General features: G+C 40.9%; 2 protein-coding genes across 2 annotated transcripts; one reads left to right on the top strand and one right to left on the bottom strand.

Moving 5' to 3' along the window:
- Positions 1 to 586: 586 nt before the first annotated feature.
- Positions 587 to 47,544, top strand: NRAP (nebulin related anchoring protein). Its single transcript, XM_030950955.1, has 42 exons — positions 587 to 824; positions 1,096 to 1,190; positions 1,903 to 1,990; positions 4,162 to 4,266; positions 4,799 to 4,903; positions 5,562 to 5,669; positions 6,548 to 6,652; positions 7,203 to 7,310; positions 8,274 to 8,378; positions 11,184 to 11,288; positions 13,026 to 13,142; positions 14,509 to 14,613; positions 15,553 to 15,660; positions 16,362 to 16,466; positions 18,204 to 18,302; positions 18,805 to 18,909; positions 20,239 to 20,346; positions 21,198 to 21,299; positions 21,811 to 22,008; positions 22,230 to 22,334; positions 24,594 to 24,692; positions 25,678 to 25,782; positions 26,230 to 26,337; positions 26,951 to 27,262; positions 28,300 to 28,404; positions 30,481 to 30,579; positions 32,394 to 32,498; positions 32,886 to 32,993; positions 33,425 to 33,538; positions 34,837 to 35,034; positions 36,472 to 36,576; positions 37,603 to 37,701; positions 38,526 to 38,630; positions 38,997 to 39,104; positions 40,708 to 41,019; positions 41,845 to 41,949; positions 42,616 to 42,714; positions 42,833 to 42,937; positions 44,454 to 44,561; positions 45,222 to 45,533; positions 45,777 to 45,929; positions 47,126 to 47,544. Exons 1-42 carry the CDS (start codon positions 753 to 755, stop codon positions 47,225 to 47,227), a joined length of 5,214 nt encoding a protein of 1,737 aa, XP_030806815.1. The 5' UTR covers positions 587 to 752; the 3' UTR covers positions 47,228 to 47,544.
- A 1,275-nt stretch (positions 47,545 to 48,819) lies between these two features.
- Positions 48,820 to 61,861, bottom strand: HABP2 (hyaluronan binding protein 2). Its single transcript, XM_030951760.1, has 13 exons — positions 61,855 to 61,861; positions 61,065 to 61,121; positions 56,869 to 56,994; positions 55,673 to 55,780; positions 55,136 to 55,252; positions 54,691 to 54,810; positions 53,907 to 54,078; positions 53,395 to 53,483; positions 53,034 to 53,265; positions 51,997 to 52,142; positions 51,525 to 51,659; positions 49,875 to 50,020; positions 48,820 to 48,996 (listed from the first exon to the last, which is right to left on the bottom strand). Exons 1-13 carry the CDS (start codon positions 61,859 to 61,861, stop codon positions 48,820 to 48,822), a joined length of 1,632 nt encoding a protein of 543 aa, XP_030807620.1.
- Between the last annotated feature and the right edge of the window lie 60,035 nt (positions 61,862 to 121,896).

The raw sequence follows: 121,896 nt of genomic DNA, 5'->3' as shown, positions 1-121,896 counted from the left end.
TTTAGAACTCTTTGAGATAAGAGGCTCTGCCTGCTTCACAGTGCATCCTCCTACACCTGGAGATGGAGTGACAGGTAAATGAAACAGGAAGATATGAAAAAAGAGTGTGCTGACATAATATACAAGGTGAAACTGAGCTGGCACCAAGGGAAAAAAATTAATTACTTGTCTGGGACAATGGCAGTGAACTTCTTCTACATCCACCCAAGGGCCAGGGAGCTTCAAACCCGTCTCAGGCCTGCATCTCTGGTGGTACCTCCTTCTGCTGTGAGGCTGCTCCTAAACACAAAATGCTCCCCCGTGAGGTCACTTGTTTATCAGGGTGAGGAGGAACTTATGGTAAATGCTGCTTCTGTGTGTACTTTTCTCTTCATCCTGGGCCTATGACTGCAAAACTGAAATACAAAATGATCAGGCTCTAGCATTCACATGGATGTGATTCGTTTCTGTGAGTTCATTCTTCTATTTAGAGAAAGATATTGCTGCCCTCCCTTCTGCACTGACACAGTTGCCAAAATAACCACTCTTACTAACTGGCAGCTTTAAAAGCCAGCCTGCAGCTGACTTTGAAACAGAAGGTCAGCAAAGGGAGCAACAGACTTCAATTCAGAGCTTTAATGGGAGCCATTGACCACAGCAAAAGGCCTTGACTGGAGTGTCTAGAGTGTGCTTTGCACAGGCCAAAAAGTCACTTTCATACTCTTTGAACCTTTTGTATAAACCTATATATTTTTCACTCTGTGGATTTCAAGATGAATGTGCAGCCGTGTGCTAGATGTGGCTATGGGGTTTACCCTGCTGAGAAGATTAACTGTATAGATCAGGTCAGTTCTCTTTCTTTATCATTTTGGACTATAATAAATGTACAGATTGGCACTTCTAACACTGTGCAAATCTCTCGCTTCCAAAAGTTCTATGCTCGTAACTGGGTTCAGACCTGAAATGAATTAATAACATGTATATATTTGAAGAAAAAAAATAGTCAGATTCATTAAATGAAGGGTAAGGATCAATAGTGAGATTTTAAACTTAGCAGAATAATAATAATGAAATACAAATCTTGTCTGTTTGGTTTCTCTTTTGTGGCGTATCCAGACGTGGCATAAAGCCTGTTTTCACTGTGAAGTATGCAAGATGATGTTAACTGTAAACAACTTTGTTAGCCATGAGAAAAAGCCTTACTGTCAAGCGTAAGTGTATTTCCCTTTTTTTCCTTCCATTTTATTTTTTAAGCAAAGGTTTAATTTGGCTAGCCATTTTAATATAATGGAAGATCACCATTTGGACTCAGTCTGTCCCATGTGTGATGTGAAATTAGGTATTGTTGGTGCCTTCATGCATATCTTTGGATTTACGTGAATCACAAATGGTGGGAAACTCTTTTTACCATGCATAAAGCTTCCTCATTTGGCCAGTGTGTTAAAAGATACCAAATCAAGTTCCATTTCAGTATTGTGGGAAGAAAATAAAACCAACCACAAAAATCAGTGCTTTCGAAATCAGTGGTTAAGAGTTAACAAGGTTGAGCTAATCATAAGGAAAATGTATAAAATGCAGATTTTGGAGTTGGTTTGTTCTAGGAAGTTTTTATTTTATAATGATCAATTCCTGTCAAATTTGTCAGCAGAAAAAGGAGAGATGACAGTTGTTTTTTATTCTATTATTCTCTTTTGTTATTAGAAACACAGCATTGATATGATGATCATTAAAATTAATTTTGCTCTAGGCACCTACTCCTTACAGTAATAACTTGAATGCAATCTAAGATCTCTGTGTGAGTGGGGGAAGAGATATGTATAGAGGGGTGGAGGCTGGTATTGTGTTTTCCAGTGCTCAGAGAGAACCTTTCTGGTGGGCTGTCTGATACAATCCTAATATCCTTTTACACTTTCCCTTTTCTAGGCACAATCCAAAAAACAATGCATTCACAAGTGTATTTGAAACACCAATAAATATGAATGCAAAAAAACTGTCAGAAGTGGTAAGTGAGGTAAGAAGCTTGAGGGTCAAATGTGTTTGTTCTACATTTTGATAACACATTGATAACATCTCTTGTTTTGTAAGTATAATACGTGCTTTTTACTCACCTTCCTGTGTATGATTCAAACCTCAGCTGGGTTTCAGTCATAATTTTTTTTCAATGCGATTACTCATGTGAAAGAAATCTTAGATCTGGATTTCCTTCTCCTCTCAGAAGGAAAAACTGATTGGAGCTGCTCACCTGTATATCTGATAATCTATACAGAAGCACAGTTCACCTAAACTGCCCAGAGCTGTGCAAACTTAGTGACTAAGCCGGGTTTCACAACCCCTGGAAGCAAGAACAACCAACTTGCTTTGTGATCTCATCAGAAACTGCTACGAAACATCAGATAAATTATAACTAGGTGGGATGCACGCATAAGTTCCCATAAATACTTTGTCGAGTATTTCTGCCGGACCTGAGGTGGGAAAGCAGCAGGTCCGGGCAGCCTGGCAGGGTTTTGCTGGAGGTGTTTTTTGGGGATGGAGGCACATCCCGCTGCGGGCTCTGCCCTGCCTGGTCCAGCCGCCAGGGCGGCTCTGGCCCCCGGGCATTCCCAGCGCCGCCCCCGCACTGATTCCCTCCAGAAACATCATCCTCAAACCTGCACTGCGAGGGGTCTGCTGAAGTAAAAAATACAGGGACGCCCAGTAATCGATGGCTACCTCACTCCTCTGCCTAATGCTGTTTTCTTGAATGTCACGTCTTTATATATCCTAAACCAACATTACTTGTGAATGTATTTCACAGGCAAAGCAATGTGTTTTGATGTGATTAGCCATCACTAAAATTAACAAAGTTGTATTTCTTGGATTATGGCATGCTCAATTCATTCTGATGTCCTGTATTAGCTGTAAAACCTTGATGCACATGAATAGCCTTCGCCAGACACTATCATTTTGTACAGCATTCTTATGCCTCAGTTTTTGCAGTATCATGGGCTGTAACTATTTCGGCAATGACTATCACACTTACTTTAAACTGTGTGTGACAGATCTGCTCAGGAATGAGTTTGGGATTACTGCAGGTTCTATTTCTGGTTTAGGCAGTGATATGAGACTGATACTTCCAGTGCATGTGAGTACACAAGCCAGAGAAATTATAGCTCAAATATCACTTTCCCTTGTTTTATACACCTTAAACACCTTCTGTCCTTTTCAATCACATAATGAGGTTCTGTTCCAGAGGGAAAACTGCTAAGGGTAGTAAAGGAGCTGATTCTGCAGTACCTGCTTAAAGGGAATACTTCTGTAAAAAATTGACAGCAGGAAAACGTTTTGCTAGTAAATGTATAAAATAATGATAACTTGGGAAAAGGTTTCTCTTGCTGCCATGGAAGTTTGTTCTTTTTATATTGAAGTTTATTTCTGATGATGCAGAAAATAGAATGTTTGTTCAATCCCAACACGATGTTCTCACATAAGTCTTATGTTGAGACATCAACTGGGATGCAGACATAACAATTAGGTCTCTCCATACAGAATTTCTGTGTTAGCAGGCAAATCATTCAGCTCTCTGCACTTCTGTGCTTAATTTATAAATGGGAATAATGGTACATGTGCTCAGTAACATTTCTGTCCAGTCAGTTTAAATTCTCTACTCTGGGTAGAGAGTGAGTTGTATAACTGATCTGTGATTTCAGTTGGATTTCTTCTACATGCTAACATGATAAAAGTAGCAGTAAGAACATAATGACCCAGGACTAAATATAGTAGTCATTTACATATGCACAGTTAGGATATGACACTTTGTGGACGCTGTGCAGGGAAATAGGAGAGTATTTTAATATTGCTTGCTTGGTAATATTTTTTTCATCTAATGCATTGACACATCCTGCTTTAAATTTCTTAGGGATTTCAATTCTCATGGGTTATTTCTCCCAAAAGTATTATCTAAATATCAAATTATTCTTTCAGAATGTCATGCCAGGTCTCAGGTGTAATATGCTGCTCCTTTACAGATGTGCAGCTCCTATACTGGCAGAAATCTTAGTGAGAAGCTGGGGTGGACTAGAAAGCAGAGTTTTGGCCTTGGGGCTAAATTCAATCATCACCTTGCCTCTCCTCTTATTCTTTTCCAAAGGGGGTGAGTGTTAGTATGCACTAACAAACTACTAAAATGAGTCATTATCTTTTCAGATAAAATATCGAGAAGAGAGTGAACAAATCAAATCAGTCTTTCAGTGGGATGTAAGGTCCAGAGAAATTGAAAGTGTCTATAAAGCCCAACAATTGGCTACCCAGGTAAGAAATGTCCCTCGAGTCTCCCAGCCAGCAGCCTGCAGGACACCAAGGATTGGTCCTGATTGTCAGGGGTTTAACCATGACATTTCAATGCTAAAAACAATAGCCTTTGCTTCTCATTTGGCTAAACTTTTCAAGACGAAATAGCTCAACTCTAGCTTAGGGTAGAATAATCAGAAGGTGAGGAAGGAAGAGTGTGTCTGTAGTCAGCTGTTGGGGCTGCTGCAGGAACAGCCACAGTCTGTGTGTCTTCTCTCTACTGGCACTGGAGCTTCACAGCAGGAGATCTGATTCCCAGGGGGTGTTATTTGAGCTTCACTCCAGGATCCTAGATCCTGTCATCTTGATGTCAGTTCTTGCTGTACAAGTTCTGCCTTGGCACTCTGAAGGGATGTGGAATGTAGGCCTTGTGCTGCACAATTTCACTTCCACTGCACTGTGTGCTTCCTTTTTTTTTTTTTCCTGTCAGATCAGCTGTTTGAGTACTAAAACCAGGGTGAAGATAGGTAGTTATTTAATTCCTGTTTTGTAGAATGCTTACTATGCTGTCTGTGAGGAAGGAAAATCGTGGTACCCAGGAACAATCCCAGATCCTGAGATGGTCAAGATAACACAGGCACAGAAGGCTCTGACTGATGTAAGTGGACTGGTGTCTGGCTTTATTTTCATGGTCTATCCTATTCTGAAGACTTAAAAATGCATCAAGTCAGTCTTTGGTAAGAAGTCACCTCTAGGCTTTGCAGGAAGGGTATCTGGAGAGTCTGTCTCTGTTAAGATGTTGCCAAAGGAGAGGCTGACATGTTTATTTCTGTCAATAACAATACTTAGCCATCTAAGGGGTTAAAGTCACATAAGAGTTCTATTGCCATCACCCATTTATATATTTTATAACTCAGAAACACTTCAGCTGCTGACCAAACTGAGGTGATCTGATCTAGGAGGCAGTGCTCTTTCTCTCACTAGAGCAGGACTCACAATGAAAAATGTATTTTCTACAGACCAGACTTTTCACTGACTGAATTTCTATGACTGATGAAAATCACTTCTAAATTATCACTGTGTTCATACAATGGGTTAGTGACCTAATCAGCATAGGAAATTAACAGTGTATAATTGATACAAATTAAAAATGCTTTCTGTTGTATGTAGGAAATAGCTGTAACTAACAAAGTGGAAGTTCTTGAATTTATTTTCTTTTGAATAAAGTGATACATACCTCTAGGAAACAGGCATGAAAAGAAGAATTGTATTAAACTACAGTGGATTCTTCTCTAATAAACAAATTCATCTTCCAGTTTCAATATACAGAAGATTTTGAGCCACGAAGAGGCAAAGGCAGCTTCCCTGCTATGATCACTCCAGGTTACCAGGTTGCTAAGAGAGCCAGCCAGCTAAGCAGTGATGTAAGTCACAAAGGTTTTTAATTATATTTTACACTTCTGAATTTGGAGAATCCTGGGTTCAGGCCATTCGCTTGAGATGTTAGATTCTGTGGTGAATATTTGTTATACTGCTACAAAGTGAGAAAATGTTAACATGATGCAGAAAACAAGGTTAATAAAGTACTTGTCCTGGGAAGACAATCATATAGAATAAGTGACAATGTAGATATTTCCTGGAAAATGTAGCAACTTTTGCAAAATTTATCACAATCTGTAAAAGATTGTGACTTGCACTGAAATGTTCATAAAATTCATTACCTTTTCTTTCCCATTAGGGCTGTATTCATCAGATTATTTATATGTGACATTTTAAACTTTATTATTTGAAATCAAATAGCTGTAAGATTAAAATTAATTCATATACAAGCTACTTTAAATTTATGCACAGAAAATTGCTTGTTTATTTAAGACAAATTCACATGAAAAAGATATGTAAAAATAAATCCCCTAAAAATTATTTTAAAGTATTGTATTGTTTTGTGCAGAGATAATATCTACATTGTCATTGCAGTATGATCTTGGGACATTAATGATTATTCTCATGGTGTTTTAATCAAATGTATGGCTCACATAAATCAAGTGAAAGTTTGAATATCTGGGTCCATTTATGTCTGGTTTGGGTTCATATATGTCTGGGTCGATTTATGTCTGGTTTTTGGCATGTATATGATATATACATTCACTTTAAGGAAATTGGACCTTAAGTATATGGATAGCTTCACTGTGGAGGGTGAAGAGTGTCATGACTGCTGTTGCTCATTTTCTCTTGAAGCCTTCTGACATGAGATATACTTTTGCTGCTTATTTGGTGTAATATGGATATATATGTTCCTCTTCAGGTGGAATATAAGCGTGGACATGAAGAGAGAGTTTCAAAGTTCACCTCTGTTGTAGACACTCCAGATATACTTCATGCAAAGGCTGGAGCACATCTTGCAAGTGATGTAAGTAAAACAAAATAGATTGATCTGGTTTTGGCTCTGCAAGTGGTTCCTAGGGTATTTGTAAGCGACTTGTAAATATGAATACAAAGAAAAATTTAAAATTAATATTTTAAAGGCAGACTCGTTTTACCATTAAGCATTTAATACTTTCAGTTGCAAAGACTACATTCAATTTGAGGCCATTTTAGGCTGTCAGAACAGAAGCTAGGGCACCTGTCTGGTCCATACCCAGCAACTGGCTGCCATGCAAAGTAAAGAAAGAAGCTGACTGACTCTAGCATAAATAGAGCAGGATCTTGCAGACACCTTAAGTATTTTCTTTAAACAACTCTCTTCATCCTACACCCTGAACAAGACAAAGAGGCCGTACAGAAGATGTGTGATTGTGTAGTTAAAGACCAAATTGCAAAGATTCAGACTTCATGGTTCATCTTCCTTTTGGCAGATGACAGCCATGGAGCACCTGACTCTGCAACTTTAAGGATTGATTAAGTGTGCAATCAAGACATATTTGTTCTAATTGCTTCTGAACTGTCTTGATTTTTTACAGTTGAAATACACAGAAGACTTTGAAGAACGGAAGGGAAAAGGCAGCTTTCCTGCTATGATCACTCCAGCTTATCAAATAGCCAAGAGAGCAAATGAATTAGCCAGTGATGTAAGTGTCCAAAGAAAAGTCTATTTTGGGAAAGGAAATATTAAACTGTCACACAAATTTTGAATTGAAACATTTGCTGGCAGAAATTCCATGAGCATGGCATACTGATCTTCCCTAGCTTTCTTTTCCTTTCTAAACATAACAAACCACAACACTCCTGAATTCTTTAATAAGAACCATAAAAGGACACCTGTGTTTCTTCAAAATGTCCAGCTAATTGTGCTTTGTTATTGTAAACTGAAAGAAAAGCTCTTTTTGTTGGAGAAGGTATCATATGGAAGAACATATAACTCAAAGGAAGTGAATTTAAAACATTGTTAAGAGTCATTGAGGAAGAGATCCATAATTTTGAACGTAAAAGCAACTGACTAAAACAATAACATGTTTTTATTTGCCTTTGATCTGTGGAAAACCCTTCACTTTTGTCAGCAAACACACATGGTGATTAAAGGGCAACATCAGGTTACAGGCATTGTTTTGACTTTAGCAAATGTAGTGCAAATCTTGGTCTAAACTTGAAGGTTGATTGCCTAAAATTCCCTTTATCACTGGGGATAAAGCATCTTTCAGAAACAAACCCATTTATTGCTGGGGTTCAGGTGACCCTGTGGTAAAAAAGTGCTCTGTGGTGACCATGAATTTGCATTACAATCAGTTCTGCTTTTTTAAACTGCTGGAGCATCAGGGATTAGCCACTGTCAAGCAGGTGGTGCTGAACACATTGACCCAGTGGTCTGAGTTGAAATGGCAAGTCCTGTGCTCCTAGTGCATTATTAAGTACACCACTAGTTCTGTTTTTATATCTTCAAGTGGCATGTTTGACTTGTGCAGGTTGGTGGCAATGGGAATTTTGACAATCCTTTATTGACAACATGTGCATGCCATTGGTTGTAATTTATTGTGCAGCATCTGTGAACCAGACTAAACTCACCCGGATTATTTGTTTCCTTTTTCTCCTGTTAGGTGAAGTATCATCAAAGATATGAAAAAGAGATCAAGGGCAAAGCCAGCCATACAGCTGGAACAGATGTTGCTTTTGCAAGAGAAAATGCAGATCAGTATGGACAGGTATGCAACATCCAAGGGATAGCCATGCTGGTATTGATCATTACTGCAGCTGATTGCTCAAGGCTTCAGAAACTGGTGGCACCTATTTTCACTTTGTTTTCCTGTGTGAGAAAACAAAGTTTCTAGAGAAAGAATGGTGTACAAACAGCACTGCGCTCCTGAAGTGTAATGTATCTGTCACTGGCACCTGAAGATGTGACTGCAAGGCGGCTGCACTGTCACTGCATGACCCTTATGGTAGGGCCATTGCTAAAGTCTGACCTTGGCAAATTTTATCTGTGTGCATGTACACACTCTGCATTTCTATTGTGGTGTTGTTATGTATCACACTGAAATGTGCTTACTTGAGGAAATATTCCCATTCCATGAATAAGGAAATTCAGTCAGGAGAAAAGCTAAAGGTTTGTGAAATGGTAGAAAGCTGGCAGAGACTTAGGTGCCTTTTCCCTGTGGGTATTTTCACAAACCTTAGGAGCTTTGCAGCTCTAAATATGTGTGAACAGCACTGAGTCTCTCAGACACACAATCTCTCAGATTTCACCTCCTCTACAAAAGGGGAATTATAAACCTGATAAGCTATACCTCTGTATTTGTGGAACCAGATAGGCTTTAGTTCTGTTTTGGTCAGTGGCATTCATTTTGCTTATGTTTCATTTTTAAGGGAATACAATTGGTTTTGTCATTGCCCAAAATGCACCTAAATTCCAATTAGACTGGGGGAATAGCACAGCTATATAGAACTGAATGCAGTTAAATGGAATTTGAAAGGAATTGAATAGTGGTGTTGTATAAAGAAAACTAAATGGGTAATCTCAGGGTTTTTTGTCCTGCTCCTCAGTAGGTCCATATACTTCGGAGAAATGAAGGAATAGGGGCTGTATTTTCCTAAAACCTTTGGTATTTTACATTTCTTCACTTCTTCAGTTGAAATGTACATTTAGTATTCTGTGGAAAGCAAACCATCCCTGAAGAATATGAGTTTAGAATTGTAGCAGTGGAGCCTTCAATTACTTCTGTCTTTTGAGCAGCTACAAGTTTTAATAGGAATAAACAAATAAAATGAATTTGAAAAAGCACTAATTACATTTCCAAGCATTAGAATGCTTCTGTTTTAGAATTAATTTAAGTTTTCTTTCTTTGAAAATGTCTTTGAAACTTCAGTCATGGACTTCAAATTCGATTTGAGTTTTAATCTTTATAGATTGGATACTGATATTATTAGTCAAATAACATAGAGTCACTGAAATTAATGGATCTTTCTGAGTAAATTGTGACTTAACATGGGTAAAGAGATTAGATTTCTAACTGTTGAGATCATTAACAATGAATTAAGTGTGCATCAGACAGATATATATAGATATATATATGTACATGCATATTTTTATAGATAACATGAGACAATTTAAGGAATCTTACAGTAAAATTCCTGTGCTGAGCATCTGTTTTGTTCATGTTTAAAAACCTTAGAGTGGCTACAATAGTTTTCTGAAACTTTGAATATACGCACAATATTAGAAATTATATTAAAATGTATTTAAGAAAGTTAGACTCAAAAGATAGGTTGGTTTGGAGAATTCAGACTCATTAATGGTATTTTTAGACGCTAACTCAGCTGATTGTTCAACTGTATTTTTTCTTTTCTGTGCCTGTTTATAGAATAATTTAATGCCATTGTAAGTACTGTTCACCAATGTGCATCATAATGTCCACGAACTTGTGGTGTGACCTATTTTAAAACATAACTTTGATGTTGCCCAAAATGACCAACAATGAATGGTTTTGCACTGAGAACACACAAAAGAGATATCCCAGATATTTTTAGCCATTCCTATCTGTGCTCTCCATGGCATTCTTGACATGCATTCTATTCATGGCCCATTCTATTTTCACTCAAACTGCCTCTTCACTACAAAAAAATTACAAAATATTGCAGAGAAGACACATTACACTTTATCTCACTTGTTCTTATTCTTGTTTGTACTCCATATTCTCCCCAGATCTTGCCATAGAAGGCTTTGAGATTATTGTTGTCCTTTACATTAAAAAAAATCTCCAGTATTTTGCTGTTAAACTATCTAAGTTGTTTTCAAATTGTCAGATATTTACACATAAACTTATCTATAGATGGATTTAAGGGTGTTACTTCCACAACAATTGGGTTTTTTAAATCAGACAAATGGAATTTTTGATTTTGTTCACTAAGGAGTTTGGCATTTTGATATCTAGGTATCTCTGCTTCATTTATTAATCTCTCTTCAAAATACATCACTGCACTAGTGAACTATTATTTTTGGTCAATTATGGTGTGAAAAATGACCATGGAAAGATCAAGCAGCTCCTGTAACACCACAAAGGAAGGCTGATCCTATGTCAAACTTGTTAACTTTAAGCCACTAAAGTTTAAAGTGTAAAGTTTAAAGTTTAAGTTAGCTGGGCTAACCAAGGCATTAGCTATTTTTATAAAATTCCAGGAAAACATATGTATTGACAAACAGAGAGGCAAGCAGATATCATCTCTGTGGGAAATGAGGTGAGAGCAGAATGGTGTATGTCATTGTACACTTGAATGCTATCTTTAACACAGCTAATAGCTACCTAAATTTCTCTTGGAATGCAGCACAGGTACATTCAGAGGCATAGGTAATTTAACAGGTCAATTTATTCTTATATTTTGGTCATTTTTCATTAAAAAAGCGTCATTGAAGCCATGAACCTTCCTGCTAACAAGGACTGTGGGGCTTTGCAAAATAACCCATGGCCCCACCTGCTCATGTGTGATGAGTAAACAGTCTGAATTTTCTTCAGGGATATATGGATGAGTTTGAGGAACGCAGAGGGAAAGGAAGCTTTCCTGCTATGATCACTCCAGCTTATCAAAATGCCAAGAAAGCAAATGAATTGGCAAGTGATGTAAGTATGAAACCTGAATCAATACAATTCATAAACAATTAAAAACAGCAGTTTGTCAGAGCAGTGCCTGGGAGGAGAATGCTAAAACTGCACTTGAGAAGTAAACAAAAGTGACATTTTGCTGTAGTGCTGGGAACTGGATGGCTCAGGGGATTAATAACATCCATTAATAGAAGGGGGCACAGCTCCAACTTGCATGAGGGAGGAGATGGATGTAGCAACTAATGGGGATCCCTACTGTTAGGTTAACCCTCCTGGCAAATCTGCACCTGTATTATTAATGAAACCTTCAACTGCCTTAATCATCCTGTGGACTACTGTGGTATTCCCAGTAGTGAATAAATGGAGGATGAATGAACTGTACTGGTTTTGATATTTTGATGTATCATGCCTCCAGCACAAAGCAAGTCATATGGAGGTAAAGAAGCAGAGAGTATGACACTGTCACTTCACAAAAGTGAGCTTATTTCTGGGATGTAATTTCTGGTGGTAAACGAAAGAGTTGGCAAAGAGGTGGTGGTGTGTGATTCCTGCATCCAGCCCGTCCATTAGAGGGCCTCAGCCCTATTTGGGGAGACCATTTCTGGCAGTGACAAAAAAATGGGTCAGTCTGTAGGTCAGTACCCTGTGGCTGCTCTGAAGGGCTCCTGTGAGTGACAACTTTTGTAGTGTGGGCACCTGTCCCCACTGGGGCTGCCTGGGCTGATGAGCTCTGTCTGTCTTCTGGGCAGAGAACAGATGGTGGAGCCTTTCAGCTTGTGTTAGTGTGGACTAGACACAAGCAATAAACCGGAGTGAGAGGATCAGTCATGTTCTGTTACCTGAGCTTATCACTGAGAGAATATAAAACACCTCAAATCCTCCGTGACCAATCCCAGTTTGGTGACAAACTCAGTGATCCCCTGTTTAAACATGGAATATTTAACCTTTCCAGATAAAGATCGCAGTTTGATAGGTTTTGAAAATGCTAATGGTCAGTAGTTTCCTCAGTAATTTATAATACGTAGAGAGAAGAGGAGGATTGCTTCATGGAAGTAACATTTGCACACTACAGTACTTACCAACTTTCCTTATAGTTTTAAAGCCTGAGGAAATGTGTGCAGACTTGGAAAATAAAAAAAAACCAAACTACTTTGCATTTCAGTTCATGTAAAATAATTTATAAAAGGCCAAGTACTACCTCTCTTCACCCATCCAAGTCCAATTTATGTCAAAAACCTGATGTCTAAATTTAATTTAGAAATCCCTTATTTCAATCTTGATTTCGTGGAGAAATATAATTCCCTTAAACACATTAAAAGTACAAAAACATAGAGCTTTTTTTAAAAGCTGGTTTCTACAGAAGGAAAAGTTTGCAGACTGCTTGATGACTATCTGTAATCCTCTGACTAAAATTAAGTACTGAGGATTAACTTCATTAATAGAAGAGCACACAAGCTCCAGCCAAGAATCTGCTAGTAATCTCTTCAAGCTATGAACAACAACCACTGCTGTTCAGTCTATGTCAGAAATTTATAAAACATGCTATCTAGTAAATGTCTTGAGAGGGACTGTGAAGGGTTATGGGGTTATATTTGGGTTATTCAAGGCAGTAAATACAGTGTTTCAGCTTGGCAAGTTCCGTTTACTTATCAAAGCAAGCACAGGGAAGATATTATCCTGACTCATGAAGCCAGTCTAAATAGTAAGGATGAAAAGATGCACATCTATTTTATAATTCTCCCTACTTCTTTTCAGATAAAATACAAGAAAGATCTTTCCAAGATGAAAGGTGCAGCTCACTTTCACTCCCTAACAGCTGAAGACAACTTGGTCCTTAAACAAGCCCAAAGTGTTAACAAGCTTGTCAGTGAGGTAAGGGCTTGAATCGATCCCTTAACAAGTTTGGGAGCAGCTCATACAAACATTTGTGTTTGATGAGTAAGGAGTGCAAGTTAAAAAAAAAAGCTGTTGTTCTTACTGCATTGTACATAACAAAAATCATCTATGTGTAGCACAGAAACTGGAGAGAAAAGCTCAAGAACAGATCTTTACACACTGTGTTCTGACCCTTCCAATCATCTGTGTGAAAGTGTGGGAAATGAACCCCAGGAGAGTGATTCTAGTTCTGACCATGTGAAGAATTGAAATCTGACAAAAAACCCATCCCAAACCTGAATTGTGCTTTTAATATGATATTAAGATATAAAGCTTTAGAATGAATTTGGTGTGTACCTTAGAGTGTCTCAGAGGGTATTCTAATAATCAAAAAATAAGAACAGAGACAAAATTTAAACCATTCTAGTTATGCAGATTTCTGTTTGCTTCCATCCTGTGAAAGACTGTGAGTCACTGATAATTGATTCTTTTTCTGCTTGATAAGGGAAGATTGCAAGAGAATTCTCAGTAGATTCTGAATTATTAATTTATTTATAGTGTCATATCAGCTATAAAACTATTAATAAATGTGAGTTTCTAGAACTTCCCCATGGCAGTTTAAAAACTTATACTCTTGAGATGTCAAAGTATAAAACCTTCAATAATGAAAAACCCCTGGAAGTAGGGCTGGAAGGGGCCTCCTGGGCCAATGATTCCTGGCTCCTGCTGCTTCAACACAGCACTGTATAATCCTCCTATTCCAATTTCTAGCCTACATTTATTCCTGTCCACTTTATTACCACTGTGTTTTGTGCTAGCGTTGCCCTTTAGTTTAAAAAGTTCTTCTCCCTGCATGGTTACTTTTCTGAGAGGTTTACAAATATATCATTTTCTTCTCTCTGCCTTTGATTTCCTCAGCTAAGCAAGCTGAGTTCCTCTCATCTCTCTGTCTTTCACTGCAGCTGTTACAGGCTGAGTTCCTTAAACAGGAATGACTGTAAGAGTACAAAAGCCCTTGCTGAGGTCTTGCTGGAATTTGGTACATGGCACATTTGTACATGTTCATTTGCTGCATGCTCACCTTAGAATTTCTTTGTATATCATTGTTTTTGTTAATAGTTTCCCTCCTGTCACTGTCTTCTATAGTTTGCAGAGGATGAAATTGCATTTCTTTTGCCTACAAAATGAGAACTGAGTATATGAATATTCTCTTCATATTAATTTTCATCATATGCCTTCTGATGAACACCATGTGTCAAAATCTCTGAACAGTGGGTCTGCCTAATAAAAAGTGTGTGAAGGAACTTGATAGAGCAGATTAAGGTTTTACCATATCTTCCCGTTGTGCATTTTTGTCACTAAGGTGGAGTACAAGAAGGACCTTGGAAACAACAAAGGCTACAGCGTGAACTACTGTGACACTCCACAATTCAAGAATATGAGCAAGATCTCAAAATTCACCAGTGATGTAAGTTTTCAGTGCCTGGTGTGTGGCTTGCTTGCCTGGGTAGCTGCTGGAATCACAGGTCATCTGTGAGTGTGTGTTTCACAGAAATGTGTGCTGGAAATGTGATTATAACTCATTTTAGACTGTTTTTGTACAACACTTATCCTAGTGTGTCCTGATGTATAGCTGGGGCTCATTTCATTTAGGATTATGAAAATAACTGCTATGGTATTTGGAAGAAAGGTCACTTACCAGGTACTGCTGATCTAGAGAAGTAGCAGAGTTGTTACTCTGGTCTGCCATAATTATTACTTATTTCATTGTGCATGTCCATTTCCTGACTGGACAGGTAGGCAGAAGATACTTCACCAGAGTTTATGCCAGAGAAAAACATAATTACTGCGTGAAAATAATCAGTGTTAATAGTTATACCTCTGGTTTCTCATGAAATACAATTTTGTTTCATACTGCCTCTTACCATTCTCTAAAATCCAGAGGAGGAAATATTTTGCCATACAGTTGAGGTGGCTGAATGATCAATTTTTCTTGTCAAATCTCCCACTCTGGGATTGGTGAAAGATGCACCAAAACAACCCAATTCTGTTCTTTCTTAATTGACAAATATTGTCTCCCTGGGACTTTTTTCTAGTATTTATTTCTGATGAAACACAGATGTATCTTCTTTATGTGGCATTTAGGTGATATGAAGAGCAGGTAAATGATATCTGCTAGTAAAAGAAACTCACTGAAGGTTTTAGGTTTTTTTTTTTTTTTTTAATACTAAGTCTGCTGTGGACTAATGAGTTCCTGTATTGGATCAGCACTAGCAGACCAGAGCTGTAAAAATTTTCTCCCTGCTGTAAAATATGGAAACTCCTAAAAGCTGAAACTCTTCACTAGAAAAGCTGAATATATTTTCTCAGGGTATTTTTATCTTTTTATTCTTTTTTTTTGGTACAGCTTAAGTACAAAGAAACCTACCAGAATGAGATGAAAGGTCACTATGTGGGTATTGGCATGGACAAGAGGATGCTCCATGCCATGAAGGTTGGCAGCTTGGCAAGCAATGTGAGTCGCTTTTAATCACACTTGTGTGCTTGTGGCCTCCTTGTCTTTCAGTTTTTTCCAGAATTAAGTTGATAGAAAACTTTAGATCATACTGTACTGGGGATCTGATGGATAGATGTGTTGAGAAGACGGGAAATTCTGGAAACCCTTTTGTACTGTTTTATGGCTCACTGTGTGGAAGAAGTTAAAATAAGAAATTTCAGTGATCTGGCAACATACTGAGATCCTTCAGTTTTCTTTGACATCAGTAGGATGCTGAAGGTTGTTTGCCACCACCCCCAGGGTCAGACCTTTGCTGGAAAAAACAGTCTTTAATGAAGATTTCTGGATTCCAATTTAATTTACTGGGTTAGTCAAGAAGCTATTTCAGTACATACCATTCCTTCAAGTACATTATTTACAAATCTGTAAGAAGCTTGAGAACTAAGCAGAAAGATAAAAGAGATGTGTCATAGGTGGAAGTTAAGTTAATGCTCCCACTGTTGGCATTGGATTAATTGAGAAGCTGAAAAAGAATCAATTAGTGGCTAAACTATGCAAATAATTTCATTTTCTTTGTCACTCATGACATTGAACTTACTTTGTTTCTTGCATTTAATATTAATATTATTGTTTCTCCTTTCCTCTTGACTGATAATTATTCAAACAAATGACAGCTGAAAAAAAAAAGAATGATTTTTTTTGTTCTCCTTGTGTTTCAGATAGCCTATAAGTCTGATTACAAACATGATGGTGTTGACTACAATTACCCAGCTACTCTCACTCCTTCATACCAGACAACAAGAAAGTTGGTCCCTTTGAAAGATGTAAATAATTTTATGTTTTTGTTTTGGTTTTTTTTTTTCCCCTGTGACTTGCATAGCTCATCATCTCTCTGTAGGAGAGATTGTGATAGATTGCATGTGTCAAATGATGATTTAATGACAGGAGCAAACAGCCATTGCTAACAAAGTTAAAGCAAAAAAGTGCAGTGTCAAGAGGTCTCAGAGCAGTAGAAAGTGCTGCCCTGTCCTGTTGCTGGTGTCAGTTCAGCACAGATTGTGGAGTGATGTGAAATCTGTGGCTTCTGCCCTATCCCAGCTCTGTGCTGCAAAGGTCTCACCACCCTGGGGCAGCTTCAGCAGCAGCATCAAGCACTGAAAGCACAGGGAGACTAAAACAGAATTGTGAATCCTTTGTGAATTCCCTGGGACTGGGGTTCCCCTTTGGAGGGGAATGGTCACAGAACCTTCCTCCTCCTGAGAGAGGAGCCCCTGTGCCCCTGAGGAAGTGTTTGGTACACTTCAACTCTTAAGTTGAACTCTTGCCTCTGCAGCAGTAAATTCAGCTTTGCCTTTGTAAAAACTGAAAACAGTAAAATTCAGTTTTTGTTTGCTTACTGTGTGAGAGAGCTCTGTTCTTAAAGAGTTCAAGGTAAACATAGATTGGTGTCCAAAATGTAAAAAATGTCTCAGCAATTCCAGTGGCTCTACAATTGATAGTCAGCATCAGGGTTTGAAGCACATAATTCCACAGAGACTCAGTTCCACCAGTTGTGGTCTAGGATTTTGCATTATTCCCAGGACTTGTGCACTCCCAAATAACCAACATGCTTACTCTGAACTCTTTTAGGAAAACACCTCTCTCATACACTAAGCAATCACAAATAGCAATATATACTCAGTTTCAGTTAAAAAGAAATGATCCCTTTCCATGGAATTAAAATTCTCTCTGTTTCTGAGGAAGCAAATGCACTGCTTCAAATACATTAATCACTTTGGACCTGTGAGATAGTTCAGGCCTTTTTTCCTAGCTTTTATCATTCTGGCAGAATGAGGAAGTTTATGTGAGGATACAGGAGATAAGAAGGTTTGCATTGAAATAGTTTCAGTAACTCAAAGTCTCCAGAAATATGCTCCACTTTACTGGAAAGAAGTGTTCTTAAGAAACTAGTTTTAAACAATGTGATTTGCAATGTTTGCAAAGTGGTGATTAACTACAGTGAATATTAATGAGGGCCTACAAAGAATAATAATTGTGTTTTGCAGCAACAGGTTTGAAAGGAAGTAACATATGATTTTTTTATCATGCATAATTTGGGGCTTTAACATATTTATTTTATAACTTATTGTTGTTGCTACCACATTAGTGTGTTAGTAATTTAATGGACTTCAGTCCTCTTGTTAGCTGACATTAAAATGACTTTTTTTGGTGTATAAATATGTATTTTTCTTTTCTCAATATCCACACAAAACTCTGACCACACAGGGAATTTCTGTGGTTAATTTATTGCATTAAAACTCAGAAAAGACCAAATATAAGAGAGTTCATTTGCTCTATCCAGTGGTACACTGGACAGACCACTTCATAAGCAGTTACAATAATTCTTGTCTGCTAAAGACAAAAATAGACTAAATGATGGTTAAGAAAATGAGTTTTATTATGGTTTAAGTAATATTTTATCCAGAGTTTTAGTTAGCAAAACTTCATCTAGTCAATCTCTCATTTTCTGGTCTGACTATTTCTTCCTTTACTAATTTTTTTTAAATTTAATTTTAAATTAGGTAAACTACAGGCAAAGCATAGACAAGCTGAAGTACAGCTCTGTGGCCAGCACTCCACAAATTGCTCAAGCCAAAATAAATGCACAGCAGCTCAGTGATGTAAGTTCTCCCATCATTAGCTCCTGTTGTTTATTAGAATGATGAGATAATTAAATTTCATAGCATTTGTAGCCTTATGTGTTTTATTCTTGACAGTTCTTCAACAGATGCATAGCCAAACCAAGAATATATTGAATAAAATCACTTGAAAAAATGTGGCAAGCATAGCAGTGGATTTGTCTCCACTTTTAAGATTTGTATTAGTGTGCTTTTTTAAGAAATTATTTTCTGTGTATTTATTAAGGCAAGGTTTAAAATTATATCTTTTGTACTTAAAGATAATCAGTGACTCTTTTATTTACAGAATAAATTTTCACTTCCTACTGCTTAAGTAAAGGTTAGCCTTACAGCCTTCATACTTGCATCACTAATTCCTATGAATGTATTTATAATTTATGGCACCAATAACCTGAAATTTAATGGCAATTATTCAGTCTATTTTTTATATTTTTGTTATGTTAAAAATAACTGAGTTTCTTGTTGACCGTTTCAACATACACAGGTGAACTACCGAGCCCAGTATGAGAAGACAAAATCAAATTACACTCTACCTCAGGATGTACCACTGTTAGTGAAAGCCAAAGCCAATGCTGAGTTATACAGTGAGGTAAGTCAAGCCTTGAGGAAATACTGGCATTCATGATGCTGTTAATAGACTGAAATTGCTGTAAAAATGATGACACACTTTCTGGAAGTATTTAGCATTTATTATTTGGCTTTGTACTAAACAACATGAAATATGGTGCCCAGAATAGATGGAGATCCAATTTCAAGGACAGTGAAACCTCTAAACTTTTTTTTCCCAAGATATTTTCTGATGATCTGAATTTCTTTAAACCAGTAAATCAGTATTCACTCCTCAAAATTAACTGCTTCTGAGGTGAAATTTGTAAGAAGAACCAACATTTGCACAGTTCTAGTAATTCAAAGTCCACTGAAGTCAATGGAAAGAAACAGTGACTTCAGCAAACTTGGATCAAGCCCACTGCTGGGCTTGATGAAAAGCAGGATAAATATAAACATGCAAAAAGCCAAATCCAGAGACTGGGGCTTCCTGAAAACCTTCTACCTTCATTAGGTGCATGCAGAGTATGGATGAAAGCATACTTGATCTTGCTTTAATGGAATTTCACGTGGAATCTTGAAAAAGAGCTTAAAAAACTATTACTTAAAAAAACTATTATTCCACCAACTTTCAGAAGTTAAGGCTGTGATTCTCACACATTTCACTGGTATTTGTGAGATAGTGGCTCATGAGTATGCTTTTGAAGACAATCTGACCATGAAGGATGCTGCTTCACCCTGTGGGTGGTCTCAGGGCACACCAGCTGGATTCCTTTTGAATGCTCTCTCATGTAAAGAACTGCACCTTCAAATTTAGTGCCTGGGACTTGACTGGTTATAGTTTGGGGGTGGGAAAGAAAAATCCTAAAATGAGTGTTTCTCAGCATTAGCTGTTCTGCGTACGGATCAGCTCCTATATTGGGACTTTCCATCAATATTTTCCACCATATTTCATGTTGTTTAGTACAAAGCCAAGTGAAAAATGCTAAATGCTTCCAGAAAGTGTGTCATCATCTTTACAGTAATGTCAGTCTATTATCAGCATCATGAATGCCAGTATCTATACTATTTTCATAGGTAGACATAATCAGAGGCAATTTTGAAAAACCCTCCCTCCTCCATATCTGTCTGAAATTGAGAATTATTGCTGGATGTTCTGGGACATTAAGTGCACGTGAACTCCAAGAATAAAATTTTGACTCAATCCTAGACAATTAATATGCTCAAAATGACAATGAACTGTGACTTAAGAAGGTCCCAGTTTGTGGACTGAGCATATTTATGCTTCTGTTTTTCTCTGAGTCATTTCCATGTTTGTTTGAAAATCCTGTGTGTTTGTGTTAGTGACATGTTGCTGTTTTTCCTTTCTCAGGTTAAGTACAAAGAAGGCTGGGAGAAGAGTAAGGGCCAGGGCTTTGAAATGAAACTGGATTCTCTGCCTTTGCTTGCTGCCAAAGCTTCAAGGGATCTTGCCAGTGATGTATGTTACATTTAGTTACCTGGGAATTATTCTTTAAGTTTTTCTTATTCTTTATTCTTTATCTATAAGTAGCTATAGCACAGGGAAATAAAGCATAGCTCACTTCATCTGGATTTTTAAATCCTGCATTTGGCTGTCCATCTTTCTCAATGGCTAATGAGCAGTTGGAAACTTTCTCAGATTCTGCTGGGAAATTTCACTCTCCAAAAAAATTTTTTTTTTTTAAATCATGTGTACAGAGTGAAGCAAAATTTACATAATAAACCCATAGTGAAATTCAGTGTTTTGAATTGTTTATGATCTCAAAAATAGTATTATCATCTACTACAAAGGGAATGCATATTTCTTTAGTCTGCTTCCTTAACATAAACACATGTATATAAAAAAAAAAGCCAAACAAAAGCTTTCTAAACAGCTTATATCAAGATTTTTCACCCATAGAGAGGCAGAAAAGGGAGATAGGTTTCCTGCAGCTGAAAAATGTTCAGCAGTGGTGGAGATTCTAAAACCCCACCTCATTAAAAAAATCAAGTCTTGAATTCCTTGCTTGGATTGATTTCTTATTTTTGCCTCTAAGAGCCAAATAATTTAGCTAATCAGAAGAATTAAAGTTTATAAGCATGTTCACCTCAGAGGGCTGAGCCTCAAGGAATGAGGTTAAAGACATCATAAATGACACTGATGTTACATCTTTGGAATTTCTGAGAAAATCTGGGAAATTTGAAGTGACAATGAGAGAATCAGACTAAGCTCTTCTAAATTTTGACCATTCAAATCACCAGTGAAAAAGTATTGCTTATTTCATGGGTAATTGGAAATATTCTTAGATTTATGCTGGGTTTTTTTGACAGATTAAATATAAAGAAGAATATGAAAAAACAAAAGGAAAAGCAACGGAAACTAAGGATTCAAGACTTTTGCACTCTCTGAAGGTGGCCAAGATGAGTAGTGAGGTAAATGATTTCTTTTACTCAAAAGGTGTTTTTCATAATAATAAAACTTTCACCAACACTGTGCAATCTACCATTGTTACTGCTCTCACTGTAAGAAATTCTTGGAAGCATTTAACAAAATTGGTTTCCTTCACCATCTGTTAATCTGCAATGATTGCACAGCAGGGGATTTTGGGCAATGGTACCTTATTTTGGGGCAGGAAAATAACATCCAGTTAAAACCTCAATATGAATGAAATATCATCATATTAAAACCTCAATATAAACACTTCTACATAGAACTTTCAAGACTGTAAGGCTATGTTTAAAAGTAAGATTTACTACAATAGAGAAAATGTCTCTAGAATTTAGAAAATTTACCCTGGCATCTGTTTTGTCCCTCCTAGGACCTGATCTCTACATGTGTTTGGGGTTTTTTTGCCTAATCTGCATAAGGACCAAACAAGAGAGGTGGCTTGAGATAGCGTTGTAATATCTGATAGAGACAATCTATTTTCACTCCTGTGTCTAGATTGCCTACAAAAAAGGTTTTGAGGAGAGCAAGGCCCATTTCCATCTGCCCATGGACATGATAAACCTGAGGCATGCCAAGAAGGCTCAGGCACTAGCCAGTGACTTGGATTACAGAACGAGACTCCATGAGTACACTGTGCTTCCAGAAGATATGAAGACCAAGTGGGCAAAGAAGGCCTATGATCTCCAGAGTGATGTAAGATGATGTACACCCAGCTTAACTGTTAAAAACAGCACAAGAGTTTATAACTTTTCCCATTTGATGTTAATTCTTGTTTCGTATGAGCACTGTCTGATTGTACTGTGGCTTTTAAAAATGTCTTTGCAATGGCTTTGAAACTGGAACGGGTGCACATGTTCACTTGCAAACATTATTCTCATGTTGTCTGTGCCAATAAATGTAATTTTCCTCTGCAGCTCCAATATAGGGCAGATCTGACATGGATGAAAGGAGCTGGATGTATCACAGAAGGAAGTCTTAATATCCAGCAAGCCAAAAAGGCAGGAGATTTAGTCAGTGAGGTAAGCAAAGTTCTCAGGCTTCTGTGTGTTGTTTGTTCAAAGGTTCATGCACACTTATTCTGTTACATTATGTGGAATAAGTACGGATTCCTAACAAGGAATATCTCAGAAATGGAAAAACTGATGGACATAATTTAGTTTAAAAGATCCTGGGTTAGAGATTAAAATGACATTTTCCCTTTATATAATTATCAAACTAATCTGTGAGGTAGAAATTCCTGTATTTGTGGTTCCACTTCTTTTCATTCTCCTGTCCATGTTGCAGATCAGCATTGAATTTCCATTGAGTTTCATGTGCTGCATGAAGTACAAAGAGGCTTTAAGGACCAGTATTGAAAAATTAGATATTTGTTAGCCATAGTTGAAAATTTCCTTGGTCCTTGGCAAGTAGGAAATGCTGGGACTTTACTGGCAGCTTCAGCTTTTCGTGCTTTTCATTGCTTTTGCTTTATTAACTCATGGCTTTGCACTGCCATTAACCTTATGGAAGTAAACTTCCTCAGCTTCTTAGCTATGGTTGAGCAGTCTCACTAGTGCTAGAAAAACTAGAGAACATAAAGAAGAATACATTAGGGGAAGTTTGACAAGAAGGATAAAATCCCACTCAGTTCTGGAAGGAGGAGCAGAAGCCAGTTAGTTACTGGCGATCACACTCTCTGACACCCTGGGTCTCTGACATGCTCTCACTACTCCTACAAGGGGAAAAAATACATCTTAGAAACAAAAGAAGAGCAGCAACTTCAGATCTGGTGTCTTGCTACTGACATCTGCTTCTGGGGTGTGCTGAAGTAGTAATTACTTCCACAAATATTTAATCCATAATGATCTGCCTTTTCCTTCCAGTGCTGTGCAAGGCCACGAGACGGCTGCCAGTCACCTGAACTGGAGACTGGTGGATATTATTTTAGAGATCTCTACTGCCATACAAAGCCTGGTGTTTTGTCATTTCTTTGCAGGATGTCACTACATTGTGTTCCATGCAAGGTGACAAAACACACTGTTTTTAATCTGCCGCCCTCCCTTCCAGGTTTCTAAAATAAAGCGATGAGCACCTCTTTGAAGTGCTGCATGCTTTTTTAACTTCTATTTTGTGTTCCCCTGGCAGAGACACAGTGCAAACTGATCTGTTCACCCATCAGTTCAAACAGAAGAATTTCTCTCCTGAAATGCCAGATAATGAAAAAAATGCATTTACACCCTTTCTAGGTGGAATGCCCCACTTCATGACTGAACTGGTAGAATAAGAATTCAATTAGAGGATACAACTTCTTTGCTTGGTCTCCCCTGTCACACTGTGGTCTTGAAACAGAGTCCTGCATTTCCTTGTACTATCTGAAGGAAAGAAAGGATGCTTAGATTGCTCTCAAATGAGTGGTGCAAAAGGTTGAGGCAAAGACATCGATTTAAAACAGGCCTGTTCTAAAGCCTTATGAAGTCAATTAAAGTTTTCTATTCACTTCAGTGTTTCAGATGTAAAACAAAATGCAAAATGGAATGAAACTATGGACAGTCTTACAGTCCAAACTAAAAATATTAGTCTCTATGCACATTTGTCCATTCAATTGATTTTATATAAATACTGGCACCAGAGGATGAATAAAGAATATTATTTTTTCCCATATCTGAGACTTGAGCCTTGTGGAGAACTCTCATAGCTGTTCATCCCAGAAAGGCTTGACTGCAATGTCTGTGCCTAACTCTGCTTTGAAAAGAGGAAGATTTTGAGAGGATGGGGAAAATTTTGAATTCAAGTTACTTTCAGGACTCTGAAATAGCTCGCTCTAATTTAATTATCATCTTAATAATTTAAAAATATCTCAGCAACATATGTTCAGTGGTTTGAACCACCCATGCGTGTGCTTGAGAAGTTTCTTGTAAGGGAATGAGATAGTAACACTGACTGTGTGGCTAATCAGCTCTCTTGGATGCTGACTTAAGTCATGCCCAGGTTGAACACCACTCACTGGTTGGTGTGCAACCTAGGTCCTGTAAGATATGTAGTCAGCACATCTGGCACCAAAGGTATCCATGCCTGCAGTGTCAGCAGCAGTGCATTTGGCACACACTTGTGCACTGCCCTCCTCACCTCAAGATACCAGCAGTGGGTAGTACTTGGAAGCTTACCTTGTGTAAAGCTGTCTTGGGAATTTACAGGACACTTCTGGCTCTATCACTCATGTATTTTTTAAAAGTGATACATTTCTAGGGGAGGGCAAGTACTGTAGAAAATTTTGTGTAACTTGCTTTAATTTGCTGCAGAAAAAGTACAGGCAGAAGGCTGATGCTCTGAAGTTCACCAGTGTGGCTGACAGTTCTCAGATCAAGCACGCCAAGAAAAGCCAGGAACTTCAAAGTGATGTGAGTCCTTGACTGGATTTGTCTCTTTGTAAGCAGCTTAGGCATAATGTGGTCATTCCTGACACATGTACACCAGTGTGATGGTAAGAGAGCCCCCAGTCATGAAGCCTTTCAATATATAAAGTTTCTTCAGATTAATTCTAAGGGGTTTTATTTGTTTATTTGATTAATTCTCTCCTTGAATTCTTTGAACTAGAACAACAGCAACAAAAATCAAGCACCGTTGGGAATCTCTTGTGTGCTTATCTCTTGTGTGCTGAAAACAAAATAGTAACCATAGATTTCGAGCTTTATAGTAGGGACTTCTTTTTCTGTGGGATGTAAGAAATGTAATACTTTGTGAATGGGGCATATTTTCATAGTGTTCACCAGCTCCTCCAAGAACTTCATGGGCTAAAACAGAGCAGTTCATTTCTCTGCTGTCGTAGCCCTGGGATATAAAATGGGGATGATTTCTACTCAAAACATAAAAGATCCTTGATGTTTTCATTCAAAGTTGTAATGTTAGTCCTCACTGGAGTATTGTGTCAGCAATTACATTTAGGTTACAAACATTCTCTGCAGATTCAATTGCTAGTGTTCTTCATTTCATGCCTAGAATTCTCTGTTTCTGTGTCCTATTAACAAAAAGTAGCTGCAGTTTAACACTGGATGAAATATGTTTTGCATGCATTTTGTATAGAATATGAATTGCTGTCAGCTTTATAGCTAGATAAGTAGCTAACTTTGGAAAATAAAGTATCCTGATATATGTGCTGTTTCACAGCTTCCTTGAAATCTAACTGTGAGTAGTTTAGTCAACCTGACTCTGTAGGTCAGTTTTTAACTCTATATTTAACAGAAAAGTTCAAGATGCTAAAGAATAACTTTCCCAAATCAGTTAACCCTTACAAATCCTTGGATATTTGGGGTGTTTTAACCACTATTCCTTCAACATTAAATGTGGAGTACTGCTTGTTGACTCTGCTTTGCTTGCTGTGGACAGGTTGCCTACAGGTCAGGGAAAGAGCAGTTTCTTCATCAGTACACCATCAGCAAAGATGACCCTGTCTTCATGCTGGCCAAAGCAAACGCTGCCAATATCAGTGAGGTACTGTGTGATTCCCTCACTCTTGTGAATAGCTACAGCTGCTGTGAAATCATTGTTCTGTATGTAAAAGTTAGGTTCTTTCTCAGAGAAGGTCCTCATGTTTTAGATATAAAATCTTGAAATTTAATTCCATGCTCCTAATAAATAGTGGTCACATCTGCTGTTCTGAAGACTTGCCACTTCTAGAGTTTGAAGCTGTGCATTTTTCACATGTTTCCAGGCGAGTGGCATACTGACAGTTTCACTGGAACCAGTGAGATTTTGGGATTGCAGTATCCACAGTTACAGGATTTTTAAGGGAAGACACCAGGTTCTGATCTGTACCCATACTGTTTCTGGGCATGGAGTGCAGGAGGGACTCATTACTTGAGAGCTTTCACTGTGACTATAGAAGAAATAGAAAGGATTGATAATAATAAAGAAACTGTGCTGTTGTCATCTCTTTAGAAACTCTACAGGAGTAGCTGGGAGAAGCAGAAGGAAAAAGGATTTGTGCTCCGTTTGGATGCTTTGTCATTCTTGACAGCTAAGGCAAAGAGGGATCTGGCAAGTGATGTGAGTATGGTCTCCATCAGCCTCCTTTTTCTCAGGACAGCTGACAGTCCAGGTTGCTGCTAGTGTTGGGGATGTGTCACATATGTCTCAGTGCCCTGAGCCACCCTCACTCGATTCATGCTAAGGAGTGCTGGAGGAGTTGTCTGGGTGATTGGCATTCTGTAATTAGTCAGAAGGGTTGCTCTGAGCAATTCAGAGCTTTTCCCCACATGCTGACTGTGTTTTCCTATTCTCATTTTGACCCGAGGGTGAATTTTTAGAACTCAAAATGAAGTGGAAATCTCCTGTGAAACATCATAACTTAATACATCTCTGCCTGGCCAGAAAATTCCTGAAAGAACCTTCTGACCTCCATGCCCGAAGAATGTTGTTTTTCCTAGAGAGAACCAAAAAGAAAATATTTCTTACAGGTTTTTGTGAATATTTTATTATCAAGAAAGGGCTTATTCTTTAGAGACACTAATTTCTAAGACATTCCAGTTATCTTTTGCAAATGATCTTTTTTCTTGCTTGTATTGACCCAGCATGCCACACCACTGACAGACCGTTGCTTTACTCTCAGTCAGTTTGGCAGCTTAAATCATTAACTCTTGGTCTGTTTTCTTCTTCACAGGTTAAATATAAGGAGGGTTATGAGAAGATGAAGGGTAAGCTCATTGGAGTAAAAGCTGTGGAGGAAGATTCACAGATGGCTCATTCCCTGCAGATGTCAAAGTTGCAGAGTGATCTGGAGTACAAGAAGGCCTTTGAGGGCACCAAGAGCCAGTTCCAGATCCCCATGGATATGGTTAACCTTGTTCATGCCAAAAAGGCTCAGAATCTGGCCACAGATATAGGATACAAGACCTCTCTCCATCAGTACACAGCCCTGCCTACTGACAGGAAAGTGGCATGGGCCAAGTGGGCCTACGGATTGCAAAGTGATGTAAGTCCAGAGCTTCACCTGTTTCAGCCCTCTCTCACCCTGCCCACTCTCAGCCCCACTTAGGGCTGACTTTCTTCAGATGTTTATGTTTGTAATGCCATGACATCTTTATGCACCTAATTTTTCAGCTATTAAACAGTAAATATTGACAGTAAATATTAACCACTTATTTCCTCAAGAGGTATATTTAAGTTATGCAGTGTTTCTGAGGAGGGTTATAACTCTGTTTATGAGCATGGCTTCTTCAAAGCCTATTTCAAATGCCAATAAAACACTAGGATTCCTATATGATGTACATTTATTTTTGTTTCCTAATGTGCAGGGAGGTTAAATAATGTATGGTGATAAAATCGGTGATAAAATTCCATATGGAGACCACATGTAACCATCAGATGAACTGTCTGATACTGTAAACAGTTAAGTTAAACTTTCCATTCTGAGGCTGTAAGTCAGAACTTTTCAAGGAGACTGAGACAGAAATGTGTACGGGCCTTGGAGGTATGGCTGCTGAAACCTTTGTGACATCCTTGAGAAACCTGACTTACAGCCAAGCATTTGAAATGCAGTACTGTTGGTAGGAGAGATTTTGTGAGGAAAGTGAGAATTACTCCTGTGCTCTTCCTTAATAACACATGGAAAAACAAACCAACCAAAGTGCTTTCTCTCCAGTAAAACAAAAGGGTATGCTTTGGGAAATGCTAAGTGTAATTTTCTTTTTATTGCAAGTCACGGATGATCTTTTAAAGAGTGCTCCATATGCAATAAAACTGAAGTTAGAGTAAAAATTGCAAACAACAGTAAGGTGTAGACCACTTTTAAAAATTACCTTGCAAGGCATATTGCACAAGTGCTGGTGAGTCCTTATACTTCTTTTTTATTCTGTATATTTTTTTGCTTTCCTTGCAACTGTGCAATAGCGAATAAAACAAAAGCAGGCGCTAATTTGACTTCATTGTTGTTCTGGAGATGTCTAAATCCTTTAATGGCATTTTAAGTGTATGAACACCAACAATAGGACATTTTCTTTTCTTTGTCAGAACCGATACAGAGCAGATCTGAACTGGATGAAAGGAGCTGGATGGATAGCCACTGGGTCATTAAATGTGGAACAGGCTAAGAAGGCAGGAGAACTCATTAGTGAGGTGAGATTTCATGACAGCATGTAACAGAATTTGCTGCATAATGTGTGCAAAATGTCTGTATAAAATTAAAATAATTTCCACTCAAAGGGGAAAGAAAAAGGCATACCACATGAAAGCCCTCAAAACCAGGGATAGGACTGGTAATTAGAGGGAAATCAGATACCAAACACATGCCAGTAGGAGTCCATATAGCCTTTGCAAAAACAAAGTAGGTGACAAATGATATTATGAATAATAATGGCAATCAAACAGTGCTCAATTGCTACCCACTAGCCTACCTTTTTAATGAACCAAAACAGCAGAGATGATGAAAAGATGGAGCCATTGGACCCAGAACCTCTCTTTGTAACAGATACACGTTTCCTTCTTGCTCATTTTTCATATATATTCATTGAAATTCATATAGATATCTCTGTCTGTAGTTATCTATCAGCCCAAGTAGTTTTCAACCTTATTTCTCCCTATAGCCAATATCACTTACAGGAGAAGTCAGACTCTAGAATATTTTGTGCCTGTCCCCTGAGGCCTTCAAATGAAGTTCTGGTGGAAATGGTTAAAAGGTTCATAGTATTCTGTTTCTGTTATTTCAGAGATAGTCCTGATGGCCAAATCTATTACTGTAAGAGATTGAATCCTGTGATTTTTCAGTAACTATGATGCAGGAATCATGTGTCCATTCAGTCTGTGGTGTCTCAGAAAAATAGTCATCCCTTCACAACCGGCTGATTGCTAACACTATTTTATTTCCCCCCATGTAATCATCCATTGTGAAGAAGGATGATTTTTTAGACACAATACACGAGATCCTCAGCTAGTGTCAAGCAAGGTAGCTCTATAAATGTTGCTACAGTAATGCCAGCTGGATGAGTAACTGAATTCCATTTGGGTATTCCATTTGGGTGTTTCAGTGTGAAAACTGCTGAGCAGAAATTTGACCCCCTAGGCTGCTCAGCTCAACCTTTTTGTGAGTACTAAGTAATGTTAGGTTGCTATGAGCCTTGTCCTTTCTAACATATAGTGACCAGTCCTTCTAATCCTGATAAAAAAAACCAATTTCCAGGATATAATCTCCAGCAATTTTTTGCAGAGATGTTCTGGTCAACTCTGCTTTGTCTCCAAATTTGATTAAGACAAGGCATAAAACACTTTTGTTCCCTGTTAAACTCAGTAAGATTGCTCAGTTTTAAGATATTACTTTTGGAAACCAAAACATTACTTACAAGTTTATAATACTTTAAAGTATTTGTGTGTTTTACATTGGCATTTTTAGTCTTTGAAGGGTCAAGATGTTACTTCAAATAAAGTAAAAATACTTCTGTGGGTCACAGCTCACTTTAAAAAAATTACAAACCATGAGTTTATCTCATGCATTTGGAAAATTTAGTATGTGCTATTTGGGGAAGTGATAAAGGTATGGATTGATGGATTTAAGACAACTCCTGCAGGAAGGGAAGCTTTTAGTGACCTGGCCAAATGGAAAACCTGCCATTTTTCCACTGAACTGCCTACACCTTAATTATGTATATATAACAAGACTAAGAAACTCTCAGAAGCTACTATGAGTTCTTAACAGTGAACAAAATTATATCATTATCTAGAAGATATACCACAACAATTAGATACTGTGTCAACCACTGCACAGATTTGCTGCAGGTTTAAGGAGGTAACCTAAACCCCTAACCAATAAGTTAAATAGTTGCTATTATTAACATATTACAATTGTCTATCATTTCTTGCTTAAAGGAACTGGAAATTAAAAATACAATTGGTCATAGTCTATTTGAAGTAATGTAGAAAAGATTTTAAAATCCTGAGTTCTGGAGTATTTAGGCAAGCAGAACCTGATTTTGAAATATTTTTCTTATATTTAAGGATTAATATTAATTGGCAAAAGGTTATTGTTGAATTGAAACAAATATTAATCTGAAAGTACCTAGGACATAAAGATGAGGAAAGAGGAATAATAATTATGTTCACAAATTCACTCTAATCTCCAGCAACCTATGATTTTTCTCTTTCAAATAGCATGAAAGAGCAGCACAAAATTCACAGCTTTGATCTTTTTCTGCTCAACAGAAGAAGTACCGTCAGCATCCATATGCTTTGAAGTTTACCAGTATTAAAGACACTCCTGAGATGATCCAGGCTAGAATTAGTTATAACCAGGCTGTGGATGTAAGTTATAATGTATATACATTATGATTATAAGAGTGGTATCCTCTTTGAACGACCTGATTGAAGCACTGGCTTTCTCTCTCTTTCTTTCTCTGAGATTATCCTTTGGAACCATGAAACTTCTGTATTCTGGTGTGGTGCATCCCACAAAGAGCACGTTTCTAACTTGGATTGGGAAGACATCCCCCAGAAGTGAATGGGACTTTCATACAGAAAGCACTTTCTGTCCCATTTATCTTTAGAAATGAAATTTAGGAGTAAGATTGATCTTTGACCTTTAAAGAATTTTGGCCTTCTGATATTCATTAAGGAAGAACATGTTTGGGGTTCTTTCCCTTTTTCAGACAGATCTTTCAAATTTCAGTTTCTGCATATTCTTTGGAAACAAAACGCAAGGCAGCATGACAAGGAAGGAAAAATAAATTATTTCAAGCTGTCATCCTGCTGAGAGAGAAATCCAGGAGGGGAAACCTTAAAGGGAAGAATTGAGGCTGTTTGGTGTTTAAACATGTTTATTTTTAATAGAAGAGCGATTTAAAAATATTGTAGACTTAACTGGGATAATACAGAAGTGAATAATAAGCAAAAGTCACTCAAAAAAGACAAGTTTCAAACATGAGAGGGTGTTTTATTTTGAAAATAGATATTTTTAATGTGAAGGAGAAGATGAAAGACTTTGTGTAAAACACATGCTATTGTAATACTTTTGGTGTCTGTGCCTTTGGTTTAATTAATAAGATCCAAAAGGCTTACATCTCAGGCAGGATAAATATAAGTAATTTTGTTTCACTGAGCCACAGTCAAAATCAATCTGGTGCTCTACTTCTTCACACATGGAGTTCTCATTAATTTTCCTCTTATGGAGCTGCAATACAAGAGGGCCCAGCTGCTAAAAAAGTGTCAGACAGGTGAAATGGAGGAGTCCATTCTAATGCAGAGAGTCTTGAACCCTTCTGCAGAAATAATAGCCAGGGAAAGGCAAGTCAGGTGCTGCAGACATGGGTCAGATCTGAGGCCAAGGAAAGAAAAGTGTCTGTCTGTACCCCTCTGAAAGTTATGATGTCAATGAAAGAAAAAAACTGGGCTAGCAAAGAAAAGTAATATGAGAAGGAGAAATCTGCATAGCCATTGTAGGGGAAGTTCCAGTTCCAGTTAATTGCATAGAACTCCTCTTACTTGTCTGCAGACCTCTGAAAGTTATCTGGTCCAGGGCCAGCTCTGTGCTCTTCCTCCAAGGGTTGATGAGAGTGGCGCACAGACACCTCTTCTGTGGTGGGATAAATCACCCTCTGAGGTGTTGCAATGTCTTCCCATTGACTATTGAGCACCCCTTTGCAACTAACTCTGGAGATAAATTCGGAGTAATTGCAGAGATAATTACCATCCCATTTATCTGCTAAAATTGAACACCTTGGAGAGGTGTTTGGGGGTCTTCAACTCCCTGTATTTCTGTGGAATTTCAAAGTGTTAGGGGGCTGCACACCCTTAATCACTGCTGTTTATTTTTCTTCTCCCCACCCACATGTTAGAAGTTTTATCAAATTAATATTCAAATATCTGAATTTTCATATACATTGATTTACACACTCAAAACTTCAAGGAGCTCCTCTCTAGCATACTCTAGCTGATAAGCGTATCAGATCCCAAAGGTTTTTGAATCCATTTTGACTGATACAATTACCTGTGTTTATTAATGCCTCTGCTGCTTTTCTGTAGTGTTTGCTTTCCATAAACTTAATTGTTAATGTTTTTGTTTGAACTAATGATTGAACATGTAGAGAGTACTTGCTACTGAAATTCATCTCTGTTTGCAGAGGCTGTACAAGGAGCATGGAGAGAGTATAAAGCATCAGTATACACCAACAACAGATCTTCCTGAAATCCTGCAGGCCAAATTAAATGCTATGAATATCAGTGAGGTATAAACCTTACCTTTAATATATTAAAGAAAAGTGGAAATGTTGATAGTGCTTCACTGTTTGTCCTAAAAAGGAAATTATACTAGATTTCTTTCATTTCCCCCACATATGATCATTCTATGGTCTAAATATTTCTGAAGTAATGTGGGAAATCAAACTTATCCAACTTCACCTACATTAGAAAGATTAAGAATGATCAAATAAATAGTCTTTTCCAATGGACATTTGCAAATAATTCCTGTTGTGCATTGATAGTTTCATTTGTGTTTGCCCTCTGCATTAGAATAGAATGAAACTCATCTGGTAATATTTCTAGGGTCTCAATAATGCTGCAATGTCAACCCTCTGAACAGCAACTACTCTTTATTTTTGTTCCACATTTCCTAGACTCGTTACAAGGAGTCCTGGAGAAGGATGAGAGACGGTGGCTATCAGCTGAAACTGGATGCCATCCCCTTCCAGGCAGCAAAGACTTCGGGTGAAATCATAAGTGATGTACGTGAACCTGCTGCTGATGCTGTCCAGTAGGACATATCAGTCACTCCAGACTGCATCTGCTCTGCTGAGTGACTTTTCATGGGAACGGCATGTCCTGCCAGCTCTGCGCCTGGGAGACATCTGGCCTTGGACTAGTTAGTGATGCTTTTGGAGGCGCAGCCACAGTGAGATGTTGTTGGTAAATAAGCAAAGGCAGGTTTGTGAAAGCAAAGCTGAGCAGTTTACCTGCTGCAGTGACCACACAGTCACAGTGATTGCAGCTGGGTGAGGTCTTCCTAGAACCCACTAAATCTTTATTCAGATTTATTATCATATTGAATGTTGTCAGAATTTACTATCTTATGAAAGCCCTTTTATTCAGGTATTAACAGCTGGACTAATACTTCTCTTTACTCCTATCCGCATTTCTCTTCTTACTTTCTTTTTAGCACAAATATAAGGAGGCCTTTCAGAAAATGAAAGGGCAGATGGCTGGCTCATGTGGCCTGGATGGTGACATTCATATTGCTCATTCAGTCCGTGCAACATCTCTGCAGAGTGATGTAAGTACAAGGAAGGAGATGGGGGCATTCTTGAATTGGTTTCCTAACTGGGAGTAGTTCCTCAAGGAAGAGCTGTGGACTAGCTGTGGACTAGCCTACTTATTTAAAACTTAGGGCTTTCTGTCCCACTTTCCAGATGTATTACTATAATTGTGATATTCTTGCCATTCTTCTACATTATTTACAGTAGTATTAACAGTAAAAGAAGCCTGTGTTCTAGCACACTTCTCTGCTTCATACCACTGCTGCCTATCACAAATATTTTACTCTGTGAAAGCACACTCAGAAGGAAGTCTAATTGAGAATTAGCACTGGTCTTTGTACAGAAGTAAATGAAATTAGTTATTCAGTATTGATTTTCAATTTATCATTTTTCTGAAAGACCAAAGGATTAATGAACTTATGGAATTTCAAGTTGGAATTTTTGGTTGGGGAATGGTTCCCACCTGATCTTGACATGTGCTAAGAATGACATAATTTGTTGTTTGCTATAAGAATTGTAACTCTTCAGTGCATTTTGAAGACTGGCTTGATCCAGAAAGCAGTGAAATATATGGGAGTGTGTTTATGGTTCTCAGAAGTGCTGGTTTTGTAGTGATGGCAGAGTTAGACAAACAGCTAGTAGAAAGTGTTTGAAGAATTCATCCATCTGTCAGGTTACTGTAAGTTGTTTGTGGACCCCAATAACTCTGGATATTCATTATCCTGATGAACAGCCTGAACATCTCAAATTTGCATTATCTGATTGGGAAATGTCATGTGAGAAAAGTTCTTTGAAGATTTCTGCACCTTTCTTCTCTTGGACAGAGACAAGAAGTGAAAAAAAACCAATCCAGCACTAAATATTAGTCTAGAATTATGAAACTAAACTGGCCAAATCAACAAATATTTTAACCTGAGGGTTTTTTTCTAATTCTAATATAAGTAAGGCTGCTTGCATGTTTTACTCAGGCAGTAGCTGCCTCTTTTTGTGGCACTTTTAAAAAAGGCAGTAAATTAGGACTTCTCTTGCCAGTTTGCTTAATTTTATAGATTCAATGTATCAAGTTTTAACAAATAAATAATCTCAGTTTAATATAATATAGATGGCTACTTTTTGATGAAGTATAGGCTGCCACATATTCTAATTATAATTATTGATCTTTCACAGTAGGGTTAAACAAGTTAGGGAACTTGTTTTAAAAAAGAATAATTTATACTGCAAAATGGAAGAAATATGTGGAACGTCTCTTCTGATCAAAACCTGAATTTTAATTACTTTGCTGTGATATCTATGTGATCTGTTTCTCACTTGATAGGTGAAATATAAGCAAGGTTTTGAGGACACAAAGTCTCAGTTCCACCTGCCTCTGGATATGATGCCCTTGGTGCATGCCAGGAGGGCCCAGTCGCTGGTCAGTGAGCAGGAGTACAGGCAGCTGCTCCACCAGTACACGGCTCTGACCGATGACGTGAGGCTGCGCTGCGCCCAGAACGCCTACAGACTGCAGAGTGAGGTGACTGCAGGGTGTCACTGCGATGTTTCCTGCTGCTTCTGGTGCAAAACAGCTCTGCTCCAGCTTGTGACAGCTGGCAGCAAGTGTTTGGGCAGAGCCGAGGGATAAACAATGGCTGTTCCCCCTTGATTCCATGGAGGAACGAGACGTTTGTCTTATTGTGCAGTGGAATAATGTGCAGTAGAGATACTACTAGAGTATCTAGTAGAAACTAGAGAATAAGGTCTAGTAGAAACTAGAGAAACTAGAGATAAAGTCTAGTAGTCTTTGATGATTGGGTAGAGAAGGGTTTGCAAGTGAGGATGATTGGACAGTTGGTAAAAACACCCTTTTTAATGCAAATCCTTTACCAACTGGTATTTACAACTTGGTTTGGATCTGGGTGAAATTTCGTGTGTACTTTCACAAGAAATACTGAATTTGTAAGACATTTGTAACCTCTGGCCCAAGACACATCCACTATATTTCTAAGGATGAGCTTAACTCCCTATGTAGCCTTGAGTGAAATTAACTAAATAATGCCTTACAAATCTGGAGGCAGAGCCTTGAGCAAAGGGCTTTTCATAGATCACATTGCCCCTGCAGACCTCAGGAGGGGCTGTATCTTAAAAACCTACCTGGCCACAAAATGCCACTATACGTCACCTTAACATATCAGCCAACAGACTTAGAGATGACTGTGTCCAGACTATGTCCAAACAAGTGTAACATCAGATGCCAGTTGTGTTGCCCTAATTTGTGTGAAATGCACATAATCAGAGATTCTGAGGCAGGTTTCCATCCATCCTACTCCCCATCCTTCTCATTATGAAATGAAATAATATTGTAATAATGTATTTATCAGGAACCTATTGGTAACTTTTGAAAAATTAATATTTACAGGGAGTCAGTGCTAGGTTTGGTGGTCTGGAAAATATTTTAATGATATGTGTACTGTGGTTCAGTGCTATTTTTCCTTAGTGCTCCTTGCTTATATTATGACCATTCAGAACTGTTAAAAATCAAGGCTACTTTGTCTGCAGTTTCTCTTACTTAAAAGAGAAAGAAAAAATAATATTTTCTTATGTTTTTATAAACTGGTCTTATTTTATGTATATTTATAAATCAATAATATCTACCTGTGATTTATGTATTATATATGAAGGAAATTCATGTACCTAAAAAAAGTTTTTTCAAGGTTACCAATGGAAGACAGAAGTTGAAGCAGCATTTGGTGTTCATGAGGCTCAGTAGTGCTCAGAATCCTGCATCTGTGCTATAGATCTGCCAGGGCTGTATTCACACAGACACATTAATAAACACAAGATCTTAGGGCAATGTGTACAAACTCTCTGTAGTAGATACTAATTTTAATGGAGTTATTGCATATTTTTGGGTGAATAAATATAGGGCATCTCAAATGCAAACTCTTAATTACTTCTGCTTGGTTTTCCTTAGAATTTATATCGCTCTGACATGAACTTTATGCGAGGCATTGGATGTATTACCCCAGGGGCCCTGGAGATTGAAGGGAAGAAGAAAGCTTCTGAACTCATCAGCGAGGTAACAAAAGAGGGGTTTGATTTCTCCACTACGAACAAGAGTTTGCCAGATGTCTTTCTATTAGACTGGGCTGGCAAAGTGACTCAGTGGATAATGCCAGACTCCCTCCCCTTGCGTTTGATCATTCCACTCGTGTCCTAACTGCAGATGGGTGAACCTGATGGAGTTCCAGGCTTTGCAAACTTTGCTAACTTATTTTGCAAATCTTTTCTCCTGTGTTTCAGACCCAGGAGATATTTATTTTATGTTATTTATTTAGGAATTTAAATGGGCTTTTTCAACTAAAAGTAAAGCTGTGCCTATCTGTAATGAATGCCTTGTATTATTTCTCCAAAATTAGAATGAGCTGTGCAGTGCCCAGAATATTACAGGGTCCTCATCTCTACTCCTGTTTTACAATCAGTCTTCTTTTTCACCTGCTGCTTTTGTGTGCTGTTGTTTTTCTTCCTCTGTAACTGGACTTTTATTTCATCTGTCATGTTCTCTTTGTACAGTCTCTCATAGTTTCAAATCCTGCATCTTTTGCCTGTATTCACATAGATGTGAAATGAGGAAAAGTAGGAGTTTTGTACTAAGGAACAACTACCTACATGCAGTGATCTTGCTGTTGTTTTGTTCACAATTCTGGCATTGGACCACAGGCCGGGTGGAACCTTTTTTTTTCTCACAAAAAATCCCGTGGGTTTGTGCATTTTCTTCTCTCTCTGGACTGGATTGCCTTTGCTTTAATTCCACTACCCTGGGTTAATGACACCAAGGGATGAAATAATCTCGTTACTGTTTTCAGCATATTCAGCACGGCAGCACTTTTCTTTCATGTCTTATTTCTTATTTACTTTTCATTTTCCCTGTGAAACTTGAATGCACCCAACTCAGAATAGCAAAAGGTAAATTAGTCTAAGGATCAATAGACAAACTAGAGTTTAAACACAAGAAGCAGTGGAATTCCACTAGAATTGGAAAAAATCCCTTATCTGACAGGGCAATTTACTTATTCTGCTCATTTTTCTTTGTGTGTGAACTCAGAGTAAATATCGTCAGCAGCCACATTCCTTCAAGTACACATCGGTGACAGACTCTCCTGGCCTCCTTCATGCAAAATTCAGCAATATGATTGCTAATGAGGTAGGCTCTCCTAACGTGAATCAGAAAATATGCTTTTCAAAAGGCAGCAAGCTGGGGATGGAGAACTGGGAAAGAGACAACCCTGTTCTGAAAGCAAAATGCATCAAAAAAAGGGAAAGCATCACTGATTTGTGGTTTTTTTTTTTCATAGTTAGATTGCCTTTTTTTTCCCCAAGCATTTAATACCATTTTCAATTCAATCTCTTTCAAAAATCTCACATAATATCCAAACAACAGAGTCCCATTATCAAGTTTTTTGCATGAAACAGAGACTCAAAAATCAGGACTGTGGGATGTTCTAGAGAGAGCTCATTTGCATAGTATGATCCACTTTTGAGGGCTTCTCAAAGAGCTTTTTCTTTTTTAGAAAAGAATCACTGTTCTAAATTCTGAAAAAAACAAAACAAAACCTATAGAAAAATTATCAAAATCATATATAATAACTTGAAGGAAAAATTCAAGCTAGAAAATATGCCCAGTCTACCAGAAATACTTGCCTTTTTATTTCACACACATTCATGATGCCCTTGACATTCTTAGGTCTACTTTTGCCTTGCTGGGAATATAACAATGCAAGGCTGAGAATGTAGTGGTTTGGCATCATCATATAATTATAAAAATTAGTGTAAGTGTCCTTTATGCCCAGCAAAAGCCCCACACCTTTATGTCCAGAAAAAAACTTCACAATTTCAATTATATCCTCAGCTATTTTCAATGATGGCTGACTACAGTTGTCACAATCATTAACAACTTAAGTACTGCTGTTGTATTATTGAAACGAGAGAGAAAACTAATTTCAGTTGTGTCTTTGATCCCTTTGCTAGCGCCTGTATAAAGCAGCAGGAGAGGACAGTCGGCATCACTACACACCAACACTGGGTCTGCCAGAGTTTACACGGGCAAGAATAAATGCAGCCAACCTCAGTGATGTAAGAATTTGTTCTGTATTTTTCACAACTTATTTCAGATGCAGGATAAATTGTGCAGTGGCAAGGAAGATGAATAAATAGAGGAAACTTGAGGTCTATTCTATTTATGCTTTCCTTGATTTGATTATAATCAAATTAAATCTTCATTAGCATATATACAGTTGTGAGTAAATTAAATCTACATAAAGAATGAGACATGTTTTGTCTGAGTTAGTAGGATTTCCCAAAGATAATTTAAAAAAAAATCCTTTGATTATAAAGAATGAGACTGTAACACAGAATAACAAATGAAAGATGGTTCCTTTGTTTGTTCCTTTGTGCATTTAAAAGTAAAGCAGCAGTCTACATGTGCCTTTCCTACTTTAGGCAAAATACAGAGAATCTTGGCATAATCTACGTGCTCAAGGCTACAAGCTGACAATGGAAGCACTCCCGTTCCAGACTGCCAGGGCCTCCAGAGAAATTGCCAGTGATGTGAGTTGAATGATTCAACCTCCCTTCTTGCCTAATTTCTGTTAACTTCATGTAAAACAATGTCTAAAGCAGATTTTACTGAATTAAAGCAACTCCATAACCATGTGAGACAAGTGTGAGACAGAATATATTACTTATGAATGAGATTCTTTGTGTGAATTAGGAAAAAAAAGAAGAGGAAGAATTGCTGCTAATCGGGAACCAAGCCAGGTTAAACATCTTCCAGTGGGAAATAGCAAATGAATTAAAGTATTTGCAAACAGAAAGAAAAGGGATTCTGCTCTCTTTCAGGCTGTTGGCTCCTCATATCATAAAGTGCCCACTAACTCTGTGCACTCTGTTTAGAGCTGACTTTTGGAACTATTTAGTATTTCCAAATTGAAATGAAGTCAGAAAAAGCTGAGGGTTCTTTGAATCTCCAAAAATCAGGAGTTTCCTGTCTGGTTAGGAAGTAAAAATCAGTACAAATTCCTGTAAATATGTATCCCCTTAACTTCTAAAATAGAAGAAACAAGTAATCTTATCCTTATAAATATCCTATAATTTGGGTTGTTGTATGCAAAACACTCAGACATGGTGGTACCCATTTCTCAGAAAGCCTAAGTTCATCCCTCCTACACAAGATATTTAATAAATTCTAGGAAGATGGAAAAAGTCTTCATTTTATGTAGTACTTAGTTGCATACTTTATCTCTTACATGATAAAATATGAATATATTTCACCCCTGTTTCTTTAATGAAGCAGCCATGTCTAGTTGTAATTTATAATATGTACTTAACCATATTTTGCAGAGTGCTTTTGGTTACAGCTTCAGATCTGCTCTAGAGGGTACAAGTCTGTAATAGAATTACATCCACTTACAACAGATCTGAATTTGGCCCTTCATCTTGGAAGCACTTTATAAACATTAGATGCTGTAATTTAATCCCCACAACTCTCTTGTGTGGTAGATAAGTGTTATTATCCCATTTCAACTACATTATGAACTCTTCAGGGCCCAGGCCTTCCCTTTAAAGTTCTAAGCACCCTGTTGATGCTGTATAAATAAGCATTATCATCATCATCACTATTTCACAGAGAGGATAAATGCAAGATCACAGGGAGAGTCATAGTCCCAGCTAAGATGAGAATGAGGGGTTGCTGGTTCTTATTCTTTCCAGGAAAACTGAATTTACTCTTTAAAATAGCTGGGTGGCATTTGCAAATCTGAAGGCTACAGAGTGCATGGTGTTTTGCTTTTGTATAGATTTCTTTTTCTTCTGTCTTTTGTTTGTTTCTCTCATATTCTCATTCACTATTCTGATGGGAATAGAATTCTTAGAGAGATAATAAAAGTACATGATTTGAGGTTAAACATGATCAATGTTTTGGGCATATTCAGAAAATACAATGAGATGCACTTAACTTTAATGTTGCAGCTCCTGTGGTATTTAAATTTGAGAGCAATGAGATATTCAAACAATTGCTTTCTACTGCTACACACCTTGAGGTGGTATTACAGAAAACATAGATGTTTTAGTAATTTATCTTAAGTTATTTATCTGGAATAGCTGGTCTAAGTTTGGCACATATTCTCTTTTACGCTTTTTCTAAATTTTTTAGTACCAATATAAACACAATTTCGTGATGGAGAGAGGAAAATGCATTGGTGCCAGAAGTGTTCTGGATGATGCCAGGTTGCTGCACTGCTTGCACGCTGCGAAATTACAGAGTGAACAAGAGTATAAGAAGGGATCTCAAGATGTGTGGTCTCAGTTTCATCTGCCCATGGACATGGTCAATCTTGTCCATGCCAGGAAAGCCCAAGCCTTAGCAAGTGATCAAGACTACAGAAAGAGACTCCATGAATTTACAGCGCTTCCCGAAGACATGAAGATGAATTGGGCCAAAAGAGCCCACATGCTGCAGAGTGAGGTAAAATCTTTCTTTTGGACCCTACCAGCCTCAGTTGGTAGGATGTACCAGTAGCTCAGGCTGCTCCTGAGCCTGCCTAGAGAGGGACGGGATAGGATGAGGGATAGGATAGGATGTGAGGGAGAACCTCAGCACTTGGCTCCCGCTTTTAGAACCCCAAGTCAGGAGTCCAGGCAAATGGTGATGATGGTTTTGCCTGATACCCTCGCTGCCTAGTAGAGTAATGTACAGCACACATGAGTTAGTTGATTGTCATGTCCTATGTACACATAGGGGAGAACAGAAATGAAAGTTGGATGATTGAATTAAAGTCACACAGTGAGACACCATGACTCTGAAGTGAAGTCAGGATTGTTGGGATTGCGGGCACTTTGCTGACTTTCACTTTTTATTGGGTCTGCCTGATTTTCTTTAATAGATTAGAAGCTAAAAGCAAGACTTTAATCTGAGTAAAGAAAGACTAATATGTCCTCCTAGAAATGGGGTTAACGAGGAACCATGAACCAGATAAAATAATTAGTATTCCTGACTTGTACTCACCTCATAAAATTATTTCAAAAGAGGTTCTTTTACGCCCAGTACAAACAGGTTATTACTTACTGCTTTGAGTCATACTAATTCACTCGTGGGGCCTTCTCTTGTAACTTGCATATGATACATTATTTAATTCCTGGTGGAATGAACAAATGCAAACAGTTTGGCTTTACGATATGTGCATGGCAAATGAAAAACCTCAAAATGTGAATATGAACCAGGGAGTTTTTTAAAAAAACCTTAATAGCTGTGGATACAAAACTGATAGTTAACGATTTTCATTTTTAACAGCATCGCTATAAATCAGACCTGAACTTCATGAAAGGAGTTGGTTGGATGGCTCTGAGATCTCCGCAGATAGAAAGTGTAAAGAAGGCTGGAGAGCTCATCAGTGAGGTAACTGATAAATCTTTCATGGGATAGCAAGTCTGTAGGAATTGTTTACCATCAAGGCTCCTCGTTACATGACACTTACGAATGTAGCTTATCATTTCCTTTTGATGTGGGAGCCTGTTTATACAAGGTGTAAGTTACCAAGAAGCAGTATGGGAGACGCAAGTCCACTGTGTGACACCTGCTGAATATTTTCCATTCCAAATGAAACACAAGAGTCTAGGCAAAACATGTAGGAATAAATAAATGCAGGAAACTCCATTATGAAATTCTAAGCAGGTGGTTATGGAAGTTGTGTAGAAAGATACAGCACTGACAACCACAATGAAGGGGCATTTGCCTGCTCAGTATCATGCATTAATGGAGAAAAATTATGAGCTGTCAAAAGCGTAGTGTTCAAAAGCTTTTTGCATGTCAATTTTAGTGGGAAGTCTTTTGTGCACACACACACATAGACACACTCACAAAAAAGTTCTGTGCCTGATACAAAGGCATCCCCAGTCCCTAGCTGAAAGAGCAACTGAGACTAAAGCAGAACAGCGGCTTCAGGAAAGTGTCTTTTATGTTTTACCCCAGTTAACACACTCCTGGAATTGTCATATATCATTAACAGAAACATATCCTGTTTTTTTTTCTTTGTTTGTTTTTGTTGCCTCCTGCCCCTCTCAGATAAAGTACCGTCAGAAGCCAGAAAGTCTGAAGTTCACTGCTGTGGCTGACTCTCCGAGTTTGATTCATGCCAAAAAGAGCTACCTCCAGTGCAATGACGTAAGTTTCATTCTAATGTATAAGTGACCTTAACTTTTGCTGTACCATAATGCATAAAAGCATTGATCTTGACATTGCTTCCAGTATCACCTGCATTCAATGACTTTTGGCCCCACAGAGGCTGTACAAGGCTGGAGGTTCTGAAGACAGGCACAGGTACACCCTGCCTCCCGATCATCCGGATTTCATCCGAGCCCGCCAGAACGCACTCTACATCAGTGATGTAAGTAAACCTTCTCCTCTGCGGAACTGGCTTGGTAAACTTGTTTGGGAATAAAAACTTTCATGTATGTAGAAGCCAAGTTTTCTGAGCCTGACCAGAACTAAAAGAAGCCAGAGGCAGTGAAAAGCCAACATGTTGCTAGGTTTGGGCTGGAGGAATCGGGTAAAGTCTGCTGATTTTCCATTTGAGCATTCATTTCATTTTCTAGGGCAGTAAGCTATTATTAAGGATTTCAAACCTTCATTATAGATATGATTAGTTACAAATTAAATTTTTTTTCAGTTTTGTTTGGGTGAGGGAGGAGGGAGAAGCCTCTTTCCTAGACTATGTATTCTACCTTTCTGAAGCTGCAACACTGTGTTGAAATGATCCCTTAGGCATAGTTGTCATCAATCTGGATGTAACTGAATCAGAGTGGAATTATTTTAAACAGAATTTGTTTCCACATTATCTCATACAGAGAAACTCAGTCTGTTCCTAATGTCCTGTTCCCTGACTAAATAACTGTTGTCTTTGCCTGTAGGGTCAGAATGACCATCGCTTGCCAGGAGCTTTGAGATAGGTGAAAGAAACAAGTAGAAATTACATTTTGAAGCAATAGAGGAAAATATAAAAAGTGAAATATTATGTGCAAGGATTGCACACAAATGAAAGGTCATCCCTGCTAGCAGGATGTACACTGATGCTTACATTGCTTCTGCCCTGACTGTCTTGCAGGATTTCTGGCATCTAAATTTACTTTCAAATTTATTATCACCTAGCATTACAGTCACCAATGAAACAGAAGATTGTCTTAAAATGTGAAGTGGATTTTGTGCTCCTTTTCCCATGGTCACAAACCCCAGGAGGGGTGAATCAAAGACTTACAGAAAGCAAATGAATAAAATCAGAAGGGGACAGCTGAAAGTGTCAGCTAAGATACTATGGCTGTGTAGTAGGACCTGCAGACTGAAAGCTATTTTAAGAAAGCTACTAATGGAAGAAGAACCAAATCTAGAGCAACTTCTCTTCAGGATGTAAATGTGATTCACATCCTCAAAGTCACATTAGAACCGGCTGTTATTCCACATGAGTTAATGAAGCCACATGTGGCTGGGGATAGAGATGAGGATCATTTGAAAAGCTTGAAATAACTGGTATTGAAATTAGAATGCCAGGAAACCCAAGACACTGTGAGTGGATGCATCAAAAGAGAGAATAAGGGCAATATCAATGCAATATTGATGTGACTGATGCATCACAGTTTCTAATAGAAATTAAATCACATCAAAAACAACCACATTCAAGTACAAAAGGAAACCCTGGTGGCACTTTTCAGATGAGGCATTTTATCATTATGGTGAATAGAAAAGAAGTTGAAGTGCTATAGAACTGGATCAAAACCTTGGAGATAGTACTGATGACTCTTGATACAAATAAGCCCAGTAGGATAAAACATTTATTATTGCAGTTATGGGACTGCATTTAAGAAACTGCAGGGGGAAATGACTTTTTTGTTCTTTTCTTTTCAACACAGAAATTGTATAAAACATCTTGGGAACAGACAAGGGCATCTGGCTATGATTTTAGGATTGACGCCATCCCATTCCAGACAGCAAAGGCTTCAAGAGAGATTGCTAGTGATGTAAGAATTGTTCTGTTTCAAACACTTCCCAACCCTCTTCCCAAACCACCCCATCCTGCACAAATGGGTGAAGTCTGACACGAGTGAACATTGTTCTGGTATGGAAAATTGGTGATCCAATGAAACAAAGTGCTGGTTAAGTGCAAAGATTTCCAACTAAAGTCTATCATTAATAATGTCCAATACCAGGCTGTTCTTATGTCCCAAGAGCTTTTCTTGGGAAGAAGACATATTATGATTTAATCAAATAATATAGGTACTAGGCTATGAATAGTTAAAACATGATCTAGGATAAAGTGGGTTATCTTTGAACACAGAAGACCACAGCTGGCAAGAAAGCTAAAGATGGAGGAGCTTCATTGATTGAGCTCTGTATTGTGTGTACCCAAGAGTGCAACAGTAGGAGGATCTCTGATTACTTTTGAGAGATGAGCATTTTGGGCCCCCTAAGTCTTTCCACTCCTTTAAAAATGAGCACAAAAGTAATTCTTCTAAAGTGTCTTGTTAGATTAGGAGATGCGGTTTGATATCAAACAAACCCTTGGTCTTTGTGCACTACAGGAAACATGATTGATAGCCAGAGGAGGATAAGTTATTTCATAACAGAATTTGAAGGTAATTTGAATGTGAAAATGAGATTTTCCTCTGTACTTCCTGCAGTACAAATACAGAGAAGCCTTCCTGAGAGACAGAGGCCAGCAGATTGGATTCCTCAGTGCAAATGACGATCCCAAAATCAGACATGTCCTCAGAGTGGGGAAACTCCAGAGCGACCTCCAGTACAGGAGTGATTGTGCCCTAAACATGACACAGTTCCAGAGTCATCTCAACCAGCCAGGATTCCTCCATGCCAAGAGAAGCCAGCAGCTTGCAAGCAATGTTAACTACAGGCAGCCCTTGCACCAATACATTTGTGACCCTGAGCAGCTAAATGTGAAACATGCAAAGCAGGCCTACAAGCTGCAGAGTGATGTAAGTGTGGCTGAGTGACATGGTCCTTCCCTGGGCTGGGGGCTGTCTGTGCAATCTCCTTTGCAAACCTTACCTGCCAACAAGATCACCTTGAAAGAATCACAGTCTGCTTGCTAAAATTTAATATTTTGTTTATTATTGACTCTGCTGCTCCTTTATTATTCTCTCTCCTGAATACCCAGGGTGTGGTTTGGTTAGAGCTCAACAAAATAATACATCCTGGTGCATGTTTCATTCTCTCAGATAAAATACAAGTCTGACTTGAACTGGCTCAGAGGCATTGGCTGGACTCCCCCAGGCTCTCACAAGGTTGAAATGGCAAGAAGAGCTGCTGAGCTGGCATACCTTCGGGAAATGGGATTGCTGCAGCCTTCTACTCAGCACAGACCTGGAGCTGTAAGTAGAGCAAACCATCCTTCTCACAAATCCCAACAGCTCTGTTCCTTACCTGCACACATCCTGTCTAACACTTTTGAATGCTCCCTGGAGTCTACAGCTCTCCATATTACCTGAACAGGATATGTGCACTTCCCTCATGAAGCTTTGTGCCTTAGTGTACATCTTAATTTGAAGGAACCATTGAAGGGAATTCAGCAGTGTCATGTCAGGATGTGTTTCCCCCAACTTGTGGATGATGTCAGATCTCCAAGTGTCCTAGTACCTCTGAGGAAAGCAGAAGCAGAGGTAGAAGGGACTCCCCATGGAACTCCCATTCTCTTTTCCTAATTTCATCAGGAGCCATGTGTTACCATGTAATTCAGTGTTGCCATGTAATCTCCACTGGCAGCCGTATTGACAGGCTGGGTGTAGGCTCCTGACAGATAATATGCTATGGGAGGCTTTGTGCAAAGGGGCAATGCTCCAGTCTCCTCTGCTTCTGTCTAGCTCAAGGTTAAAGATATTACAAGCAGGGATCTTCCAGGCTTTCCTTCTGTCACAGGGATGACTCCCAGTCTGCAGTGTCCCAGCACAAGAGAGCAGAAATCCATACGGGAATCTTGTAGCCCTTACAGTTAGGAACCATTCAGCTACAAGAAAAGAGAAGCACTGCACTTCAAATAATTTGATCATTTAGTTGTTAACTTTGGTAAGAAGTCAAACAATAATCCAGACCAAGAGAACCAGTACATCACAATGATTTACATCCCCATCTGAAAAGTTACTCAGGAAATAAGTGAAAACTATGGTTGAGTAATGGAGGCAGTGGGAACTGCTGTTACTGATAGTAGTAGCAGTATCTTCATAAGTCAAAGGTATGATAATGACCTGATGGTCCCAGGGAAACCTACAGGTGTGCAATCCATGTGGAACTCAGGTGTTTGCTGGTTTGCTTCTTATTTCAAAATAGAAACTAGGACTTGAGCACATTTTGTCCTTTGGTATATGAGGTATCTAACTTACATGAACAGGTCCATTTTTTGCCCTTCTCCACAGCAGAAATTCACTCTATGCAGAACAGTGATTTAGATTTTCCTCACTTTTTTGCCAGTTGTGTAATTTTGAATATGAAAATACTGCTACAGAATAATAGCTAAAACCCTCCCCTATCCACTGGCTGGTTTCACACAATTTTTTGGGTTGTGATTTTGCAGGACCAACTGGAGACAGAAGGATCTCAGCAAGTTGGAGTCAATCCTGATGCTTCAGAAATTCTGCAAGTCAAGAGAAGGCAAATGCAGCTTTATCAGAAGTAAACAGAAACATGACATAACATAAATAGATTTTCATCTTGTCCTGCAAATCATGTAGCTTTTTCAGATTTATGTGAAACACAATAGATGGCATTTAAGAATTTTTGTTTTAAGATGTAACCAAAACATTGCAATTTATAACTGATATTTTTATTTTTGTGTGGATACTTTGTGATTTATCACTGAAAGTATTACAGATTCTGCTATTTATTTTAAGCTGTAAATGAAATTAGTACTAGATGACTGACAGGCTCAGCTTTGTACCATGGATGGTAGAATATGAAATAATTTATATTAATAAATCAGGTGACTCTTATTCCATGTTTGTAATTTTTGGAGATTTTTATGTTCCTTGAATATTGGCACCATTGACCTAAGAGAGTACAAAAACACAATTCAAGTGGTTTAAGAGATGAACGAGTTGAAGGCCAGTGGGAGAAAAATTATCACTGACTTGCCAAAGGCAGGTCTTCTAGCAGACTCAGGGAATCTGTTCTAGAATATCAGGATGTATTCAGGTCACAATCAATTCTTCAGTTTTTTTCAAACCTTCCGAAGTAAAAAATCAGAATTACTCTTTGCAGTAGTAAAAAATCAGAATTACTCTTTGCAGCTATTGACAGATTAGGTAGCTGCTTAGAGAATGTTGTAAACCCTGGAATTCAAGTGAAAGTGACTATTTAAAATAGTGAGATCACTATTTTAAGAAGCTGACTCTTCACAAACAAGTCTATTCTTTATATCCTGATTTAATACCAATCCCTTGTTTTTCAAATTTTTGTGCAGAATCATTGGGCAAAAGTTACACAATTTGACAGGTACATCTTATGAGAACTCTCAAATTATCCAATGGCTTTAGACAGATTTTTAATAGTATTTAGTACTACTAGCTCTCACTGGTTAAGTACATATAAACCATTGTAGATCTGGAGCACAACATGTAATAATTCTCTAGTCAGAAATAAGGTGGATAATTCTAGTACTGAAAGTTTGTTTGGTTTTTCAATCTGAAATGCATCACTAATAAAATTTGTAGTTATTTACCCACAAAAGTGCTTTTAAAAATAATTGTCCTGCTTGATCCTCTCTCCTCAGGAAATTCCCAATGGCTGCAATCTTGCAAACTCAGCCACATGGTGATTCTTATGTGTGTGAAAAATGGTACTGGCTTTAAGAGCACACACCAATAGCTTTGAGGTGTCAGGGTCCAATGAGTGCACAAAAAACACACCTTAGACAGGAGCATGAGGGGAAGAGGAAATGTCTGGTAGCAGCTGAGCTGGGAGAATTTTCACAGCTAGAAAAGCAGATCTAGAAACATGATATCAGGGTCTTTCATTGTTTGGGGAAGAAATTGAGTAGCTTTACTTTCTGATCTGTTCAGCTAAAAAATGTGAGCTTACTTCAAAGCCCACAACAGAAAAACTGTCACTGACAGTCTAGCTAACACTCTTCAGGCTATTTTCAAGATGGTGATGAGGGATGCCCCATGTAGGCCATGAGAAAATATCAGCAATATTTTTTGTCAAAGATGAGGGAATGAATAAAACCAGTAAAACTCTCAATCTTACCATTTGTCATTCCAAAGCTCTCTCCTACTGACGTGACCTCGATGAATACTGAATTACAGCATTAATCCAACTGGTGAATTTTGTCACCTGGGTATAAACTCCTGGCTTGTTTTTTAACCCACATCCCTCACCCCAGCTCACAAGGCCATATACGTAGTAGGAGCCATTTGCTACACAAGTCAGTGGGCCTCCAGAGTCTCCCTGAGGAAGGAAAGCACACATGTTCAAAGCATGAAGCAAAATAGTAACCAAAATCAGAATGCTTCTCTCTCATCACAAGACTTTGAAGCTATAATGATGTTTTTTTCCTGACAGATGTACCATCAGATGCTGCTTAGCCCTTAAGTGGACTTGCAGTTCTGTGATCAAGTCAAATGATACCAGACTTTTTGGCTGTAGGTTTTAATTTTTTTTTCTGGTCTGTGACATAAATCTGACAAGGTCACATGAAATTTCCCAGGTGTGAAAGTACCAGGAATTCAGATCCTGAACTCAGAAAGATAGAGATGGGATCCCTGGCATTAATGAAAACTCAAGCTCTCTCACACTCCTCAAAATAGCCTTATTCTGAGTTGCTTACTTGAATTTTTTTTTGTTGTTTTATTTCTGATTTCTATTGCAAAATATGTTTTACAGTGGTAATTTGCACCTTAGGAAGTGTTGTCCAAACTGTTTCCTACCTTTCAATGGTATAAGTATGAACTTGTTTTACATTTGTGTTAGCTGTAATGAAAAGAAACATCAATACTGACTCCCTGCAAGTCTTAGCTCTGATAGTGAAAATCAGATTAGAATTGCCAGTCAAAGTAGAGGCCATAACAAAACTGAGGGGAAAAAAGAACAAGTTTTCAAGTTATTATGACAAACTGCCTCAGAAGTCTCTTGATTCCACAGATCTGCCTGTAGGTGACACTGGCAATATTAGCTCTAAGGATGTACAGCTCAAAGTGTACTGCAGAAAAGCTGTTGAAATACACTGATGTGAGAACAGGTACATATGCAGCACATTGCCAAAGTTCTGCACAGCCTGACTCTTTACACAAAAAAATTAGTGTTCAAGTACAGAAAAAGCCACACACCTGACAAGAATCGATTCCGGGTTTCCGAAGACGTCCTGCACAAAACATGCTATCGTCCAGTTTGTCATGATGTATGTTGGGTTCATTGCATTTCCTCTGCGAAATCAGCCTGACATTGGCATCTAACAGCTGATGGGATGGGTCACCTACGGGATGTGCACCAAAAAAGTGGAGTCACTTTCTTCCCATTCCTGTCATAATTTGTCTTTTATTCAAAATACAAGCTTCCTTGGCAAAAAAATAGGATAGGGGAAGAGAAGGGGGGATGATGCATGTTGTAGCCTGGGAAGGAAAGAACTATCTGGCTGAAATGATAAGTTTCCAATGAGCTGGAACCTGAAGTTTTACTCAGGACAGAGCTGTTGTCTAAATTAAAGTTAAGTCAGGTATTCAGAATTTGGTTCCAATCAGCTCTCTCTGTGTAATCCCGCTTTTCTGAGGTGCTGGTTGTCAGCAGCTCCCAGAGGCCCCCGTGGGACTTTGAGCTGCTCAGCACTTCTCAGACTGGTTCTATTAGATGCTTTAACATGCAAGCTAATGAAACAGATGAAAACTGAAAATCATACAATATTTAAGGGCAATGATTAATTACAGTGAATCTAAAGACATAACTTGACATCTAAAGGCAATAGCCTTAGTTTCAAAGTACTACATCTGTAGATAATTAAAGGTGGTTTATAAGTTTGGTTCTGCTTGAGTTTCAGGAAATATTCCATTTCTGCAGTGATTTCCTGAAATGCTAATAATAGCTCTGCTCAAAGAAGGAGCCATTTAGTTTGAACACATACAGGGTACTTGATATTCTTTGTTGGGGGGAAAAGCCATAAAATCCCCCTTACCCTTTTTAAGAGGGACTTTATTTGGAACTTTAAAAAAAGTCCATTAAATTCTGTTGGTGCATTCTGATCAAATGAACACACTTGTCCCTTGTGGAGTTCAATGGGAGTTATGTGAAGGGAGAATTCAGTCCCATGGATTGTATCAGGCTGTTTCAGTCACTAAGCACTAGGACACCTACTGCAGCCTCAGTGACAGGTTTTCCTTCTGCTGCTTCACAGCAACACATCAATCAGAACATGAGAAAATGCATTTTTCAGAAAATTGCCATTACAGTTTTTTAAGCATAATAATTTCTCCCCTTAGGATTTACCATGGGCAAGAAAGGTTTTTGGATAGAGCTGGTTGAACTTGAAAAGCTTGGGAATTTTTTTTTATTTTTCAGTACATCTGAAGGTCCAGATGCTGCTTCCAAAAAGCTTTATCTGACCCAATGGGCTGGAAAAACATGTGAAAATTCCTGTCTTTCTTGGTGCTGTCTTGAAGCACACAAGCTATACGATAGCCTCTCTTGATACTTCCTTGCTTCTGTAGCTGGCTTCAGATGAAACCATGACATGGAGAGTTGGATGGCAGGCTAAAAAATGCATCAGGCATCTTATCAGAACTCTGACAGGTTTGGTTGATTTATCAGTTGGAGATTTCTGCTAATGAGTAATTTTCATGGCATGGTTTAGCTGAATTTATTTTTTAATTCCATGTCTTGGTTTCACCAGTGTCTAGTTCCTCATTTGGGTCTGGAAATTGCTACTGAAAGTAGCAGCCCACCTTGCCACTGGAGTACCCACCAAAATCCTGTTAGCCCACAAGTACCTGTCTCTGTGTCACCCCATCCAGCAATGAAGCAGGAAGTTCCAGCAGGAAGGAAGAAGTCTGGGAGACATGCTATTTTCACATACTTTGTTTCCACTGCGCAGTAGCCATCAACAGGCTGCAGTTTAAGCAGTGCTGGAGAGGAGATAAACAATAACAAAAATATTTGGAGCTAATTTTGATCCCTAACTATTGTTAGCAGTTGTTACCATGCCAAGCTGCATAAACCCAGCATCCCATTTTCCCCCCTATGCTGGACCTGTTCCCATTGTTTGTTCCTCCTGAGCAGTGACTTCTGCCTGCCCATCACAATTTACATCCCAAGATTCAAACAGGTCTAGGTCAAAATTTGGCCTGATTATTTCCAGAGCATAGCATCAATGAGAATTTTACATTCACTTTGGTGGGAGAGAGGCACTTCAAACAACAAAGGTTGGAGGTGAGCCACGTGAGTATCAAATAAAGGATTTACCGATATCATTGTATAGGGCACGACCCATCTCCTCTCTGTATTTGTCATGTAAAATTACTTCCACTGCATCAAATATTTGCTCATGATCCTCTTTCTTCTTGAGGTTTTGCTTGCCAAGGGCTACTTGGATCTTTGTTTCTAGGTTTCTGGGGGAAAAAAAAAGTCATTTATATACAGACATTTTTTATCAGTGGGGGTACACTTTTAGTAACAGGAACTCACATATTTCTTCCTGTTGTAAAGCTTGACTAGAAGATTTCCTAAAATCATTATAGGAAGGCTTAGATAGGAAAGTAGTGATATTGGAAAATGCTTGTTCTCTTAACTTGTCACAATCATGAAATAAAGTGATTTTGAGCTGCAATCAGCTGTAATTAAGCTGATTTTCTTTGCCTTTTAGGGCAGAGCAGCAGCGTGCACAGTCTATTACTGTGGCAGTGATGACGAGGGGCAGCTCATGTAGCCATGACAGTAAAGTTGCTTGCCATTGTCTGAGCATATTTAAAATTATATGTGTTGAAATTATTTCCAGTCTGTAATCTACCTGTTTCCTAGGGTGATGGTTTCCAACTGATTCAATACAAATGTTGGAGGAAATGTAGTATTCTAAGCTAGCTAATGCAGAAAAAAATTAAAGCTATGCACATATTTAGACTGTTTTGAAGAACTTAATTCTGATGTAATAGGTGATGCTGCTTATGGCATCCCAATATCTCCTGAGGTTTGCATAGAGTTCTTTTACACATTGCAAAATCTTCCCTCCTTTTTTACTTTCCTCCTTTTTTCCTCTCACACAACTTTTTTACCTCATTTTATTTAAGTGGGGACTAAGTTTGTTATTTCAGCAAGCACCATTTTCAAGTATATAAACATTTTAATGCAGGTATTATTTTTTTCCCTGTCCACATATATGTTTTCCTTTCAATTTGACTCCCAGCAATCATTTTGATTGCAAATATTTTGGATACCAAGCTGCCTTTACTAGCCCTCCTGATTTTAATACATTTGTCTACCCTAATGATAGGACATGCACTTACTCAAGGCAGTGTGCAGCAGTAAGAACCCAGCATGATTTAATTAGCACTCCACCACAGAAATGTTTATTCCCATCTGGAGTCTGTATCTGCAGAGATGCCATCCAGGGATGTTTTCCAGCTGTAGCCTTGGATCCACCATAGATCTTCTTGAGTGTCCTACGAACTTCTGGTTGTCCACATGTTTGGAATACTTCAGGGGGGTCTGTAGGGGGCTCTGTCGGGGTCTCTTCAGCTGAATTGGAAGAGACAGCAGATGTATAATGCAGAGTTAGTATCAGACTGGAAGATTTAAGCAGCAGGGAGTCACCTGCTGCTCTAGACCACCTACGTGCTGCCAAATCACTTGATTCTAATTCTTTACCCGCGCAGAGTGAAACATCACAGTATTCCCAATCCACTTCATTATTTTTCCTGATGTAGCACCAGGGTTTTTCATCCTCATCAGGATTCCTGAAGGGGACAGTTGAGAGAATCAGCCAGCAGGAATGGGGAAATCTCCATGAAACTAGTGAAGGAGCTGAGGATTCTTAGGAAGAAGCTTCATGTTCCCATATGGGAGATGAACAAAAAATAATATTTCATAAGATTGACAAAGAAGATGCTGGAGCGAGGCATAAAGTACTGCCATATTACTATTCCCTATCTTAGCCATAAGAAAAATGTGAGACTGGTTCAAAACAAAGAAGGCACCTTCTGGAAGCCTCATATCAGCATGGTTAGAGAAGGTATCTCTAACATTCTGGTGTTTTATGGGCAGACAGTGTCTAAAAAGATGGGAGATCTTAACACCATTAGTTTCTCAAATTCATGAGCAGTTTGTCCTCAAGGATCTCTTTGATACAGACCTCTACATCTGCTTCTTCAAAATATTACCTGCAGAAGTTGTGTTCACCAATGCCATATGAGTCAGCATCCTCCATAAAGGCATTAAAAGGATGGTCCAAGAGATGGTGGGAATTCCAGTGCAGGCAGGTCCTGCCATTTTCTGCTTGGCTCACTCTACCTCTATAAGTAGAGGAGTCCTCTTCATAACAATCATTTGGTCCTGTAGAAAGACAATGACTGAAATGAAATTATGAAAATGATTTTTGTGTTGTTCCTTGCTCAAAGTGGTTCCTCTTCCTTCCCTTCCTCGTCCTGCATTCATTTTATGGAGGATCAGAAGTACCTACTGGGCCAAGTAATTATGTTCCTTATTGTACACAGGGCCAGAAATTAGAATAATGTCCCAACATCTGTCCATCTTCTACCTTGACTGACTTCAAATGTCACCCATCAGAAGTAGTCCCCTCAGCCTGGGGAGTCACAGGCAACTGGGGGGGCATCTTCACTACATCAGATTTTGAATGTTTAAGGAAATCCCAACATTACTTCTCTTTGTGACGTGTAACCTCTGGGGACCCCAAAGCACACTTAGAAAACACCAAGATGGGAACTCTTTCAAGCCCCTTTGCCAGCAGTAGCTGCAGAAGTCAGCCTCTTCCTCTGATCCACTCTCCAAGATCCCTGGTGCCCCGGTGTAGTCAGGCTCTTGGAGCAGTGACAGGAAGTCACCACAGGATGCTACAGGAATAGCATCAGATGGTCTGGCTGCAGGGGGAAGCCAGCCCCTGGCTCCCTGGAGGTTCACCCCTCTCCCTGAGGGGGTGTGACATACCGATCTCGCAGAATCTCCCTCTGAAAGGTTCAGGGCACTTGCAGGTGAATTTTGATCTGTATCTGTTCCGTATACAGGTGCCTCCATTTTTGCAAGGGTTTGGGCTGCACTGTTTGGATGCTGTCAATGTGGAAAACACAGAACAGCCTTGTCAAAGTGCTGAACACTACACAGCCTCTCGCATGCCCAATGGAAGCTGGGGAGAGCTCCCACTCAGCCTCTTGGCTTTGAGTTCTCATGAAATCTTGTAAAACACGTATCTCTGGGGGTTTTACCAGCTACTGAACCACCACCCTGCAAACCAAGCACAACTCATCACTGGCCAGTGATGGATGGGAGCTGCAGCATTACTAGGGAAGGATCACCCTCTGCAGTGGGTGATTTCCCACTGCAGACTGGCCATAGTGCTGTCCCCACCACAATTTGTGCCCAGCTGAGTACTCACCGCGCTGGCAGGAGGGTCTCTTGTAGGGAGGCTTGCAGCTGCACTTAAAATAAGGTGGGGTTAATATTACCAGGCAGTCACCAAAGTGGCAGTTCTTCTCCAGACACATGTCCTCCACTGTGGAAAACACACATAAAGTACATCATCAACATTTGTGTGTGCACAGGAGCTGTGCCCTTGAAGGGATCATGGGAAGATACCTTCCCTTGACACTCTAAGGAAGCTTTCATTTGGCACATGTGGACTTGGGGTCTCACTTCTTGTTCAGAGCATCTATGGCAAAAAATCTGTGGTACCAGTGAGCAGCTCCCCACTGCCTGCTTTGCAGGGCATAGAGGAGCACTCCCTGCACTCCTGCAGTTTATTTCACTGGATGCTCTTTAGACAGACTTTGGTCTGGATGAGGTCCTAAGAACTGTGGACATGACTGCTCTGGGCTGTCAGAGCACCCAGCTCAGCAAACAGCGGGTTTATAAAGTTGCAACAGTAGCATTACCTACCAAAGGGAGGAGTGTAGGTTAGCAAAAGAGCCATTACCTTTTTCACATGTAGTCCCACCGTATGGCTTGGGGCAGTGACAGCTGAAGTCACTTCCCTTGGCTTCACACGTACCACCATTCTTGCAGGGGTTGGAGTAGCATGAGTCTGTAGAGGTAAGGATGGAGATCCTTCAGCATCTCAACGTTCACCACCTGCTTTTTCTTCTTGCATTTTGTGGTTGCCAGAGTCTGTCTTCCTTGGCACAGCATCCTCTGTAACAAGTGCTGTGCTTGTGCATCAACTCAGCACCCACAGGAGTGGTATGAGGTGCTGCAGAGTTTGTTCCAAGCTGCAATGGCTCATAGCTTTGGGTCTGGAGATCCTCTACTCCCCTATTACAGAGTTGTAATGAGGCAAGTCCCTTCCTTTGATCAGAGACAGATTTGTCTCTGTGGCATTGCCTCTGGCTGTCTGCCTTCATGGACTGAGTCTGGAGCGATGTGGATTTGGCAATGTCGTATTTGGAACATAGCATTAATCTCCCCTGGAAAAGCCATCCACTACCATTAGACTCTACCATACCTCTGGGTGGCTCTGGCTCAAGGGAGCTGGCACCTGCTGAAAGTCACTTGTGTGCTGCTTCTTACACTGTGCTCAACATCTCCACTGCAGTCCAGGCTGCCAGAAGCAATTGGTATTGGAGACAGCCCAAAGTCAGCTCTGCTGCTTTGTACCAGGGGATAACTTGGAGAATGTTACAGACATCTTCCTGCCTATCCTTTTGAGTCCCCTGAGCAATCTCTAGGATCCTTTCCTGTTCTCCTGAAGTTTGGCAACACAAAAAAATGAAAAGGAAATAAAACCTCTGCAACTGATAAAAGAAGAAGAAAAAAAAATAAAAAAAAAGAAACCTGCTCTACATTTGGTTCCCAGCATAAATACAGAACATATATCCCATGAAAACAGCAATTACATCTTACAGTGTCTATAGACAAATAAGCCTGTGCTTTTTTGTAGTAGCAATCAGAAATGTTCTGCATGATCAGAATCCATCCTGTGAAACCTGGAGATAAAACACAGGATCCTTACAAGAGAAATACAAAGAAGAACACTGCAAATGATTCTCCTAACTCATCCCTTTGATGCAGGCATTTCGAGAGCAGGCTGGCAGCCAGGCCTGCCACACTCATGCTTCAAGCACAGGGTTGGGATTTTACCCCTTCCTTGCCTTCCTGCCCACCCCTGACAAGTACCTGTCATGTAATCGAAGACACCTAAAGATTTCTCCATCCAGCTAAATTCCTCTGAGAGCTCCTGCTGGAGGTTGGTGTCCTGCTTCGCTTCTGTATAGTAGTAGTTCTCATAGTCATCAGTCTCATCTGCAGGGAGGGGTGAAAAGAGAATGAAAGAACAGAGGATTAAAACTGGAACAGGAATTAAAACTGGAAGGAGACAAGCTGTGAAAGAAGTTATTCCTGAGAGGGACAGTACTTTTCCCTTTCAGCTGCTTTGGGATATCAGTGGGTTTAGTGACAATCTTGAGGACCAAAGATGATGTTCAGCTCTTCCTCGGCATAGGCAGAGCTCACCTAGTGCTCAGCATGGCCACCCTGAGTACCGCTGGCCCCAGTGCTGCCCTCGAGGATGCTCCTGAGAGGCACCGGGGCTCTGGCTGCCCAGCTGGCTCCAGTGCTGACTGCCAGGAAGCCGAAGAGGGAATGCAGGCCAGGGCTCTCCAGGCAAAGGCATAAGGAGTTTGGTACCACAGCCAGGGTGGACGATGAGGCTGGTACCAGCACAAAAAGAGATTCAGTCTCCTATAAGAAGAAGGGATTTTCTTTGTCCAGCTGCTTTGCTGACCATCACCACCACTGCTGCAGAGAATGAGGCAGGGCCTTCCCCATCGTGAGGGCCCTGCTGTGTGAGGGTACACAGAGTCCCATCCTGAGAGGAATCAGGGGAAACAGAGTCATCCACCTCCACGACTTTGTGACTTCTGACCCACAAAGCAGCCTTTGACAGCAAGGGCCTGGCACTGCAGCCATGTGCTGTCTGAGGAGCCCATCCCTGCCTCGGCAGCCGCGGCCTACAGGGCCCGGAGCCCTCACGGAGCCCGTGGGGAGCGCGGCTCTGCCAGCCACACAGGGGGTGTTTGATTAAAGTGGACTGGCGGCTCCTGCCACAGGTACAGCTCTTGCCAGTGGAAGCCACTCCAGTGTTTCAAAGACAAGCTATGGTAATGAGCAAAGCTAAGCTACATACAGAGACATTTTAAAAAGCTCTCCCCTAGGGCCGGACCGATGGCCCCATGGATAATGCTCTGCCTTGAACTGATTATCGACTGCATTATCTTAGTTTTCTCTCCTCATTCATTCACTTGCAGCCTTTATCTTTATTCTTTCTTTGCTTCTGAAAAAAAGAAAGAAATTCCACGTTTGTACAATGGATGTTTTATATTTCATATTAAAATAGAACCGTCTTTTTTTCTTCTCTTTTTTTTTTCTCCTACATACCAACTCTCGTTTCTCACCAAAAAAAAAAATATAGAGGAAAGTTTCACCTCATTTATTGCTATGTCAAGTCAAGACTCCTTTTCCTCAGCTCATTATTTCCACAGGAGCCGAGTCTCGACTATGTGCAAGTGTTGCAGAAGTGTACGCCTTGCTGAGGAACAGAAGGATCTTGCTGAAAGATAAGGACATTGTCTACACCGAAAAAAATTAAAATTAATGTGATGTAGTTAAGGAAAAAAAACAAAAAGGAAGTTTTGCCTGAAATGCAGCCTCCAAGTTCACTTTGTTGGAGAGGAGATTTTGCAAACGACTTGAGGTTGAGGGAACTGTCTGAAGTAGTCTGATTTTGTATCCCCTGTTTATTTTCAGAATCTTAGAGGGGCATGCTGGCTTTTATTCCACAGATGCTGTCTGAAGGATGGGGTATCCTTTTTTATGTAAAAATATACCTGCTTAAAGTTATGAAGGATGAACGGGGGAGAGATGGCTGAGAAAGGTGGAGTGCAAACATGCCAGCATGCTTTACAGAGGACTCTCATGAGTCAACAGAGGAAAAATTAATGCCCTGCATGAGGACAAATGGCTAAGCCATTGTAGAATTATCTACCCTGGTTTTTAAGCCAACTGCTCTGTGCGTGTTATTAAGAAATGGCACCACTGTCACTTGATTTTTGTTTGGCATGATTTCTCAGCAACAGATTAATCATTTATTAAGATCACTTATGTAATTACTTGACAGGTTATGAACGATTTTTAAGTTCAGCTCTTCTGTAAACAAGGTGGCCAAGATGTAATTCACGAGATTTGGGGGCACAATCCCCCATCTGAACTGATGGGGCAGTTTTGGGAGAGGCCATAGCACACCTGCTGAATTTGGCACCCAGCAGCCCTTGAAGAGGGCAGCTTCAGGTAGAGAGAGCTGAGGTAAAGCAGGCAACCCTGAGCAACCCCCTCAAGGGCTGGCAATTACCATTTCAAGAAATTTAATAGCCAAGGCCTGGAGTTCAGGGTGCATGTGGAAAGGGCTCAGAAGACATCAGCAAAGCCTTTTGGGTACCCTGTCCCTCATGTGGGTATGGGAGTCAGGAAGCTGAGGTTACTACATAGGAGACCAGCCAAGGTGATGTAAGAGTGCAACAGATCTGAGAAAATGACCAGTTCCTCATTGCTAACCCTCTTCATGAAACTGAGAAACAGACACAGCTCCTGCAGGTCACATGAGTGATGTTTCCCATCTCCCAGCCGCTCCATGTCATCTCCAGCTGCATGAAGCAGTGAAAAACAAAGACCAGAAAACCCTCACTGGGGCATATGATATCAAACTACGAGATGTCTTCTTATTTATCACTTTTTTGACACTAAATAACTATTTGGCTTCCACATGTCTTATTTAAGAAGTGCTCCCATTCCAAATTTTTAAATTATTCATAACAAGCCATAGGTTTAGTAAAGCAAAAACAACACTTTTTTTATCTGAGCACATAATTAAAGCACAAAGTCTGATACACTGGTTGATTTAAACATATTACTAAATCAGAGTGTTCGTTCTTTGTAAGTGCTGGAAAACCTTAACATGCTTAAAAAAGCAGTGATCTGACATTTGTCACTGAAATGTGACTATTACATGAAATTAAATTAGACATCCTGCATGCAAATTTTCAAAGAATAACTTTCCTCTGTGTAGTACAAAAAAACCCCCCATAATTGATAGACAGAGATTGACTTTTAAAGCTTCAAATCAGCTTTGAGGTCCGGGTGATCTTTTAAACTGTACAAGCTTTCATCTGCAGTTTTTCACATTGCCAAGAGCTGTCAATCAAGCGATGGATTTCTGATCAATATCCCCTTGTTCATTAGCTGACACGGGCTCTCTGTTACGGAGAGAACAGATACCCCAATGCCGACAGTCACACTGGTTTCAAAACCTTCCCTGGATCAAGTGATGACTAATGTTCCAAGTGGGAAAGTGATGCATTAGGATGCCATCGGGTGACCTGAATTGCGAGGTAACTTTGTTGGACTGCAGTTGTCAAGATGAGTGATGTGCAGAGTTAAAGCCTATTGCCAACACACATCAAGAGTGCCAGAAAGTACCCAGCATTTATTCAAGCTCTCTGAACCTCTGGAGACTGACTGAAATCTGGCCTAATTTAAGCAGGATGAGTTTTCCTACCACCCCCCTAAATACTTTTTGTCCCCTGCTCTGAGATTATTGCAGTGTTATTTTTATGAGGCTGAAATCCTGACTGTATTTTAAATAATGAGATATTCCCCATTTACTTCTGCAGAGATGAGACCTCACAGTATTTCCTCCCTTCCAAGCAGGCTGTGGCTGGGAGTAGCTGCAGCTTCAGAAAGAAGGGAGACCAGCTAACAACAAAGCCAGAAAGCCTTTCAAATAGTTTTGTGTCTGTTACTTAAAAGCAGTTTTGCAGCACTTTTTCCTCAGAGGGATGGATGTGGGGTGAAGGGGAATCATGATGGCTGAAGAAGTGGAAACTTTAAGGGGGATGGGAAGTAGGAGATTGTAGGAACAGTGGGGGGACAGATGTAAGGACCATACACCATAAGGCAGGGAATGAGTTAAGAAATTGTTAAAGAGATAAGCTACCATCAAAAGGCAGATCAACCAGTTTGCACAAGGCTATGTAAACCCTGCATCAAGTGCACGACTGTGGCCAAATATTTGCAGAACCCAAATACTGAGCTCAGACATAAAAATAATTTGGAAATTTGTTTTCTACGCACAGGTTACTAGAAAAGCAACATCAGTCCAAATACCACTGGACTGAACAGGAATGCAGATGAATAATCACTGCATACTAAAATCCACCATATTTTTGTGCAGGAAAATCAGCAAAATGATTGTCATATTTAAGTAGATATGCATTATAAACTCAGACATTGAAATCAAGAGAAGGAAGAGCAAGGCTTACCTGCAAAAATACTAAACTTATCAATAAAACCATAATCTTCTACATGGCCCACATAGACTGTGAAAGGATATACAAATCCTCACACATCCTACATGTCCTCACACAATATTCATCACAGCTTTTCCCTTATCAACATCTTAATGTGACACAGCCTTTAACGATTTTTACTTGTATGGGCTTGTTTCTGAATCTTCTAGCACTTGGGACAAAGCCTTGCAGAGCTAAGTTCCACAGTAAGTTGCATGCTGCAGGGGAAAGTCAGCCTTCATTTATTTGACCTCCAGTTTTGATCCCCAACTATGCTCTTTGTTCATCCTTCTATGAGGTTTGCAGCCCAGCATCATGACCTCTCCTCCAGACCATGGGCCACTGTCACCTACTGGTCCCCAAAGCACATGAAGGCAGAGAGTGACAGAAAAGTCATGGTTTGGGACAGAATTGAGAGTTGCAGGTGTGGTCCAGGAGAACCCTGTGATCAGCTGCGTGTTGATACTGCTGCTGTACCTCTGTTTTTGTTTGCAGTGTGTCAGACACACTCCTGGCTGGGACATGATGCAGCGTTGTCTCCTGCAGCACACGTGGAGGTCTGAAAGCACTCACCATATTACTTGTCCAAAGTCAAACAGACTTTCTGCTTGATCACAGACCATATTTTAAGCACAGGAAGGCTCTCCATGAAGTTAAAATAATTCAGCACTGGGCCCTAGTGAGGGGTCTGGATGAACCAGGTTGCCAGCCTCTCAGCTTTGTGGCAGGCAGAAGTCGAAATGATGAAACTGAAACCACTTACCTTCCATTGTGTTGCCCCAAAGGGAAGAATGGGAAACCTGCATGAGATAATAAAGGTCAGAGAGTCATTTTCTGGATAAAACAGAAGGCAGCACAGAGCTTTGCTTACAGTACAAAGTTCTGTTTGCCCCTAATGTTGGACATCCAGATAAGGCTGTCGCCCCCCTCCCCGCACTTTGGAGCTAACTGACCTAGATTTTTAGGGCGCTTTGAAAAGGGTAACAAAATGTCAACAGCCCATGGGAGAGGTCTGGCTTTTCCAAGCATACGACCTAAGCGGCTGGGCTGGTCTGATTTGGGGCAAACATGACCTGAATGAGTTAAGTTGTCTCTTTGCTTATGAGGTCATGGCACACTGGCTATTTGTCCAACTTCTCTGAGCTGCTGACAGAGGCCACGCTCCAGCTGGCTGCCAAAGCTGGAGGCTGGGAGGTGCCTGGGCATGGCAGAGCAGATATTGGGCAGTGCAGCACTGCCCAGGACCTTACGCCTGGTGCACCCAGTGGGACCTGGACCCCTGAGCTGGAAGGCTGTTAACAATCTTTGGATGTAGGAGAATATTTCTGGCCCTCTCCAGGAGGAAATGCCTTGTGTCCCACCTCCAACGTGGGGCTCCAGCCTTTCCTGTTTGGCTCATGATCAAGGGCAAGCAACAAAAGGGAACAGAAGAAGAAGGAAAACAGCACTTAGCCTTTGAAGAGTGTGAGTGAGGTTTGTCTGAAAGGAAAGGCACTGACTTTACACCAGGACGCATCCCCAGCGTGACAATTTCCGTTTGCTTTTCCTCTTGCTCTAAATCCTAGCTGAGGACAGGATTACCTGCCTGCAGTGAGGATATACATGCTAACAGTGGGTGTGAAGGAGATTTGAAGCTGCTATTCTTCATCCCTCACATAATTTTAGGGAGTAAAACGCATTTCCAAACAATTTAACACACATAGTAAAGACAGCATACACATGCAATTATTATGTGCACCTATGCACTGCTACAGATACAATTAACTGTAAATATATGCCCTGTTTAGTCACACATTAAACACTGAAGAAAGACATTCTTGGATAATGCTGGTTGAGACTAAGAACAAATGAATCAGAAGCAATGAATAAGAAACAGGACAAAATAAAAAGCTCAGAATTCGCATTTGTGAGTATTATCTGGAATATATAAATGAACTTTTGCTTCAGGCACCTTTGCATCCCTCTTATGTTTGAGCCAGGGAGAACAGAAACTCCAGTTCTCCCCTTCCCCACTGACTTTAATGAGAGCAATGTCCCCTGAACCACTCAGCAGAGCCCCTCCCCAGGTGCATTTGAGTGAGCCACACACGTACAGAACTAAATCCTTTGCAGCTGGAAGGACACACATCCTCACACAATTGCCCCTCCTGAATGAGTGTGGAGATGATGGTAAATGAGAAGGTTGTAAAAGCTCTGTCCTTGGTGTATATGTTTCTTGAGTGCAGGTACAGCATTCGTCAGATCCTTTGCCAGACCCCAATGGAGACCACATAAAGCAAAGGTCTAATTGCTCCATTTACAATTAGTGATAGCATTCATCCATAAACACAGACCAAAACAAACCCTGCAAGTGTACTCTTCTCTTTTGGAGGAACAGATGAAACAAAGAACAAGGAAGCAGCACTGGGAGCAGGATGATGCAAGAAACATTTCATCTCGCTCTCCAGCTCTCCGTGCTGCCCTGCTGTTGTGTTTGCCTTATGGGGTTGGAAGGGGTTTGGCTCTGAAAGGTTTGACTGAGTGAGTTTGTCCCTGCCCTGGGGGAAGCCCTTGGCACTCCAGGGAATGCTGGAGTGTTTCAGGCTGAGTGAGGTACACCAGGCTGTTCTTTGCCTCAGTTTCCCCAGCTGTAGGGTGGAGATGACAGTTTAACAATACTCATACCCTGAGAAAATAGGAAAGATGAGAGATGCAGCATTGTGCTACGCTACTTTCTTTCCCAGGCTATTCACCTGCTGCTCTGTCCAAACATGGGTAGAGCTGACCACAGAAAGGCAGCTACCCTAAACTGCCTCTTGCAATAAAGTGGTGCCCTCAACGATGTGCAGGTTTACAGTATCACCCTTCAGAGTGGGCAATGGCTTGGTGGCTGGTGACTGAGTCTCAGATTTTGATTCCTGCTTTTGGATGAAAGCAGTCTGCTGCCACAATATAAATATTACTGGGAACAAAGGCTTCTGGAGCACTCAGCATAGAGTCCAGGAGTTAAACACAATCTTTACTGTAAAGCTCCTGCATCTTCTTTTGTGCTGCAGCTCTCGCTCCTCGTGTGCCTGTCACAAGCTGCAGCAGCAGAGCCACAGGGGACAAAACCTCTGGCAGAGCTGACTTCTCAGCATGGAGGGTTTTCTCCTCTGTCCTGGGGTCCCCCGGACCACTCACCAGCCCACACTGGTTTTGAAGCAATTTCACCCCTGCTAGCCAGGAGAGGGCCAAATTTTCACTTTTTGACTCATGGCCTGAAGCTTGCCACGGTGGTGTGCAGCACAGGAGGAGGAAGAACTCACTCCTTCCCTCCTGTGTGCTGGAGCTCTCCCCTTCATTTCCTCCAGGAGAGGATGGGGGATGCAGGATGTTAGAGATGGATACAGAAGAAGGCTGTCAGGAGGGATGCACAGGATGGGGGTCCGGGAGGGGGCTGCAGGGGCAGAGAAGGCAGGGCCTCCTGCCTGCAGTGCCGTATTGCTAGTGGCCAGCAGAGGAGGATCTTGTCCTTCCGACGAGGTGCAACACTGAGCCCAAGGAGGAGCAGGATTTGAACAAAAGGAAGGGGGGCGGGGGGAGAAGAAATTAGACCGTGGGCTGGTTTCACCAAACGGTCTCCTTGCTGCAGCTCGACACCGATACTTTGTGTGCTCTCTCAAGGGGGAATAAAATCACTGGATTCTGTTCATAGCAGTTCTGCAGTGATGAGGGACAGAGCTGCAAGTATTTGCAGAGAGCAATTTTAAATTTTACTACATCAGTCTCATAAAAAAGAAACTCTACCAAAAAAAAAAAAAAAAAACCACAAAAGCCCAAAACAAAGCCCAACAAACCCAAACAAACAAAAACCCCCCAAACAGTAAAAAGGAAAAAAAGCTAGGAGGGACATTTTACATGGGTACAGTGCACTGCTGACTATGGAGCCAACTACATTTATAGATCTCCTAGAAAAAAATTGTGAAATTCAAAATATCCTAATTTCACCTGATCTTTGTTGTATTTTGTCACTGTAAAGATTAGTACTTCACTAAAAGTTCACTTCTTCAAAAAGAACCTTCAAAATTTTGCTAAATAGATTTTTGTACTAATTACATTGCACATACATGATACATGCAATTTTTCCATTTCAACTCCTTAAGAAAGAAAGACCAATGAAATGTAATAGATTCAAACAGAATAGATGTAATAGATGACAGAACCAGGAGCTGTCTTTATCTCAGGATGGAATCCTATGGCTCTTTCTCAGACAAAAATGTCCAGTTAATCTCTAGCAATTCTTTCTGAACAGACCCAGGAAGATTCGGCCCCAAATTCAAGGGAAGTTATTTATGGCTGCCAGGGCCATTCTCCAGTTGAACTGTTTATTGTGTCCTGGGTACTTTGCTACCTCTTATTGCAGCAAAAATGAATCACTAAAACACAAAGGCAGGTGGAGAAGGAGAGCAAAAGGTAACAACCCATGGTTATGCTGTGAATTTACATCTGTGCAAAACAGACTTCCAGAGAAAACAGTGAAATCACTCAAGCTTGCATGACAGAGTAGCAAGAGAGAAAAAAATTAGCCCTATACATACACAGACACTGCAACAAAGCACTAGAGGAATTCCAGTATGAAACTGCATTTGTAGGAATTGGCTTATTCACTCAATTGCATTAAGTCCTGCAAATTCTCTTGCAACTTGTCATGAAGTGGCCTCTGTGGCAGAAAAACAAAGATTATGCTTTCGTTTGTTCATCTGTGCAGTCACTGCTTTGCAGCCAAGAAGGAGGTGGGATGGGGTTGAACTGGAGAATGAAGATGGATATTTGATCAACTTCCATCCACAAGTGACACAAGCCATGAAGGAGCCACGAGGGCAGACACAGCTACTGCCTTCTCGTAGTGAACCCCTTGATCCTGCTGACAGCTCTCAGTAGGAACCCTTGTCTGGGCTGCTTGCCAAAGGAGGAGGGAATCGACAGTTCTGATGCTCTTACAATCGGCCAGATTTTTGCCTGCAACCATCTTGGGTAGTGACAGTCTTTGAACTTCAAGGGAAAGTGGCTTTTCCAGCAATGACATTGTATTTCTCAGCCAAGGCCATGGTTGCAGGATAATGAAAGCAGGGCATATTATCATCTGGAGCACACATGCAACACATGTTGTGTTTTTAGCCTGGGAAACCATTCTCAGAAAGGATTCCACGAAAACCTCTGAGCTCTTCACTTCTAACAAGACATCTCCTGCCTCCACAATGAACTGTAATTTGGGCATCAGAGTAAATGGTGTGTTCCTTATCAACCAGTCCCAGAGTACCCAGAGAAGTTCACACTTAAAATCTTTATTTTGCTGATTATTTAGTGGTGAACCTTTCCCATGGTAGCTCCTGATACAAGACCCACAGGGATCCAAAAAAAAAGTCAAGACCCTTCGGAGGCACCACTGAAACCAGCTTGGTCCTCTGCTCAGGAGTTGCCTGCTCCTGTTTTCCAAGAGATCAAAGTTTCCAAATTAATCTTTGCTCTGTAAGTGGTGGCCTGGTAGCAGCTGGATGTTTTCAAAGCTCACTGGTGATTGAAGTGCACTCGCGCTCCCAGGTGAAAAATGGGGTCAGCCTCGGATGCCACAGCACAGGAAAGCTACAAAATGTGTTTCAGGGGGCTGCAGGAGCCAGCTAGTCACACTAACAAGTGCCTGTGCTATCAAACACTCCTGCAGCCAGTCCTGGGAATGCAGGTTATACTGCTAGACTTAAAGCTTATGCAAAGTCATTAAGTCCCTTTAGTTACACGGGATATCAACCTGCACGCTGCAGGGCATAAGCTGATTGCCTTGGGGGGTCAGCGAGGAACGCTTCCCTCTCTGAGAGCACCGTGCAAAATTAGCTGGGGGCGCTCCCAGGGCTTTGTTGCTTTCCTGCTGCATCAGGCAAATTTAGGAGAGCACTGCAGAAGGGCATTACACCTGATGGGTCACAAATCCAGGACGGCTTGGCAGCATTCGCTTCTCTTCACAGTGATCAGCATAGCGGATCGTGAAGCCCTGTGTCCGTGGTGCAGCCCTGCAGTGAGGGTGAGGGAAGCAGCAGTGGGAGTTTACAACAGGAATGGATCCCTTAGGGGTTAGAAAAAGATGTCAGACAGAGTTGACTTTGGAACACCCTAAAATGTTGGTCTCCAAGCACCTGAGGCGAAGAAAGACCGGCACTGCTGGCAACAGCATCCTCTTTCTGTGGGCCAAGAGCTCTCCATAGGTCCTTATGATAAGGGTTTCTTTTTTTACAATTGTTTGATCTTAATGTGATACTTTCATCCTTTCCTTTCCATTACTAAGTGCACTTGGTTATTGGATTGGGCAAGGCTTGTGATTTCAAAACACTTTCCATCACAACTAAGTGGACATCAATTTTTTGAAGTTGCAAAATATTCAGTGAAGAGCCACCTCTGCTACTCTGACCCTTGCAAGGCTTCCTCCCTGCTGCCAGGGATAGTGAGTTTGCAGGGATATCTGGTACAAGGAAAAGGCCTGATCTGAACACCTGTAGATTTAAAAATAACTTTTCTTCCTGCAAGCATGTGCTGAATCACTTTAGAGCACTGTTAAGTGGGAGCTGCATGCTGGTGTATGGGAAGAGCTGTCACTGGAATGTTGTGGGATCCAACTTTCTATTGTCCTGTTCCAGACTTCTCTAGCCCAGCTCAGCACAACATTTAGGCATGGCATTTAAATCTGAGTGCATTCCAGAAAAGTTGTTTCAGTACAAGTCTGGATAACTGAGGATACACATTTCAGTTGCAGCAGAGTTCTTTGGCTTTCTCTTTGACTAAATAAGGAATACTTATCAATACAATAACTTGATGGCAGGCAGATTTCTACTACAGTATCTTGCTGAGCAGAAGTGGAATGAAAAGCAGGGGCAAAAAACCCCAACCCAAGAAGACCTGCCATGTCTGTAGACAATCTTTGGTGCAGTTGCATCACAGATGCTAAACTAAAGGACCAAATTCAGTGCTCACCATGCAGCTTTATGCCTTTTATGGAAATAGTATGCATTCATGCAGATGGGATCAGTTTCTTTTCAGGTAGTATGAAAGAATTGAATGAAAATTTTTGTCTTAGGATTCTGCTCCAAACCTGTCAGATCCATGAATGTCCAAGTATTTTCTTGTTCTGTTGTGACTGACTCAGCATGAACTACTGCTTAAACCCATGTTTGACTTCTGCTATATTTCACCAATGGTATTTGTTTATCATCTTATTACTTCTAAAACCAGGTTCAAATAAAAATGATAGTTAGTTCTAGAAAATGATGAAAATATGAATTTAAGGGTGGTTTCAGCAAAGTGCATCTATTATCTTTTCATTCAAGCTATTTCAGTGCAACTTTTTCTTCAGGATAAATCATTAAGACAAAAATATCCTCTCATAACTTGTTTGTCATGCAATGGTCACATCATGGCAACTCATTCCTTCTTTTTTTTTTTTTCTGGGATCCATGCCAAGTGCTAAGCCAGAAAACCTTGTTATATTAATTATGGAGAAAAAGCATGTTTTATTAAAAACTAGCCTGCTGAATATTCTGTCGTGCTGCTTTTCAGTGACAGCAGAATTGCTTTTGCATTTTAGCACTGTTAATGGATTTTCAGGGACAGGGAGAGATATACTCTACATTTTCCATAGCAATTTTTAAAGCAAAGTCAGATTAGGATTGTCAAAGCATTGAATCAATCTAACACTTAGGACTCGTTAGAAAAAATCTGGGCAAAGCTTCATGTTGTCTAAGACTGGCCCCACATCTTCCTAACTGAGCATGAATTAGCTTTGCCCAATTCATGATGAGCTTATTTGTATTAGATAGGGTTACCACAAAGTGTGTAAAACTGGCATTTAAGTACCCTAGAGCTGATCCCCTCAGTAAGATGCTACATCCATACTGGACCAAGTGTGGCATGGGTCCTGGTAATACACTAATTATTAATTACTCTACTGAGTTGTGAGAATCACTGATCTCAAATTCCAGACTTCTATAAAAAAATCTATGCCCTATTAAACAGGCTCACTATATATTGTTCCCAAAGAATTCAATTTAAACATGTCAACATCTGAATTTTTGCAATTTATTTCAGTAAATATGAACCTGCACACATAGGGAAAGCCACTAAGAAAGCAGATGTTTTAAAGAACTTCAGATTCCTTCATGAGAAAATCTACTTGATTGCTTGGAAGAACAAAAGAAATTTTTTTAAAACTGACTTTTAACATTCCTTTGATTACAAGTCATTCTTCCAGTCTTCTTTAAAGACAAGATGAATAGATGTAGGAAAGTACATCAAGCTCTGCCAGAGCAGAGCTCTGGTCACCCCTAGCTGTGCTGAATATTTTGCCATTAACCTTCCTCCTACATTAGCAACAACGATAATTCAGTCATTCAAAACATATGACTGGGGGAATTTCTACCTTTTACAGAAGAGTTTGCAAAACTGCCAAGGCAGGACCTACCTGACCTGCTTAATCAGACATTTAGGTCCTTCAGAATGAAGACTAGAAATGAGGAAGAAAGTTTTGATGGTGAGGGAGGTGAGTCAGTGGCACAGGTTGCCCAGGGAGATGGTGGATGCCCCATCCATGGAAATACCCAAGGCCAGGCTGGATGGAGTCCTGAGCAACCTGCTCTAGTGGAAGATGTCCCTGTCCATGGCAAGGGGGTTGGAACAAGATGATCTTTAAGGTGCCTTCTAACCCAGAACATTCTATGATTTTAAGATGAGTTGCCCATGCTGCAGTCCAGGGTTTTGGAGCATTTCTTTGGGACCAGGAGAGGGACCATGCTCCCCACCACAGACCACCAGCAATGGTGTGGCCACTCACTGTACCCAGGAAAGCCATTCTTTGACACTGTAGATGTCTGCTTCAAAAAAGCCCATGGGGCTTCCCTCTTATGTTGCATTAACTTGGTCACCTCAGTGGCCTGAAATGGAGATACAGCAGAGCTGGCACACAGAAAGAAAAGGAGAATAAAAACATACTCACGCCCAAACATGTGGTCCCTAGGAGAATAACCAGTGGAAGAACCTGAAGTGTCAAAGCACTGTTAACCATCCTCGTTTTTTTCTTGAAATTAGCTTTTCTTCTTGCCTATGATTTTTCAGACAAGTCACAGTCTTCTGAGGCCAAGCTAATTCAGTGCAAATAAATAACCATGCTTCAAATATTGCTTAATGTTCAACAGATTGCCCTGATCAAATAATTGCATCCTGTCCAGATAATCACTGCATTGACCACCGGCAAGTGTTTCAAATCGGTAAGTAACAAGGATCAGAACAGTATAAATTAAAAATAAAAACAAGCATTTACCTTGTGTTAGAATTATCTTTCAACTATTATTTTAAACTGGAAAAAAGTATGAATCATACCTACTTCTCTCTCACCTGAAAAACAGCAAGATCTTGTTACATAATATATGATTTTTAAAAACATCGAAGTGTGTTATTTGATTATTTTCTAAATTTCAGACATGAATCAGAGTTCATGTTCTCAAGCTTTATTCTACTAATGTGAGAACCAGGATTTATTATTTTTTTAATAAAAAAATCTAAATTCTTGAGTAACCTTTATTCTCCTGAGGCTGAAGCATTTGTAACAACGGTAGCAACTCGGGAAATCAGAGAATTTCTGCAAGAATAAACAACCCCCTGTTGCAGAAATGCTGACAAACTTTTGCTGATCAGATATTGTTTGTGGTGCATGTCACAAAAACAAATGGAGCAACCATTCTTTCTCTGAGACAGTTTAGAACCTGAAAAGGAAGAAAGTGATAGAAATAGTGTCCACATGTTGAAATATGAGGCAGAAAACAGTGAAATCCCAAGGGCTTCAAAATTTCCCATCCTGAATGTGATTTTGTGGTGAGCACTTGATTACAGTGACAGGTGTTGAAATTTGGATGCCAGAGAACTTTGTTTCTGATGATTCCTTGCTCTGGAGCATGAACATTCCTAAAGGAGATTTCATACACCAAAAATACATAAAGAATTTTGGTATCTCGACTATGCCACATGTGCATACCTCAAGCAGGTGCCTACAAGCAATATGGGTTTGAGTCAGTATGTTGGTGGCCAGCCACAAATAGAAGTTTATGAAATTCCAGATTCTTTAACTAGTTAGAAAGACAGCAAGATAAAAGCAGTTAGATAACACATGACTTTATGTAATGTGTCCTTGAGTAAGCTGATTTGCACTGAATTTTAATAGAGCCCTGATTCATCAAATCTCAAACAGAATTAAGGTATGGACTGGATCCTAATAACATCATGCTTTATATCCATGAAAGATAAATTAAAGGATGCAAAACTGCTATTGACAAACATTGATTATATGTACTTTGATGGACTTTGAAGTTGTGCCAGATGCGTCTTATCAGCCTCCGAAGTTTTCTTTTCAATCTCATTGCATAAGGCTTTTACTTTTTAATTATTTTTTTCCTTAGCCTCTTTGATCAAGAAAAAATGTAGATCATATTTGTGTGATGCTATTTCCTATGCATTTTATTTAGATATGCCCTTGTGCACAGCTCATGATATGTAAAAAAATGTTACATGGCACCTAGTGATCTTACCCTGTCATCCTGGGTGCTATTTAATACTTAACTGACCTTCTCAAGCTGCTGAGTGAAATCCTGCCATGTGCAGAGAGCTAGCACAATGCTCATGGTCCTTTTATACCACACAAATCTACACAAAAAGGAGCAAGACACAAGGTTGCTGCTCTCTCTTTGTTGCCAGGAGGATTTTGACCAGTGAGAGTGTCCAGTGGATCCATTTTTATTCTGCCCACTGACAGTGGCAAAGTGGTTCTCATGTCAGACCCAATGGAAAAGCAAACCTCTCTGCAACTCCTTCTGTTTTAGGAGATGGAGTGAAGTTTATAAAATAAGTTTAAACAAGTGGAAATCCTTCTTTCACTTTCCTATATGCAGAAATATTTTGTCAGTAGGGAGCTTCAAGAAACTGAAAAGAGGCTTTGCAACCATTCTGACACTTCAAAATTTTGAGCCCATGTGCACATCTTGCTTTCCTTGTCCATCAGGATATGGCCACTCCCTCTGGGCATGGGAATGCATAAAATATATTGTTGTGTACATTGTTGTGTACAGCAAAAGGCTTCAAGGGTGGTCCAGGACTCAGGTACTGGTGGGGTTTTTTTTGGGAATTGACTATTCCCTACATCTCCAAGACCATCCTAGTGATCATGGCTTGCACATCAGACATGAAGCATTTCTCTGCGACAATTTAGATGTCTTCCAACGAAAACATGGAGGGGAAAAAAGGATAAAAACCATCAAATCCTTTTAAATTGAGAATAAATAGATGAAAACAAAAGTTTGAAGTACTGGATCAGGACTATGGTGGGCTGAGGGTTTTCTGCATCACTGTTGATACCTCATTGAACAAATAATTTCTCGAAATACTCCTTCATTCCCATCACAAGAGTGTGGCTAGTAACTTCTCTACTTTCACTATGTCCTGTCTGTTTACATAATAAACTCTTCTGGCTCACTATTTTTTCCTGTTAATGAGCAGCTCTAGGTAAAAGACATACCCTGTCCTAGCTGTGATGTCTACTATAAAGGAAGGAAAAAATAACCAGCCTGAAAGACTGTAGTCTCAAATGATTTATTTGAGTATTATAATCTATAATGCTTGAGCAGCTTTGGTTGCCAGAATAAACAGCAGAAACATTACTTTGTCCATTTTTTTTTCCCCTTAAAATGGGAATTTCCACTGAAAAAATATTACTCTTGGATATTTTTCTGCCACTGTACAGATCACTTGAATTCTGATCCTGGAAAGCATTTCAAACGCTTCCTGGCTGAGAACTCCTCTCCATCTTCCAACACAAATGAATATTCTGTGCTGAATCTACCTCTGTGTGTCTGGTGTATGTGGATTATTATGCTGTTAGACACACTAACTGCAGATCTAGTTATTAACACCAAAATAAACAAATCACCACACCTGTGAGGGAAGAGAGAAAATTCCAAAGATAAAAGCACCATGAAAACATCTACCATGTGAATATAATAAAAGCAGAAGTTCTAGAAATACTTGCTGGCATCAGCCCACAGGAGCACAAGCTACACTCTTCAAGGGTAAGAGCATCTTTCTTCAGAGTCAACGGCAATGCCATGGAATATGCATGGATGCTCTGACTTTGGTCTTTTACACTGCCACCATTTAGTGGCTTTCTTTAATTAACCTAATAACTCAAAAGCCCTACACATGTTCATGCTTCCTCTTTAGTGTTCCCTCCACTTCCATTAAATACAAGCCCTTTCCAAACTGCAAATGAAAATGAGAAAGCAGAAGCCCTATTATTCCTCTTCATACAGAAGGACTAGAGTTGAGACAGAGTATAGGGAATTGACTTTTAATATAAAATCTGGGAAGTGGAGGAGGGGTATTCTCTATGAGAAATTCATCTTGGTACAGAAAGCCAGCATGAGGTCTACACGTCCCTTAAATCAACATTTAAAGTGTTGTGGTTGCATTTTGCTTCATAATTCTCTCTAGCAGCACATTGCCAGTGATGGTTTCAATTCTTTGGCTCAGATCAAAAGCACAGTTAAAAATTTCAAGACAATCAAACAAGCAAAAAACAGAATGAGTGAGTGCAGGCAGCAGAAAGATCTGTTGGACGTGTAAGAGGGCTCTTCCCTCATCCATCCTGCTGTAAGCCAGAAGTAACTCATCAAAGGCTTTATGCTAGCTCAAAGCTGCTGCAAAAAGCTGAGCTGGTTGGAGAGAGAGGCAATCCCACCCCAGGGATGCACACCAGGACCAGCAGCCTCTATCTGGCGGTGATTTGGTACCAAACTCTTCCTCTGAAGGTGCATAAACACCACCTTGAAGAACAATCTGCCATGGTGGAGCTTTGTCCATGTCCTCAGTCAAAGATTGACAGATGCACAGCTAAAAGATTTTCTGTCCTCTTCTGGTCTCTTGGGTTCTCTTTTAAATCTTCCCTAGAAGAGCTCCAGATATTCTTGTTAGCTGTGCTGCTTTCTGAGCCCATTTCTGTGTCTTGGAGCTGCCTGCTAAAAGCACTAAAATTGTAAAGTGGTGGATGAAGGAAGACAGTTTTGCTTTCAAGCTGAAAAACATGCATCAAAGCCCCTGTAGAAAATTTACAGAGTATTAAAAACAAACAAAAATCTGACCGTAGGGTAACATCATTTTAGGAAAGATGCGATGGCCTACCTCAAAGTCTGCATTTAATGTGCACAGCACTCACTTAACCTGCCTAGGCTATAAATCCCAAGGGCCAAATTCTGTCCAACCATCCTAAAACAGAGATATTTTTAGACTGCAAAGGTAGAGCTAATATAGTCTCTCTGCTCCAGCTACCAAACACCTCCTCCAGAGGCCCCATTGGTTGTACTCCAGACAAAGTGGAGAGCAGGAACATTAATCTGAGGGAACTCGTACAAGTAAAGATGTAATAAAATATGACCCCCATGCTATTTTGCATGCATTAGAGGCAATCACAAATTAGAAAACACCTGAGTTTAAAAAAAACCAACCAAGACATGCCTCCAAAATACATCATTTAATAATAATAATGGCAATTTTAAAAATTATTTTTCTTCCCACTTGCAGCAGTGTTATTACTTTAAAGAGGACTCACAAATTTTTTAAGTCATCATTTTTTTCAGGAAAGGAATCCAACAGGTTCATACAGTAATACAAATACTAAATATCTGTGAATCCTTCAGCAGAATAATTTAATATCCTGTTCAATGAATTGTCTGAATGACTGAAATAACAGAGACAAGTAACTTCAGGTGCAAAGATGCACAAGGGTCATGAGCACAGCTATGCAGTTCTGACAGAGCCAAAGAATTTTCAGTAAGAGCTATACGAATATTTTATTCTCCTAAAATGTTTAGATTTCCTTCTGCAGCACACTAAAGAAGTATATAAAGCAGATTTTAAATTTTCATATATTTTCTAATGGTCAGTAGTGTATTTAGACAGAATTATTCCTCTGAATGGCCAGCTGGAAGGCTGTACATGGTGCCAGACCCTGCCTTAGCTTCTTGCTCTCCTTGTGGAGGTGTGACATGAGTAGCCTTATGTCATATTTATCTTGGTTTCATGTTCAACTTGGCCAGCCTGCTGTGATAAGCAGGGCCAATTTGGTTGAGCATAAAGACATTGATTAATTTCAAGCTCAGCTTCCCCAGGTTACAATTCCTCTTTTTGTTCCCTCATCTCAGATCTATACTTGACCTGTATTTTCCTTCTGAAAAGCTGTTTTTTCTGTAGACACTGATTCAGTATTCAAGCTCATTTTTAACATAGTTGGGGTCAAATAAGGTTTTTTTTGTAATTTAAGATTCTGAAAGTTGTAACAGAAACAGCACAGTATGGTTTGCACTTTCCTCCATGTAGCAGGGGCAACCACAAGTAAAACTGATCATGGTTTTTATCGGACTTTCTCAGATGAGAAAGCTGTCTCTCGAGCAGCAATGCTAAATGTGAGCAGCAGATCAATAACTGCAGGGGTAATAGTTTGTAAGTTAGTCACTGGAATTGTGAGCAGATCCTAAGTGATTTTGTGTCCTGTTTCCACTCAATTTATCCTTACCTTACTCTGAGAGCTTCAACCTGTTCTTCCCTCTAGTTCACTGCATTCAGTACAGTTTGCCTTCTTCCCTCTGGTCCTCTTTAACCAGCCTTTTTTTGGCCAAGCAGTTACCAAATATCTTTTTTTTACCTTTGCCAATCTCCAATTTCTGTCCTCATTGCAATCAAATCTTGCAGGCTTTAAAGATACACTGATGGAAGGTACGAAGAGCCAGACCTGGTGGAAGTGATGGAAGCAAGGTATTTGCAGCCCAGAGGGTCTCTGTGCCCATACCACCAGCACCACCTTCAAAGGGCCAGATTGGGAAAGGACAGACCCAGCACCATGAAAAATCAGAGTTTGGGGTTCATGAAAGGGAAATGCAGACAGTGTCCAGTGAGGCTTCTCTTGTTAACAGCCAACAACTGTATCAGCTCACTGGAAAGTCAATGAGGTTTTCTCACTCCAGACTCCTCAAAGGCTCAAAAGTTGAGCATTTTTAAGGCTGAGGAATTTTTATATGAGCCCACCATGACAATGTTTCATGATAGCAGCTGTCAAGTTCCTCCTTTTCTAACCCTTGGTAATTACATGAAAATCCTGGTTGACAATCTCCCTGTAAAGCATCATAGTCTTCCAGCAAGAAGAAAAGAGGGAAGAGTCACTATGTTCCTATGAAATACTTCACAAGAAGGATATCAGTGAATTCTTTTGGCTGTTGTTAAAAAGAACCTTCTGAGAAAAAGTTTATATTTTGTGTGTAAAGCAGCCCTTCTCATACAGTCGGTTTAGATGACCCCTAAACTTTCACTGCAAATTTGGAATGTGGAGGTGCTGGTATGGGTGGCAGCATGTATGAGTGGTTACATTAAAAATAATTACAGCGATGTTATAATTCCTAAGCCAGGCATTGAAAAGCTGAACAATTTGTTGTTAAAACTAATGCAAATGTGCTCCAAAGTGGAACTGATTCCTGAACAGCCTGATCTCAGCTCTTTAGTGACATGTTGAAAACAGCAAAGCAAACGGTTACATTATTTTAAAGTCTGTGGTCTGTTATAATATTATATAATTTTTAAAACCTGTATTTATTTCCCCTTTTCTCTTTACCATGGTGCCTCCTTAGCACAAGTGTTTCTCCTCTCTGATATCCTCACTTGTGCACCTGAGTGGGACCCCAAAAACCAAAGCAAACACCCTCCTTGAGGGAAGGATCTTTCTCGCCACATACAGGATACTTTGGAAGACAAGGTTTCAGGCAGGAGAAGAAGCTGGAAACCCCGTTTTCCCTGGCCCCTGAAGCTGGTCCTGAACAGATGTTCCCATGGGGGAGCTGCCCAGCTCCTGGCATTGCACCCAACAAGGGGATCTGACAGACAGATGCTGCACATAAATTCCCTTTGCCCTGGGTATTTGTGAGTCCATCCTTCCAGGAACCTGCCCCATATACTGGCTGCTCAACTAAATTCTAGAGGAAGGAAAAAGTATGCCTGAAGTTACCCCTTCCCACTCCTTCTCTGCCCTTCCCTCCCAAAGATTTACCCCCCTCCATGGCCCATATTTCCAAACTTTTTGCTTCTTTGAGTGATTTTCATACTCTGAAATATCATCATTGAATTTTGCTTAGTTAAGGCAAGACAGCTCATGTCAGAAAATGTTTGTTAGATTGGGTCTCATTTTGTAACATTTCCCCTCAAAGGATGATTCAATGATGCATCTTAGAATCAGATTCCAGAGAGGGAACTAAAAGAAACATCAATAAAAAAAGAAACTGTGAGGAAACTAAATATAGAACAGGCCAATATGAATTAAACAGCATCCTAGAAATCTTCACACAATAATTGATTTGCTCATTTGTACTTCTTTCTATTCTTTAATCTTTCAGCAGGGCTTCAATCCTCCCCCCATTGCTTTTTTAATATTCTCTGTTCATCTGTTGTCTACAATATTGTTTCTGATCTCTCTCATCCCATCAATCATCTATAAAAAGAGACTAGTCCACACACTCTGGTCTCCAATCCTAATGACTGTAAAGAACTAATCACCTAAACTGAGTGATGTTCATTGTTGTAAGTGTCTCTTTGATTTATTAAACATCTCTGTATAAATTCCTGCATGTTTTGCAAGTTGTTTCCTAGAACCTGTATGAAGGCACTTTGAAATCCTAAAACTGTCTGCTTATGGGGTTTTTGGTTCATCTAATAAATGGATTCTAGTCATGAAAAATGAGCTTTTACTTAACTGAAAGGAGCACTCAATTCCAAATTCGGGTCAGAGCCTCAGTTTGAGCTTCCCCTGAATATACAGCAAGCTTACAAAGGCCGCTCATATACACTTTATAATAATTTGAAAATACTGTGTGCGTTGCTTTGGGATATCTGCCTGCTGATGGAGAGCCGCACACACTATGGAAATGCTCCTAATGATGCCATTTTCCATAGCTGTCACTTTCACATGCTGTTGCAAGCTCCTCAGCTGATCAAGTGGACTTCCAATCTGATTAATTGAAGTTTAAGAACTGAAAATGTGCACAACCTGTTCCTGTCAAAGCAACGTTTTCAGCGCTGTGCAATTGGTGTGGGGCTGTCCCATGCAGTGACAGGGTGGGATTCCAGTTGCTGAATCAGGGCCTTTGTGACCACACATGGGTGGTGAGGCCACTCCATGCCCACCAAGGGATCTGGATGTCACCAAGGCTGGGGATTCTCCAAAGGGTGTGAGATCCAGGATTTGGGAGCTGCCTCCCCATCTAACCTGGTCTCACTTGAAAGGAAAGGAGATACTAAGGACAGAGCAGAATTCAACACGAGCAGGGTAAGTCTGAAGATTGTGTGAGGCTTTTGAAAAAACCCAACATGATGTTCTGGTGTGCTAATTGCCAAAAATGGGAACCAGACAAAGCATTCAATGGGCACAGCTGTTGGTAGAACCACACTCCAGGGACATCACTCAAAACAGAGGACCAGTTTCACCAAAAAACCCTCTCTGTGCTTTTCATGCTTTTTCACCAGCGCCTTAGGCTGCAGGAATAGAAAGAATAGATATAAAGTGTTTGAATGAGGCCATTCTGGAAAGGATTCTTTGCCAAGGAGAAATCCACTCCCCTTTCTCATGCTGGATTTGCACAGAATATCGAGTCCCTGCTAAAAATAAATGCAGATTCCATAATGTTCACCCCAGTCTTTACAGCAGTCCCTGGCTAATGAACCAGCCACTGTTACAGGCGGGTGAGTTTCAAGCATTGATTGCCTCAGTGCCTCATACTAAGTAAAAAGGACGTTAATAATCTTATTATTACAGAAACATCATGGAAACTCATAAATATAGATTCAACAGTTAACATCACAAATCTGTGAAAACCCTTTTTTCAGCACAGTATGGGCAGAGTTATGCTGTCAGAAAAAAGAAGTGGGAAAAAGTATGTATAAATTATTCTATAGATTTGCCCACTTTTTATGTTTACAAAACATGCTCTAATACCTTGCAGATTTTGTATTTTGTAACCATGAGCAAAACACTTTCCTTCAACCCTCTGGTAAGGGAGCCAGGCTGGTAAATCTTGGTTTGGTATATATAGCTCATATGAATTTCCTTTTCAGTGTCAGGTTAGCAGATCGAGGGCTGCTCTTAGAATGAGATTCTGTTTCCTTGCATTCCATTTAGCATTCCAAATTTGCTTTCTGCCTATATCACAGGATCTCAAGCAAACATCAGTGTTTTGTGATTGCAGTTGTCACCTGGAGTAGCCACAGAACGTGATTAGCTTCCCCACAAGTGCCCAGGTTCAGAAGGGGCTGCAACATAAAAACACAGCAGAAGAGAGGTCTTTTCTCTCTATTTTTTTAAGTAAATGTGACAATTATATCTGGGGGAAAAATTATTTTCTTTCCCCAAATAACTGAAAAACAAATAGAGATAAAGGAGATTTCAATTTCTGTTCAAGAAAATATTAGAGGACCTAATTAGTGAAGTTTATAGTGTTCCCATTATGTGTACTCTTTTATATATATAGTTGCTGTAAAAAGATATTTCTATTAATATTAGGTGAGGGCACTCCATTACCCTGTTACAAGAACATAAATAAATAATAGCCATCTGCAACACTGGCATCAGCATCTTTTTCACAGGTGCTGATTTGGGCTAGATGATTTCCAAACTCTCAGGAAGGAGAGACTCATTTCTATTCTGAGAAGCTCCCACACAGGGGACTGTCACACAAATGGACAGAGATTAGGGACAACCGAAAATTTCCACCTCTGTGAAATCCATCCCTGCATCACAGAAAGGCTTGCAGGGAGAAATGGTTTTAAAGAGCTTCAGAAGTAAAGCACAGGCAGGGAAGGGGCTTTGCTTTCTGAAGAAAAGATCACCAACAGGAGAGCTGAAAGCTCACAAAGAATTTAGCCCCCAAGCAAGTTTAACAAAAATGTTTGCTTAGAGTCGTATCACACCACTCTGCAGTTGGATCACTTAAACTAATATCATATCCTTAAAATATTTACTGATGATGGACACTGTCTACAAATTTAGTAGCATTGGTTTCACTGAGAAATGATCTGTGATTTTTCTCTGTACAATAATACTGGAAATTTTAAATCTATTATCTCACAACCTACCTAAATCTTAGTATTTTTTTCTCTCTTGTCAAACAAATGCTTTCCAAATCTATGTGGGATAAATACAGTGATGATTTAATGAGTTTTACAATCCACTGAGATTTAAATATATCAGCTCAGCTAGGAATGGATATTACATATTTTACAGCCTTGGTTTGGGAGAAAATCCTACATCTTGAAGAAGAGAAACAAAGACCTTTTTTTTTCTGATCTGAGTGTGTTGTTTGAGTTTTATTTTCTTTTCTTTTGTTTTTCCCTGAAAGATGGTTGCTGCTTGAGAGGCACCAAGCAGTAAAGAAGACAGAAAGCAGTTAGTCTTGCTGGAGGTGAACTGCAGGGTGAGAGGGCAGGAGAGGAGGTCAGAGGTATATATGATCAATACAATATTGCACAGGAATTGCCACAGAGGACACCTCATGCCTACTTTGTGTGAGCACTTATAAATACCTGTCTGTATTGCCAATGCCTGGCTCAGCTGAAAAAGGTTCTGTATCTTTGACGTGAGGCAAGAAGATCTCCATCCCCGCAGTTCTACTGAGATTACTCGGCTGTGAACAGATAACTCGATACAAAGAAGAGGAAGAAAAAGCAAGGAAAAAAGTAGAAGCAGACAATTTCATAGAGCCCAAACCAGACAAGACTCTCTCTGATGACCAAGGGAAAAGCTTTGATAAACGGTAGGGCAGCTCCTCAAATCCAGGTCTCTGAAAGTGGGGGTGGAACACTGCAGGAAATAATATGAGAGTCCCTGCTGTGGGAGTCAAGGGAGACAGGGAAAATAGTTCAGGTAATAAAAAAAATGTTAATATTACAAGAGTGGAATGCATCTGAGTATAATTCCAGACTTTTAAGTTCAGTTTTCAAATCTTGGAGAAAGAAAGAGGCAGCCTGCTGCCATCTCACTAGTTTGTCACATTGGGTTTAAGGTGTAGAATAAATCAAAACTTTTTTTTTTTTTTGGGAACATGGTACAAAGAAATGCATTAATAATACATGAAAAAATCTTCATCACGTTGGTGTGCATCAGTGGAAACACTATTTTAAAGAAACTATGAGCAACACATGAAAAGATTTGACCTAGGTTTCACTTCTGATGTGCCAGGGTGGGGGCAAGGTGAGCATTCCTCTTACCTACTGATGTGTTACATCTGTGACTTCCTACTTGGGTAGAGAAGTTGGGTTCCCAAAGCAGGGATGATTTTTTTTTCCCTACAAGCAAGCAAGGAAGTTTGAATCCTCTGAGCCATCCCCTCTAAGTGTGTTTGAGAGGAACAGAGAGAGAAATAAAACAAAACCTCACAGTTAGCTGGTAGCTGCCATGCCTTTTCTTCCTCTGCATGCTGAATGTTTAAACGTCTAAAGGCTCTGATGTTTGCTGAGGACAGCAGTGGTATTTGTGCTCAGCTTGGCACTAGTGCAGACATGGGACACATGCCTACATCCTGTGCCCTTCTAAATGCTTGTGATTTCCTTCCCTTTTGCTTCCAGATACACCCTTAAAAAAATAAAATTAAAAGTATACAATTTCTATTTATGGAAGAGCATAGCTGCAACAAATATTTGTTTCTAAGCTAGCTGAATCTATCAGCAATCACAGTGTGGGAAAGATCAAAGGGAAAGCAAGATAAACACAAAAATGTTATTTGTGATTTGGATTGTGGTAGCGCCCAAATGCTCCACACAAAAATGGGACCTCCTGCAGTCAATGCTGTACAGGAAAAAAGTGGAATTTTCTCATCTTCTGAATCACCAGGAGTCTCAATAAGCAAATTTAACACAAGGAGGATGAAAGCAGATTATTTCTGTTAGTGACCAGCATGAGGAAATGCTCATTTTACCAGGGCATCTCTGGTTGACTTGATTTGCAAGAGCTGTGGGCACCCTCTGCCCAGCTGGTGACGTGATGACAAGAGATATGAGGGTTCCACCACCTCTGTGGGGCTCTCTGTCCAAGAGGGAACCCTTTGGAGCCCTTGTGCTTCAGGAATGCAAGAGCTTTGGTCCCACCAGCTCTTCCATGAGCTCCCTGTCCTCTCAGGGCTGGTCAAACACTGTCAGACCAGACAATTTCCTGCACTTAGTGGCCACTTGGTGGACAGAGAGCATGAATAATGGATGTGACTGTGCTGCCCCTCTGATAATCTTGCCCTACCCTCCAACAGCTGCTGGAGGACACCTCAGCTGTACCTGGACAAGCAGAGGGGGAAAGTGAGTGCTCTGCATCCAGCTCTGCATGTCCTGCCAGGTGGGGGAGACCCATCTGACAGCCCTCACAGGGCCCTTTGCGTGCATTTCATTCCTCTCTCCCAACACACTGCCACTCCATCACCCTCCTCGACCCAGATGTTCAGGACAAGAGTATGAGAAAGGGGGAATTCACTGCTCCAGCAGACAGTCAGTGCTCTCCCTATGTATGCCTTCAGCCTGTTGTCGCCATCTTCATTTGTAGTTTTGTGAACTACTTTTAACTTATTTAATAGACTCCCGCAATAGGAAAAAAGGCCCTAAGGAAAGAGAATAAAAGTTGTTACTTTGCTAAGACCTTGCCTGGCAAATTTCAACTTGAAAACCCCAGAGAATGCAGAAGAGATTAATGAAAATGCTGAGAATCACCATAATAATTCCAACTACCAGCACCAGTGTCAGCAGGCTCAGCAGGGCCTGTCATTAGAAAGCCCCCTTTTAAATGGGTGTCCCTCCTATTAGTTAAATTATCTACACTGCAGCGAAGAATATTCCAAGGTGACAGAAACCGAAACAGTACAGGCTGCTAAAAATGAAAATCAGATAATTGCTCATAAATTACTTCTGGGGTCTTTCAAGATCTTTCGGTCTTGCTGACTGAAAGGCAAGTCATTTGGAATGCAATAATTAAAATAAAAGCTGCGACATACAGGAAATGTGGTTGGAAGGAAGATATTAAGAGATGCATTGTACCTGCATAAATTATCATCTGGTTTTTGATAGCATCCTGAATTCATTCTTATTCTCCTTAAAAAGAAAGTAGAGATGAGAACTTTGACATGGAGAACACCTCTGGCTCTGGTCCCCAGATCTGGATCTTCACATGAATTCCAGCCAGGGATAAAAAGGAATATTGGATATTATTGTCCTTTCTCACACTTATTGTCCTTTCTCACACTTTTTCCCCAGTGCTGTCTCTGTCTAACGCTCAGTGACACCCACCCCTGACACTGGGGACCAGCAGATCCTCAAGGGTGGCCCAGAAGTCCTCAGATCCCCTTGTGACTTCAGCCTCTTCAGAGAATGTGCACAACCCTGCTCACATGAACTGAAGGGAAAACCCCAAACTTCCTCCCTTGGGGGGGGATCTCAAGACTTAACCTGGAAATATTTTATACAGGTGGCCTTTTCTCCTAATTTTCCACATTTGAGGGTAAAAGTAATGTCACTTGGTGCTCAGCAGAGCCATTCCTGTATTAGTTTTTTCCAGTAGCTTTTAGATGAAAGTTGCTGAGAGACAGAAGGGGTGCTCTGATGAGCTGAAGGTCAAGACATCATCAGCTCTTCAGCTGTATTCTCTCTTCATTTTCTGATCATCCCACACAGCTACCAACCATTTGGAAGAGGATAGCCAAGCAACTCCAGAAAATGTCTGTTAAAAATCCATTTGACTCTCATTTACTGCTGACCATGTTTGGTCTAAAAACATTAAGAAACTGTTTCACCCCTCTTGGCATTTATTGGACTACATGGAGATATTTTTTCAGATTTTACTTGTTGTTTTTTTTAAAGCCAGACTTTATTTTGTTAGTTGCCCAGAGGATTTCATGCATGGGCTACTCTATAAATAAGACTTATTATTCCCCAGTGACAAATGCAGCTTCTTTCTCAAAAGTTCCATAATAGCTCATGTGGGACAAACAGGAGTTTTCTGATGGTGTTAAGTTTCACAATTAAAGAGACACCTCCTGCTATAAGAGGGATAGATAACCAGTTTTTAACCCACCATTTAATTGCTGAAGACAACAAATCTTCTGCCCATGAGTTACAGCTGGGTAGTGAGAAGGGGATGACATCAGTCACCAGCTGTGATTCACTGAATTTCCCCAGGGAAAAAAAAAATTGGTTCCCCCAATCTAATTTATAGCTTGGAGGAGGTGGGGGAAGCTGTAAAACCTACCAGGGTAGCATAACAGGCTGATCCTGATCTCAGCAAGGCCAAGGACTGTACAAGCAGCTGAAATTCTCTGTGGAGTTCAAGATGAGGCAGGAGAAATTCTGCAGGACAACCACTGCAGCAATGGCAACACTGTTTCTGGGAAGGAAAATACAGGATTTCTATCTTCAGGGCTGCTTCTCTGCACTTTTTGCCAAAAATAAATTAACCCCATGAACACAGAACAAATGTACATATATTACAGGGCTCCTTTCATGAATAAAGGATGCCAGGTCACCTAACCTCCATCCAAATAAGTGGCACAGGAAGGGAGAGAGGAGAAGTGAAGGTAATTTGATGTTACAGCAGGGAGGAGACAGAAGTTTGCACATAGCTGAATCATCCAACAACCCAATCTGGCAGAAAACAGCAAATATCACACAACTTCACGTGATTTTCATCAATCTGTCCCCTGTCCTAGCACTGCTGGAAGGTTTCTAGCAGGATCTCAGAGATGTTTTACAGCAGAGGCATTGCAGCCTCCTGGCACAGCCCCTTCCAGTATTGATCTCCTCAGCACAAAGGAAAGGGATGGTTTTTCCAGTTATGACATCACTACCTCACAAAAATGCTTGTCCCCAGTCCCATCACCTAAACCTCCCTTAATGCCTGGTGGTTTAGTGCATGTTCAGAATTTCCATTACAGTGAGTCTTTACCATTCTTCCTGCTTTTTAGGCTCAGGAAATACTTTGTGTAGGATTCAGGGCATGCAGGTGGGAGTGTTCCTGCAGCCTGACCTTTCTGTGATCTGTAATTCTCAGTGGCCATGGTTTCACCTTCATCTGGAAACTTATAGGAAAAAAAAATCTCTTTTGGAGCAATGAGAAAAAGGCTGATTAAATAACTGCCTATCATCTTCTGGGATGGTTATCCCTCAGTGAATGCCTGAAATCAGCAGTCAAGAGCAAATAAAGAGCTCACACTCCTATTTCATGACTAGATCTCAGTGTTACACTGAAATGAAGCCAGTTATCCTGAGTGGCACCTGAGTCTTTTGGAGTTGGGCACAAAAGGCACCATGGATCTGGTGCTCAGAGGCACCACTGAGGTGCCTGTCTGCAACACGTGGACTCTTCTTGCTCATGTTTAGGGGTCAGAGCTGCTGTGTTGGAGGGCCAGGGCTCCCAGCTGAATGCGCTGAGGTGGGCTGTGTGCTGGCAGTATGTATGAAGCATGTGTGTGCAGCCCAGAGGAGATCAGATTTATTTGTAGGCAGGGGAATTTTGAAGTTTCCCCATGCAGACATCCACGAGAGAGCAGGTGGAGATCAGGCTGCAGAGTTGGTATTTCATAGGTCTCAGCTCCTGTGTTGCCAGTTTCATGTGCTCCTCTTACATTTCCCTGCTCCTTTACCACTCTGCTTCTCTATACTTACTGTTGAAAAATATTTACATGAAAAATGTACTAAAGGGAGAGAGGTTAGCAAAACTGTCAACTGGGCTAAAAATATTAAGCAAACCATTTCCAGCTTCCATGAAGTAATAGATTTTTAATGCTGCTTACTCAGGACTTCTGGAGGCTGCTGTACTCACAGGAGGGTGCTTTCTTTGCTTATTTTATGCATCAGTTTCATGTAGAATGTTTGCTTCTGTGAGTGAAAACCATATATTTTCTGATGGAGATTGCTTACCTCAAGGAAAAACTAAATGTAGATCTTCAGCCTTGAGAACATTAACTTTTTGTGCAATTTAGCTAACAAATCACAAAATCATAGAATCATAAATACCATGATGGAAGGGGACATTAAGGACCTGGTCCAACCTTGCTTGGCAAAAGCACAGTCTAGACTACATGTCCTAGCACCGTTATTAGCTGAAGCTGAAATTGCCCCAACGTTGGGGAATCCAAATGTAAAACCATTCAAATTTTCCTCAAGAAATTCTTGAGGAATTTCTTCAAGCTGGAGCAAATACATTCTCAAAAAAACTCTGAAAACGTCTTGACATTGAGTGTGACCTCAAATCTTGATACCCGAACATGTGTTAGACCAGGACTAAGCACTCTATTCACGTGCCTTTTTGTGGTAGGCCTTTACATTATTCTCTCTCTCCTTGGCCATAACTTTTTTTTTCTTCCACCAAGAGCAGGATGTCTGCCTTTCCAGATAAGCATCCAGCCACCTAAACCTCTGTATCTGAGGCAGATGTACTGTCTGTCCCAGTAAAACTGGGACTGCTCTGACAGCTCTCCTACAAGGTGCTCCTATGTTTTTTGATCTACCCTGCCTCTGCCCAACTGATCAGGACTCACCCCTGCACCTGAATGAACTGGATCATATTTTTGGTGAAGAAACAGGGAGGATAGAGGAATGGTACCCTGCTGTGCTGGCTGACAGAGGACAGAAGGAATAGAGGGAGGAGGGAGGGAGTCGAGCTGCCAAATGCAGCTGCAGTGTGTGACATTGGGACAGACAGCACAGAGGGGACAAGTACACATGGATGGAGCAAATTCTGCAGTTTGTTTACTCTGCAGTGATGAAAGAGAAAGGTCAGTTTCTATACACCCTGGCTTATAGGCTGGCATATATGATTCATATATATGTATTTAAAGTCTTCTATATCTCTCTGGCTCAGGCTGCCACTCATTTCTAGTCTTCTAACAAGCAGGCTTTTGAACAGCATTCACGCTCACTTTTTAAATTTCCAAAGAAGCATCTCTGGCTGTAGAGGCTGCTGCTAATGAGAGATGAGGCAGTGAGGAGACAGCACTACTCCAGGTCATCTCTGTGTTGTGCCATCCTGTGCTGTGTGAGCGGATGACAGCCATGCTCTGCACTGCTCTAGCTGCACCATATGGGTCAGAGTCTGTGTTAGCACACAAGTAACCATTAACCTGGCCTTTGCAACCAGCTTCCAAAAACATCTCTGACTATTCACCTTTTGTTCTGACTGTAACAGTTGCGTTCAAGAAAATGTCAGTGAGCGGCAAGATAGGGTTCACTAGGACAGAAATCACAGAAAAGCAAAATCATGGCAACACAGAATTCACCTCAGTCCAGGCAAATAAAGAAAGTCCCTCTCACAGCCTTTTCTGTGCAAAGGGAGCTGCATTTCTACTCACAGTCACAGCAAGTGGCTGCAGCCACAAAGTCCCTCAGCTCTTCCCACCACTGGGCACACACCTGACATCTCTGTGGCAGCAACTGCAGCCTTCTATGGTCTGCAGTGGGAACACCAACTGAAATGGGTGCTCCACATCCCTTAGCCCTTGGTCCTTTGGAATTTTAGTCACAAAGCAGATGAGTAACTCCTCTCTCCACATCTTTACGCTCGATGCTAGAGGCACTTGAAATACTGAAGACTGAAAATAAAGTATCCTAGTTTGTACTGAAAGGTACCATTTAATGATTCACAAAATACAAGACTGAAAACTGTGTGCACACACTTTTATGTTAGTAATGTAGCAGAGCTGCCTGACCAGATGTGTTGGATGCTCCCAGGAGAAGTTTTTCTGGCTCTTATGACCTGTCTGCTTCCCTCCACCCTTTTCAAAGACTAGATACATTTCTTCTTAACATGGCTGGAAAAGTTGGGAAAGTAGGCAGAAGTAGCAGCTACCTCCATGAGCTGCCTCAGTTCCACCAATACATAATTTCCAACCAGTAAGAACCTCACAGAAACTGGTGCCTCTTCTCCTCCTTTTTTAATTTTTTTTTTTTTATTTTTTTGCAAAAACATTTTTATAAGAAACTTCCCCACACTTGGAACATCAGTTCAGTATCAGCAGAAGATAAAACCAGACTCAACAACATCTTAATGGAAGACTCCCACACCTTTAGAGGGTATCAGAGGAAAAACTCAGACCTGCTATGGCTTTGATTTGCTGTGTCCCTGAAAATAAAAAGTGATGTCTACATAGTCTAACAGAGACACAAAAAATAGAAGAAGGAAATATGACTCTTACTCAGTTAAATTTTTTTTAAAACCTACAAGTGCTCTCCACCAGCTGCCTCTTTCTCAGCACGAGGCTTCAGGGGCTGGGCAGAGCACTGCTTGGTGAAATGGATATACTAAACATTGAGCAAAACTCCTTCTCATTTACAGCTCTCCTACTTCAGCAGAATTACATCAGGGATCTGTTCCATCTGTGGTACAGAGCTGAGCAATTCATACATCCTCCTCTGCCTTAAAATCCCCAAGCTGCACTGTACAAGCAAGGAAGCAATAAAAGACATGGAGCACCGACAAGGCTTAGTCTGCACTCAAGCTCTGATGCTGTAAAAAATGCCTGGCTGAAACAAAGATCTAAGTTCCACATCATTTATTTAACTTTCAAACATCACATCCTAGATTTTACAGTGATGGGCACTACAGAAAACACAATGAGAAATAGATGGGTAATTACAGTGGTGGTTTTGACTTTTACCATCATCTAGAACTGTAGTAAAGTCAGAAGACACAGGTTTATGCTTCTTGAGATACATGTTTAAATCAAGTTATGTCATAAGTGATCTGAATGTAATGGTCACAGCTTGACTCCTCACCAGTCTTAGATAAGTGACTGAGATTCAGAATTAGGCACAATTTTCTGTATCAGAGCACGTGTACTGCACAGTTTGGTACAAATCAGTGTGACTGGCAGCGCACTCGGGACTAGGAGAAAAGAGGAAACTTAATTTCTGAGAGAAAGTTGTGATGTGTGTGGTAAGCCCCCTGGGCAGCTGCCCACGACCTGGCTGCTCCTGAGCCTGCAGCCCCTGCACCGAGAGCTGCAGCTTGAGAGAGGCGCTGCTCGGGTTGGGAGGAGAGCAAGGGGCAGGAAGAAGCTGCTGGTGGGGGAACAAAAAATATTATGAGAACAAAACAGACATGAAAGATGTTTTAAATGCCACGTATGTATAGATCACAGGGGAACTTTGAAATGCTCGATTAAGTATTGAAGTAGCCATCACACAGCCCATAACCCCTGACTGTTGCAGAAGCCCCACGCAGGCAGGTACCGCTCGGGCTGCAGCATCCTTTGATGTCCAGGCAGGCGGCAGGAGCGTGAGTCACCGCGGCGAGGGACCGGAGCGGGGTCAGCGCCGCTCATCCCGCCGGCTGCGGGCTCGGGCTGTGCCGCCCCCGGCCAGCCTCGTCCCCGCTCCGCAGGGTGTCACCCGGGCCACCGGACCTGCGGGGTGAGGCCCCACGGCGATGTCCCCAGGGCTGCCGGAGGGTGCGGGAACAACCAGAAGGCGCAGCGGGCGCGGGGCCATGCGCGGGTGGCAGAGTCCCCGCGTGGGGCCGGCTGTCCCCCGTGTCCCCGCGGCGCGGGAGCCACGAGAGGGCAGTGACACACAGCCGAAGGGATGGAGGGATGGATGGAGCGCTCCTGCGCCGAGCGGGGCTCCGGCTGTGCCGCCGCCTTCCCTCTCGGTACAGCTCGGGATAAAATTCCAGAACAAAGGAGCAACACGAGGATGTGCTCGTTGCGGCGCGTTCCAAGCGTCCCTTACCGGGTCTGGAACGAAACCGGGGCGGGTAAATACCCGGCAGGGAAACGCTTTGTGCGCCGGGAGCTCGTAAGGTGGAATGAGGCTTTCTGTTGCGGTTGTTTGTCAGGCTAAAATAATAATTGTATCGAAATTCATTTTTAATTCAACTGTTCGGTGTGCTCGGGGAATCTGCAGTGGCATGTACGGAGTGCCCGTCACTGCTGTATCGGTGGGCTTTATCTGCACAATCTGTTAAGCTTTAGTATATTTTAATTGAAATTCTTTCAGTCTTTCAGCTGTTACTTCCCCCCTCAGATTATCATTCATATTATAGTTGCATTTCATGCTTATCCTATTCTGAGTGATCAAAAGGATTGTTCTGCCATTATATTTAATGCTTCCCTCACTTTCACAATCACTTTTTATTATAAACTCTTGCTGTTATGAGGAAATTTGGTGCAAATCAGTTCACACCTTTTTGTTAGCTATAAACCAGATGTAAGAAACCCCAGCATTAAAAACACACAGAAGTGAATTACTGTCATTCTTGATAGCAGAAATTATGCCACTAAGATAATATAAAATATTTTTATATGTAACTGGAATATGCAAGATGTAAGTCCTGAAATAATTTTAGCAACACATACCCCTAAAATTTCTAGGTGACAACCGAAAACCAAGAAAGGACTGAAAGAGAGCCTGTTACTTCCTGTTTTTACACAACACATTTTATTTTACTTCATGTAAATAAGTCTCTTTTAAAATTTTTGTTGAACAGTCTTAGCTTATCTTACTGTGAGAAAAAAGAGGAAAAAGAAAACTAGATTCACAGGTTTCTTATATGAAAGAAAAATGTTAAAATTGAAATTATTTAAGGAAGAGAGAACTTGATTTACATTTCTCCAATAAATCAAAATATTAGCTTAGTTAAAAAAATTCTGCTGATAGTTGTATCAGTTAATACTCTCTTAGGATTGCATTTTTTTACTGAAACCCCTGAAAATGCATTTTCTAACCTCTGTTTGATATTTTTTGTCTCTCACCTCACCAGTAAGGCACTATTTTCAGTTTAAGTCTTGGTGCTGAAAGCTGCGATCCTGAGCAGCCCGCATTCCCAACCTCTGTTAGGAACAAAAGAGACAGGATGCAGAGGGAAGCTCAGAGAAAGGAACAGCGTTGGAGTTTGATTTTACTTCAATGGGAAGCATGACATAAGTGAGAAGAATTAGTGTGAGTCCAGTTTTGGAGGACAGCAGCCACATCCAGTGCTGACAAAGGAGAGGACTTAACCTAATGGTTTGTTTCCACACCTCACGGCCAGGAGCCTCAGAAACATCCACCACACTCCTCCTGAACGAGGCATTTATTGCAGTTTCTGAGAGCTAAATTCTTACCAGCCATAACAGCATCATTCTGGCACTCAGTGTGGACCTGCACCCTCCATTAGGAGCTGCAAGGGCCCTGGGAGTGAAGCTGTGCTGCCCAACCCATGGTCACCTGCTCAACAAGATTACAGGGAACTTTGCCATTTGTATGCCAACATTTAGACTTCAGGAGTTTTTATCTAAATCCAGATCATTTTTTTGAGTCTGTCTATGCCAGTATGGCAAGTGAAAAAAAAAAAAAACCAGCTTTCTCTAAGCCTATGTATTGCCTGGTGATGATTTCCTAAGGAAAAAGCAAGTTTCCCTCTCTTGTGCTAGATTTCAGAAAGCTTGTACCTAGGGACACCTTTTCATGACTTACGCATGGGCTCTGGCAATTTTTTTATTGTGCTTTCAAACAACTGATTTGCATCCACGATGTGTCTCAAAATATAGAAGAAATACTTAAACAGATGGGGAAAATACTTGCATATATCATAGCTTATATTCTATACGCATATGTTCTATATAAGCTCATATATTCATATATAAGCTTATATTCTACATTCTATTGCATATATCACAGTATCTGTTCTATATGATTCTGTTATATGTATGATTCTGTATGTGTATGCATGCATGGAAATTCTGCATGCAGCAGAGGGGGAACAGCACACTGGAAATGCACCCCAGTTTAGTTCAGTAAATTCCTGTTTGCACTCACTAAAGGGAGTATAGGACTTGTCGGGCTCCTGGGCAGATGACCGGTGTGCAGCAGGCTCTGTGTTTTCCAGCTGTGAATCTCCCATGGCCCATCAAGCCTTTGCAAATATCTCCCATTGTTCCGAGCAGCACCTCGCGGTGCAGGGGGAGCTGATCTCCGGAGCGATCCCCTCCCGGCGAGGCGAGCCTGGCATCCTTGCACTCTCCTCTCTCCTGCAGCCCTGGGACACCACGGAGCAACCTCCTGCCTGCTGGGAGCCAACCCCAGCCCAGCAGTGCTCCAGACACACTCTCCTTCTGGGAGGGGGGCAGAAAAATGTAATTTCAAATTCGACTTCCTCCCCTACGTTCATTTTTTTTTTCCCCACTCTTTTAAATGTCAGACTCCTACACAGTTTCTTTGAAAGTTCGAACAGTTAGTTAGATCAGTCTGGAAGCAAAACAAACCACAGCACATTTCACCTTTTGGAGAACTTTCCAGGAGACAACATGCATTTCAGAGCGGTGATGATTCAGTGTTTAGCTCTCTGGGGTTGGGGTGTAGACTTAAAAATTCAAAACATTTTTTGGTACATCTGTGTTGAATCAGGGCTTATTTCTGATCAAGGCAGTTGATTTTTTTATTATTAAATTATTTTCTACACTGATCACTTGTATTTAGGGACATCAGATGGAAATGCAGCTCTGCTCTAACATTGTTCGCTCTGCTTAGGATCCAGGTTGACTGGGTTGGAAGGTTTCTGATTTTTCCTTCAGCTGTGTTTTGCCTGAGGTACAGCCCATGACAACAGAGCACAGCTCTTTGACCTACTCGTGGCAATTTCTTTCACTGTGCATGAAAGAGTGAGCATCACTGGGAGATGCTCAGGCTGCTGCTCTTTCCCTTGTCTTGGTGCTTGATGGGAAGTTCATCTCCTCTCCCTCTCCTGCTTGTGGGAGGCTGGATGCTGGAGCATTTCAGGCTGATGGTATAGAGGGCACAGCTGAGATAGGCTTCCCAGGCAATAAAATGCTGTGGGAGATACTGGTCTGATTTTGAACCCTGAGCTTTGAAGGGGAGTTTCTTCTGCTCTATCTTGCACTGAGAACTGAGCCAGAACAGTGAGATCACCACATAAGTGCTGGCAAAAGCAGTGGATGCAGCGCAGTCACTCCCAGCACAGTTTGTGGGGGGTCCATAAGCAGAAAACACCCCCAAGCACAGGGCATAGAATAAAGGGAGACAGAGGAGAGAAACAGGTTTGAGTCTTTACAGCACCTGGTAACAAGAGGAGCTTGTATTTCCCTGTTCTCAACTCCCCAGAGCAGCATCAGTCTGGAGCTGAACTAACTCCAGTAGTCTACCAAAACCATCTCTGTTGAGCACTGGTTTTGTGTGTGTGTCATCACCCTGGCAGCATCAGCTAGGAGGGTTCCTGACATTTTGGGGGTGCACATGTGGACCCTGTTGTGCTAAAGAAAGAGGCCTAATGAGCAGCAGTGGATCTGAAGGGCCCAGATAATGATGCATGGCTGAGGCAGACAAGGCTGCTGGCTTGCACATCGTACAGGCTGTGGGAAGTGCACAGCATGATGCTCCAAGCACAGTCTCCTAACTGCTAAACGTGGGTTAGCCTGTTTATACCATATCCAGAAACCAGCAGGATACTGTCCAGGCAGCAGACAGGGCAGCAGGCTCACACAGTCCACACCAGGAAAGAGAGAGGGCAGCAACCATGTGTCCAGGGGAGTGCATAGGGCAGAAAAAGGTTCTGCCTCCCCAGACAAATTAAACCACTGCATTTATAACTGAAGAGGGCTCAGCAGTGATTTGGATGGCCCAGGACTTGTCATTGAATGAGGTGACTCAGGGCTGCCACAGCAGCTGGCTGAGAACGCAGGGTGAGGGAGCAAGAGCACCACTGCCCCTCTGTGGGACCTTCACAGGGTGGCTCTGGCTGGACTTTAGGACACATGTTTTAGATGTGCTGTGCCAAGGTGGATTGTGCTCATACCAAGTTTTAACAACTCAGTTTATGGCTGGCAGCTGAGGGCAGCATGCCTGAGGGAAAAGCTGCCTTCTGGCAGAGCCACTCGGATTGCCTGGGATGCTGGGAGGGTGGGAGATGCGTGAGAGGTACATCACATCTGCACAGCACTGGTGATCACAATATACCACAAGCCATCTCTGGAAGCTCTGTTTGCCTGGAGATGGCAGCTGAGTCCACCTCCACAGTATTTTCAGACTGTTTCATGTCTGATGTTTGTGTGAGCTGAGGTAATGATGAATTTTAATTAATTTTTTTAAGGAATGCATTATAAACCTTAACAACCTACAAAATATTGTGATTTCTCTATCTGTGACTATCAGATTTACCCACCCCATGTCAAACTTTATGCCCCATCATCATCCATCAGGCAAGAGGAACAAGGACACCCTTTCTGTAGCCCCCAAGCCTAATTCTGTGACATCCTAATATGTTGCTTTAACTCCTAGCTCTCCAACCAGAACCCCCTCAGCTCTGAATTAAAGAGATGACAGAAGCACTAAAAGGAAGGTTCCTTCAGTAACAACTGTGACTTCAGAATAAGTGCTCTCTTCTCAATATTAGCAACACAGAAACACTCTTGTTACCAAGCTCAACTCTGTGTACAGTCTGTGTATAACCTTTTAAACAGCTTTTGCTGTAAAACACAAGTCTGTGTTTGCTGTAACAGGAGCGTTTCATTCCTCACAGTAGAATAAAAGGGTTTGCTGAAAGAGAAAGGGCATTCCAAGTCCCTGCTTTGTGCTCTGAATTCTTTTCCAACATCTTCCTTTTAATACATCGCAAAAGGGGGGAGAGAAGAAAAAAAACACATTTAAAAAGAAAAAAAAGTGTTTTAGAGTGTTTTCCCAAGAAATATCACATGCTGAATTGAAACACCTTATCTACAAGGAGGTCCTGGTGGCAAGTGTAGAAGCAGCACGGGAAAAAATCAATACAGCCTGCAGAGATTAAAAACATACTGGAAAAACATAAGGAAAATGTAACAATTAATGCCAGTTGTACATATAATACGTGAAAACAAAGCGCAGAGGCATTAGTCTCTACACATAGATCTATTGGATAGGTAATGCTTTTATCTCAACTTGAAAATGGAAGCTTTATTAGACTGCTTCCCATCAGGAGGCATCATACCAAGAACAGTCTAAGGCTCTAACTAGCTGAAAGCCTTTTCCCCCGCACCTTCCATCCCAATCACTTTGCATACCCGTGAAATTCAAATGGCTCAACCTCAGACTGAGGTGGTGTCAAACCAGGGTTCAGATTCACCAGCCTGCACGAAACCACCCACTCCCCCTCCAGTGGAAGACATGAAGCAGCTGACCAAGATGCCTTGCAATAGGTGGGAGTTTTTTGTCTGCAATTTAAAAAGCCCCTCCATGATGCTGCAGCTAAAGATTGTTTTATCAGTGCATTGTATCATGCTGTAGCAGCTATTAATATATGCCTGACTTGAATAAAATGTCCTACACAAGTTTCAGCTATGGGGGGTTTTGTAATTAGTGTGCTCAGGCACAAAAATCAGGAAGATATTTAAGGTGTAGCTCAGCTGAATGATTCCTCAAAACTCCCTCCAGCAGCTTCTCATTCATACAATAATTAGACACAATTTTATCATTTAACCCAGTATCTTGAGTGTAAACCCCAAGAAAAGGCATTAAATAGCTATTTCTCCTGATGTTAAAATACACTCCTAATGTTAAAATACACCTTGAAGTCTAAGTAGAATATTTTCATCCTCAGTTTTCTGGATAAGGAACAATAAAGAGGAAAATCCCCCCTCTCATAACACTTACCATAACATAAATTTCAATAAAACTACACAAGACTCACAGCAGGACTATAGATAAGGGTAAGCATCAGATAGGTGACAATACTGGAAAAATACCACTTCACCCTTCCTTCTGCTGCCTTCACATCAAAATAAATCAAGGTTTACAAGTTTACTTTTAAACCCCAGAAACCATACGTGAACTTATGGTTTACTCATCCCCTTTCTGACACCAGCAAGTAGAGGGGTAGGTACAGGGTCACACAAGTGTTGGTGGGTTGGACACCTAGTGCTACTTCAAGGCAATAAAAGAGCCAAGCTGACTAAACCATCTGAGAATCCTCCCAGCGAAGGAACTTTAAGGACTATGAGGCCAAAAAGCGTTCAGGCCTCTAGCTGATGTTTTGCTCAATTTACATCCAAATACTCCCACCACACTCAGCATTGCACGGAGGTCAGCAACGTAGCAGCCTCTTTAATGGAAGTCTGTGCTAGACAGACACAAACAGGAGCAGGCAAAGAGAGAGATTTCATGGAGCTGGGAGCTCTGTTTCACACAGATTTCATAAATGGCTCTCAGAGCTAAGCTTGCTTTTTGTGGCAGGGGCACCTCCTGCTTTGGCCCGGCTCCCATTTTAGCATCGTATAAATCCAAAGGGATAAAGAACATGGGCACTGGTGTTCCCACTACAGACAGGCTGCCTGCCAGCATGGATAAACAAAAGTACTTTTCATTTATTAGTTACTAGTTTTCATTCAAACTCCCAGAGTGCCGATGCTTTTACTTTGGACCATATCCCACGCTTCCACTGAAGCCAGTTTAAGATTCTCCTGACCACATTGAGAGCAGATTCATTTGGAAACCATTTGAAAGGCTCAGCTCTGCCATTCTCACACAAGGTGCAAAGCAACTTCAACAGGTAACTCCTGAGAATGACTTTGCACAAGCCAAATTTGCATGGGTTTAATGAGCCTTGGATAAGACTGAGAGCTTTTTTTCAGTAATGCTGTCCACTCTCAGCAATAAGTAATAAACATTCCCAACACCCCATGAGGCAAGGAGTCAGAGCTGGGCCTACTTTAAGACATATAAACTGCAGAAAAGCTATTAAGGCTTCATAGCAAGCCAATGATCCAGCCAATGCTTGGAGTGCAGAAAGTCCTGGCTTTTAATGCACATATGAACCTGTTAGTGCTAAGGTTCAACTTTTTCCTGTCAGTCGTCTTGAGTGTTTACTAAATCCAGATGGCCTGAGGAAATAAATGAGATTAAAAAGAGTCTGTTTCATTCTCACACTTCCCAAAGCCCTCTGCAAAAGTATTGTGTTGCTACAGATAACACATGTACCTGCAGGCATCGGTGCAACTGTTACAGACGTGCTGGGGACTCCTTTTACCTTGTCCTCAGCAGAGCTTAACAGCCTTTAACACTTCCACACCCACAGAGAAAAGGAACATGACATTCTGCTTTTGTTCCTATTGAAAAATGCTGTTTATTCTCTGTTTTTCCAAACTGTGAAACATTTTCACTGGCCTCTCCACAAATCTTTGGTGGCATTTCCAAAATGGGAAGGGGGGGGGGAAATCCTAACCTCTTTGGGAAATACAGGAAGGACACACATGGGCCATGGGCTCTGTAGTGATGGAGAGGTGGCAAGTGGAAGCACTGGAGCTCTGAGAATCCCCACGGATTCAGCTGCCCTTTATATGGGGTGCAGCAGGAGAGATGGGGGTCTTTGCAGCTCCAGTCTGTCAACCAACACCATACTCCACACTGACCCACAGGGGAATGAGATTCAGCAGAGAGCTGACCACACAGGATTTAGCGCTGCTGTGCTTCAGGGCACAGCAGAATGGGATGCATAAATGCCAGGAAGGCACCCAGGGCACTGGAAGACTGAGGAAGAGGATGCATTCAGCTAATTTCACCTCCCACATGGTGTTTGTAGGCACAGGCTGGACAATGTCATCTCGGTATGAAAGATTGGCAAGATCTTGATTTTTCGCTTTTAATAGCTACTCTTTACTACTAAGTCCTTCTCAGATCTCCTTACCTACGACTCTCATCCTTCTTCATTTTAATCTGATGAAACATTTCTCTTTGTGTAAGAAAAAGGCATCAGGTGGAGAGTTTCGTCGAGGATGAGAGGAGGGAATCATGCTTGGGGTAAGGGGTTGCGGCTCGGGGAAGCCCAGATCACTGCTACCAGAGACTGGGATGGGTCTCCTGCTTGCTCCCCACTTCAGCTCTCTGCCTGCAAGTCAAAGATAACAGAGCTCTTTTCTTTCAGCCATTTGTCTGGAAAGATTTGGGGTTACTACACATCCAGCAAGAGGTGGCCCAGGCCTCAGCGGAGATGCCGGCTCTTTACCATTGTACAAACAATAGCACCTCTGAGAAGCAAGCCCTTGCTTTGTATATTTACTTCGTTTCTTGTTCAAGCTTTGTTAGGGAACCAAGGCACTTAGGCTGGTTACTAAAATAAAGAAGTGCTGTAAAAAGAGATCAGCTCTTGCAAGGAAATCCAAGCTGCAGAAACATGAACAAAGATCCATTGAAAGGCAGTGTTAAATAAATACAAATTAATTTTGCATAGTTCCAAAGTCCTTCAGTCAATAAACGCCCATTCTCATTATTATTCAATAACATTTAGCTAATATATTTGGATTTGCAAGGCAAACATTTTCAAACATTTTTCTAAATTAGCACAAATCTTCTGCTTCATCTTTTCTTCATCTACTGTCATCGGAGCAAATAATCAAGAGAACAAATAGTACTCTGCTTATAAATTCCTCTTGCCAAAGACTCGACCTCTAGAGACTTGACTTCACATTTGCTTTTCTGTAGAATTTAACAAAATTAGTCAAGCGCGATTTGTTGCGTGTTTGTCTCTTTTCAAAAGCTCAGAAATGTCTAGCTCCGGTGATTAAAGGAAGAAGGGAGATTTTACTAATAATGTTTAAGCGGAAGGATATTAGAAGGCAAGAAATATTTATTAACATCCCCCTGTAGGTAAATGTTTATAAAATTTCATCTTCTGTCAAGGTTGAGGTCATTCCCACTTACTGCCACAAAGTCAAAAAATAGGGAACAAATCGTCAGATACCACTGCATCTTCCTGGCTGGGCTGTGGGTGGGATAGGCCAAATATTAAATTTCATAACAGGATAATGCACAGAGCACCTGCATGATACTGCCCTACCCTGAGGCACAGACAAGCCGAGATGATTAGGTATTATCAAAAGCTCATCCTCTCCCCTCTTTCTCATTAGAGCCAGAGGAACGTACTCTGGCTGAACCATTTGCTGCAGTTGGGTGCAAGAAGGAGGCATCTGCATTTCAATAGGGTGCTCGTCAAGGCTGACAGCAACTGGAGAGCTACTTGTTATAACGCTGTGTGCTCCAGTTGCCACAGCCCTACAGCATGTCTCTTTTTACTGCCAGTGCACTCTCCTGTCATTTGGAGGCCTTAAAGCATGTGAGTACCCTCATATGGGCTCCAACACCTCAGGAAAGGAAGAACAACAGAGGCCAGGCCCAGCTTCTTGAACATGGTTCTACCTTCATTTTTATGAATCAAGCTTTCTGGTCTTGAATGGTAATAAATGGAGGATTTGGAGATCAAAGGTAATTTGATTTCTGAAAGAGAGCTGTGATCTGTGATAAACATGCTACCTGGGTTCGTTTCAAGTCAGCAGCATCAGGGAAGTTATACAGTTATTGCACTGTTGCTTCCCCTGTGAAAACAAGAAAAAGTCAGAAACCGGCAGTCCTGCTGTGCTCACTTAGGAGGGGCTGTGCCAGCCACCACACACTGGCCAAAGCCAGCAGAGAAATGAGGAGAGCATTTGGGAAGAGCCCTGACTGTCAACATCCAGCAAGAAGCGGCACTTCTTAACAAGTGAAAGAACTATTTGGTTCAATGGAACAGAAGAGATTTTTGCGTAGAAAATTCATACCTGTTACACATCTGGCCTTCTATACCCTGTGCTCATGATCCTATCAGGAGCTGTGTATAATAATAAGTATTACTCCCCAAACCAACTAGGCTGGCATTTGCAACCATGCCAGCTCTAATGTGCCACATCTAAACCAAAACAAGGGTCAGCCACTCTTTTGGCATTTCCAAAAGAGAAGGCTCCATGGAAGCACAGTTAGCCTCTCTTTGACCTGGTGCTAACTGGAGCTCCTCTGAAGTTTGATGACACCCTGTATGAGTGAACCCTCTGAATTGCACTAGATCTGGAATCAGCACAATGGACAACACCACTGTTCACCATAAGATTAGAGCCTAGGGGGATCATATTCCATTTTTCTCTATGAAACTTTAAATGCTTCATTCAAACCAGCATTAACACTTGTATTGGCTGAAAACAGTGTCTGAAAACAGTGTCCAAGCCAATATACTACAGTCAGTTTCTCTCTGCCTGAGAATAATAAAATGAGCTAATAAAATCTCATCTGGAGGTTCATGTTAGGACCAATCCCTTAGTACCAGCTGCCTCACTAATATCTTTCTTCATTTCCACTTCTTCCATTTTCCCATTTACTCATCTCTTCTTACTTTGTTATGTGCTGCATTTCCTCCTACCCCTTCTTTTTGTGTTACTTTTCCATCACCACCTTTCAACATTCAGCTTATTGTCTTCCAGTGTTCCACTCAGGGAAAAATTAAAGTTCATGAACAACATGCCTACAGGCTCCTTCAAATATGGCTTATCTCAAGTGGTCCATTTACCCCTTGGCCATTAAGCAATACCTTCAGAAACACAGCAAGTTCATTCTCTGAAAGATATATGAGGCAAGAATAGAGATACTGCCTCCTCAGTACATGTGCACATTTATGGGGAATAAACTCAGCAGGGAAGGCTGCCCTGTGGGTAAGTTCACCAAGGCAGGGTAAACATGGCAATCAGCTTTGCTTTTTGCCCTTTTTCCCTTCCTATGCCTGACTAATGTCCTCAGACTGCACAGTTTTTCAACAATGGTATCTGCAGGTGACTATTTCAGCATTCCTTCCTTTGACATCCACCCTTCTTTTTTAACAGAAGAGTTTTTAGTTTCCTAAAATTTTCAAAAAAACAACCCCTCCCCTTTTCAAAACACGTGGGGAAAAGAGATTTCTTCTTCTTTTCACTAGGCAGTGCTGAGCTGCTATGGGGCAAACAGTTGGGATCAGCATTACGCAGGTTGTAACAATGAAAAAAATGTCTTTTACACCCTGAGACAAGCATATTTTCTGAGCAGACTTCTGCATTTAAGAGAGAAACTATGGTAGCGCCTGCTCTTGTGCTTTTCAGAGAAGTTCAGACCTACATGGTTATTGTAATCAGTTCCCTAAAACCACCAATAAGTCAAAACAATTATTCTGAAAGACAGAGCAAAAGACTCACTTGCACAGTGAAACGGCTCTTCCTGACACACATCACGAGTCAAGACAGGTTGGTTGAACTCCATTTCACACCCTGCAAACACATGAGTTCTTGGAGCAGTGCAGCTGGGCTTCCAGGCACCACAGCTTCTGTCACTCCCGAGACCAGCAGTGTCCCTGCATGCTGGCACACCCAGAAGGTGAAAAACAAATATGGGAGGTGCATGGTGGCTTCCTTGATACTGTGTGATACTGGAAAAAATATTTTTAAAAAAGGATAAGCAACAGGCATTTTATATTTACCCAACAATCAAATCTCTCATTGCATACAGGGCTTTTTCAAACACATCTGGATGTCCCTGAGACACCACTGGTGGGCTCTCCTTGTGGAAGTCTGGAATTCAACCAATGCCAACCGATGTCTAAAACAGAGATGCAGGTTGGCCAGGTTACCTTTTGCTGGGTTAAGTCCTAAAGAGTTGGGTCTCCCAGCAAACCCATCAACTTCCCTCTGTGCACACTGCCAGAAAGGGCAGCCCTGCAAAGCACATCCCTTTTGGCCTTTCCAGATCTTCTGATGTTCAAGCCATCGTGTGCTTCAATGGATGGAAACACACAACAACTCCTGGCTGAAAGCACACCACAACACCAATGAAATGTTCAAAAATGCTTCAATAACTTCTGCAGCTGGAAGCTTAATTCACATTAGTGCTTTCGAAAACTTCACCCTGTGTTTCAGGTAAATTCAAAAGATATTGGATCTGGTTGTAATCATAACCAAAACTTTGAAACTGGTCTATCTCCACTGTCCTCAGCAGGACCTGGACCACCCTGACAATTATGTTTGAAATAATGTGTTTGAGAGCTTGCACTAAGCGAGCCTGTTCTAAATATTGCCTCAATCATTGTTTATATGGAATTATTGTGCTTCTGTAACTCCACTGAGCATTCATAAATGACCAAAATAGCCACTCCTTTATGATTCCAGCTGTCAAACTCCTCGTGGCAGCTAGAGGTACCTCTCAGCCTAAGTGACAGCTGCAGATGACTCACTAAACATTGAACTATTCTAAATATCTTTCTTTCAAGGATGAAAATAATTTGTCCTCACTTTCTCAACAGCCTTTTAGTTTTGGGTAGGATTTTTTTGTTTGTAGGGTATTTGTTTTTGTTTTTTTTTTTTTATGTCACAGTTGGCCTTCTTCATTCTTATGAAAAATAAATTAGAAAAAAAATCATGACAAAATAACCTGCTGCAAACTTCACCAAGTATGAAAAACACCAGAGGCTTAGCTAGCTGCTCACAAGGAGTTAAACTTGCTGGGAGTAATTACTAAGCACCTTCCAAAACAAACAAATAAGAAAAATAAAGAAAAAGTTTGTTTTTCTTAATCTACTGTGTTATCACAATGTTTGCCCAGAAAGCTTCTGTAATTTTGATAATGTGAAAAATAATTTCTTTGTCCTTATGGACAAAAAGTGTTTTTCAGCTCATTGTACACTGGAAAAATCTTGACTGTAAGGTGCTTTGTAATTTAGTTCTGATATACACCTTGGCTAACAGGTGTAATTAAAAACCCATTATAATCATCCAACAAGCAAATCAGAGCAGTCCCGAGAGGAGCTGAGCTGTGAGAGCCTCTATTTATAAAATCATATTTAATGTAGTCTTATCTCTACACTGAAAAAAACATCTGTTTAACATACTGTAAACAAAAATATCAACGTTCCCTGGCCTTTTTGTCAGAATGACTTATGACGGGATCTGCCACATATGCAATTAAGGTGTAGCAGAGCTGCCCAATTTCTAAGGAAACAGCTACAAAAACATTGTATGTTTGCTCCTGGTTGATACTTTCAGCTCAGGAGTGAGAAAACAAGGACTGACATAGGGGGAACTGGGGGGATTTGAGAGAGGCTTGGTCAACAATGTGCAGCCTCTTTGTTTTTATGTCTCAGCCCAGGCATAATAGAGGTGGCAACAATAATTTTTCCTGTGATTTTGTCTTCAGATTGCAGGAAAAATGCACGTTGCCTCAAGTGTTAATGAGCTCGAATTAAAAATAAAGCAAAGACAAAAAAAGCTCAAACCACCACCAGCACCACAACAGAGTAATAAGCATATTTGCATAATCCACTCTCTCCCATGCATTTATAGATAACCACATCTTATATCCAGAAGATGAGTTGCAGTTTGTGCTACCACAGGGATAAAAATGGGAATATAAGCACTTTATGGTTTAAGAAGTTCAACTAAAATAACACAATGAGACCAACAGAAATTAACCATCAACCATTGTCAGTGTCATTCTAGGAAAGTCAGTCATGGAGTCAAATCTTTTCCACTGCCCCTGTGAAATCAAGCCCCCCAATACAGTGAATCTAAAACTGGTGGATAGACAGTAAGCTGAGTGCCAGGATCAGGATGGACATTGATGAGCGGTTCTGTGCTCAGAGGCTGCTCTCCCTGGGAGCAGGACACCTCCAAACAACACCACAGCATGGCAAAACCCAAGGTGTTCCACCTAGCAGTGGGAAACCCACCAGCATCAGCAACAGTGCTGCACAGTGAGATTTTCTGGGGAGTTCATGGACCAGCTTGAGATATCACACCTGAATTCTTGTATGTATCAGAAACCAGAACATGGACAAGATCTGGAAATGCTCTGAGCAGGTGGAGTCTGGAGCTCAGCACTGCCCATTCAGTCACAGGCAGGGGTAGATGGAGCTCTGCTGGAAACCTGGGCACCCTGAATTAGCTACAGCCTGGGCCAGCTGCCATCCAAGCCTGCTACATGGGCCTTTCTTCCAGTTTGTATGTACTGATTATCATCCTCTTGCGTCATTTTTGTCCCTTTGTTATTTCACAGAGTCCCATTACAACTACACTGCTAGAATAAATCAGCTTCTCTTTAGGGATAAAGCTCAATTCCTCTAGTTCATTGTGGCCAGGCTTTTATAAGGGTGGATATTACATGCATCAATAATTATGTTTTTGAGGAAACAGATAATTGCCTATAATTGAATCTTGATAAAGCATGTGATGCAGGTGAGCAGCATCCCGAGAACCTGAGGAAATTAGATCAGAAAATTTTTCACAGCAAGGACAAGGAACTAAACCATCCTACACTGCCTGATTTGTTTACTTCCACTTTTCACTTGGAGAAAGCATCAGGTTGTCTATATGGTTTCTACTTTCTGTAGAAAAGGTGTTTATTTTTGGTATATTAACATGCCATTATGCAAATGGAGAGCCTCATATGCAAAATCCAGAAGCAAACAATCACATGGTACTTTTGGTTCCTTCAGAAGTGCCCACATATGGTGTATGTATAAAGCACACAATTGCTTGCCTAGGTAAAAAGGTGTCCTTGAATTCCAGGTTTCAATGTCATGAAATGCTGTGATAAATTACTGGAATGGGAAGGAAAACCAACACAGGTTGAGGCAGCAACATGCACAGGTTCCCTAGAAAAATGTCCAACTGTCTCATTCCCCAGACCTGAAGGCAGTAGGTATTGCTGTGCTGTCAAAAGTCTTCATAAACAAGCCCTTGCTACATGCACTCCAAGCCATGGCCGAAACTCTGTGGCTGCTGAAGTCAATGAATAATTTCTGGCACACAAAATAGCAACAGGATCCTGTCCTGTGTGACAAACTTGTTCTACTGGTCCCCTGTGCAGGCATGTGTGGTTAACTTTCAACATCTGCTCTTGTTGTGAACTGGTGCAGAGGGTATCTTAATTCAGACAGAAGTGATTGATAATTATTGTCCCCAGAGGTACCATGGCTGAGCCACCTACAGCAGCAGAATTGCCTGCTGCGTGTTCATTTCCAAGTGGATAAGTTGATAAACAGATGGTATGTGGCTTGCTTGGGATTACATTATTATAGTTAACAGCAAAATGTACCTGGTTAAGAGAAATCACAGGGCAATCCAGTTTTCAAGTGCTGTTTTTCCTTTGAAAACACTTCCAACTGACTCCAGCTGCATAGCTGAGCCATTGCTCCGCTCTTCTCAATAGCACAGTTGAGTAAAAAGGGAAGGATTTCCTCTGATGTTCACTTGAGCCAAAAAACCAAAACAACCTCAGAGTTGAATTAACCACTCTTCCATAACCACCACGTATCAGAAGGGACTGTCTGAGATCACAACTGACACACAAAGAAATTAATTTGGTGTTGACACTTCACGGTGCTTTGAGATTGTAAATCAGAGGCTGCTTGGCAGGTAACAAACACCACCTTCCTTAAACACAAGAACACAGCAGCTGAGGAGACTTTCTGAGTCATCAGGCACAGTCCCCCACTATCATGGATTGCAGCAGCTAATATCCCTGTTCCCTTAATAACCCTCATTATCCCAGCAGCTAAGCATCTGGCAAAGTACACAACGCTGGCACTGTCTCCCCACAATGATCTGAGCCTGTGTGTGTGCTAAGAGGGAAGAGATATGATTTGTACATTTTGATAGACCTGTGAACTTCTGAAAACAGACAACAGTCGCTTAGAGCCCTATGGAAACCTGGGCCGGAAAGATCTTTGAAATATTTCTCAGACAAAAACAGATATAAAGCAAATTATTCTACCCCACTATATACCTGGAAGGATCACATTATATTTAGGCAACACATTCCTTCCATGCAAAAGTTTAGTCCCAGACATTAAAAAGAACAAATGAATCTTTCTAGTTTTAAAAAGTCTACTGTAGCAGCTTAGACAGGCACACAGCAGAGTCAAGTGAAGTGTGTATTCCCTGTGATAATAAATCTCATAACGGAAATCAAAGCCAAGCTGAACTGCATGTTAGGCATTAAGTGTGTCCCAAACTGCTCATCTTGCTAAACCTTCATAATAAAATAACATTACAGTCTCTATAATTACAGAGCGCAATGATGCCACAGGAGTAAAGCCTAAAGAAAGGCTTAATTTTCCGGGCTTTGCAACAAGTGTGAATTGGTGTGGGGCTTAAAAGACATCCACAGCCTGGACCCAAGCCTAGGTGCAAATAGGACTGCCGTATGTGACACAGACCAGGCAAATGGTGTGAGTTCATGCTCAGAGTTGCCAAGCAGGCACCAGGAAGGGAAGCTCCCAAAGCCCCCAGGATTTATTGGAGCTGCCTGTTGCTCCCATGGTGCTGTTTCTGACACATCTGAACAGAGGCACCTGGAAAGGTTTGGAGATTTTTCGCACTGTTACTTCTGACAAACCATGAAACAGTGACAGCTAAAATAAGGAAACAAGGAAAGCTGTCAAAAATACAAATAGTACTTATAATAGTAACCTCCATTCCCATGGAGAAAGGTTGTCCATGCTCAACTGCTTCTGCACAAGGCAAACCACCTCCTGGAAGGGCCCCTCTTTGCAGAGGCACCCTGGAAGATCTTGGGTGAGATTCACAGCTTTCAGATTGTTAAAGTTTGGTTCAATCAGTCCTCTTGCTCAGCTTTTCCACTACCTTCTCATGGAACTTGTAGCCCATGGGATACTCCACTGTTGTGAAGTCAACAGAAAACGATGAAATATCATCCAAAAGTTCATGGAACAAATTGTTTGGGACCAAGTACAGGCAGAACTACTAAAATGGTAGTTTCAATATCTTACTAAAAGAACATTCTGGGGATTATGACAACATTTAGTTTTTCTTCTTTTGGTGACCTGAAATATTTCATTTTGAATCAAGCCATGCCAAAACAAAAAAAAAAAAAAGATCAGTGTTACACTAAGCTGAAATAAAATGACATATTTAGACTCTGCAGAGAGAGCCAGAATTTAGAAGAAAAGCAAGTTTTATTTCAATCACTTTGATTTTGTAACACAATCACCTTCCCATTAAAATTATCTTCAGAATTCTCTGTCAAGCCCTATGACTGTGTGACATATTGGCATTTTAAATAATTCTGCAGATTTTTGGTTATACTATACTCATGGATCAGAGGTGTCCCTCAATCTGCTCCAGAGCTGCATCAGCAAGAAGGAAGTATTGGTAGCTATTTACAGACATGTAAGGCCCATAAGGGTCACATAAACAGCAGAGGGGAATGAAGAGCTGGTGGCTCTCCTACAAAACTCTACCCAGTACCAGGCACACAGTGACAGGTCAGGCATGGGGTCCCTTGTGGGATGTGGGAGCTGCATCCAGGTGTCTGCACAGCCTGCAAACAAATTCCAGCTGGGCTGGAGAAACTACTCATTACAACATGTCTATAAATGCTTTTGTAAAATAGGATGACTCTCCCTACAGACTTCCCTCATACACTCTTCCCTTACCCACTCCTCAGATGCTTTTGGCAAACACCAGTGAAAACAGACTCTTGAGGTGTGGGGTTAATTGTTCTCCTTTTTCCGTACACATAAATATTCTGCAGACTGAGAATTGCTATTTCCAGAAATACACAAATCAAGTAAAAGTTTCATATCCCCAGCTCATGGATAATTTCAGAGCCTGAATCATCTGGTTTGCAGCAATTAAAACAAAGGGCGCTTGTTCTAAGGCATTGTTTTCACACTAGAAAGCCCAGTCTGCCTTCAGCTGTCTATACCAACTAGGAATTCAAGAAGAAAGCAGCTATTAAAGTTTTCTCTACCCAGTTTAAATGTGGCACAACACACATTCCTGGCCAACTTTTCAGACTAAACATCTTAGTAAATTCTTCCTGACAATAGTTAGTGACAAGCATGTCAAAACCAACAAACTCAGTCACATACAAGGCTTATCAATAATTTAGGCTTTTCCCCCCACGAGAGACTGTGTGTTTTGCAATAATGAAATATATGATTTTAAAAATAAATAATAGGCTGTTGTCAGGCCGATTGTAGCTAGAAGTTATGAATTTGATTGATTGAACATTTGAGTTCATTCTCTCTAGCAAGATCAAAGAGAAACTCTTCCATTTGCCCAAGGCCACTTGCAATTTATTTAGAGATTGTGTTCATATCCCAGCAGGTAGCAATATTGGACTGAGGTACACAGAAAATCAGCTCTTTGAGGTTTTTTCTGAGTCCAAGGGATGCAACAAATGAGATTTTTTTTAGTTCATTAAATCATTAACCACTTAATCACTAAAAAACACAACATCAGTTGCATTTTCCCTTAGCTAGGCATAACAAGGAAGCAGCCATGGTATTGAAAACCTCCGTTTTAACGTTGATGCCTTTGTCAAATATGACTAGTCTGTAGTTTTTATTTGTGTGGTTATTTTCCCCCTCCCCCTTCTTGGTTTAATTGTCATGGCAGAAGGTAATGACACCCAAAAGGGGCAGGAGTATGAATAGCAATGGCAAATCCTTTTAAGAGCGACATGGAAAATAACACACATGCATGAAAGCACACAAAATATGTTTGTATAGCAGATATTGCAAGCACCTTAGTGCATAAAGAGCTCCAAACAAATCAGCCCAGACTAATGTGAAACCTTCAGCCACCCTGAGACACAGCCAAGATCAGCTCCCCAGACAGCACTCACATGCTGACTGCAGAGCTTTGCGAGGCTCTCTCGCCAAAAAAGAACCATTCTTTAGCTGTCCTGTATTCGTCCTACATAAGATTTGGGGATTAGCAGCATTAAAAGGAACACAACCCCAACCAAAGCGTGCAGGGTGAGTGCATGCAGCCCAGCAGCAGCAGCTCGTTGGCAGTGATGGGCTGGCATGCAGAGCAGCAGCAGCAGCAGCAGCAGCAGCACAGTGCGGGCACGATGGGGCTGCAGCAGCCAGCACACACTGCAGGATAAGGATGGGCTGGGAGCAGGGAAGGAGGACTGCCAGGAATCCACCTCAGAACATGACAGGGGGTTTGCAGGAGGCACAGCAGGTCCAAGCTGGGCAGTCAGAGGCTGTAGAGGACGGCCAGCACGGTGTTGCCCGGGTGCCTGGCTTCAGTGTGGAAATGTGGCTGTCACACCTTGTGCCAGTGGGCAAGACCTGTGTCTCCCAGTCAAGAGGATGAAAGACATCTCTTGGTCTGATGACAACTTGGATGAGGTCTAGAGTCAAAGCTCTGGTTAGGTGCAGCTTCAAAGGGCTTTGTCTCCACTGGTGAAAGCTTGGGTTGGGAGCAAACCTATCCGTCCATGGGTCAATGAACAGCAGTGGCAGAGTCTTCTCCTGAGGGGCTGGCACTATCTTGCTAAAAAGCAAAGGCAATGGGCATCTTGTACTTTCTCTGCAAGAGGGCTCCTTGGATCTCTGAACCCCAGCTAACAGAAGCAGAAACCAGGAATTAGGGATCCAAGAGCTTTAAGAAAAAAAAAAAAAAATAAAGCTCTACTTGTACAAGTTATCTCACACTAAGAGCAGGGAACAGAAGCAAGCCGTCCCAATCCTCCTGTTCCCAGTTCTCCTGCTCATTAAGGAGAATTAAATTATTCCAGTTGTGGAAAAACACAATTAGAAGCACAGTTAGGCCCAGTAATACTGATTGCAGATGTGCTGCTCCGTATTGGGGGAAAACATGGCACTGAGGGTTGTCAGGGAAATGTGACAGCTGTCATCTGCTCATGTTATCTGAAAAAGAGGGAGAGAAGGAAAAGCAAAGAGCAAAGACTATCAGAGGGGTTTCTCACATATAATACCTTCAGTCTAAGCATAGAGTTAAACAATAAAGAGTGAGTTTTTTCTCAAAAAACCCTAAACTTCATTGAATTCTCCCATAACAGACCAGTACCATAAGTGGCCAACAGTCCAGCAAGTAACTCTTCAAGACAGACGTACAAGATATTTATCAAGGAATACACAGGCTGTATCCAAAGTACATCTCTTTAGCTGTACTTTAGCTGATCACCAGTCACTAGAGGGCATTTATGTCCATGAAGATGTCAGATCCAATTTTTTCACCAAAGATATGATTAGTTAATGAGGCTTGACTGTTCCTAGAGTTCAGCTAAACAGCTGAACATGATCGTGGGTATGCAAACACATAAGCACAATTAGCAGAATTTTTCACAGATTTTCAGAAATGTCGACAGTGAGTTACAAGATCAAGCCTAGCTCATTTTCTTTGTGGTACAGCCTGAAGGACAGAAAAAACAAAGTGCTTCGGGGTCCTAGGGTAGAATTAGCAAAGATTCAGGTCCCTCAGGATGGAAGGATAAGAGCAGAGATTCAATCTGCCTACAAAAATGACCTGAAGGAGTGGCCAGATACTCATTCAGAAACCGGAGAATGGAAATAGTATTTTGGATCTCAACAGGCACAAAATGGTCAATCCGGGCATCTCCTCAGGTAGGAACTTAATCAGGAGCTTACATTTATGTTTCATGGGGTCATGACTTGGATATAAATGCTTCCTGTATGAGTCAGATCTTATTTAATAAGAAACTAGAAAGATAAAGCTGCAGGTAAACCAAATCAAAGCTGAAAAAAAACCTGCCTTGAATACTATAAAGGAGACATGAGAGAAACACACCAAAGTTACTACTTTTTAAAATTTTATTTCTACTAGAAATCTTAAAGATTTTTTTCATAAATGCTAGCGCCCAGGTGATTAAGATAAGAAAATAAATCAAACTAGACCACTGGCATTCTCTAGAACTTACGAAGAATCTAGGTATGTTTAGAAATATTGATGGAAAGCTGGATAATAACATTATTTTGCCATCAAAACCCTTTTCTCTAAACACTGTCTACCCATCATTGAGACAGACCTGTTTGGTTCTAAACACTTTTCTGATTTCAGTGGCAGGTTGCCAAAAGGAGTGAAACAGGCTGATCTTCTGTGCTAACACAGAAAGTGAATTATGTTAAATCAGAGGCTAAAACAGAACTGCAGGGATTATTTCAGAAAGTGAGCCTTAAGTTTGTGGGTAGAACAGGTGTTATCCTTTAAAGAGAGGAAAACTATTAACTTGGCCTCACAGAAAGTGATAAAGTGGCTGAGAACATTGCTATGGAAAACTCCGGCATTTTTGCCTTTTGTGCTGGAGATACAATTGTTTAGGTTAACAGAAACATTAGAAAAAATGTTCTGAATATACCAGCAGTCTTGAATCAATGGTTTAAATTAGCTTTCACTTTTCTCAAACTTGCTCATCTGTTATTTGTTCAACCATGACTAAATATTCCATGTAGGGAGAAAAAAAAAACAACCACTGAATACTGGAGCAAAATCTGAGCTAAAACCCTGTAGCCTTCAAAATCACTTGCTAGTTCATGAACAAAATAATTCAAGTCTCGCCAATGACAAAGGATCAACGCCATTGTGGTCCTGCTAGTCTAAAAACACAAGCAAGACAGAAGCAGTAAGGGAGAAATTACGTTATATAAAGTCAAATAGCTTTGCCTCTCCTTGCAGCCCTTGCTTACATACACTTTGATAACTGTGGCTAGAGGGTGGAAAGTAAAGTTCACCCTTTGTACAGGTGATGACAAAACATGAGATAGATTAACACCAACATTTCAGCTTTCAGCAGCTTTCTAGCTGGTTTACTCCCACAAACTCTGTTTCATTATTAACACAATGTGATCTTCCCCAAATGGAAATTTTTGCTCCCTTTCAATTCAACTTTCTGCTCACCTATCCCATGGCCAAGATGAAGGAAAGAAAGTCTGGGGGTTTTTATTGTCTTTTGGAAAAAAAAAAAAAATCCAGTGCAGAGAAGAGAAGGTTTTACCATCACCGAAAACCAGCTGAAACTACAGAAAAGCTGATCAGCATTCAGTGTCTGAGAAGGTGCAAGCAAGTGTAAAACAGAACTTAAATCAATGAGACACAACTTCAATCCAGGAAAAAATCTGCAGTCTTAAGGCCTGGTGAAAGTTCCTGTTTCCAGAGATAATTGGAAGTTTTGTAACTGAGAAAAAAAGAAAAGTCAAATTGCACATCAATGAGGTGGAAGAAAGTTCTGGTTATCTACATTGGCAGGGAAATGGTAATTAATGAAAATCACTCACATTCTCTGGCCACTGCCAGTAATGGTTGACAAGCTAAAATTGGCACATAATGATAGGCTGAAAAATGCTGCATGCATTGGCAGCTCTTCCATTTCCTCTTGGTATCCTCCAGCTGCAGAATTTATTTTCAGTTTGTTTAGAGATTTTGGATTCCTCTACAGGTCTCTTGTTCTTTGGTACTACAGCATGGTGGCATAAGATCCCAGGCATTTAAGAAAATAAAAAATAGAGCAGTTGTAGCTGTAGCAGGAGGTCTAATCCAGAGTAGCTGTTTGTGTTTATCATGTGGCAACAGCTGGACTTGTTTAAGCAGTCATCTTAAGCATGGTGAGAAAACTTGGAGCTGGCTCCACAAAGAAAATTGAGTCCTGGATCTGCAACTTCTAAGTTCTTAACCATCTCATGAAGGCAGTGGTCCAGAGTTAAGCCTGAAGGGAGCCATAACCACCTGAAAGTGTGAACCACAAAATTCAGGGCTGAGATCATGAACCAGTGGCAAGTGCTAAGGAAAGATAAGGGAGTCCTGTGTAATACCAATAAGGTGCAGCCAGAATTACAGAACAATGCTTCACCTGTGAACTACTGAAGCAGGAGCTTCTTACCGGGCTTGCTTACCCTTCCCATCCTCAGACTCAGTATTTTTCCTATTCTTTCCTCACATATCAGTATAGTTTTCTTTCCACAGGAGCTGGAGGCTCCTCCTAAGAGCACTTGCTGATGTGATAGTATGAAATTTCACTAATTGTTTCAAATCAGAGCCACAAATACAACACCCTTAAGAGTGCTCTGTATGTATAACAGAGCCAAATTTACCCCTTAACATCCATAAAATGCCCTGGAACATTCAGATACAAGGCTTTAGAGAAGTTGACAGTAGTAATTAAAGCTGACTGCTCCTATTTCAGCTGAAGACACCCTGACCTTCAGCTCAGGCACAGAAAAGCTGACAGTCAGAGCATCCCTAGGTGGGTGCTGTGCTGACTGTGAAGATGCAGCAGAGCCCACAGTGGAATTCCAGGGTTTTTCCTTGCCCCACATTGTGCAGTGTAAAGGAAAACCAGCCACCATGCTTGTGCTGGAGGCCTGAAAGGTCAGTGACAAATCACCACGTAGGATACGGATCCTGTCTCTCCACTTCTGTTTTGTTTTCCTGAGCATGCTGAAAAGAAATCACTGAACCTACAAATGTGCTGCTCTGACCTCTCACATTGTTCCCTTGGGCTCAGACTCCAGTGCTGCTATGAAGCAGATCCAAGCTGGCATGGCACTGTGGCATTGACATGCAAATGAGCAAAGCAAATGAAATATCTTCCTGTCCTTAAGAATGCTTGTTTTTTTTTATATTTTCTTTTTTTTCCCTTTTTTTTTTTTTTTTTTTTTTCCGTGGTTTGGGGTTTTTTATAGGTTTTATTTATTTTTTGATGCTTTCATAGTCTCCCAGAATAACTTAGATGTATTCCTGCTTCAACTGCTACTTTTTTTTTTCCCAGCAGACTTAGAGCCTTAGTATGTGTTTGTTTATATATACATATAAATGTGTGTAAATTCAGCTTACTTTAGGAACAGGAATATTTTAAGCATTTCAACTACAAGAAAAAGCATATGATGATTCTTTGAAATTCCTCAGTGTAAAACAACTGCAGCTGCCCCTGCCTTGCTTTAAAATCATCAGAAAATCTGAGACCTAACACCCAGCAATGATTATTCAGTTTGCATGAACTGGCAGCCTGTGCACCATCCAGGAGGAAAAAAAATAATATATTTCCCCCTTTTTTGGCTCTTTAGGGATGAGCCAAAAATTCAACAAGTAAAACTTGACTGAAACTTTTACAGCAAAATTGTTCCAGAAATGTACTTTTTGCATAGTTTAATTGGGTTTAAATCCCCCAGAGTCAAAAGCAACTCCCCTGACCCCTCCTAGCAGCTTTCTAAATGAAAAACACCGAAATCTTCAGGGGGCTTAACTTGCAATAAAGGTACAGGGCAGGCTTTACCCAACCTTCCAAGGGCTTAGATGCGAAGTTGTGGCTGATGTGTGAGCAGACACTGAAGCTGTGTGCGCAGTTTGCCCTGGAGATGCACGTGGGGCAGCCACACCTTTTGTGTACGGGCTACAGGAGGATGGGAGCACATTCATCTGCTATGGCTGAGGCAAAAAAACTTGAGCATATTTTTTCCCCCTGCATAAGACATCAGGGGACATTGTTAACAATGAAAGCAATGGCAAAGCTCTTCTGCTCAAACAGCTCACTGGTTTCAGACACCGTAGAGATGTAGGTTGCTGTAAAAGGTGCTGAATGCTGTTGTGTGCTGTTTCAAAGAGAAATGACATTTGTACCCTCCCAGATGCTTGCTGAGTGCCATTTCTGCTTTCTTCTACCTATTCCTCCCTGAACTGTAACTTTTTACATTTGTTTCAATTATCAAAAGTGGAACTTGACAAACACAGTAATGAACCCCAGGCCAGGTTTCTCATGTGATCTACCATTTCGTGCAAAGGCAAGAAAGAATTTTTAGAATTTGACCAGCAAAAGGACCTCAATACTAAGACATGCATTTTAAGGTTTCTCTGTGTGTTTTTGTTGGTTTTTTGTTGTTTTGTTTTCATTTTTTGTTTTTTTTTTTTTTTTTAATGTGTCTAGCAGTAGATATTAAAGCATCCAGAATAGCTGAAAATTCTAATGTTGCTTAATAATAGCATTTATTTTAACATCCGTGGTTATATATAGGATCTTGAGGTTCATGTCCAGAGGGAGGGTTTGTTTTGTTTGAACCACAGAGCTGTGGTGCAGTGGTCCAGACAGTCCTAATTTTATTTAGCTTACGAAAAAACAGGAGACAAAGTGTTTACATCTCCAAGTATCTCAATAAACCCATGGATTATTGCTAATACCAGACCTCTGTGAATCTCACTCCAGGCCCAGTATTGCCATTGATTACACTGAGGTTTTCAACAAGCTGCCAGCCCATGAATCCTCCAGAGCATGAGAATAGACAAAAATAAGTGGGTGGGGTAAAGAGGAAGGGGATGTTTCAATTCAGAGGATGCTCTACTGAGCATAAATTGGCTTGAAAGAACAGGAACATAAACAACACACCACCCTTGGCAATGAGCAAGATAGCAAACAAAAATACCCCAGCACTTTTTGTAATGGTGCCTGATAAATATCAAAATGGCCCTAGATTTCATTTAAATGTTAAAACTGAATTTGGATCTGAAAACAAAGGATAAACATATTTCTTCTGACATTTAGTGATGCCTGATGACATGCAATTTCATTGCCTTTTCTTTATGATGCAATTTTTGTAAGTGATACCAGTTGTCATCAAACGTCACAAAAGCCAGACTTGCCTCAAGTCACCAATATTTATTGTTCTCCTCCAGCAGAGCCTGGTTCGAGTTTGGTGCGCATGGATTTAATTGTTCAACGGAAGAGTTGAGCCCAGCCTACCCCAGAATAAAACACCAGCCTGAGATGGATCTGCTGACATGATGCAAGTGAGATCTTCTGGCAGCTGGTGCAGCAAATGCCCTTTAAAGGAAAAAAAAAAAAAAAAAAGGGGGAGAGTTGGGGGTCTAGCTGGATGCTGGGTTAGTAACAGGATACTGGGGTGTTTGCTCCTGGGTCGGACATCTGAGTCCTCCCTGGGTGGACCAGCCACCACCTCCTGCCACTGCAGGGTCACTGGGCCCCCATGGAGCAGGGGCAGGTGTCCCCAGCATTCCACGTGGCGTTAATGAATGCCATGGCTCTCTAGAGAAGCCAGGAGAGAACAGTGGTAAACAGACCTGCCCTCAAGGGTGAGTTTGGGCAGACCAGTCTGAGCCCCTGCTATGCCTGCCTTCGTCAAGGAGACACATCCAGCAGTGCCTGGAAAGGCTTCTGCTCCTTCAACCTCTACTTTGGGCCTCAAATCCTATATATTATAGGATCACAGGGAAAAAAAGCTAAACTAACAAAAAATCCCCCAAATCCCACACCCTCTCTTCTCTACTACTTGTTTCTCCAGTGTTGTCCAAACCTCACGTGTTCTAGGAACTCGTGACACATCCTTCAGAGGCATTGTGAAGGAGTGACACCTCAACCCATGGACACCCAGAGAACCAGCCTCTCACAGACCCATCCCGACTTTATTCTCTCCTTTCAGGAGATTTCCAAGTCTCCATGCCCCTCTTCTTTTGTCAAAGGGAAGAAGTTTAACTTCATGGGTGTTTCAGGTCTGACAGGAAGAAAAACTTTTGGCTATGTGCAGCCATTAAAGCACAAAAGTGAACAGGAAAGGCCCATTTAAAAGAGTTGGGGACTGGAGCAGTGGAAGTTTGACAAGGAGAGGGATGCAACAAAGACAGAAAAGATGACATTTTTGGAAGAAGTGCTGTATGCTTGAGCCTCTCTAGAGAGCTGCATAAAATTTCACTGGAGCAGCTGAAAGCAAGGAATAAAATTCCCCTGACTTGTCAGGAGCACATTGTTCACAAAACCCTGATAATTTGGCTTTTAAAGCACACAGACCAACTCAGGTATGAGGAGGCACTTCTGATTCCTTGCTACATTTCCTTTAACTGGGTGGAATATTTTTTGGTTTTTATTTTTTGTGGTTTTTTGGGTTTTTTTTTTGGTTGTTGTTTTTTGGTTTGGGTTTTTGGGGTTTTTTTTTGGGGGGGGTGATTTGTTTTCTTTTTCTTTTTTTTTTTTTTTTTGTCCACACAGCTGGTAGAGGGAGCTTGTACAGCTTCAGTTCGCATTTGTCTTTGTGAATATTTTATGCTACTGCCCAGGGTATCAGCACTAGATCACCAAACCACAGCACAGCACAGGTGCCTTACAGCTCAGATGTGCCTAGGATTAGACAGCCTAAAAATCTCATGCTGAAAAAAAAAAGGAAGTTAAAATTTCCTGACTTTACTTACAGTTTTAATTGGCTTTCTAAATCTCCTCACATGTGGCATGAGGCAAACTGCATTTTGCTCACAGGCCTGCAACACAGGGAGGTTTGGTCAGGATCTATTAAAACCTCTTTTCATCACATGCTTGACTTCCTTTAGCAGAGCTCTGAGACTCCATGGTTTTCTTTATTTGTTATTTTGCATTTATCATCCCTGGGTCCTTCATGCGCATTCATTAAGGAGGTCTCACAGCATGCCTGTGAAGTGGGTTGCTAGTTCTGCTCACTGCATTTCACATAGAGGAAAAGCAAGCTGAGCAACAGCTTTGTGTGCCTCCAAGGGGGACATCAGGACATGGTGAGGAGTCCAGCCCTTTAGAGGAGGCTTTTTGGAGAACATTCCCCCAGGTGCCACCTTCCTACCTGTGCTCAAGGTGCTACCATGCCAGTGGGAACAATTTAAACCACTGTGCTGCTCATTGTTCCCTCTCCACCTCTCTCTGCAGCTGTAAATCCCCCAGGGGTGCAGTGGAGCAGGTTTGGGTTGACCTGCATGGGGACCACAGAGGGGGCTCTGCTGCCACCAGCCACCACTGGGGCGGACATAGGGCTGAGCCAGGATGCCCAAGGGCTGCAGGGCAGGCAGTGCCTGACTCAACATCAGCAGCCTGCTGCATTCTGCTGGTGCAGATACCTGCAGAGCAGCTGCTTTCATCCGCACAGGCTGCTCTGTGCACGGGCAGCGAAGCCCAGGGAGCCCGAGAATGGCAGTGGGGCTGCCAGGCTGTCACCTGCCTGTGAAGAGACAGGTTGCCATTTCCATGGGGAGCTGATGAGGTGTCTTGGGATAATAAGTGGCCTTTACAAGAGCCTTTACTTAAAAAATTTAATTACCAATGTTGGTTTAACATTCCCTGCTTAAGAGTGGCTGGGTGTCACCAAAGACAGTGATCTTTTCTGCTGCATGCCTGCAGGCTGGGGCTGAACAGGCAGGTGTTAGTTCCACATCCAGCAGTGCTTTTCCAACTGGGTTCTGTGGGCTAATTCCCAGCTGAACACTGGAAAGTTTAGTTTGTATTGGCAGATGCTGGCTCCAAAAGGTAAACTGTGTGCCCTGCCTGTTTTAATGAAACAGACCTGTCTGTATGCACGTAACTCTCCCAGCTTCTTCAGGCCCTTTCAGCCCTTTGGATGACACTGGCTGAATGCCAGACCTCTACTGCCCAACCAGCATGTGGATAAACCCACAGGAGAGGCTGGAGCACCACATGGTGTTGATAAAGCCAATTCTGCTGAAACACCCAAAATTTTATCTTTATCCAAAACATCACTGAGCTGGGCCAAAAATACCATTAGCTATTTCCATCCTTATCCCTAATGTTTGCACAATGGAAAAAGTGAAACACGATGTTAAAAAAGGTTTGGGTTTTTTTCAGATGTAAGAAAATAATTTCTCTGGAAAAAAAAATCATTCGTGTGGTCATATCCATCTTCTGCTTTGAGGACTTGATCCTGCAGAGCTCCTGGCTCCACCTCAGACTGTCAAGAATTGCATAATGAAATGGGGAAAAAAAAAAATCCCATTTTTTCCTTAACCCTAAGGCCATAGATAGTATACAGTTAGACATTCCCTTTGGAAAGACTTGGCCCTGGAAAGGCACCAGATATGAGGTTGGGAGCTCCAGTGCTGGCCTGGAAAAGTTACTCTGTTCAAGTCAGGCAGTGTGTATGGAAGTGAGAGCTGTGTCTCATCAAAAAACATGCAGGACAGAGTTTGTAACATGAATCCAGGACCATGTGGTTCACCACTGTCCATTAATAATCTCCTTTGTTCCTTCACACAAAGGTGTGGAGCATTCCAGCTGAATGCACTTTATGGCACTATCCACCTTGGACAAATAATACACAGTGTAGTGTTCCTGCAAACTCCTTGGCCAAATAATCCACAGTGTAGTGTTCCTGTAAACTCCTTGGCCAAATAATCCCTGGGATTCTTGTCAGTGGTCTGAAGAGGGAGGAAAAGGTTGTTCATGGAGAGAATTAGCAGCCACTGACCTCCATGCAAATATTTCTTTTTTGTACTTCCTTTGTCCTCTCCTATTTCATAACAATAAGACTGTTTTAGATGGGCAGGAAAGGAGATGTTTGGGAATAGAGGTGCTGCATTTTGGTTTGTGGGTATTTTTTTGCTTGTTTGGCTGGTTGTTTTTGTTTTTTTTAAGTGTATGTAGTTTCACAATTAGCCTACAGCAAAAATTAGCCCTTCATGTAGATTCACACACACAAAAAATAGACTTTTTCCTGGGACTGTAGTAAACATTTTTAAAACAGACATAGCCTGAGGTGACACTATTCTTGTGCTTGTGTTTAGAAAGGAAAGGATAAAAAAATAGCGAAATGGATCATACCTGAGTGAATTAAAACTGTAAATGCCTGTTAAAAACACAATCTCCAATCATATGGGCAGATGCTGCATCCTACTATACAATAATGTCTCTACCTGGAAAAAGGAAGGGCAATTTAATTGACAGACATTTTAAAATCCACAATAATATACCTTACAATGAGTTCATCAGAGTTTGATTCTGTAGCCCTTATTCTTGGCAGTAATCTTTGCTCACCAGAGCAGACTTCTGGTTTCACCTTTTACCAGCAGTAAACTGGGGGGAAAATAAAGAATATCCACAGATAAGTTTTTATCTTTGTTAAGGTGACACATTCTCTTCAACCATTCAAGAAATATCATCCTCTCTTATCACCCTCTCCAGGTCTTCAAGTACCTACATGGGAAGAGGTTTCTGATGGAAGAGTCTTTAATCTAGCAGAAAAAGGCATAATGAGATCCAGTGATTGAAAGCCGAAGTTAGACAAATTCAAACTATCTTATCTAGGAACTTGGTAGATTCCCCATCACTTTTGAAGTCTTTAAGAAGATATCCAGTCTTGATGTAAAAGATATGCTCTAGATCAAACAGAAGTTATGGGTTTGATGCGAAAATTATTGGGTGAGGTTCTGCAGTCTGTGTTATGCAGGAGGTCAGGCAGGAGAATCATAATAGTCCCTTCTGGCTTTAAAATCTGTGAAGCCCAAACACGACTTCAATAAGGAAAAAGCAAGCCACCCTGACGACCTCTTCTGCCCACAGAACTTTAATTTTGGAAACAGAAGCTGGTTAAAGCAGTTCATCAGCCTTACCTGGACTCTGCTTAGCAGACTATTCGTAACACCTCGGGATCTTTCAAAGAAAGAAATTTAAAAACAGTCTAGTTTCTCTTTAATAAAAGAAGTTGGAAAGCACTGGCTGGCTTCTCAACCAGCTATTTCTTTTCAAACGATAACAAATTTGCTTTCAATTTTCACAGCAAGACTTCTATGTTGTTTGTCATAATTGTCAACATTTATTTATTTGATACTCCGTATAACATATTCCTGCAAATAAAAAGGAATTGAACTAATTAGGTAAGATTCCTACATTTAATTGTATTTATATAGCTGTTAGATATGGAATAAATAATGTCCTATAACCACATTATTTTTATTGCTTTTCTACTCTGTAGCTAAGTTACAAAATAACTTTAAATTTGAGTCCCAACAATACCAGCTTTCACAGTTTTATCTTGAGTCCTCATAATTTTTCTTAAATTGCCAGCTCCAGGAGTCATATGAATATATGAAAATCTTGTCATTTCTTAAAAAAAAAAAGTAAAAATCTTTCACAGCAGTTGCCAGTAAAGTTTGAAAACATGATACTCACTCCTCAAAAGACCTAAGCAAAGAGCTAAGTAAATAAGCAACTCCAATTCCTTTTTCATCTTATAATTTTAAGCAAATCTCCTGATTCTGGAATTTAAACATTTGAGGTTGGCAGTCACCAGGTCTATTGAGACTTGACTTTTCCCACGGAGAAGGCAAATCTGTCTGGGCTAGAAAAGGCCACCTCAGTTTAACTGACTAGGCTTAAAAATACCTATTTTCCATAAATAAACTATCTAAACCAAAGACCTGAACACAAGATGAAACCTTGGACCAATCTGGTGGCTTGGTTGAGACCAGGGACTTGGTGTGGCTTCTCTGACAGCACATTTCCCTCTGGTTTGGTTTGGAGGGCAGCCACTCAACTGGCCCTTTGAGCCATGATGACAATTTGGGCAAGGATGCAGCAGCACACACCACAGCCCTGCCCCATTTCTGCACCGCTGGCAGCACCAGCCAGATGTTTCCTCACTGTGGTCTTAAAGAAGCTAAAACCAGTTTTCTGAGGCACAAAATGTTTTATTGACGTGGGGCTGCTGCCATTCTTCATGCAGCCCTTGGGCATGGGGGTCAGACACCTTCACTGCTCCTGTAGGTGTCCAGGTGTGTGGGGGGCAGTGCAGGGTGTGCCCACAGAGTCCTGGGAGTCATCGCTGCGTGGGAAGGGGGCTGTGGGAGACAGGAGAGGCTGTAGGTTGCAGGACAGGGTGGTAGTGGCACCGTCCCCACATCGGGGCTATAGATGCCATCGCAAGATTTAGGCTGTCAAACCTTTGTTTGAAGGGTAACAGCAGCAAGGTGGACAGAAACTCAGGGCTTAAACACCTTCAATGCCATGTGAACCTGCTCACACTGGCAGCAGCAGGGCCTCCAAATGGGCTGTGGTGCAGAAGGATTGTGAAAAATGGCAATAACTGTAAAAGCCTCCTTAAAATCTCCAGTCCTTGCAGAGGCACGGACACCCTGCCAGCTCTCCAGCTCTTTTCTGTTGTCATCTCACTCCAAACTGTCACAAGATGTCAGTGTTTTCAGATACTCCTGCTATGGCTGAGCAAACAGCCTCTCCACACTGCCTGGCTGACTTTCAATGGCATAAAATTCATCCATAAAATTGAGCCATAAGGTTCTCAGCAGAGTGGCAGTACAACAAAGAAACTTGGTGCAGGAACCACATCGGCCCCTGACAGTGGGATCAAGGTGCAGTTGCAGTT

This window comes from Camarhynchus parvulus, chromosome 6 (assembly GCF_901933205.1).
Source record: "Camarhynchus parvulus chromosome 6, STF_HiC, whole genome shotgun sequence".
Taxonomy (NCBI): domain Eukaryota; kingdom Metazoa; phylum Chordata; class Aves; order Passeriformes; family Thraupidae; genus Camarhynchus; species Camarhynchus parvulus.
This window is presented reverse-complemented; position numbering and strand designations above follow the sequence as displayed.

Bases quoted from the DNA above. Each gene is read 5' to 3' on its own strand.
- HABP2 (XM_030951760.1), bottom strand. The intron at 55,253-55,672 runs GTAATGGCTCTT...TGTTTTCCACAG, and splicing joins TGGGACTACATGTGAAAAAG to TGGAGGACATGTGTCTGGAG. The intron at 53,266-53,394 runs GTAAAGAATTAG...CTTCCAATTCAG, and splicing joins TGATGTTTCACTCTGCGCGG to CTGAAGAGACCCCGACAGAG.
- NRAP (XM_030950955.1), top strand. From the start codon at position 753: ATGAATGTGCAGCCGTGTGCTAGATGTGGCTATGGGGTTTACCCTGCT. The intron at 16,467-18,203 runs GTAAATAATTTT...ATTTTAAATTAG, and splicing joins AGTTGGTCCCTTTGAAAGAT to GTAAACTACAGGCAAAGCAT. The intron at 45,930-47,125 runs GTAAGTAGAGCA...GTGATTTTGCAG, and splicing joins CTCAGCACAGACCTGGAGCT to GACCAACTGGAGACAGAAGG.